Consider the following 144,179-nt stretch of genomic DNA (forward strand, 5'->3'; position numbering starts at 1 on the left):
AGCCCGTGCAGGCTCTCCTTTGCAGGCCTTCAGCGATCAATCACATCGCTGCTCCAACTGTGGTACGCACGGAACCAGTTTAATTCTCAAAGTGCCGTCCTCAGGTGGAAAATGCAGAATTCCATTTCATTGTCACTTTTCAAAGGGGAGACATTAAAGAAGGCGCATTCAGGGTTTGCTCCTGAGAGGTCCGCTGAGGGGTTTCCTATTTTCTGTCCCTGAGAAGCTTACCTATTCGCATCTGCTCCCCGGGACCCCCCCCACTTCCCTTCCTGGTTCCCAGGTATAATGGCCCACCGAGCACCGACCAATAGGCTCGTCCCAATTCCGCAGCGGGGCGGGACCTCGAGCCTGGGCCTCGGGGACCCGCCCCCCCCCGTACGTGGCCTGCGTGCGTGACGCCGCGCGGCGCGAGGCGGTTTCTCCAGCGTGTGGCGCCCCCCGGCGGCAGCGAGGGCTCAATGTGACAGCGGGACCTGAGCGCCGGCCATGGAGCCGCAGAAAGAGGCGCGAACACTCGGGGACCCCGTCGCGCGGTCGTCGGGGCCCTCGAGGTCTCAGACGCCTAAAGACGAGGAGCGGCGGGACGGCGACACAGCGCCGGCGGAGGCTTCCCTGGGCGCGGAGGCGGACGGCGCCTTGGCTGACAGCGCCTTTGCGGACGCGCTGTGGGAGCTGCCGGTAGAGCCCGCCGAGCGGAGGCCCGAGTGCAGCCGCTGCAGGTGACCGCGGAACTGGGGGGCGGGGACTAAGGCCGGGGCCGCCTTCGGAGGAGGCTGCAGCGCCCCCTGCCGGGATGGCGGAGGCTCCGGCTCCGCCGAGGGGATAGCTGCCTCTAGAGGGTCATGGACCTTGGGTTGGCTGGTGACCTTGGGGTCACTCACTCTGTGGAAATTGCTGTCACAGCCCTTTAGTAAGGTGCCGTTGATCCAGGTTCATGGGTATTTAGCCTGACTTCCTGCGAGACCCCGAGCGTGTCGCGGGATGAGCAGGTATGCGTTCGCTGTCAGGAATCTTGAGTCTGAAAGGGGAAGCCAGGTTTAATGACAATAATACTTAAAGTAACGAATACTGTTATGCCCAAGTGACGTAGTCATCAAACAGTTTAAAAAAAAAAGTAAAAGTAATTAGAGAACAGAGATAACCAGTATTATTTCTGTTACGATTGCCTTTTGAATTCTGACTTCGTTTCCATTTATTGAGCACCTACATTGTGCCAGACATCTGTATGGTGCTGGGAACGCAGGCATGGATTCAAACACATGGTCTCTGCCCTCACTGGGGCACTTAGAGTCTGGTGAAGAGACAGTCAGTTACACAGGCAACCCCAGCTAACACGGAATGCTCGCAGTATGCCCAGTTGTTGCAGGTGCCTTTCAGGATGACCTCATGGTGCTGGGGTACTTCAGGATGCAGAGGATTGCTTTCCCTGCCTGTTTGCATCTCATACTGTCTGGATAAACGGTTCTCTTTACCTTGTGGGTGTTCAGGAGTTACTGAATGTCTCCATCTATCACCCATCTTTCTGTTGCCTTCCACAGTTTTAACCCTTTGATAGTGCCTCTGCTTCCTCATCTGGGCATAGCTGTGCAGTTTGTCATCTCATCCTAGGCTCCCAGTAACCTCCCTGCAATGAAACCCAGTGGATCCTTTTCTGTTCACTTTTCACTAGACCTCTTGGCAGCATTCTGCATTTGAATACTGACTTTTTTAAAAATAGATTTTATTTATTTTTTTGACAGAGAGCACAAGTAGGCAGAGAGGCAGTCAGAGAGAGAAGGGTAGGCAGGCTCCCTGCTGAGCAGAGAGCCCGATGCGGGGCTCGATCCCAGGACCCTGGGATTATGACTTGAGCCGAAGACAGAGGCTTTAACCCACTGAGCCACCCAGGCGCCCCTGAATACTGACTTCTTTTTAAAAATGTATTTTTTTTTTAAAGATTTTGTTTATTTGAGAGAGAATGTGAGTGAGTAAGAGCACAAACAGGGGGAGGGGCAGAGAGGGAGAAGCAGACTCCCTGCTGAGCAGGGAGTCCAACAAGGTGCTCAATCCCAGGACCCTGGGATCATGAACTGAGCCAAAGGCAGAGGTTAAACAACCCCAGCTCCCCCCCCCCCCCCCCCTTTTTTTTAAAGAAGATTTTACTTATTTGACCAAGAGAGTAAGAGAACACAGCAGGGGAGGGAATACTAAGTTCTTGGAACACTGTGTATCTCTGGCTTCCTGGTGGTTTATCTGACTTGTCTGTCCTAGTCTTTACCTGTTCTACTCAAAACTCTGAATGTTTGGGCTTCCTCAGTTCTCGATTCTAGATTCTCTACTCTTAGAACCCCACACATTTTCGACAGGCGATCTTACCAGTTTTCATGGGTAAATTATCATCTCTACCCCAATACTTCTAGCCCAGCCCTTTGTCCCAAGCCCCAGACCTGTGCATTCATTTAACCAGTGTTTATTGAATGCTTTGCAAATTCTTGGTAATACAGTGGAGTGTGTGCCTGCCTGGGATAATCAGTCTGTTACTGGCTGCAGATTATAAACCAGCAACCAAATATGTAATTACAGAATGGAAAACAAACAACAAACCAGCAGTGAAGCAAAGGAATGGGATGTTGTGACAGAAAATCACAGGATGGTGTCAGGAAATATTTCTGAGGTGGTAGCATTTATACTGAGATTTGAAAGATGAGAAGGATCCAGCCAGGAGAAAGGCATTCTGTGAAGGAAAAGACGGACAGCCTGGTTTCATGTGTTTACCACTTGACTACTTGGAGTATCCTTCCTTGGACGTTTTGATCTTTTCCCAGGATTGGATTGTAAGATCTCAAAGGAAGGGATCTTGAGTGTAAGAATCTTTTTATATCTCCCAAGTATCCTATTGAAAGTAGACACTCCGTTTAGACTTTTGAGGAGGATAAGTAATTTGTGTCTGTAAGGGACTGCATATATGAACAGAAGGGGTGTGTGAGTACATTTTATTTAAACACACTCCCTAGAGGTGTTAGGAGGTAACACTTAACAATGCTGCAAAGAGGTCTCAATAGGGTACTGATAAATCCAAGGCTGAATTATCATGCTAGCTTTGTCATGTAGTTTCTAGTTGATTCAGACCTGCTAATTACAAATCTGTATACAGTTTTTTTTTTTTTTTTTTTAAAGAAAATGAGTCTACTACATTTAGCAACGATTTGTAGTTTTTCTGGTCTGTTCCCCCCTCCACTTAATAGACTTTATTTTTTAGAGAAGTCTTGGATTCATGGCAAAATTGAGTGGAAGGAGAGGAGACCTCCTCTGTATCCTCTGCCCCCACTTGCTTCCCCCCCTTACCAGCATCCCCTGCCAGAGTAGTACACTGCTAAATTAGTTGAACATCATCATAATTCGGTGTCCACAGTTTTACATTACAGGTTTATTCTTGGTGTTGTATATGTTTTGCTTTTGGATTACTTTATAATCATATATATCTCCACTATTATAGTATATCATGGATTATTTTCACTGCCATAAAAATTCTCTTTGCGCTGTCTTTTTATCCCTCTTTACACATTAATCTGCTTTCTAAAAAATAAAAATGACTTGGATTTTAGCTTGTTTTCAATTATATTTAGTTAATATTTTAGGATTACGATTCATTCCAGTGTTTCTGTACTTTGCATTTTCTTATTTATTTATTTATTTGAAAGACAGAGATCACAAATGGGCAGAGAGGCAGGCGGGTGAGGAGGGGGAGCAGGATCCCTGATGCTGAGCAGAGAGCCCAATGTGGGGCTCATACCCAGGACCCTGGGATCATCACCTGAGCTGAAGGCAGAAGCTTTAACCCACTGAGCCACCCAGGAGCCCCTGCACTTTGCATTTTCTAGTGAAATTTTGTACCTTTAAAGCTGTTCTCACCCTTGGCATAGTATGCATTTTATTTATTCTAATAGGTTATATTACAGTTCTAGAAATATGGGAATATTTAGGTGTTGTAGGTAATATATAAGCTAGTTGATGCATCTTTATATTCTATTTCATTAAGCTTTTGGAGTTTTACTAGTTCCTTGGGTGAATATCTACATTAAGCTTGTAATAGTTATACATTAAAATTTTTTTAAAGATTTTTATTTATTTATTTGACAGAGATCACAGGTAGGCAGACAGGCAGGAAGAGAGAGAGCAGAGGAAGCAGGCTCCGTCTCAGGACCCTGAGGTCATGACCTGAGCCGAAGGCAGAGGCTCAACCCACTGAGCCACCCAGGCACCCTAATAGTTATTAAAACAAAAATGCATTCATTGAGTTGAGTGATCAGCAAGTTATAATTATTTAGCCATTTACTTAAAACCATATTCATTTCTCTAAACATACTATTATAATTGTCATAACCTAGTGAGTTCCAAAAATTGGTTTTATTTAGGCAGTACAAACTCAGGTTAACTTCAGAACAGACTCTTACTAGTTGGAAATACAATCTCTCGTAAACATGAATAGGATATTTTTTAAAAGATCCCAAACTGATTTGTTATTATAACTGGATATCTATTTCATTAGCAGGATGTACAGAGGCACAGCGTAGAGAGAGGAGTGTCTTTGGAGAATGTGGTGGAAAGGAGGGAGAGGAGAGAGCTGTAGAGAGTAATATTGGTTGTACTGAGAAGGGCCAGGTGAGTTATGTTAGGGAGGGTAAGAGGAATTCAGCCTAATGTACTTGGATCCAACATACCAATCACAGGAATATTTTTTTATTTGGGTGGTTGTCATAAGTGTGACTTCACTAGGTAACTTTTAGCTGTAATAATTTATATTCTGTTTTATCAAAAATTGCAGATGATTGGTGATACAATGTTAAAAGTCTTGACTGGGAAGAATTGGAGCCTCATTCTAGTAAAGATGCTAGGATCTTAATTATACTCTCATATCTTCTAGAGATGCTGCTATGAGCCTGAGGGTAAGAGTTAGCACTGAGAAATCACTGGTCCTTAGAATAATGGAATAATGTCAAAACATGCAGTATTTTTTAATTGAGGGAGGGAAACAGCATCAGGGGCATGTACACAGACTGACACAGATAAGCTCTGAGATAGAATTTTTTTCTCTTCAATGCTTTCTTCCCCCCAAAGTACAAAATTGTAAGGATTATAAACCACACCAGTATACTTAGCACACATTTATTAAGCACTGACCATGTGCAGGTTACCAACAGGCCTAGGTATTTTGTCTGCAAGGTTTTATTTATTTCTCCGAACAACAATTCTAGAGTTATAGTGTTAGCTTTATTTTATTTTTTATTTAAAAATATTTTTAAAAGTTTTTTATTTATTTACCTAATCTCTGCACCTCATGTGAGACTTGAACTCATGACCCTGAGATCAAGAGTCACACACTCCTCTGACTGAGCCAGCCAGGTGCCCCTATAATGTTAGGTATTAAACGATGAGGCGATGTAACACCCAAGAAACAAATAATTATATTAAAATGGGCAGAGGACCTAAATAGATAATTTTCACACAAGACATAGAAATGGCCAACACACACATGAAAAGATGATCAAATCACTCATCATCAGGGAAATACAAATAAAAAACCACAATAAGATATCACTTTATAGCCTTCAGAAGGGCTAGAATCAAAAAGTCGAGAAATAGCAAGTAGGGTGAGGATATGGAGAAAGGGAACACTTGTGCATGCTGGTAGGCATGTAAATTGATGTAGGTGCTGTGGAAAACAGTATGGAAGTGCCTCAAAAAATTAAAAATAGAAATACCATGTGATCTAGTAATTCCACTACTGAATTCCACTACTGAATTTTTACCCAAAGAAAATGAAAACACTAATCTGAAAATATATAAGCACCCCTGTGTCTGTTGCAACATTATTTCCAATAGCCAAGTTAAGGAAACAATCCAAGGGTCTATCTATAGATAATGGACAGAGGATGTGTTTATATATATATAAAATAGAATATTATTTGACCAAAAAAAGTGTGAGATCTTGCCATTTGCAACTACGTGCATGGACCTAGAGGATATAATGTGAAGTGAAATAAATCAGACAAATACCACATGATGTCACTCCTATGTGATATTTAAGAAATAGGTGGACAAAGAGACAAACCAAAAAACATACTCTTGGTTACAGAGAACAAACTGGTAGTTGTGGGGGGTGAAATAGGTGAAGGGGATTAAGAAGTACAAACTTCCGGGATGCCTGGGTGGCTCAGTTGGTTGGACGACTGTCTTCGGCTCAGGTCATGATCCCGGAGTTCCGGGATCGAGTCCCGCATCGGGCTCCCAGCTCCACGGGGAGTCTGCTTCTCCCTCTGACTTTCTCCTTGCTCATGCTCTCTCTCACTGTCTCTCTCTCAAATAAATAAATAAAATCTTTAAAAAAAAAAAAAAAGAAGTACAAACTTCCAGTTCTAAAATGAATAAGTCATAGGGTTGAAAAGTACAGCATAGAAAATACAGTCAATAATATTATGACAAGGGCGCCTGGGTGGCTCAGTGGGTTAAGCCGCTGCCTTTGGCTCAGGTCATGATCTCAGGGTCCTGGGATCGAGTCCCGCATCGGGCTCTGCTCAGCAGGGAGCCTGCTTCCTCCTCTCTCTCTCTGCCTGCCTGTCTGCCTACTTGTAATCTCTCTCTGTCAAATAAATAAATAAAATCTTTAAAAAAAAAAAAAATAATATTATGACAATGTTGCATGGTGACAGGTGGTGATTACACTTCATGGTAGTGAGCAGAGAGTCATGTATAAGAATTGTTGGATCATGTTGCACACCTGAAACCAGTATAACACTGTATGTTAATTATACTTCATTAAAACAAGAAAATAAAAGATGAGGAGGTAGAGGTAGCAAGTAAGTAGCCGAGTTTGGTCTCCAGCTCCAGTCCACCTGGCTCCTGAGCTCAGCAGGCACTTGACCTGCCTCTGTGTTTGCTGAAGAAGCCTTATGATTTTGATGGCAGAGTAGATGTAGTCAGCAGTGGAAGTGGGGCCATCCGGCTGCAAAAGGAGCTCCAATTTTCCCACTTTTAATTAATTAATTAATTAATTAATTTTTAAAGTAGGCTCCACATGCAGCGTGGGGCTTGAACTTTGCAACCCTGAGATCGGGAGTCCCATGCCGTACTGACCGAGTTAGCCAGGTGTCCTGATTTCCATATATATATATATTTAATATATTATTTATTTATTTATTTGACAGACAGAGATCACAAGTAGTCAGAAAGGCAGGCAGAGAGAGAGGAGGAAGCAGGCTCCCTGTCAAGCAGAGAGCCCGATGTGGGGCTCGATCCTAGGACCCTGGGATCATAACCTGAGCCAAAGGCAGAGGCTTTAAACCACTGAGTCACCCAGGTGCCCCCTGATTTCCATATTTTTAAAGCTGAACTATGTTTACTTCATGCTTAGTAACAAGATGCCCAAGCTTTAGTATTCTCTAGCTCCTTTTCTTTAAAAAAGAAAAAAAGAGAGAGAGAGATGTAATTTACATATAACATTGTGTAGGTTTAAGCTACACAATGTGTGGATTTAATACATTTAGAAAATGTAGTACAATTAACACTGGCAGCTTGGAAGGCGTAATTATTATTCTTTTTTTCTTGTGAGAAGATTTAAGATCTAGTCTCTTAGAAAATTTGAAGTGTTCTAGGTTTCTATCTTTTTACAACATCTAGCTCCTTTGTTCCGTGGCTTAACCTTTCTTTATTCTTTAGGTTTGCATATTCTGGAGAAACAACTGGTGGGGATAAAATCAGGAGAAAGGGGAGGTGGGACACTACAGGTGTTTAAGAAGAATGCAAGAGCCACACATCAGCGGCCAACAGATGTTTGTTTTGAACTAGTATTTTGTGTTTCTAAATTAGTTCTAACAGGTAAAAGTCCAGATGTTTTATTTAAAAAAAAAAAAAAGCAGATTTCTGGCTTTTGTCAGGATAAGAAGACCTAGCAGGTCAGGGACCACCTTTTGGAGCAGTAGCTGGTTGAGCTAAGCACTGATCATGACGTTGGGTTGGGTGTGATCTGTTCAGGGCACCACAGCTCCTAGCTGTGACCTCCACTGCTTTTTCATTCTAGGTCTCATGTACAGCATTATGGCTGGTCTGCTTAAACAGCAGGGTAAATCAGCCTACAAGTATGGTAGGTACAAGTGAAAAATGGTGATTCCCAAGGCAGTTAGTTTAGAATATATTAAGGGCGCCTGCGTGGCTCTGTTGGTTAACAAACTTCCTTTGGCTCAGGTCATGATCTTGGGGGCCCAGGACCAAGTCCCACATTGGGCTCCCTGCTCAGTGAGGAGACTGTTTCTCCCTCAGACCTCTCCCATCTCACGCTCTCTCTCTCTAATAAATAAAATCTTAAAAAAAAAAGTATATTAAAAATGTTGAATTGGTATCAGCCCTTAGGTTTAGAAAACAGACTACTTTGGTAAATTTAAAATCAACTAGATTCTTCATGATGATTTTTAGAGTAAAAAGGTAGATAATTTGAAAATTTAATTCTTTGTTTGCATCAAAAGTATCATGTTCCCAAGAGAAAAGTATTAAGTTAATTTGTTCTTTCCTGTTGGTATAGAAAATATGTTTATTCTTTGAAGTCATTCATTTGTAATATATGTGGAAAGCTAACTGATTTACAAATTACTGTGCTGGCTAATCTTATGTTCAAAGTTGAACAAAGATGATATATGTCAAGAGGGATTTTTTTTTCTTAATTAAGTCTCCAAAGAGGAGTGACCAGTTTTTAAAAAGCACATTAGAGCTTTCTAAATGTTTGATTTATTTTCCCCAAGAAAGAAAAATAAGAATTATATCATTACCCTCTGATGGATAGAAGTTTTCTTCAAAGAACATCAAAGCACATTAATTTTTAAAGTACATTTGCCCCAAATTAATAATTCATTGTTCTGTTCATGCTTATATATAGAGAGAAAATATTCAGAAATAGTCTTGTCTAAAATTTGGTATTATTTAAAAAGGGCCCACAGGTTACAAAGTGCTTTTACATGTACATTTTTATTTAGTACATGAGAGACAACTTTGTGATTTAAATAGTCATTCCTTTTTATAGACTCTCAAGGTGAGGAGACTAGTAAGATGCAGACTGCATTAGCTTTCATACTTCTGTTACTATATACCACATAATAAAGGATTGTATTGAAGTGAACAGTATGACTACCCTTGTTTTCCTGCTACATATAAAAATACTTCCAGGGAGGTGTTTCTTTGTGGATTTCGAATCCATAGATTCTGTTCTTTTCCCATTTTCTTGGCTATTGTTAGTTATTTTGGGATGAGGGCTTTTAAATTCCTGTCTTTTTTAAGGTTGAGCTTTTATTTCTTGAATCCTTAACCTGGCTAAGGTCAGCTTCTTCTGTTGGGAAGTCCTCATTTTTCAGTCACAAAGACAAATTTGAAGATGTTACTGATAGGGATTTATTTTGTTTTCCCCTGTTGAGTTTTTTGTTTGTTTGCTTTGTCTTCTGGTTTTCTCTTCTGGAAGCCTCATGGGAAGGCTGTGGGGAAAAAGACAGCGGTGAAGTGAAGTAACAAGTCTTCTAGAGTTACTCAGGGGAGAAAAAATAAAAAGATAGAAAATGAGTCTCAGGACTTTGCAAAGGTTAAGAGGGATTATCCTGTGGAAGGAATATCTGACCTGTTGTCTATGTAGACATGTTACTTGGCAGGCTGCTCTTTCTTTCTTTCCTTTTTAAAAAATACTTGTGCTAATATAGACATAATATTGTAAAATTTTAATGGTTTTTAACTGTATAGCTCAGAGTCATGACATATATTCATAATGTTGTATAACCATCACTGCTATCTATACACCAGACTCTTTCCTCATCTTTGGCATTAACTGTGTACCCACTAAATAACCACTTCCCATCTCCTATCCCCTGCTGCCCAGCCTCTGGTAACTTCTCTTATAATCTCTATTTTTGTGACTTTGCTTATTTCAGATCCTTCATATAACATACAATATTTATCCTTCTGTTTCTAACATTTTACTTAGGATAATGTTTTCAAGTTCCATCCATATTGTAGCCTATCAAAATTTCTTTCCTTTCTATGGCTGAATTGTATGTGTATATCACTTTTGTTTATCCATTATTCATTTTCTTTGCTTCTCTATTACCCACTCACTTGTTAATCGACACCTGTGAATAGTACTGCTATGAACATTGCTACACCAGTATCTGTTCTAGTTACTGTTTTTAATTTTGGGGGTATATATTCCTAAGAGTGGAATTTCTGGGTCATATGGTAGTTCTCTGTTTACCATTCTGAGGAATTTCCAAATTGTTTTCTAACTTCTTTTCAACAGAGGTCATTCGATTTCTAACATCTGGGTGTGCTCCTGATGTTCCTTTCCTGGAGATCTTCCATGCTCGTATTTCAGGTAGAGAACGGAGTCCTGGCTCCAGTGTAGTTTCCAAAGCCTGGTGTATCTTTTCCTCTACTATATCCACCCCATACCCTCTTCTTCAGCTACCTGGAACTAGTCCCCTTATAACAGGTGCTTTTTATGTTCTGCTTTATGCCTTTGTTCTGTTACTCCCTTTGTATTAAATGTTCTTCCCTCATGCCTGCTGTCTGAGATGCTACTCTGTTTCAGGGTCCAGCTCAAATACCATCTTGCCTGTCTTTAAAGTTTGAATTGTTTGTTCTTTTGACTTAAGTCTGTTTCTCCATGGTTCTACTAGCTTCTTGTGGCTTGGCCTTTTCCTGCTCCTTGTGTCTAACCATATATCCTTAATTACTGTAGACATTTTGGACTGGAGAATTAAAAAAAAATGTTTTGGTTTTTACCTTTTGCTTCTTGGTCATCTCTTTCAGACTCTTAGGTTTATTTGCTTATCACCAAGTGTCTTAATGCTAGTGCTAGGCCTTCTGGGGCTAGGGAAGCTAGGTTGAATTATGTGGTATAACTTTTCATTGATCATTAAATTTTGGAATTAGAACTCTGTTTTCTTAACTCTGTTTTCTTAAGAAAGCTACAGAACCTTTCTAAGCCTTGCTTTCATGACCTGTAAATTAGAACAATAATACCACGAATCTCTGACAGGTTTTTGAGATTGAATGAAGGTATTTAGCATAGTGCTTGTAACTTCAAAGTGTGCAATTAACTACAAATTCTTCCTCCTTAGGGGGTGCCAGGGTGGTTCTGTTGGATTTCAGCTGAGGTCATAATGTCAGGGTCCTGAGATTGAGCCCTAGGTTGTGCTCTGTGCTCAGCTTGGAAGAGCCTGCTTGAGATTCCCCTCTCCTGGCCCACCCACCCCTTACTTACTGCGTGTGCTCTCGCACTCTCTCTCAAATTACAAATCTTTAAGAACTAATTCTTCCTCTCTGCTTTTCCCATTTGTTCTTTTATTTCTTTTTCTTCCTTTCTCCTCATCTCTCTTCTCCTTCCCCCTTTTCCCTATTCCCCTCTTTTCTCTCTTTCTTTTCCTCCTCCATGAAATAACCATTATTATTTATGAAATTGGTCTCTTTTGCTGTTAGTTAACTTTTTCCAGGTTAGAGTAGTTTTTCTAGATTCAGAGATTAAGGGGAAGTAAATAATTTTACATGTATTATGCTGTAGGTCACCATTAATAAATTGCCTCATGATGGAGATTTTGTCATCCTGGGGCTTTCAAAAGTATTCATTTTCCAGCTACAGATAAATGTTACATTGATGACAGACACTTTTTGAACTACATCAAAATCAGTGGCTTATTCCATAACATCATTATATTCTCTTAAATATTTAAGTATTAAGTATTTAAGTAAATATTTAAGTTAAACCTGATATTTTCTCTTTTATATCAAAGAAAATTCTCTGGGGTGCCTGGGTGGTTCTGCCTTCGGCTCAGGTCATGATCCCAGGGTCCTGGGATCGAGCTCTGCATCGGGCTCCCTGCTTGGTGGGGAGCCTGCTTCTCTCTCTCCCTCTGCTGCTCCCCACCGTTTTCTCTTTTTTTTCTCTCTCTCTCAAATAAATAAATAAAATCTTTTAAAAAAAATTCTCAGGTCTCTTGAGAATTTATACAAAATTTTTATTTGTATAAAATTTTGAGGAATACTTCCTTATTGAATCAGCTACATAAAAATCTGTATTTTAAAATATAGTTTTTAGGAATGGAAAGGAGAGGAAAGAATAAACAAAATGAAAATGTTTCCTAGTAAAATGGTCTCTTAAGTCTATGCTATGCTTTATAAAATTTCTCTAATGAGGATAGCTGGTCCTTGGGACCACTTTAGTGTTTGATTCCTTGCTTGTCAGGATGGGCATTCATGCAATTCTCTTTCCTTTGTTAGTGGATAATAAACAGGATTCTGATACACACAGACTTTGAGGTTTACTTTGATAAATCATGTGGATATTCTTTGTTCATTCAATTATTATTCATTCAATACCCAATTTCCAATAAATGCACAGCTTGGGCCATAGGAAATGATTGAGAGATTGTTTCCTTTAAAATTTCTAGTGAACTGAGTGTGAGAGCAAATTTATCTAACTAATATTTAAGAAAGATTATGAAAGTATAAAACAAAAGTTTACAGAGGAAAGAGTGACTTAATTTGCTACTAAGAAAGATGTTTTGCCATTTTTTTGGTAACAATTTATATTTCTGTAGGACAGGAGAAAGTGGAAAGTAAATAATAGGACAATTGAATATAGATGATTACTTTATGATTACTTAAGACTCTCAGTCTTAGTTGACTTGTCACTTTGCCTTTGCAGTTTTAGTAGGGGCTTTATATAGCTGATGTATATAGTCATTTCTCTGAGTGTAAGGCTTTGTTGTCCTGACATCTGGCTCCTCTTAAGCCTTCTTTAATTGTAATGAAATTTACTAAAAAAATTTTTGATTATAGTTCCTATCGTTGGAACAAGCTTCTTTCTTGGCCATTGATTCCTGAATTAGTTTGATTATATACCACAGTTAGTTAAAAAATTTAGGATGAAATTCTAATAGCCAGACATATTTATCCACGTATATTTGTACTTATTATATAATAATGTTTGGGGTGCCCCATAAAAACACACACACAGAAAAAGATTTTAAAAAGAAAGAGGCAATCATGAATTAAACCACTTAAAAATGTTTCGCTTACTGTGGTGAAGTCATGCTACTATTATCCATTAGGTCGAGGCATAAGGCATGTGTTTGGTGAAGTTCATTGTTAAAGATAATAAGATATGAATCCACAGTTTAGCTAATCTTTATACTGTTTTTTAAAGTTACTTAGTTGTAAACTAACAAAACAGTAGAACAGATCAATGAAACCAGGAGCTGCTTCTTTGAAAAGAACCCACAATCAAGTGGGAAGTATTTCCAGGTTGTTCCAGTGTGGCTCAGTATTTGGAAATCAATCAATATGATACAGCACATCAATAAAAGAAAGGATAAAAATCACATGATCATGTTATTAAATGAGGACAAAGCATGTGACAACGTACAACATCCATTCATGATAAAACCCCTCAACAAAGTAGGTTGAGAAGGAACATAACTAACAAAGGCCTTATATAAAAAACCCACAGCTAACATACTCAGTGGGGAAAGACTGAGAGCTTTTCTCCTGAGGTGAGGAACAGGTCAAGGATGTGCATTTTTACCACTGTTATTCAGCAAGTACTGGACGTCCTAGCTACAACAGTCAGACAGGAGAAAGAAATTAAAGGCATACGCATTTGTGAGGAAGAAGTAAAACTTTCATTCTTTGCAGGTGACATGATATTATATATAGAAAACCCCAAACACTTCGCCAAAAACCTCTAGAACTGATAAATGAATTCAGTAAAGTCTAGGATACAAAATCAATGTGCAGAAATGTTGAATTTCTATATACTAATAATAAAGCGGCAGAAAGAGAAATTAAGAAAACAATCCCACTTACAATAGCACCAAAGATAATAAAATGCCTAAGTAAACTTAGGAGTAAACTTAACTAAGGGGGGGGGTGAAAGACCTGTACTCTGAAAACTATAAAACATCGATGAAAGAAATTGAAGATAACAACAAAGAAATGGATTCCTTGCTCAAGAATTTGTGGGTGCCACTGTTAACACTTCATGTTAAGAGGAAGGCCTCTTTTTCTATCAGGATATCATGTATCCTAACATATTACCATATGACATATCAGCCCAAGGAGGAAGCGTTATTCCATATAATAAATATTAGTAACGCTTAATTCAAAGTAAAAATGGTAATGCCCCATTGGATCGTTTTATTTAATCCACTTTGGAAATCACTGCTGTAGACATTCCCTCTGGGGCACAGGTTTCTGGAAGGTCTCATCTAAAGAGATTCTTTTACAGAGTTACTTTCTCTCTCTCTCTTTAAAAAAAATTTTTTTTAATTAACATATAATGTATTATTAGCCCCAGGGGTACGGGTCTGGGAATTGCCAGGGTTACACGCTTCACAGCACTCACCATAGCACACACCCTCCCCAATGTCCATAACCCCACCACCCTCTCCCTGCCCCCCCAACCCTCAGTTTGTTTTGTGAGATTGAGTCTCTTATGGTTTGTCTCCCTCCTGATCCCGTCTTGTTTCATTTATTTACTTTCTCTCTTCTAACAGTGATTCTCTTTTCTTTCTAAGCTTAGCCTTCCTCTACTCTTAGAAGTTATAAAACAAGGTAGTGATCAAAGAGACCCTGGTGGACGTGAGAGTATATTTTTATATATACTTGAAGTAGTCAGACATGGTAGATGTTACTTTTTTTAAATACCCTTTAGGATGTGAAAATTTATTTAACATTGTATTTGTTATATAAAAATCCAATTATAATATATATATATATCTTAAAATTTTTATTTATTTTTAAATTTCTTTTCAGTATAATTATAATATATTAATAATGAAGAGCTGTTTCTTCTTTCATTGGTTATATATTGAATATAGTTTAAGAAATTTGAAAACTGGCTCATTTTATAGATTAAGTTTTTTAAAGTGACAGTAGAGGGCACTGTGGTATTTAGTTTTTCAAAGCTTATTTTAAAATTAGAAAGTTGGCACTTTTTTGTGTAATGCAGTGTATCTATTTAACTAATCTATTGAAAAGCTATGAAACTCTTTGTTCTTTGATTTTTCACTCCATTGGGACTATAAAAATTTTGTTGAGTACTAGGAAATTTGAGGTACACTATTTTTCTGGGTTCTACATTTGCCTTTGTATAGTGGATGAAAGAAATCTTTTAAAATAGTAATTCTTATAAACCTACTCACTAATTTTTAAAGTTTGGCTGTGTGAGATTTTCTTGATTAAAATCAGTACTATAAGAAAAATAGCTTTCAGTGAATATAAGAATTTAATTAAACTTCTGGAAGATGTTTTTTGTAAGTCCTAGCATCTCTACTTCTATCATATATAATTTTATTTGCCTACAGCCTGTCAGAGATAGCATGCCCAGAGTGACAGATTACCCTCGTATTACTGCATTCACCGAGGAAGCCAGTAAGTCTTAGTCTGACAGAAAACCTACATATTTATTCCTACATCCTTAACAAGAAAAGAAGAAAAAGGTTATTTGATTACATTTTCTCAGGGAAATTATTTGAAAATTCCATTTATATTTTAAGAATGTAATTAACCTTAATTGGGTTGCATAGATTTTATTTATTTATTTTTTGGGGGGGGTTGTATAGATTTCAAAGAAGATAAATACCAATGATGGAAAACAGTATTTATAATACATTTGCAATGCATTGTAAATTTTTCTCTTTTCTACTCTTACAAAGCATTGCAAAGATAGAAGGGAGAAAAATCTCAACTCCTATTTAGGTCGTTCTATTATAAATTAGCTGAAAACTACTAGGCTTCAATGATTATATTTTTATAACCTTTGCCTCCAAATCAGGAGTTACTCCCCAGCACCTACATGAAAACCTGTGATGTGCTCAAGATCACATAGCAAGATAATGAATGACCTTGTCAGTGACATGTCTTAATAGTTATTGCCTACACCTGTACCCAACTGACCAGTTGATAGTTCTTCAGATATTAATATTTGTTCTTCAGAGCTACATAAATTCTAGAAGTAGCTTGGCTTTCATTTTATTTTTTTAAGATTTTACCTAAAGTAATCTCTCTACCCAATGTGGGCCTCAAACTCATAACCCAGAGATAAAGAGTTGCATGCTTTATTAACTGAGTCAGCCAGGTGCCCCTTGATTTTTTCTTTTTCTCTTTCTTTTTTTTAAAGATTTCATTTATTTTTTTATTTGGGGGAGAGAGTGAGAGAGAGTGAGAGAGAGCACAGGAGTGGTAGGGAGGGGCAGAGGGAGATGGAGAAGCAGACTCCCTGCTGAGCAGGGAGTCTAAGGACACTGGGCTCATCCCAGAACCCTGAGATCATGACCTGAGCTAAAGGCAGACACTTAACCAGCTGAGCCAAGAGGAGTCCCAGGCACCCCATGATTTTTATTTCAAAATGACTGTTTACTATTATAAATAATCAGTTTTGATGTGTAGTTATTTGGTATCTATTTTCCTATCAACTGTAATAGTTCATGCGAAGCAAGAAACTTCTAAATTCTTTCTGGCACAGACAGAACAAATAAGCTCCATGAGGGCAGGAATCTTTGTCTGTTTCATTGTCCCAAGTGCCTAATGTCTGGCACATAGTTAGTGTACAGTAAACATTTGAATAAAAATTTGTTGAATTTATAAATTATTTAATCCATTATCAATTAAAATATTTAAAGCTTCTGGAATTAAGTTTGGTTGTAGGGAGACTTTGTTGTTCTTTGGAAAGGGTTTTAGAAGGAGGAGAACAGGTACTCTGCTACCTACCTAGTAGTTTGGTAAAGATGATTTAACACTTGGACAGTGAGGCACCAGTGTAGTGTTGGAGACCACGGCGGAAGAGGAGATTATGAGCCAAATGGCTGTTAAAGTAACAAATAAGCACACATTTATATTGTAAAGTAACTCACTAAACATAAAGTTGATCAATTGGAATGCAAAGTGTTTTAAAAAACTATACTTTTATTAGTTTGAGCTAATTGGAATTAGAATTAGGTTAATAAAGGGGACATGCTTTAAAATAAATAGGTAATGATGTTTTATGAGCCTGTCAAAGTAGAAGCCAAAACAATTAGTTTTAGCTTAAATCATAGTTATGGTGTGTACACATAAAATGCTCTTTTCTTTTTTTAAGTAACTATTTTCTTCAGTAAATATTGTTGCTGCTTATGTACTACCGCGTACTGGAATGATCACAAATTACAGCGAAGGGAGATGTGAGATTCTGAATTTCATTTATAATATAAACTAGTCATTCAAGTACTAGAGAAGAAATGAAGGAGAGATCAATATTTGATATGTTAAAAAGTGAAGGTCTAGGATAAGAAATTGTGTGGGAGGAGGAAGGCATCCCCGAGGTGGAGGCAAGAGGGAATGCAAAGTTTCCTTCATGTATTCAGCAGTCTTTTACTGATAGCTTACTGTGCTGGGTACTGCTGTGAAAATTGAAAAGGCCAAGTCTTTGCCCTCCTGCAGCTTCCATTGTAGGAAAGGAAGGCCGCCTTCAGATAACATAATGCCGATAGTACCAGAACACCTCTCTTTTACTGATTAGGTTGAACATTCTTTTTCTACTGCATTTTTACATTTTTTAAAAAATAACAGCTGTATTAAGATATGATTCACATACCATGACATTCATTCTTTTGAGTCAGAGGTTTTTGTTACATTAGCTGAGTCGTGCAGATATCACCAGTATTACAAAGGTTTTAGCAGGGTTCTCTTTGAAGGTCTGTTTTCCAGATCTTTCTCTCAAGCTGACATCTTCTTTTGGTATCACATCCTGCTTGTTAGGCTCCACTAATTACCAGCTGATTGTCCTATTCTTTCTTTCTTTCTTTTTTTTTTTTAAAGATTTTATTTATTTATTTGAGAGAGATTACAAGTAGGCAGAGAGGCAGGCACAGAGAGAGAGGGGGAAGCAGGCTCCCTGCTGAGCAGAGAGCCTGACACAGGGCTCCATCCCAGGACCCTGAGATCACGACCTGAGCCAAAGGCAGAGGCTCAACCCACTGAGCCGCCCAGGTGCCCCTGTCCTATTATTTCTATACAGTACCCTAGGCTATTACATTCAGGCAGGGATGGTTTTTGAGGTCACTCTTTGAGGTTTGCTCTGACGGTGGCGGTTCTCTTAGCTCTTTTCCTTGGTTCTTTCTGCTGATCTAGCTGGTTTATCATATAGCTTGCTGGTCTTCATTATCAGAAGAGTTATTATTGGGGTGCCTCCGTCGGTTAGGTGTCTGCCTTCAGTCAGGTCATGATCCCAGGGATCGAGCCCTGGGATCAAGCCCCACATTGGGCTCCCTTCTCAGCGGGGAAGCATGCTTCTCCCTCTCGCTCTGCCAGCTACTCCTGTTTGTGCTCTCCCTCTCTTTCTCCCTCTCTCTGTTGCAAATAAATAAATAAAATCTTTTTAAAAAGGGGGCAGAGTTATCTTTGAGAGCACCCTTAAACTTGAACTTGCTCATGCTCTGTTTCAAATGAATTGGGTTCCTTTGGGAAGAGCTTCAGAGCTCTCTTTTCTTAGAGTCTGCCTCCCTTGGGCAAACTTTCCTAGCTACTGTTCTGGGCACAGAGCTAAGTACTAGCTTCTGGCATGCTGCTTCTGGTGTAGAACTTCTGTCCCATGAACAATCTAGGTTGACCACTCTTGGATCTCCAGTGTTGCCAGCCAGCCTCCTGCATGGTGGTTAAACTTCTGTTTTATAGTTGGAGGTGGTGTGGAGGAAGGCCACTGCTATTCTCTGGGCCACCCTCACCAGGAAGATAGCCTCCTCTGCTTGGAGTTGGAGGGGATGAGAAATGCTTGTGGCCTGCCTTTTTTGTGACATATGGTTTAAGCCTTATTAAGAGCTGAGAGGGAGCTCTGTCCTCTTGGCCACACCAACCTGGAGGGGAGTTTGTCGACTTGAGCTCGGGCAGGGTAGGAAATTGGTTATGGCTCTGATGCCGACAAACTGTACCAATACCAAGTTTTAGTAGATTTTCTTGAATAATGTTTCTTCCTTTGAATATGCCCCTAGGACAGTTTCCAGAGACTTTCAGTGATTTTTTTGTTTGTTTTAAACTTTTAATTTTCATTCTAGTTAACTAACATTGAGTATTATATTAGTTTCAGGTGTCTGATACAGTGATTCAAGAACACCTGGTCTTGTCATGCTTATCATAAGTGTGGTCCTTCATCCCCATCACCTATTTCCCCCATTCCCCCGACTCCACTCCCCTCTGGCAACCATTTGTCCTCTAGAGTTCAGTCTGTTTCTCGGTTTGCCTCTCTCTCTCTTTTTCCTGCCTTTATTTTGTTTCTTAAATTCCACATAATAGTGAAATCACATGGTATTTTTCTTTCTCTGACTGACCTATTTTCTTTAGCATTATACTCTCTAGCTCCATCCATGTTGTTGCAAATGGCAAGATTTCATTCTTTTTACTGCTGAGTAATATTCCGTTGTATATTCATACCACCTCTTCTTTATGCACTTATCAGTTCACGGACACTTGGGCTGCTTTCATAATTTGGCTATTGTAAATGACGCTGCTACAAACATGCAGGTGCATGTATGCCTATGAAGTAGGTTTTTTTGTATTCTTTGGATAAATACCTAGTAGTGTGATTGGTGGGTCATAGGGTGCTTCTATTTTTCAGTGATTGTTTTTTAAAATGCTTTTGTCAGCTTTGCTTATTTCACTGGACTTTGGGTCTGTGAAACACTTTCCCTTCATCCTAGAAGTGGAACTCTCCAAACTACTTAATTCTAAATCTTCTAAAGTTCAAAGATGTGTTCCCAGGAAGGAAACTATGATTCTGGGTAACTGCAATTTATTATTTTTTTCTTTTTTGAGTAACAGTTTGGGTCAGACATGAAAACCAGAGCTACCAAAATCCGAGCAGTTCTTTGCACTATCTCAAGTATTGTACTGAGGACTTTCATACTCACTATATAGGTGATGAACTAAAGATGTTATTTTCAGGGTTTATTTTACCTAGTGGTTTTCTGCCTGCAGAAATCTGCAATGTCTACACGGCTTGTTTACTTGACTGGATTTTGCAGTTCTTTGACTTTTCTGGTATGTGGATGTTTCCTTCATGGAATAGTTGATATTTTTTTGCATTGTTTCATAGCCTGTCATACAACTTAGAGACATTTAAGGTAATATCCATTCTTAATATATATATTTTAAAGTTTATTTATGTAATCTTTACACCCAACATAAGGCTTGAACTCATGACTCTGAGATCAAGAGCTGCATGTTTTACTGACTGAGCCAGCCAGGCGCCCTGGTGATACTCATTTTAATTCTGAAATTTTAAATTGGCTTCATCTATTATTAAATTACGTTTTATAAGAAAAGTTTACTGACATCTGATTGTGCATTTCAGTCATATGGGGTTTCAGATACAAAATCCGAATCTTTGTACTTCGTCTTCTTCATCTTTCTACTCAGTGAGTTATCTTTTTTTTCTAATTGCAGCCCTTCATCTCTTTGTCAGTATACATAGTTCCATCAACCACTCTCTACTTTCTGCTCCTCTCTGTATTTACTTGTGTTTACTCTTCTATGACCCCTGAAAGATGCTCTTCATCTCTCTTAATCTGCTTGCATTCCTGAATGGGAATCCATTGTACGGCAGAGTAATCATACTGAATCATTTCAGACGTCAATGGGAAGGGAGCACGTTGGTTTTCCCTGGGGTAACCATATATTCTAGGTTCAGTGGTGGAAAGGGGAGGTGGGATCATCTTGTATGGTATATTTCTATTCTAAGATATCATTTAGATAATTTCTTCAGCAGGAACATAGGTTTGACAGTTTCTTACAGAATGAGGTGGTAGATACAGTTGAACCAATTTACTCCCACTCTGTGGTTTATTAATGTAATAATTTCTTACCTTGGGGTATAACTCTATATAACTTAAACTGAGAAAGGAATTGATAGCAGTCAGTTTTGTAGTAGTAACAGTATGCTGTTGGGAATTCCCTTTAATACAACATTCATTTGTGTGCTGTTTTAATGGCAGGTAACGTCTGCCTGTAATAGTGATCTGTCATGAAAATTTACCCCCATGATATCTGGCTGCTTGATGAATTTCATATTACAAACATATATCAAATATGGGATTCAATGGTAGAAGATTAATGTATATTTCTGTAATACATTTGGAAGGACACACAGGGAACTGGTCATTGGTTGCCCCTATGGAAGAGAATCCCCTAGTTTGGAGGACTGAGATGGAAATACATACTTTATTCCATTTGAATTTTGTAATGTCATTAAGTGTTACTGAAACAATAGTAAAGCACTAAGAAGTAAGTAAAACAAAAACAAAATGAACAGTAACAATAGGGAAAATAAATTGGTAAGACATTCTGTAGATATATGATTTCTGCTAAATATAATCTGGTGGCCCATTTAGGGTTTCTTTTTATGATGGTAAGCTCTTTGTGTTGATTAATTGGCAAGTTTGATTCGAACTCTCTTCTAGGTGGTAATTATATTCTTGTATTTTATCATCATTTTATTCCTTCTGATATCAGATGATTTAGAAGAGTTGCCAGGTTTCTCTTTGATATAGGATCTATTCTTGATTTGGAATGCCAGGTAGTAGAAGTGTTGCTTCAAGAATAAAAAGACCATGATAAGTATTCTTCACTTATGATAACTAAGACAGGATTTTTTGAGGTACTTTGGTTTATATAGATGGTGCAGAATTTACTTGAATCTTTGTCCAAATTCCATTTCTAAAGTCTAATTGATTAAATTCATTCTTGGTGTTTTATTTAAAAGAATGCAGCTTTAGCAAATATCTTTACATAAAGAAGAGGATTATGTTCAAGTTTTAGGTTATTGTTTTATCACTGTATTTTAAACATTTACAGGTTTTCTTTTTCTTTTTCCTGCCCTGTAGCCGGCCTCAGAAAGTATGTTTGTGTCCATTTCTACCGTTGCATCCTCTGCACATCTCTACTCATTTATACATAATTCAGCATCCAGCCGAGGTAAGATTTATAAAATACCTAATTTCAAATAGAATATTAGTATGTAAGAGGAAACACACTGATGAACATATTCATATGTTCCAGCTCTTTAACATATCTGAAAATAAATTGATGATAAATGCTTTGTCTTTGGAAAAAAGTTTCTTTTATATATTATAGTGTCATGTCATATGCTTTAGAGACCTAAAAACTGTTATCTCATAAAACTGTATTATTTCATAAAAATGGTAATTGAATAGTATAGAAATTTAGAACACCAGTGATTCTGTGTGAAGAAAAAATGAAATTTTGTGAGTGAAGAACCAAGAAAATCATTGCTTTTTAAATTTTAATCATAGCACGTATTTCTTAATGTTTCTTGTTAAAGTAGAAATGCCAGTATTTTAGTATTATGAAATGAACATATAAAATAAAATTTTATTCCTGTAATGAGTAGAGCAGATATGTATATTTTAAGTATATATGTTGTAGATGAGGATTTTTTATTTAGTACTTTCCTGTATAGGTGAAAATTGTGCATGTACTGGTGTGTATGTGTGTTTGTAATTCATGATTAACTGCAGTAAAGAAAGAAGGGAGGGAAGGATTTCCTTGATAACCATAAATGATAATCATTATAAAAATACTTGATGCATGGTACAGAATGGGTTTAGATTAACTGAAATTAAAATTCTTCTAGCATTTGGGAACTCAGGATATAATCTACTGAGTCAGACTTTTGGAGAAGAAATAATTTTTTTCTTAAATTTCTGAAGCCTTTGCCACTTTGAAATCCTTAACAAGGATTTGAAAGGTATCAGTCTGTCTTCTTCCTTTTCCAAATGATGAAACACTTATTCTTTTACTGCAAATTGTCGAATATTCCATTTGTTGGGCAGCAGTTTTTTTTGTTTGTTTGTTTGTTTTAGTGTTACAACATGCTTTTGTCAGGATTTGAACAATTGAACAATTTGGTCACTAGCATTATTTTGCTGTATTTAAATTTGCAATGCTCTGCAGCTCAGAGTTGTAAAAAATGATAGTTTATGGACCATAATAGTTTTGGATAAAACTCGACTTTTGATGGTGAATGTTTTTTTCATTTTGCAGTATACGTGTGGCAACATCTTTGTGAATATGTCTCCTCAAGCAAGGGAAACAAAAGCAAAAAAATAGTGTAATAGTGGTTATTATTTTGTGGTTCCAGACATAAGATAGTATTTAAAATATAGGTGTTTTTAAAAATTTGTGCCAATTTTAATGTTTTCAGGGGCCTCTACCTTGGTAGTAAAGAAATAAAACTGTCATTATTTGAGGTGACGTAGAATTACATAAAACCTTAAAGCCTCTACCAAAAACTATAAGAACCAATAATTGAATTCAGTAAAGTTACATGATATAAAAATAAAATACAGAAATATGTTGTGCTTTTATACCCTAACAATGAAGTAGCAGAGGAGAGATTAAGAAAACAATCTCAGGGGCGCCTGGGTGGCTTAGTGGGTTAAAGCTTCCGCCTTCAGCTTGGGTCATGATCCCAGGGTCCTGGGATCGAGCCCCTCATCAGGCTCTCTGCTTGGCAGGGAGCCTGCTTCCTCCTTTCTCTCTGCCTGCTTCTCTGCCTACTTGTGATCTCCGACTTTCAGGTAAATAAATAAAATCTAAAAAAAAAAAGAAAGAAAAGAAAACAATCTCAGTTGCAGTTATACCATAAAGAGTAAAATACCTAGTAACAAATTTAACCAAAGAAGTGAAAGACCTATAGTGTGAAAACTATAAGACATTGATGAAAGAAATTGATGGTACAAATAGAATGATATACCATGTTCATGGATTGGAAGATTTAATGTTATTAAAATATGTATATTGCTCAAGGCATTCTACCAGTTCAGTGCAATACCTTTTAAAATACCACTAGCATTTTTCACAGAACTAGAGCAAGTATTCCCAATATTTGTATGTTACCACCAAAGACCTTGAATAAATAAAGCACTCTTGAGAAAGAAGAGCAAAAATGGAGGTATCACAATCCCACATTTCAAGATATCCACTTCGAAGCTGTAATAATCAAAACAGTATTATGTTACTGGCACAGAAGTAGACATATAGATCAATAGAACAGGATAGAGAGACCAGAAGGAAACCTATACTTATATTAATTAATGTAATTAATTAATTAATTTACAAACAAAGGAGGCAAGAATATACAATGGGGAAAAGAAGGTCTCTTCTATAAATGGTGCTGGGAAAACTGGTCACCTACATTCAGAACAGTGGAATTGGACCACTTGCTTATACTATACACAGAATAAACCCAAAATGGATTAAAGTCCTAAAAGTGATATCTGAAACCACAAAGCTACTAAAAGAACAGATAGGCAGTAAGGTTTTGGGCATTGGCCTTAGCAGCATCTTTATGAATATGTCTCCTCAAGCAAGGGAAACAAAAGCAAAAAATAGTGTACTAGTGTTGTTAGTACACCAAAATTAAAGACTTCTCTACAGTGAAAGAAACCATCAACAAAATGAAAATGCAATCTATGGAATAGGAGAAGGTATTTGTAAATGATAGATCTTATTGTTGGTTAATAAGGTTAATATGCAAAATATACAAGGAACTTACACAAGTCAACATCAAAAACCAAATAATCCAGTTGAAAATGGTCATAAGACCTGAAAGAAGACATACAGAAGACCAACAGACACATGAAAAGACACTCAATGTCAGTTATCATCAGGAAAATGCCAATCAAAGCCACAATGAAGTATCTCCTCCTCAAGCCTGTCAGAATAACAAGTATCAAGAAGACGAGAAATAGGGGGCGCCTGGGTGGCTCAGTGGGTTAAATCCTCTGCATTTGGCTCAGGTCATGATCTCAGGTCCTGGGATCGAGCTCTGCATCAGGTTCTCTGCTCAGCAGGGAGCCTGCTTCCTCCTCTCTCTTTGCCTGCCTCTCTGCCTGCTTATGATTTCTCTGTGTCAAATAAATAAATAAAATCTTTAAAAAAAAACAAAAAAAGAAGACAAGAAATAGCAAGTGGAGAAAATGGCACCCATGTGTACTTTCGGTGGGAATGTAAACTGGTATAACCACTATGGAAAATTATGGAGTGTCCTCAAAAAATTAAAAATAGAAATACCATTTGACTATTAAGTCCATCAGAGGGTATTTACCCACAGAAAACGGAAACAGTAATTTGAAAAGATACATGCACCACTATGTTTATTGCAGCATTATTTACAATAGCCAAGATATGGAAGCAGCCTAAGTGTCCATCGATAGACACACGCGCGCACACACACACACATAGGAGTATTTCTCAGCCATAAAAAGAATGAGATCTTATCATTTGTACAACATGGGTGGACCTGGAGAGTGTATTATGCTAAGTGTAATAAGGCAGAGAGAGAAAGACAACTACCATATGATTTCACTTATATGTTGAATCTGAAGAACAAAACAAACGGCAAATAAAAAAAAAAACTGGAAACATACTTATAAATACAGAGAACAAACTGGTGGTTGCCAGAGGAGAAGGTGGTAGGGGGATGGGTGAAACACCTAAAGGGGGTTAGGAGGTACAAATTTCCAGTTGTAAAGTAAATAAGTCATGGGGACAAAAAGTACAGCATTGGGAATATAGTTATTAATATTGTAATAATGTGTGATGACAGAAGGTTACATACTTACTGTGGTGAGCATTGTGTAGTATATAGAATTGTCAAATCATTAGGTTCTATACCTGAAACTAATAAAATATTGTGTATATATCAGCTATACATGATAAATATTATGTATAAATACAATATAATAATATAAATACTCAATAATAATTAAATTAATAAAATTTTATTTATTAAATTCAGTAATAAAAATTAAATAGTAAAAGGTCAAAAATGTATGTGTTTTCATTGATTTGTGGCAGTTTTAATGCTTTCAAATATCTTATTCATTCATTTATTTGTTTTTCCTCTCCTTTGCTTCCTTTCTTTCTTACTTTTTTTCATGATTAGTTCACAGGGTAGGTGATCCCTCTATAATTGTGTATGCTACAGATATCTTTTATACAAGTATCTACAACTATATCCATACTGTTTTTCCTTGTCATCCAAGGAGCTTTCCAGTTTTAATCTAACTCAATAATACTGGCCTTCCTTGTACTTAATCTCAGCACATTTTTTTTTCTTTTTAATGAGCATTCTAATTTGACCATTCCCCCTAAAAAGTGATTGAAGTCCATTTAGATAGGCTTTAGGAGGAGGCTTTGGGAAAAGATTTGATGGAGTGGATGATACGGAGGTGATATGGTGGAGCATTTCAAAGAGTACTTACATGTTTGGAGAAAAATATTTAAGAATAAAATGTAATGGTTATCTCAAAAGTGTGAAAAATATCTGTAAGGAAGAAATGTTCTGTGACACCATGTAGCCATAGTGATGTAAGCACTATTTATTGACTTAACTAAAAATATGAGAATATGTGATGTTAGGGCATGATGGAAGAAAGGTAAATCCCTATTTATTGTAAGAGGCTGTGCTTATTCAGTGCCTTTAGTTAAGAATAAGGGCTCAGGAGCCAGACTGCTTGAATGTAAAGCCTTAATAGCTCTGTAAACTGTAACCCTGGGCAAGTTAATTAACTTCTCTGTGCTTTAGTTTCATCATTGGGAAAATGGACATGATAAAAGATACACTTCTTTACTGGTTTACTGCGAGCAGTAAATGAATCAGTTTGTCTATCCATCTATCTATAATGTACTTAGAATTATGTTTATTAGAGTCAGCTATGATGATGATAATAAATGGTGGTTTTAAGTAATACTTAAAATTGATAGTAAGAGGGGCACCTGGGTGGCTCAGTGGGTTAGGCCTCTGCCTTCGGCTCAGGTCATGATCCCAGGGTCCTGGGATCGAGCCCCACATCGGGCTCTCTGCTCTGCAGGGAGCCTGCTTCCTCCTCTCTCTCTGCTTGCCTCTCTGCCTACTTGTGATCTCTGTCAGATAAAAAAAAAAAAAAAATCTTAAAAAAAAAAATTGATAGTAAGAGGGGCACCTGGGTGGCTCAGTGGGTTAGGCCTCTGCCTTCGGCTCAGGTCGTGGTCCCAGGGTCCTGGGATCGAACCCCGCATCTGGCTCTCTGCTCAGCGGGGAGCCTGCTTCCTCCTCTCTCTCTCTCTGCCTGCCTCTCTGCCTGCTTGTGGTCTCTGTCTGTCAAATAAATAAAATAAAATCTTTAAAAAAAATTGATAGTAAGACACACATGTTTTATACAAATATGGAGATAACTACTAGAAGAAATAGTTGAGAGAGTTAAAGTACTTGCCTTTGGGAAGTGGTAGTGGGGAGTATATCTGGGAACATTATAAATCTTTTGATTTTGATACTGCACTATTTAATTCTATATATATGTATGTATGTATATATATGTATGCTGGTAGAAGTTTGGAGAGTGGTTTAAGTAGTATGTGTCATAGTCTCATAGTGACGGTAAGGAGGGAAGAAAATAATAGGACATATTGGAGACTGTCCCAGACCTCTCCCCTTACCTCTCCTCATCCCATTCTCCGTAGGAGCTGCTCCACATTGGTTCCATTCTCCTCACAGCTCTAGCTTGCTACATGTTCTTTTTAATTGCAAATCCCAACAAATCTGACTCTGCTCTTTTGTTTTCCAAGTTTTAGGTAGATTAATTTAACTACTCTTGGCATCTCTAGATTTACCTTTTCAAATTATTTTAATCAACACTTCAGAAACCTAGGATGAAAGAGATTAATGCAAAAATGTCCCTGAAGGATGTATTTGTGTGTGTGTTGAATACCGTTACTACCATAATTTTTGTTTCTGTTATAAACATAAGTAATGTAATTATAAACTTATTTTTGGTTACTTCAGTAAATTCATATGAAACGTCACCCTTTTGTGTGTTAATATGCTGTGTGTATTAATGTGCCATAATGGTCACATTAATTGCTGTGAGGATATATATAAACAGTGTTACATAAACTGATAAAGGTAACAGGGGTCTGTAGGTAGGTGAACTGCTCAGAGAGGGCTCCTGGCACTTATTACATCAGGCTTAAAATTTCCAATTGGGCCAGTGGAGACGAGCCAGACAGTGACTGAGCACTATAGACTAAAATAACCAAGAAGAGGCAGGCTCAGGCAAACCAGCATATCAGCTGGGTATACTAGGATAAAGGATAGAATTCTTGTGACAGGAAAGGTGGTTTTTAGTGTTGAAAGCTAGGATGTTGGAAAAAAACACTGATGATAGTTAATGGAATTTGCATGAATGGTCACCAGATTTCTCTGCTCTAAGGTTATTTTACTTTTCCCCTTCCTATAACCTTTATTGTTTGGACATAGCCTGTAAATCCAACCCACATTCAGGTGAGTAGGAGACATTAAGCTCCACCTCCTGGAGTAGGGAGTACTTATGTTTACTACTTGGAATTCTTCTGTAAGGAATTTTATCTCTTCTCTCCTATTTATTTTTTTATTTTGGGTCATAATCCAGGTACTTTGCTATTTACTTTGTTATTCAAATTGTACCATTTTGGTCATTGGGAACTCTTTAAGCTTGGCTTCTGTGTCAGTTTGATGGGCTCCATGACTTTTTCTTTTTTAGCACTTCCTTCTTTCCTGGACATAAGGATTTAGGCAATTATCTTCAAGTTGATACTACAAAATGTAATTATTACTGAAATAAAATTTGTCAGAATAAATGATTCAGTTTAGTTAAATGCAGATTTCATTTTTCATAATCTTAACTATTATTTATATTAATGTAATCTTCTTATTTGATTAGTAAATCTCTAAACACACACAAGTAAAATAAAAATGTGTACTTATGTTTAATACTGATAAATCAGAGAAACTGTGGCTCTTTTTATTAAACTGTGATTTGTAATAAAAGTCTTGTGGAAGTTATATATCATGTAATGAATCATGTTCATCATGAGTTTTAAAAGTGTGTTTGTCTAAGTGAAAATCTATGTCTTAATTAATTTTGTAATTAAAGGAAAGCAAGGTGTTGCGGACAGTTCCCCTATTAGCAGCATGCCTCCCCCAGGACAAGTGTAAAGTCAAGATTGGTCGTCGCTTCAGTGAAGAAAGGTAAATTACCTTTTAGGGAAATTGAGAATAAGTCACAGCTACACAGATCTTTAAAAAGTGGTTTCTTTCACCTTATCCATCAGACCCAGAGCATGGTACATTGGAAGAGGTTAAAAAAAAATTAAGTTCTGCCTTCTTCCTCAAAATAATACAGGACAAATCAAAACATGAACAAAAACACCCTCAGAAAACACAGGCCAAAATGTAATAAACAGAGGAATTATCTCAGTTCTACAGGAATATATTTTGAGTCTAAAAGACATATATTTACTGTTTATTTCATTTTAGAGTATTTGTATTAGATTTAGTTGTGTTTTTTCTTCTTTCTTTTCTTAAATTAACAATTATATATGATATACATTTATGTAAATGAACACATATTTATCCAATTCCTGCCCATTAAGGCTTTCCTAAGGCATGATGACTAGTACTATATTTAGTATTCTTGTTATAGGCACATCACATTTAAAAAAAATTTTTTTTTTTAAGATTTTATGTATTTATTTGACAGAAAGAGCACAAGCAGGGGGAGTGGCAGGCATTTCCAGGAGAAACAGACTCCCCGCTGAGCAAGGAGCCCGATATGGGACTTGATCCTTCAGCTCAGGTCATGATCCCAGGTCCTGGGATCCCAGGTCCTGGGATCATGACCTGAGCTGAAGGCAGACATTTAACCAACTGAGCCACCCAGGCTCCCCAGATCGTATCTTTTTTAAAGGATGCCTTTTCTTGTCATGTTTAAAATAACTCTTTGATTGAGGCCCAGTATTTTTAGGGGCAGCAGCCCATTAGTTGATAAGTTCACTGACAGTTCTATAATGTACTTGGATCTTACTTCACATACAATGTTCTTGGATCTTATTATATAACCCATTATCATAAATTTATATTAAATACTATGTATATATTTAAGTTTTTCTGCAAATCTTTTATCTTTGAAGCATTTTTTTTTTGCTTTTCTGCCTATTCACAAAGCCTTCACTAATTATTTTGATCCCACCTGCACAGTTAAGTATATTTTTAGATGCAAAATTTAATTTCTTTTGAAAATACAGGGATTTGTTTTTCAGTCCACTTATGAAAATGCTAAATAAGGCTAGTACTAGCTCCCATCCCAGGGAATTGACCAAAATTTTCCCTTCCCTTATTATTTTGGGTTCCTTTTTATTTAGTTTCAAATTATGAAAATAATATCATGTTAGAACTTTATAAAATTATTTTTTCCCTTCTTGGTAACTATTGTTTAGGAACACTTCTCATATAAAATTTTCTTTGCCTTGCCCTCAGAGATGAGATTTGCTCTGGGCTTGGTGTGAATTTTGCCATTTTATTAGGAATGCACATGAGATCCAGAGCCCTTTGCATGGCGAGCGTGTGTATCATTTACTTTGTGACATTTCTTTCACATAAAGTCTCTTTGTAATTTGTGGGTGGATGTAGGTATATCCAAACTTGATCCATCTGCCAGCTTGGATCCAGTTTATTTCATTGCAGTTTATTTCATTTCATTTAGATGAGTATCTAAACTATCTGGGTCATTCCTGACATTTGGCTATCTAACAGCTCCACCAACATGTTTGTGGTTGAGAATCTTTTTTTAAAAAAATTATTATTATTATTATTATTTTCCTCACCATAGCAACCCCCCCCCCCAATGTTGTGGATGAGAATCTTGATGCGTTTTCAAATAGTTCATCCCATTTTGAATCTATTATATTAAGTAGTTTGTTTTTTTCCTTTGGAGCCTAATATGGTGCCTAGTCAGTAAACTATTATTCACTATTGGATTTTAAACTAAAGCCAGTTGATATTGTTAATTAATTATTAATCTGGCAATTGAATGGTGTTAATTTAAGTTTTTTTTAGAGTACATGATGTAACCATTCAGGAATGGTTAAGAGACCTACTGCTTTTGGTATCTTTTATAAGTGGAGTTTAAAAATACTTACCTTCAGGGGCACCTGGGTGGCTCAGTGGGTTAAAGCCTCTGCCTTTGGCTCAGGTCATGATCCCAAGGTCCTGGGATCGAGCCCCACATCGGGCTCCCTGCTCAGCAGTGAGCCTGCTTCCCCCTCTCACTCTCTGCCTGCCTCTCTCCCTACTTGTGATCTCTGTCTGTCAAATAAATAAATAAAATCTTAAAAAAAATACTTACTTTCAATTTTTTGCCTCTAGTATATAAGAAAACAATTGGGTTTTGTGTACCAACCCTATATCAGGTGACTTTCTAAATTTATTTGCTACTTATTGGAATTGTTTTGTAGCTTCCCTAGAACTTTCTATTCAAGTTGTACTATCACCTGCAAATGATCTTTATGGCTTTTATTTCTTTTTCTTGCTTTATTGCAATAACTGGGAACCTTAGTACAATGTATATTAGGAGTGGTAAAAACCAATATTTCACTTTGATCCCAATCTCAAGGGACATTGTAAAATAAGATCTTGTTGTACATTTTTGTAGATGCCATTAATCAGTTTGAAGATGCCATTTATTGTCTTCAATAGACTCTCTAACTTGTTTCCTTCCCTTCAAGGTTGTTTTGTTGCTTGCAGACAGAGGCTTTCTGACTCTTTCTTACATTTCCAGTACCAAAATGCTTTGATGTGTATTTTTGAAGGAACTACAATAAGAGTAGTTAAACTTCTTTTTTCCCCTCACAAGCTAACAGAGGATTTTCTTTTTAAATTTTTAGAGATCCTGAACTTTCAACTATTTGTCGGAAGTCTGATACATTAATATTATATCCAGGGGCCGAAGCTACTAATTTGGAAGAATTTATATTAGAATCTCCTATTTATCCTTCCACAATCATCATCATCGATGGTACATGGAGCCAGGCTAAGGACATTTTCTATAAGAATTCTTTGTTCCGACTCCCCAAACAGGTAAACTAGTATTTTAATGTAGAATAAACACAAATGTATAATTATGTATGTTGTATATATTTTCTGTGAGGAGCTACACATATGTTTTTTATGTATGGATTTGGTAATAATTATGTGTGTGAATGCATTTACATAGATATGTATATGGGTGTATGTGTGTTTGCTATGTATATGTAGAAAGTTTGTGCCCTGTTCATCTTTTTCAATTCCTGCCACCAAACTTCACCTTAATTTAGGCATTTGGTTATAGTAAGAGTATCTCAGACATTTAATTGGTGAAGTCTAAGGATTAATTATTTCTATATCTGTTAATGTTTTTGTGAAGTGTTATATTTAAATACTTCTGTATGGTAACTAAATTACCTCTTCTTATTAGGAATGACTTAATTTTTATGAAATACTATTTTGTCATTTATTATTATAATTAGATTATCCTTCAATTTGTTGATGATGGTACGTTTCCCATAGTGAGCCATTCTTGTATTCATTGAATGTACCCCACTTGATCATTTTATATTCTCCCTTTGATATTTTGCTGAAATTTTTATTTGAGGCCATTGAATTATAATTTATGTATTTTTTATACTTCTATTATCAGGTTTGAGTACTAAGATAGTCTTAACTTCACCAAATGAATAGGAGAGATTTTAGTATTTCCTATGGCCTAGAATAGTTCAAATAATATTGGAATTCTTGCTTTTTAAAAACTAGAATGAACTCATTGGTGAAACCACCTGTTCCTGGTCTTTTTAAAAATGATAACTTTTAAACCCTTCTTTTAAGCTCTTATGGAAATTATTCAAGCTTTCTCCTTCTGTTTGATTTTTTAATAACTTTTTAAAAAAACTTTAATCTTTTTGGGGTAATTATTCCTTTCCCTTGAGTTAACAAATTGGTTGCCATATACCTGAATATATTCTTACATACTTAATTTATTCTGAATTATGTCTTTTGTCCTTTCTAATCACTCACACACACACTTTTTTCCCTATGAGCATACTCAAAAGATGTTTTTCTGTTTTATTTAGCTTTTAAAAGTATTAGCCTTTAGATTGTTTTAATGGCTATTGTACTTCATTTTTTCCTTAATCTGTGATTTTTATCTTGATCAGTTTCTTTCACCACTTTCAGCTCATTTTTCTGTTTTTGTAAGATTTTACTGTGTATTTTCTTCCTTTAGTAAGATTAGTGAGTTCCTTCTTTAATAATAAAAGGAGAGAAGACTGTAATATTTCTTCTTTTTCTGGGTTTGTAAATGGTAAGAAACCCGAATTGGAAATGAGGTGCATCAGACAATGGATGGGTTTGATTGGACCTCCTTAGTGGTCCCAGACTACATTTGACTTATGTGTCCCTTCAGGTTTTTTTTTTTTTTTTTTAATAGTTAACATATAATGTATTATTTGTTTCGGTGTACAGGTCTGTGATTCATTAGTCTTACACAATGCACAGCACTCCCCATAGCACATACTCTCTCCATGTCCATCACCCAGCCACACCATCCCTCCCACCCCCCCGCTTCATAATATTTCTTCTTAATGTTACTTTCATTGTAGCTTATAATTTTGGGTTGATGTATACTTATCTATACCACTGATATGATTTGTAATTAGTTTTGATTTCTTTCTACTCATGGATTATTGATGACTTCTTTTATTTTTTAAGATTTTATTTATTTATTTTTGAGAGAGAGTGAGCAAGTAAACACGTACAAGCAGCAGGAAGGGGCAGAGGGAGAAGCAGACTCCCCACTGAGCAGGGAGCCCAGATGTGGGACTCAATCCCAGGATCCTGGGATCATGACTTGAGTTGAAGCAACCTATTGAGCCACCCACTTGCCCTATCAATGACTTCTTAATTCTCAGGTGTTATAAGATTTTTGTCTCTGTTTTATTTTTATTTTATTTTGTTATATTGTGATAAAAGAACACTGCCTACAATATTTTGAGTATGTTTATGATTTTTGTATGGGTAAGTAAATGGCAAATTTTTGTATCTGTTTTGTGACTATAAAAAATTCACTATAAAAATTCACATTCTCAGGGCGCCTGGGTGGCTCAGTGGGTTAAAGCCTCTGCCTTCAGCTCAGGTCATGATCCCAGGGTCTTGAGATCGAGCCCCCCCTCTCTGCTCAGCGGGGAGCCTGCTTCCTCCTCCTTCTGCCTGCCTCTCTGCCTGCTTGTGATCTCTCTCTCTCTCTGTCAAATAAATAAATGAAATCTAAAAAAAAAAAAAAAAATTCACATTCTCAAATTTTTTCATTGCACTTTTATTTTTGTCATACATGAAGTATTTGATTCTGAAAAAGGTATTTGAAAAGCTTCTGTTCATGTCTTTTAAATGAAGTTGGCTCTGCATTTCTAGTAGCTTTTGTGTTATATATTTATCTGTTCTGTTATGTGTATAACAACACATGCACTTGGTGACGAATAACAGTGGAATCATGATTCTGAGATTCTAATCTCAAACTCTTTGTAGTTTTCATTCCCTTTGATTAAAATGCGGATACAGTTTTTAGATGAGACTCATCTACGCAAAACAGATGTAAAAAACAGCTGACGTGTTGAGTGCTTTGAATGAGCCAGTAATTCCAAGTGGTTTATGTGTCTTAACTTGCTTAAGTCGTCCCCAGAGTATTGTTACTGTCTTAGGTAACACATGAAGAGGCTGAGATACAGATGTGTTCAGTACCTTGCTTTAGATCACACAACTATTTCAGAGCAGAGCTGCGTCTTTAACCGATCTAGTTTTGAGCCAACGCTGTTGTCTTAACCAGAGCAGCGTACTGAAAGGGAAGCTTCCATCAAGGATATTTACCGAGTATAGCTTCCGCAGGTTTATCTGGCTTTGTGAATATACCATGATCCACAAGAACCAACTCCTAAAAGGCAGGGATACTGTTAGGTTGCTGCACATTTTAGACAAAATTTATGTTGACATTACAATTAGATATTGTCCAACATACAAAGAAAGTTTATGGAAGTCTTATGTCTGTAGGTTTGGTGCAAATATTTGAATTTTTTTTTCTTGCTTATGCTGTGTCTGCATCTTTCATTTTGTGGTAACATGAGTACATGAGTACCATAGCAATGAATTACAAAGTCATATTACAAAGATTAAAAGATACTTTAAAATAAATAATTTACCAAATTCATTTTCTTATTTAAATTGAGTAGCAGTTAAGGACATAAATGAAATAATTTTCCCATCCTACTATACCATATATTTTTTTTAATCACTTTTTCCTTTTCTCATTTTTCTAAGCTAGAAGCAAATATAAGTAGATATTTGTTTAGCCTGGAAATGGGCCTATTACGACCATCAGATAAAATAAAGTGCTTAAAAGAAACATTAGCTAGATTTGACTATATGACAGAAAATATCACCATAAGCTAAAGTGAAAGGCAGATAGCTTTCTGGAAATCTGTGAATCAGATAAAAGGCTTCGTAAGCTTAGAGTTCTTAGAGATAAAAAAGGTAAAGGTGAAAAATCTCCAAAAAATGGGCCATTAGAAAATAAATGTATTTATAAAATACTTTGGTAATTATATAACAATGTGATACTAAGATGTCAACTTTTATGTTGAAAGAGCTTCAAACTTTCAGAAAAGTCTCAAGAATCGTAACAAAGGTCCCTTGAATGCCCTGAAGTTTTACCATTATTCATTAATTGCCTCATCAGTCTCTCTGTGTGTATTTTATGCTTTTCTGAACCTCTTCAGAGTTATAGAATAGGTATCCAAATTTACTTTTTAAATTGAAATGTTGCTAGCTCTGGCAAGAGCTCTAGCAAAAGTGTCTGTTCCTAAATATTTTTTCCTAAAATTTTTTTTTTTGCTTGAAATAAAAAAAAAATAGTGATTTAAAGCCCAACACAATTTATAAAAATTCATATATTCTGAGATAGTTTCATCTTAATATACATGGGAAATATGGGTCATTTTAGGAATAATAATACGTATGCTTTTTTAGAGTGTCATATAATACATAGCCCAAATATATGAGTGTGGGTTGGTTAGGCAAACCAACCCACTTTCTGGAAGTTGTTGCAAAAACCAGTGAAATCTGTATATTTACTCTTTCTTTAAAAGAAAAAAGTTTTGGGGCACCTGGTTGGCTCAGTGGGTTAAAGCCTCTGCCTTCGGCTCGGGTCATGATCCCAGGGTCCTGGGATCGAGCCCCACATTGGGCTCTCTGCTCGGCGGAGAGTCTGCTTCTCCCTCTCTCTGCCTGTTGCTCTGCCTACTTGTGATCTCTGTCAAATAAATAAATAAAATATTAAAAAAAAAAAAGAAAAAAGTTTTATATGTATACATACACTTACATATTCACAGATAGCTAAGTTGAGGTGAAGAGAGGATTGATTTTTGAATGTAACAATGCTTACCTTTAGACATCTATAAAATGATGTTGATAATTATAGTGATTTTATAGTAAGTTCTGAACTACCTCTTATAGTTCACTTTTTGTTACTTTTGTAACACTAAAAAGATATGCTTATTTTTAATATATTCTCCCCTTCTTAAAAAACTTCCCATTCGTATATAATGATTTTTATTTAATTAGTAACTATTCCCCAGCTTTTCTGGAAAGAATTTTTGTTTTATTATGCAATAAACTTTCCTAGGGGCCCGGCTTTAATAAGTGAGTGTACAGTTAAGATAACTTAACTTCTTGTAACATGAGTTGTGCACGGGTAATTAACGACAGAGTTTCAATTCAAACTTGAACAAAAAAGAAAGTATACAGGTCATGTCACTAGGAAGCTAAGAACCAGTAGGAGTGGATTCTGTCTTGCCTGGGATCTGGTTCTGAAGCAGCTCTCTCTGTTTTTGAGGATTGCTGCCCTCTGCATTGGGTTTGATTTTTGACTTCTTCTGTGCTACTAGAAGAAATCTGTAGGAAGCAGCAGATTAGCCTCTTACTGGCTTAATTTATCTTTTTTTTTTTTTAAGATTTTATTTATTTGACAGACAGAGATCACAAGTAGACAGAGAGGCAGGCAGAGAGAGAGGAGGAAGCAGGCTCCCTGTTGAGCAGAGAGCCTGATGTGGGGCTCCATCCCAGGACCCTGGGATCATAACCCGAGCCAAAGGCAGAGGCTTTAACCCACTAAGCCACCCAGGTGCCCGTGGCTTAATTTATCTCAACAGAAAGATGATTTCTCCTTCCCAGGGCAGAATCCTGGATTGTCCCATTTTTGGGCGTGGGGAGGATGGTGGTACAACTAATGAGAGCAGGACCACATGAATCTGGAAATTTCTCCAAGAACGTGAGGTGGTGTTATCAGGACTATTTAAAAGCAGGGATGGTCAGACCAAAAACCCATAGATAACCAGACCACTATGTATCAGTTGTTTACTTGTAAAAGCATGTTTGTTTATATATTTCTTGGCTCAATCAAAATTAGTGTGGTAGAGTAGTATTTTAATATAATTCTCTCTTACGGTTTTGTTCACCAAGGGAAAGACTGAAATGTACAATGTACAATGAAAATTCAGTACTTGTCTAAATCTTCAAATGTATAAATAATGTATAAATTAATTAGATTTTATTTATAAATGTAATTTGTCAGTTTTCTCATCAGTACACATATACTCACACACCTGCTTTTTGCATAAATTTGTCTTAACTGTTAGTTAAGCAGTTTAGCCGCTCCATTCATTTTCTATAGTAGTATAAACATTTTGCTGCAAATACATAAGAAAAAAATGGCAGAAAGAAAAAAATCAACATTAAAATTCAAGGTATTGCTTTCTTTACAGAAAAAAATATATAGTCTTCTTTCCCTAAATAAGAGAATAACCATATGTAAGCTTTGTACTTAACTGATGAGTAAAAGAATTGTAATACAAACCCATTAAGTTGGCCTCTTCTTAATCTGGATTTCTAATATATCCAGACCATTTGGCAGTGAATCTCTTCCCTCAGAAGAATTTTACACAGGAGACTCTTGATGTTGGCTAGTAATAAATTCAAGATGAATATGGAAATGTTTGTAGAGGCTCCCACCTTTCTTCATAAACTTATTTCCAGTGAGTTATTTGCATATCCTTGCTCTTTTGCCTTTAAAACTTCCACTAAAGCTGTATTTCTCACTTGATAAGCTGAACACTGTTGGGAGAACCCAGGGACTAAAACATTTTCATGAAAGCTGTTTCTTGTGTCTACATAGACCTATTACAGACTGGATTATGTTACATATCTAATCTTTTGCCTAATTCAAATTCATCATTATCCTCTAAATTTTTAACTGATATAGAAGATTTTATTAGTTTCAGCTGTACAACACAATGCTTTGATATTTGTGTTTATTGTAAAAGGACCTAAGTCTAACCTCTGTCAAGTGTTTTCTTTCTTGTGTTGAGAACTTTTTTTTTTTTTTTTTTTAAGATTTTATTTGTTTATTTGACAGAGAGAGAGAGAGAGACCACAAGTAGGCAGAGAGGTAGGCAGAGAGACGGGGAGGCAGGCTCCCTGCCGAACAGAGAGCCCGATGCGGGGCTCGAACCCAGGACCCCGAGATCATGACCTGAACTGAAGGCAGAGGCCCAACCCACTGAGCCACCTAGGCACCTGAGAAATTTTAAGATCTGTTCTCTTAGCAGCTTTGACATGTACAGTATGGTATTATTAACCATATTTGCCATGCTCTGTGTTACATCCCTGTGACTTACCTGCTGGAAGCTTGTACCTTTTGACCCCACTTCACCCATTTTGCCTCCCCTCTGTCCTCCACCTCTGGCAACCACTGATCTTTTCTCTGTGTCTAGGAGCTCATTTGTTTAGATTATTATTATTTTTTTAAGATTCAACCTGTGAGTGAGGTTATATGGTGTTTATCTTTCTCTGTTTGACTTATTTCACCTTGTATAATGCCCTCAAGTTTATCCATGTTGTTGCAAATGACAAGATTTCCTTTTTTAAGTGGCTGAATAATGTGCACTGTGTGTGTCTGTTTATGTGTGTATCATTTTCTTTATGTGTTCATCCATCTATGGACCCTTAGATTGTTTCCATATCTTGGCTACTGTCGATAATACTGTGGTGAACATGGGAGTGCAGATGCCTTTTCAAGTTTAGTGTTTTTGTTTTCTTCAGATTATCTTTTAATTCTCTCCAGAATTTCATGTTCGTTTACTTCTATTACCAGCATTGGGAGTTGGCTTATTTTTTTAATACCCTTTTCCTTTTCAAAAGAAACAGATTTTTTGTTTGTTTTGTTTCATTTTTTATTTCATTGAATAATTTATAAAAGATTCTGGAAAACGAGTGCACAATACAACCTGTTTGAGATATAGAGTCTGAATAGCATAATTTACTTATTGTTTGTTAAGTGACTTCTGTACTGTGTCTTTCAATAAATGTGCTTTAAATTAGTAACAAAGTAAGTATTTCATGTCATGGAACTTTCAGATCTTTGGGGCATAGTAAGAAGAGTTGAATGTTAAATGCAGAATGCCAGGGGTTTATAATGCATCGATGATCTTTTTTGATCTTCACATATCTTTCATGGTTTTTTGTTTTTTGTTTTTGATAGACTGTATCTGTACCTCTGGGTCTCTTCTGGCTCATGTGTTGGAGTGTTGTGTTCTCCTCATGGGTGATGAGGCTTATCTCCAAGTTGTAGATGGCATTGTATTTATATATAGAACTTGAGTTAACTTGCTTCTGTTGGGTATATCATTCCAGGTAGTAGAACATAAATTGAGAGGAATTATGACTTGCTATATGTGAAAGGATAATTTAAAGAAAGTTACCAGAAATCTCTACATGAGGGGAGGCTGCCTGGCTCAGTCGAGAGAGCATATGACTCTTGAAATCAGGGGCGTGAGTTCATGCTCTATGTTGTGCCTAGAGTTTACTTAAAAAGAAAAATAAAAAAGAAATATGTGCATGAAATTCATCGCTTCCCTATTTCCATCTGTTCCTCATTGAGTTCTTTATTTTTTTTTTTAAGATTTTTATTTATTTATTTGACATACAGAGATCACAAGTAGTCAGAGAGGCAGGCAGAGAGAGAGGGGGAGGCAGACTCCCTGCTGAGCAGAGAGCCCAATGCGGGCTCGATCCCAGGATCCTGAGATCATGACCTGAGCAGAAGACAGAGGCTTTAACGTGGTGAGCCACCCAGGTGCCCCCCAGAAGGAATCTTAAAGATTAATAAATTCTTAGCATTTCAGAAGTCAGGAAGCTAAAGGCCAGCAATAAATGTGTCTGCTGAAGTTGCAGCCAGTTATGGGGAGATCCAGAGGTATAATCTGCTTCTCCTGCATTCTAATTCAGCATTTCAGGCTATTCCTAGAATTTGCTAATTAAAAAAAAATTTTGTGTTGAATTTACTTTAACAATAACCTAAATTTATGATTTTATGTCACAAATCATTTGTCTAATGTAGTGCCTGAAATGAAAGGCATTATTATTCTCAAGTGGAATAAGTCAGGTAGAGGTATACAACAGCAGACTGTGGAAGGAGGTGCTCTGCCTTCCTTGTCAGAGTGTGGTTCGTGGACCAGCAGCATTGGCATCACTGGGAAGTCGCTTAGAAATGCAGAATATCAAGTGCCACTTTAGAATTACTCAGGATCGCTATTTTAACAAAACATCTGGATAATTCTTCTATACATTAAAGTTCGAGAAGCACTGCTGCACTAGGTATTTTAAAATCGACATGTAATTCACAACCTTTAAAGGTAGGCCTTTGTAGTGTACAGTTCAGTGGATTTTAGTATATATGCAAAGTTGTATAACTGTCACCATTATCATATTCCACAATATTTTCATGTTTTTCAGTTCCTTTCCCCCCAAAAGCTCTGTACTCATTGTTAGTCCCCCTTTTTCCTTCCCCCATTCACAAATGCAGGTGACCCACTGCTCTGTTTGTTGTCTCTGTAGATTTTTCTGGGATATTTTCTATAGACAGAATTATACAGTAGGTAGTCTCTGTGTCAGGCTTCTGTGACTGAACCACAGATATTTCAGAGTTGACCTGTGTTGTAGCACATGTCAGTATTCCACTCTTTTTTATGGCTGAGTAATATTCCAGTATATGCATATACCACATTTTGTTTATCATTAATCCATTGATGGACATTTTGTTTGTTTCCACTTTTTGGCTCTTGTGATGATGCTTTTTTAAAAAAAATTATTTTATTTATTTATTTGATAGAGCACGAGAGAGCAGAAGTAGGCAGAGCAGTAGGCAGAGGGAGAGGGAGAAGCAGGCTCCCTGCTAAGCTGATGTGGGGCTCAATCCCAGGATCCTAGGATCATGACCTGAGTCGAAGGCAGAGGCTTAACCCACTGAACCACCCAGGCACCCCAGATGAGGCTGTTATAAATATTTGTCTGTAGGTTTTTGTGTGCCTGCCTTTTTTCAGTTCTTTTGGGTACATACCTGAGAGTAGAATTGTTGGGTCATTTAGTAACTGTTTGAAGCTTTTGAGGAACTGTCAAAGTATTTCACAAGGCTGATGCACTATTTTATATTTCCTCTAGTGATGCATGAATGTCTGAACGATTCAATTTCTCCATTTCTGGGCCAACCTTACTTATGTCTTTGTGTGTGTGTGTGTGTGCGCGTGTGCACGCACGCACACGCACGCCCTTGCACACGTGTATGTGTGTGTTTCCCTAGTGATTAATGATGTCAAGCATCATCTTTGTATGTGCTAATTGGTCATTTGTGTATCTTTTTTGGAGAAATGGCTTTCAAGTGCTTTGCTGATCTTTAAATTCGCTATTTTGCTTTTTTTCTTTTTAAGATTTTGTTTGAGAGAGAAGGATAAAGAGAGGTTGCACTAGTGGAGGGTAGGGGCGCAGGGAGAAGTAGACTTCCTGATGAGCAAGGAGCCCTGTGGAAGGCTTGATCCCAGGACCCTGGGATCATGACCTGAGCTGAATGCAGGCACTTAACGGACTGAGCTACCCAGTTGCCCCTTGGTATTTTGTTTTTCTTATGATTGAGTTTAAAGCATTTTTTAAATATTCGTAGAATGCCCCATATTAGATATATGACTTGCAAGTACTTCCTCTTTTCCCTGGGGTATTCTTCTATTTTCCTAATTGTGTTCTGTGATGCAAAAAAGTTTTTAATTTTGGTGAAGTCCAACTTACCTGTTTTTTCTTTAGTTTCTTGAGTACTAGTTGTTTAAATACTTATAGAAAAAGAAGCAAGTTAAAAAAAGATTGGAGGCCCTAAGTATAAAAGTCAAAGGAGATTTCAGATTTGGGAGAAGGGCTTATGAATCTCTGGACACCAAATGCTAGAAATATTTTAAGAAGTTGAGAAGCTGTTACTCTGTTCTTAATTAATTTAATTTCCCAAACGTTCCTGTATTAGTTATTATGTGTCACTTTTCTAAATACGAATATCGACTCATTTAATTGTCATGATAATTTAATATGATTTTCATTTAGTAGAAACAAAAACTGAGACACAGAGATGTTAAGTAACTTGCCTGAGATCACACAGCTAGCATGCAAGGGCCTGGTAAAGAATTCTGACATATGTGTTTAAAGTTTCTATGTCAAATACAATGTTGGTATTAAGGGGATGAAAGAATTCATCTATAATCTTAATTACAGAGAAGGATCTAGAGGCTCCTGTCTGAGAGTGTGTGGAGGAAGAAGTGTTAGGGCCAGTCTGGAAAATGGGAGCAGTTGGGGTAAGCATACAATATTAGAACAATATGTTTTTTAGTCACTGGTATGATTTATCTCTGGGAATTAATTAGACTTCATTTTTGTGATTTTAAATTAGACTTGCCTATATGATCTTCTACATATATTTATATACCTTTCTTAAGAGAGATTAGAAAGAGTTACACATATTTTCTTATATCTAGGTGGTAATTGTTATGTAACAGGTATTGAATGTCAGTGAGATATTGAAAAATTTTATTATGGCCCACATGTTGTTCATACCTTTTGGACAACTCAGTCCACAAAAAGACACAATTTCATGAGTCAAAGAGTCTGCCTTTAAAGGAGGAGAGGGAAACTGATGATTCTTGATAGGTGTGGTAATAGATACAATACTATTAACTGTTGAAAGAAATTGGCAGTTAAAGCAATAGTTAGGGACACCTGGGTGGCTTAGTCGGTTAAGCATCTGCTTTCCACTCAGGTCATGTTCCCAAGGTCCCGGGATCGAGTTCCACCGGGGCCTTCTTGCTATGTGAGGAGCCTGCTTCTCCCCCTGCCTGCTTTACCTCCTGCTTTCTCTCTCTCTCTCTCTCTCTCTCTCTCTCTCTCTCATTCTCTCTGACAAATAAATGAATAAAATCTTAAAAAAAATAATAAAGCGGTAGTTAATAATTCCCTTTGCCTCCCTTCCTTCCAGGTAACCCCCTAACTGCATTTCCCTCCTTGCAACTTTTTAGAGTTAAAAGTATCTTGCGTTTCCTTCCCCAAAAAAAAAAAAATTTTTTTTTTTTTTTTGGTGCTCATAAACAGTGTAACAGGCTATACTCAACTTCCAAGGTATGTGCACCATTCCACGTGTCCTTTCTCTGAGGCACCAGTGCTCTGTGCTCAGAAAGGCCTGAGCGAGCAGAAACATGAAGATAGTCACAGAGCGTTGTTTCCCAAGGCTAGGATATAAATTCTGAGCTCTAAGTCTCCTATATAAGCCTCATAACTGGGAAATCCCCAAATTTCCCATCATCAGCCAGTCTGTGGTATTTTGTTACAGCACCCTGTGCTAAGACACACCTCTGTCAGTTACCAGGGAGAAATGCCCTCATCAAAAGGCAAACAGGAATGCGATGCATATTACATTGTTATTCAGAAAAGCTTTTTCAACTTTTTACTCAAGTAGTTCTTTTTGCCCATTTCTTCTTTTGTTACCTGTGCTTTTGGTATCACATCCATGAAATTTTTGCCACATCGTCGTGTGCCACAATGTTGTGAAGCTGTTCCCCTGGTTTTCTTAGGAGGCTTTTAGCTTTGGGTCTTATTTATGTCTTGAATCCATTTTGATTTCTTTTTCATGTATGGTGTAAAATACGGGTCCAGCTTTAGCTTTTCCAGTACCATTTGTTGGAGATTGGCCATTCCCCATCTTCCTGATCATCTTTGTCTCATTTTTTTCTGACATATTTAAATGATTTTTTTCTCATGCATGTTTTATTTTTTTCCTCAATTTCATTTCTGCTTTTTAGAGTACAATACTATTTTTATTCTTTTTTTAAAATAATAGTTTTAGTATTTTTTCCTCCTAACTTTTTTCTTTTATCGTCCTATGATTTCAAAAAGTACGTGTTTAATATCCTTGAAAAGACAGAAAAGTTGTAGTCTAAACTTTTTTTTCTCCAGAATGTCTTTTCGTGTGTTCTCTTTGTCAATTGTTTATATGTTTGCTTATTTATTCACTTATTCATTGGTTCACTAACTCATTTGTACAACATGTATCTGTTGAAATGCTTTCTCAGCTCCGTAGTCTACTTTGATGTTTTTGGTTTTGTTAGCGGACTAGAGTAGACCTGATCTATGTCTTCATGGAGCTAACAGTTTATTTACAGAGATTGACAATAATCTATTAGGTAACCACAAACATTTAATAATAATTGTGGTGTTCCTGCCCACCCCCTCCCCCCCAGCCTTTTTGGTGTAGGGTTTACTGCATTGGTCTTGGTCTAGAATTTCTTAAAGTTTCTTTGCTTGGGATATGGCTATTCTCATAAGGGGTTTTCTTTAGATAAACATAGTGCAGTCTTAATTTACCTGGGAGCACTATCTTGAAACTTAGCTTACAGTTTTGGGGATTAAGTAGAAAAAGGAAGCAGGGTTATTACCTTTCTTCATAAAATATTATTATATCGGAGATGGTTTACTTGATAATTTGGACATCTTAACACTTAAGATATAATATGTGGTATAGGATGGAAGTCACTAGAAGAAGCAAATGCCCTTAAAAATGTGTATCTAACTTAGAAAACTTTTTATTTAAAATGAATATATGATGATAATCAATTGAAGAATATACAAAGTATCATTTTATTTTGTAGTAATGGAAAAATACCATTGCTGGGGGTTACCTGAAAACAAAAATAATAGGTTATATGATATCTTAAATATTTATAGGTGTGAACACAGCAGTTACATATTCCTTATGAATTGTTACATTGGCAGAATTTTCATTGTAAAGTCATTTATCAGGAACGGCAAAAACAGTCAGTAATAACAGAAATCGAAATTTTTATTTCTTAGGCATTCCTTTTTAGAAATATATATAGTGGGGCGCCTGGGTGGCTCAGTGGGTTAAGCCTCTGCCTTAGGCTCACGTCATGGTCTCAGGGTCCTGGGATCCAGCCCGCATCAGGCTCTCTGCTCAGCGGGGAGCCTGCTTCCCTGCCCCCTCTCCCCCCACCTCCCTGACCTCTCTCTCTGCCTACACTCTCTCTCTGTATGTCAAATAAATAAAAATTTAAAAAACTTAAAAAAGAAAGAAATATATATATAGCAAGATAACTTTCTGTAATGATTTGTTATGGTATCTTCTTTAAATACTAAAAGAGAGTGTGATGTGGTAGTTCATTTGCCATCTGCCCTTGTTTTTCTTTGTTTGCATTTTTCTTTTTGTGCTGTGTTGGAGTATAGCAGGTACATAGTCTCCAGTGGCAGTTTGTTGAATTGTCCTTTATCGTTTGCATTATCCTGCACGCATGATAATTCTTCCGATGTGTCTGACTTGTGAACCCATTGTCAGCACAGTTTCCTTATTTGGATCATTGTGGTGAATAGATGCATAATCATCGTATCCTGGCATCATCCTTTTCCTGTTTAAATTCTGGTGTGTAACTCTTATGGAATAAACTGTGCATGTTTAAAGTGTACAGTTTGCTAAGTTTTAACACATGTTTGCACCTGTGCAACCATCATCAGGGTGAAGATAGTAAACATGTGTCCATCACTTAACAAATTTTCTTGAGCTTTGTCATTCTTTTTTTTTTTTTTTTTAAGATTTTATTTATTTATTTGACAGGGAGAGACACAGTGAGAGGGAACACACACAAGTCGGGGGAGTGGGAGAGGGAGAAGCAGGCTTCCTGCTGAGCAGGGAGCCCGATGTGGGGCTCAATCACAGGCCCTGGGATCATGACCTAAGATTAAGGCAGACACATAAGGACTGAGCCACCCAGGTGGCCTGAGCTTTTGTCATTCTTTATTCCCCTCTTCTCCTATCCTGAGACAACCTGTGATCTATCTGCTACTATCAATTAGTTTGCATTTCCTAGAATCTTATATGAATATAATTACACATTAATACCTTTTTTTTTTTTTTTTTTTTTTTGGTATGACTTCTTTCACTTGGCCTAATCATTTTGCAGTTTATTCTTTTTGGTGTGTATCCAAAGTTCATTCTTTTTTATTACACCGTGCACTTTGTTTATGTGGGCATCTGTTCATGACCTTTGGGTTGTTTTCGGGTTTGGGCTATTACGAATAATGTAGCTGGTGCATCATTACAAATCTTTGTATGGATGTATGCTTTCTCTTTGAGTGGCTTCACCTAGGAATGGGATGCTTGGATTCATGTAATAGGTGAATGCTAGACTTTAAAAAATGGGGGGTGGTGGTGGACAGTTTTGGAAAACTATCAAACTGCTTTCTGAAATGGTTTTACCATTTTGCATCCCTTCAGTAGTTTATGAGATCCAATTTCTTCACGTCCGTGATAACACTTGATATGGGCAGTCTTTGATGTTTTAGCCATTATAATAATTGTATAGGGATATCTTTTGTGGCTTTGTTTTGCATTTACCTGATCATTAATGATGCCTAATGTCTTTTCACCTGCTTATTTGTGGTCTGTCTTTGGTAAAGTGTACATCAAATCTTTTGCCCATTTTTAAATTGGCTCCTCTGTTTTCTTAATGAGTTTGGAAGCCCCCCCCCCCACCCCACTGCACCTTCCACTGCAGGCCCTTGAGTCTGAGAGTTCTTTATGTATTCTGGGTACAAATCCTTTATTATGTATGTGATTTGCAAATATTTCCTTCTAGTCTGTGGCTTGTCTTTTCATTCGCTTAGCAGAGAGTCTCTTTGGAAGTGCAGAATTTCTTAATTTTGATGAAATCCAGTTAATGCATTTTAAAATACATGTGGTTGATTTTTAAGGTAAGGAATCTACCAGAGAAGTCAGCCTATTGTACCTTTATGCATGAAGAATGGAAAGAGATAAAGTTTCCAAAATTTTTATGGCTAACAAAGCTGTGCTCCAGGTATTTAAATCTTCAGAAATAGAAATGAGAGGTCAAATTCTATTACCAGGGCAATCACTTATCAAACAAGACAACCAATTAAAAAAAACCCCAGATTTATTCAATAAAGGCTTTAGTCCCAGGACATGCTAGGACTCTTTGGCTCCAGATGACTTGAGAGACTCCTTCATTACAAATAAGCAGTTGAAGGATGGTTTTATCACAGAAAATAGAACATAGAACAGGGTGATTATTACATTTGTAACTTAACAGCTTCTATACTAGACTTGTATCCTTGTGAATGCTTTCAGTTGTGTGTTATCAGGACAGGTCCTCGGACTTCGAATGTTTTGCCCTCGGCAGAATGAGCCTGAGCATCTCTTTTTATCTTTCTGAGATTCCTTTCACTAGCAATTACTAGCTAGGAGGGCTTGTGTTCTCCAAGATAAACCAGAAATTCCATTAGTTACTTGGTCCTTGGAGGAAAGAGCAAGGCTGAGAAATTTAAATATTTGTAGGATGAAATAAAAAGGGAAATTTTATTTTAACAAATCAAATAGCGGTAAATAATGTTTTATCTACATAAACACATGACACATATGTAGACAATTATAAACATACACCTAAGTATATAATGCAGGTATTAACAAAGGTACTTTGTCTTTTGAGATTTAAATAAAATTGTCTTGTGTTCCTTATCAACTATGCTGCAGGAGTTTTCTGCAAGCATATAATGATCACTCTTGCTCTGAATTCCTCCTCATCTTACATGGATTCAGCCTTGTGTCTATCCAGATATGGAAGGTTGGCCCTTTCCTAGTTCACTTCACATCACATACACAGAGAGTTCATGTTTATATATAATAGACACTAATGAATGCTGGATTAGATGAAGTTACAGGGCTTGCAGAGGGGTGGAACAAGGTGAGCGATTTAAAATGGAATGTTCAGTAGCCCTGTTCTTTCTCCACGCACTTCTGGTTTTTTGCAATAATCCACTCTCCCTCTTTGTCTGTGTCTCTCTTTCTGCATGTCTGTTTCTTCTGTTATCCCTTCTCTTACCTTTCCATTTGTCATTGCCTACAGATTCAGTGGAGATTTAGGTATGTCTGATTATTTATCTCTTTGTAGATCTCATTTTGTGGGAGAATTTCCCTGAACACAGGCAGAAACCTTAATGTTAGCTGGTTAAAAAACAAACAAAAATGCCTTTTTTTTTTCTACATTAATGTGTATCTTAAAAATATGGTACAAAAGTTAGAATATATTACTCTGGAACTAAGTTTTTTTTTTTTTTTTTTGTATTTGACATATTTTGGATCTTTTGTTTGTGACATGTGTATGATAGCTTATGTAACCATTCCTTTTACTGGACATTTTAGGTATGAGTACTAAATTTTAGTGAACATCTTTGAACACAGTAGCTTTTTGAATGTGGGAGAATTTTTATTAGACTCTTAGAAGTGGATTTGGGGTCAGAAAGTATGTACATTTTATACTTTGGAAGATACTGGCAGAGCAATCTCCATTAATAGTCCAGGAAAGTGTCTATGGCCCCATACTCTCAGCAGTCCTGGGTATTGTCATCATTTTACCTTTTGCTAATGTGATGGTATAAAGTGGTATCTGATTATTATTTTAAATGTCTTTTTAATTGAATCACCTATTTTTGCTGTAATTCCAAATTTAATATAGACACTAATGGTGTGCATTCAAAGATGTTCATTATAATCCTAAATAAGGCAATAGATTTTGATTCTGTATTCTTTGTGACATAATTCTGTCCTAATATGTATGTAAAATTATCTAATATAAATGTTACATTTTAAGGCAAAATGTTTTTTCTCTTTAGCTCTTTTGTTTCACTTGATTGAATTTCAAATATGCATTAATAGATGGGATTATGATGATGTTAAATATGGCAGAGATTATTATTACTATTATTTTTTATTTTTTTTAAATTTTGGTACATAACTTTACCTTTCTGGGAAACTCAAATTTATTTTTAATGGGATTTTTGTCTTCGTAATGACAGTGCATAGTGCATGATATTTACTCAACTTTTTAAAAAACATTTATTTATTTAAGAGAGAGAGCGGGCATGCGTGTGAGTGGGAGAGGGGCTAAGGTCGAGGGAAAAAGAGAATCTCAAGCAGACTCCCTGCTGAGTGTGGAGCCTGAAATAGGGCTTGATTCCACAACGCTGAGACCATAACCTGAGCCAAAATCAAGAGTTGAATGCTCAACCGACTGAGCCACCCAGGCACCCCTGTAACACTCAATTTTTAAACCACATTTAGAGGTGTTCACCATCTCCTTTAGATAGTTAGCTAGAGATTTGGTGGTCCTGACACTTTCCTTTGAAAATTCTGATAAGCTTCAGAGGACCAGATCATAGTTGGTATTCTCAAAGTATTTTATAGCCGGACTCAAGTGCTGCTGAGTTTTTGCTTGGTAGAATTGGAATCCTTCTAACTTCTTAACAGTGATGAGTATTCCCACTAGATTATGGTTTATAAGTAATGTTTTATGAAGGCTGTTTATTTTTCTTCAGTTACTATGATGTACAGTGTCCATTTCTCTCATAATTTATGATTTTATCTTTCGAAAAGGAGAAATGTTGTCAACATTATTTGAACTTATGAAAACACATTTATAATCCTTACTAATTATGTAGCAGTTAGTTTTAAAAGTTATTTAAAATTTATCTCATATGGGGGGAGGAGTCAAGATGGTGGCGGAGAAGTAGCAAGCTGAGACTGCTTCAGCTAGCCGGAGATCAGCTAGATAGCTTATCTAAAGATTGCAAACACCTGAAAATCCATCGGCAGATCGAAGAGAAGAAGAACAGCAATTCTGGAAACAGAAAAACAACCACTTTCTGAAAGGTAGGACCGGCGGAGAAGTGAATCCAAAGCGACGGGAAGATAGACCCCGGGGGGAGGGGCCGGCTCCCGGCAAGCGGCGGAGCAACCGCGCACAAAATCAGGACTTTTAAAAGTCTGTTCCGCTGAGGGACATCGCTCCAGAGGCTAAACCGGGGCGAAGCCCACGCGGGGTCAGCGTGGCCTCAGGTCCCGCAGGGCCACAGAAGGATCGGGGGTGTCTGAGTGTCGCAGAGCTTGCGGGTATTGGAACGGGAAAGCCGGCTACAGAGACAGAGCCGACAGTAAGCTCGCAGCTCCGTGTTACCTTGAACCGGTCGCAGGCTCGGTGAGCTCGGAGCGCGGCCGGAGGTCAGGCAGACGGGAGTAACTGGGCGCTGTTCTCTGAGGGCGCACTGAGGAGTGGGGCCCTGGGCTCTCGGCTCCTCCGGGCCGGAGACCAGGAGGCCGCCATTTGTATTCCCGTCCTCTGGAACTCTACGGAAAGCGCTCAGGGAACAAAAGCTCCTGAAAGCAAACCCGAGCGGATTACTCACCCCGGCCCCGGGTAAGGGCGGTGTAATTCCACCTGGGGCAAAGACACTTGAGAATCACTACAACAGGCCCCTCCCCCAGAAGATCAACAAGAAATCCAGCCTAGACCAAGTTCACCTACCAAGGAGTGCGGTTTCAATACCAAGGAGAGCAGCAGAATTCCAGAGGAGGAGAAAGCCAAGCACGGAACTCATGGCTTTTTTCCTGTGATTTTTTTTTTTAGTCTTGCAGTTAATTTAATTTTTTCTTTTTCATTTTTTTTTTTTTCTCGCCTTCGGGTAAAATTTTTTTTTTTTAACTGTTACCTTTTTCTTTTTTAACGATTTTTTACTAGTTTATCTAATATATATATATATATATATATATATATATATATATTTTACATTTTTCTTAGGTGTTTTCTTTTTTTAAAAATTCTTTTCTTTTCTTTTTTTTTTTTTTTTTTTCTTTTCTTTTTGTTTTTTTACTTTCTTTCTTCCTTTTTGAACCTCTTTTTATCCCCTTTCTCCCCACTCACGATTTTGGATCTCTTCTAATTTGGTTTTAAAGCATATTTTCCTGGGGTTGTTGCCACCCTTTTAGTATTTTACTTGCCCCTTCATTTACTCTTATCTGGACAAAATGACAAGACGTAAAAATTCAAACACAAAAAAAAGAACAAGAGGCAGTACCGAAGGCTAGGGACCTAATCAATACAGACATCGGTAATATGTCAGATCTAGAGTTCAGAATGACAATTCTCAAGGTTCTAGCCGGGCTCGAAAAAGGCATGGAAGATATTAGAGAAACCCTCTCGAGAGATATAAAAGCCCTTTCTGGAGAAATAAAAGAACTAAAATCTAACCAAGGTGAAATCAAAAAAGCTATTAATGAGGTGCAATCAAAAATGGAGGCTCTAACTGCTAGGATCAATGAGGCAGAAGAAAGAATTAGTGATATAGAAGACCAAATGACAGAGAATAAAGAAGCTGAGCAAAAGAGGGACAAACAGCTACTGGACCACGAGGGGAGAATTCGAGAGATAAGTGACACCATAAGACGAAACAACATTAGAATAATTGGGATTCCAGAAGAAGAAGAAAGTGAGAGGGGAGCAGAAGGTACACTGGAGAGAATTATTGGGGAGAATTTCCCCAATATGGCAAAGGGAACGAGCATCAAAATTCAGGAGGTTCAGAGAATGCCCCTCAAAATCAATAAGAATAGGCCCACACCCCGTCACCTAATAGTAAAATTTACAAGTCTCAATGACAAAGAGAAAATCCTGAAAGCAGCCCGGGAAAAGAAGTCTGTAACATACAAGGGTAAAAATATTAGATTGGCAGCTGACTTATCCACAGAGACCTGGCAGGCCAGAAAGAGCTGGCATGATATTTTCAGAGCACTAAACGAGAAAAACATGCAGCCAAGAATACTATATCCAGCTAGGCTATCATTGAAAATAGAAGGAGAGATTAAAAGCTTCCAGGACAAACAACAACTGAAAGAATTTGCAAATACCAAACCAGCTCTACAGGAAATATTGAAAGGGGTCCTCTAAGCAAAGAGAGAGCCTACAAGTGGTAGATCAGAAAGGAACAGAGACCATATACAGTAACAGTCACCTTACAGGCAATACAATGGCACTAAATTCATATCTCTCAATAGTTACCCTGAATGTGAATGGGCTAAATGCCCCTGTCAAAAGACACAGGGTATCAGAATGGATAAAAAAAAACAAAACCCATCTATATGTTGCCTCCAAGAAACACATTTTAAGCCCGAAGACACCTCCAGATTTAAAGTGAGGGGGTGGAAAAGAATTTACCATGCTAATGGACATCAGAAGAAAGAAAGCAGGAGTGGCAATCCTTATATCAGATCAATTAGATTTTAAGCCAAAGACTATAATAAGAGATGAGGAAGGACACTATATCATACTCAAAGGGTCTGTCCAACAAGAAGATTTAACAATTTTAAATATCTATGCCCCCAATGTGGGAGCAGCCAACTATATAAACCAATTAATAACAAAATCAAAGAAACACATCAACAATAATACAATGATAGTAGGGGACTTTAACACTCCCCTCACTGAAATGGACAGGTCATCCAAGCAAAAGATCAGCAAGGAAATAAAGGCCTTAAATGACACACTGGACCAGATGGACATCACAGATATATTCAGAATATTTCATCCCAAAGCAACAGAATACACATTCTTCTCTAGTACACATGGAACATTCTCCAGAATAGATCACATCCTCGGTCCTAAATCAGGACTCAACCGGTATCAAAAGATTGGGATCATTCCCTGCATATTTTCAGACCACAATGCTCTAAAGCTAGAACTCAACCACAAAAGGAAGTTTGGAAAGAACCCAAATACATGGAGACTAAACAGTATCCTTCTAAAGAATGAATGGGTCAACCGGGAAATTAAAGAAGAATTGAAAAAAATCATGGAAACAAATGATAATGAAAATACAACGGTTCAAAATCTGTGGGACACAACAAAGGCAGTCCTGAGAGGAAAATATATAGCGGTACAAGCCTTTCTCAAGAAACAAGAAAGGTCTCAGGTACACAACCTAACCCTACACCTAAAGGAGCTGGAGAAAGAACAAGAAAGAAACCCTAAGCCCAGCAGGAGAAGAGAAATCATAAAGATCAGAGCAGAAATCAATGAAATAGAAACCAAAAAAAACAATAGAACAAATCAATGAAACTAGGAGCTGGTTCTTTGAAAGAATTAATAAAATTGATAAACCCCTGGCCCGACTTATCAAAAAGAAAAGAGAAAGGACCCAAATAAATAAAATCATGAATGAAAGAGGAGAGATCACAACTAACACCAAAGAAATACAAACTATTATAAGAACATACTATGAGCAACTCTACGGCAATAAATTTGACAATCTGGAAGAAATGGATGCATTCCTAGAAACATATAAACTACCACAACTGAACCAGGAAGAAATAGAAAGCCTGAACAGACCCATAACCAGTAAGGAGATTGAAACAGTCATTAAAAATCTCCAAACAAACAAAAGCCCAGGGCCAGACGGCTTCCCGGGGGAATTCTACCAAACATTTAGAAGAACTAATTCCTATTCTCCTGAAACTGTTCCAAAAAATAGAAATGGAAGGAAAACTTCCAAACTCATTTTATGAGGCCAGCATCACCTTGATCCCAAAACCAGACAAGGATCCCACCAAAAAAGAGAGCTATAGACCGATATCCTTGATGAACACAGATGCGAAAATACTCAACAAAATACTAGCCAATAGGATTCAACAGTACATTAAAAAGATTATTCACCACGACCAAGTGGGATTTATTCCAGGGCTGCAAGGTTGGTTCAATATCCGCAAATCAGTCAGTGTGATACAACACATCAATAAAAGAAAGAACAAGAACCATATGATACTCTCAATAGATGCTGAAAAAGCATTTGACAAAGTACAACATCCCTTCCTGATCAAAACTCTTTAAAGTGTAGGGATAGAGGGCACATACCTCAATATCATCAAAGCCATCTATGAAAAACCCACCGCAAATATCATTCTCAATGGAGAAAAACTGAAAGCTTTTCCGCTAAGGTCAGGAACACGGCAGGGATGTCCATTATCACCACTGCTATTCAACATCGTACTAGAGGTCCTAGCCTCAGCAATCAGACAACAAAAGGAAATTAAAGGCATCCAAATCGGCAAAGAAGAAGTCAAATTATCACTCTTCGCAGACGATATGATACTATATGTGGAAAACCCAAAAGACTCCACTCCAAAACTGCTAGAACTTATACAGGAATTCAGTAAAGTGTCAGGATATAAAATCAATGCACAGAAATCAGTTGCATTTCTCTACACCAACAGCAAGACAGAAGAAAGAGATATTAAGGAGTCAATCCCATTTACAATTGCATCCAAAACCATAAGATACCTAGGAATAAACCTAACCAAAGAGACACAGAATCTATACTCAGAAAACTATAAAGTACTCATGAAAGAAATTGAGGAAGACACAAAGAAATGGAAAAATGTTCCATGCTCCTGGATTGGAAGAATAAATATTGTGAAAATGTCTATGCTACCTAAAGCAATCTACACATTTAATGCAATTCCTATCAAAGTACCATCCATCTTTTTCAAAGAAATGGAACAAATAATTCTAAAATTTATATGGAACCAGAAAAGACCTCGAATAGCCAAAGGGATATTGAAAAAGAAAGCCAACGTTGGTGGCATCACAATTCCGGACTTCAAGCTCTATTACGAAGCTGTCATCATCAAGACAGCATGGTACTGGCACAAAAACAGACACATAGATCAATGGAACAGAATAGAGAGCCCAGAAATAGACCCTCAACTCTATGGTCAACTAATCTTCGACAAAGCAGGAAAGAATGTCCAATGGAAAAAAGACAGCCTTTTCAATAAATGGTGCTGGGAAAATTGGACAGCCACATGCAGAAAAATGAAATTGGACCATTTCCTTACACCACACACAAAAATAGACTCAAAATGGATGAAGGACCTCAATGTACGAAAGGAATCCATCAAAATCCTTGAGGAGAACACGGGCAGCAACCTCTTTGACCTCTGCCGCAGCAACATCTTCCTAGGAACAACGCAAAAGGCAAGGGAAGCAAGGGAAAAAATGAACTACTGGGATTTCATCAAGATCAAAAGCTTTTGCACAACAAAGGAAACAGTTAACAAAATCAAAAGACAACTGACAGAATGGGAGAAGATATTTGCAAACGACATATCAGATAAAGGACTAGTGTCCAGAATCTATAAAGAACTTAGCAAACTCAACACCCAAAGAACAAATAATCCAATCAAGAAATGGGCAGAAGACATGAACAGACATTTCTGCAAAGAAGACATCCAGATGGCGAACAGACACATGAAAAAGTGCTCCATATCACTCGGCATCAGGGAAATACAAATCAAAACCACAATGAGATATCACCTCACACCAGTCAGAATGGCTAAAATCAACAAGTCAGGAAATGACAGATGCTGGCGAGGATGCGGAGAAAGGGGAACCCTCCTACACTGTTGGTGGGAATGCAAGCTGGTGCAGCCACTCTGGAAAACAGCATGGAGGTTCCTCAAAATGTTGAAAATAGAACTGCCCTATGACCCAGCAATTGCACTATTGGGTATTTACCCTAAAGATACAAATGTAGTGATCCAAAGGGACACATGCACCCGAATGTTTATAGCAGCAATGTCCACAATAGCCAAACTATGGAAAGAACCTAGATGTCCATCAACAGATGAATGGATCAAGAAGATGTGGTATATATACACAATGGAATACTATGCAGCCATCAAAAGAAATGAAATCTTGCCATTTGCAAACAACATGGATGGAACTAGAGCATATCATGCTTAGCGAAATAAGTCAAGCAGAGAAAGACAACTATCATATGATCTCCCTGATATGAGGAAGTGGTGATGCAACATGGAGGCTTAAGTGGGTAGAAGAAGAATAAATGAAACAAGATGGGATTGGGAGGGAGACAAACCATAAGTGACTCTTAATCTCACAAAACAAACTGAGGGTTGCCGGGGGGAGGGGGTTTGGGAGAAGGGGGTGGGATTATGGACATTGGGGAGGGTATGTGATTTGGTGAGTGCTGTGAAGTGTGTAAACCTGGTGATTCACAGACCTGTACCCCTGGGGATAAAAATATATGTTTATAAAAAATAAAAAATTAAAAAAAAAAATTTATCTCATATGTTTCCCAGGAAAAAAACTTTTAGGCAATATTGTTCCCACTATGTTTTAAGAATACTGACTGAGGTTTTATCATTTTGGCCAGTGAAGATTAGTAACCACATTTTTGTTGAAAAAAAATATGGAGTTTTATGATATACTGTTTTTACTATAATAAATTTAAAGATATTTTTGATGAAAGCAAAGATAAGTTAGTAATAAAAACTGGTGTCCATTTTAGTATGATAAAATATACAGATGCACCCAAAGGATATAATCTCATGTCAAATATATAGAAAGATTATATAGTAATGCAAATATCTATTTATATGGCATAAAAGGATATAAACAAATTTTTGACAACTTATAATCTTAGAGCATCTGGTCCTTTGATATCATTAACAACTTTGCATGCAATCCAAATCTTAAGATCCATATGGCAATCAATTGTGTATACACCAAAGAAGATGTCTCAGAAATTATTATAGACTTATGAGTTCTAGTAGATTTTAAGTCTACTGTGAATAATGTGTTGATTACCATATAAACTAACAGGCATACTTTTCCCAAATGGATGCTTGTAGAAGTGATTATGATTGAAAACACTATAGTTCTTGGTTTTACGCTCTCCAGTGATCAGAAACATTTTAAACTATAAACAATATGTTCTCCAATATGAAAAAGATCCATTGAGATAATTATGTTGAAGAAAAATAATGATAAATATTTAAATATAACGATGAGTTTGACAGTAAATATTCAGTCTCACCTGAAAATTTTTTGTTTTATTTTGTTTGTTTTTGTTTTTTGGTTTATAGAAATCTGGGTACTCTAACCAGTTTATGATTTATTATTTGATCTTTATTTGAGTATAAATGAGTTACAGTTGTCATATACTCATGTGGTTTATCTTTTAGCTATGTATTCCCACAGATGAACCTACTTATATTTCATCCATCCTATTAATATTTTTTGAGTCCCTACTTTGTTTTAGGTAGTATTCAATACAAAGGATGCACTTAAAAAACTCTTTTTGCCTTTGAACATTTGATAACTGATATTTCAAGTAACATATTTGCAGCTTTTCATTGTTCATAACTTCATCAAGTTAAATAATTGTATTTTCATGAATTATTTTCTCAAGAGAACCACTGGATACAGTGACATATATTGATATAAGGTAAGAGAAGGTATATTGTTATGCGATCATATAGACAAATTCTTAGAATATGTTTCATGGTAAATTGCCCCAAACAGAAATAATAAAAGGGAGATAATTATAAATCATTAATAAGAACTTAAGATTATAGTGAACCATTGCAGTTTAATTTTGAGTTTAGCTTGTGTTAAAAATAAATATTCCTAATGAAGTCATTTTGATCTCTTGATGATCTGAATTTGTAATCCACTTTATGGATAATCAAGAACTTGTCTAGCTTATGTTGACAGGTCTCAGACACAGTTTACAGCCTGTTGTCATACTTAATCAGATACAGTATATCTCTTTTGTTTAAACTAACATGGTATACTGCCATAAATGCATACCAGCATATAGCATTTTCCCCAGTTACATAAAAGGTGTGACTTTAGGCAAGATAATGAACTTTACACAGAGAATTGTATCATATGCATTTTGGTCTCTGTTTCAACTTGATTCTCAGTGAAAATCAAATTGTTGAAAACTGAACTGGATTATAAAATCAAAAATTTGCTTCTCCCCAAATTTGATTGTGTTATGCTACTATTTATGTGTTTAAACATATCTATGTGTTTAAACATAAACTATTTATGTGTTTAAACATGATTTAACATTTGACAATGTTAGATTGTTGGACATACTTACAGTGCAATGTGTGTTCTCAGGCATTTGGACTCCTCCCCTCCCTTTTATTCAGCGTTTAGAATTTTAAGAGAGGTCATAGGTTGTTGATAATGTGGTTCTCAAAAAAATGCAGGCATGTGATGTGGTGAACACTGGGTGTTACACGCAACTAATGAATTATTGAACCCTGTATCAAAAACTAATGATATACTGTATGTTGGCTAATTGAATTTAAATTAGAAAACCCAAAAAATACAGGTAAAATATCTTAGAAAATATATAAGCTTATACTGTAAGGTATGATAATCTTTAATATAAATAATTATAGATTTAATTTTATTTGCATATTATATTTTATAATATAGTTAAATCCTGGGGGAAATGTAAGATATATAAGAAAACATACTTGGGTAGCTATAACAATTTTGAGATCCTTTGAGTATTTTTTCCATCACTGTTTTTTGCTTATAATCTATTAACTCTGTTATCCAGCCCATCTTAAGGCAAAATACTTTATCTTTTTATATGTCAGAATTATGACTATGCTTCCTGGGTGGATAAAATTTTTCTTTTCTGCAAACTGAAGTATCCTTTTTTTCATTTCATTGCTGCAATTTGCCCTCATTATCTTCATAGTAATACCATGCCTGCTAAGCTTGCACAAAGTTTTACAGCATTATTTTATTTACAGTTATTTGTTTAAAGATGTTCTTATGACAATAAATAACTTAAATTTGCTTTTTTTTTAAAGATTTTATTTTTTATTTATTTGACACAGAGAAATCACAAGTAGATGGAGAGGCAGGCAAAGAGAGAGGGAAGCAGGCTCCCTGCTGAGCAGAGAGCCCGATGCGAGCTCGATCCCAGGACCCTGAGATCATGACCTGAGCCGAAGGTAGCGGCTTAACCCACTGAGCCACCCAGGCGCCCCAAATTTGCTTTTAATGTATTTTAAGTGGAAACATTTCTAAGGTCTGTAGCCTAAAAAGTATAAGAATGTTCATATTAACAGAATTTACAAAAGCCTCAATTCTCATCAGCAACAGAATAAATTATAGCATATTCATTGGAATATTCCACAGTGATAAAAATTAAACAATGAGTAAGAGAATGAATGAATTTTATAAACATAATATTGATATAAGAACTGGCAGAACTATGGTTGAGGTCAAGGTAGAGATCAGTTTCTTTTGTGGTGGTAGGAGGGAAAAATGGAAGGAAAGGGGCATGTGAGGTTTCTGGATTCTGGTTATGCTCTGTTTCTTGGATTTGGGTAATGGTGTGTTCACTTTGCAAAGATTCATTTATGATTTGGGCCAACATCTCTGTATATCAAACTTTATACAATATAATAAACTTGAAGAAGAAGTTTGTATATACAGTTGATTCTTGATACTTGTGATAGTTAGGTTTTATAAAATTGCTTTGAACACTGAGTTATTGAATACTGAGCCATTGGCCATAGGGAAAATATAGGATTAGTTTTCTGCAAGCCTCTGGTCACAACAGTTTTTCAGTCAGTCAATGTATAACCTTGTTTTATGTGTGTTTTTGTTTACAGACACCTTATTTAATACATACCTTGATTGATGAACTGAACTCACGGCCAACAGCACTATATAACTCATGCCTGAATGAAGCTTATCTAGCACACATATTATCTCTATAGGGCACATCACAGCCTTCTTGTGCTTAGCAACACTAGAGAGCACTTTATTACTATGCTGGGGGCCATTTTAAACGGTGAAGTCACCAAAAGAAAGCACAGAAATACACAAAATGTGGCACTTAATACACTTGAGAAAAGGATAGTTGTAAGCGGTATGAAAGCAGAAAAATACGGCGAAGCATCACTGTGTTCTACCTCAGCTGGGGTAATGTGTGCTTTGGGCAACTGCATTTTCCATTTTTCTATGCATGAGCATGTTTGCAAATGACAGTGAACCCTAGAGGACTGATCTTTACTTAAAAATTAATTTTAGCAACCAGATAAATTTACAAATACAGAATCTATAAATAATAAGGATTGACTCTATGTGATTCCTGCTGTTACCTGAGTAAATATTTTTAGGTCAAGTATGCAAGAGAGCTAAGAATAACTTTTTGTCTCCTTGAACTAAACATTTTTAATGGCAATTTGTGTGATTAAAATTAGAACAATTCTGGGGCCTGGGTGGCTCAGTTGGTTAAGTGTCTGCCTTTGGCTCAGGTTATGATCCTGGAGTCCCGGGATTAGGTCCCACATCAGGCTCCCTGCTTGGCAGTGAGCCTGCTTCTCCCTTTGATCCTCCCTCTTTTCATGAACTCTCTCTCATATTCGGTCTCTCTCAAATAAATAAAATCTTTTAGAAAAAAATAAAATAAGAACAATTATTTTTTTGCATCAGATTACCAGTTTTCATAATAATCCTAATTTTTGATGACAAGCTTTATTAGATTAAAAAAAATTTTTTTTAAAGATTTATTTATTTATTTATTTGACAGACAGGGATCACGAGTAGGCAGAGAGGCAGGCAGAGAGAGAGGAGAGAGGAGGAAGCAGGCTCCCTGCTGAGCAGAGAGCCTGAAGCGGGGCTCGATCCCAGGACCCTGATATCATGACTTGAGCCGAAGGCAAAGGCTTAACCCACTGAGCCACCCAGGCGCCCCTAGATTTAGAATTTTACCTTCTGATTTTATGCTGCTCAGGAGTTCATTGTAACATTGCAGGTTTGCTTTTGCCCAGTAGCAAATGACCATTAAATTACTATTTTCGGGACGCCTGGGTGGCTCACTGGGTTAAGCCGCTGCCTTCGGCTCAGGTCATGATCTCAGGGTCCTGGGATCGAGTCCCACATTGGGCTCTCTGCTCAGCAGGGAGCCTGCTTCCCTTCCTCTCTCTCTCTGCCTGCCTCTCTGCCTACTTGTGATCTCTCTCTCTCTCTCTGTGTCAAATAAATAAATAAATAAATCTTTAAAAAAAATAAATTACTATTTTCAAGTAATGTATGTGTATTTTTCAGAATAAATTCTTATCAAGGTTAACCTTTAGGAGACTTTAAATATATTGTATACAAGGTTGAGGTTAAGAATTAATTTTCTTTCTTTTTTTTTTTTTTTTAAAGATTTTATTTATTTATTTGACAGAGAGAGATCACAAGTAGGCAGAGAGGCAGACAGAGAGAGGAGGAAGCAGGCTCCTCACCGAGCAGAGAGCCCGATACGGGACTCAATCCCAGGACCCTGAGACCATGACCCGAGCTGAAGGCAGTGGCTTAACCCACTGAGCCACCCAGGCGCCCCTAAGAATTAATTTTCTAATAGTAATTTTACTCTGAAGTTATTTGTGATGATGCATATTTCAAAAAGTAATTATTTTTGGTACATTTGGTTTCACACACTGAACCTTTTTAACCTCTTTTAAGTTTTTCCTAGGAATAGAAGCTGTGTCATTTTAGGTTGGGTCAGGCCAGTGGCTTGTACAGCTTGGTATACTGTTTTTTGACAATGATGTGATCTCTTGTTCCAGTTATCTATTGCTGTATATACACTAAGCAATTCACATAGTAGGCTCAAGACTGCTGTTCTTAGTAACATGCTTGCAAGAGTGGTTAGCCTCTGGGATTGTGAATGGTAAATAGTTTCCTACACAGACATAAAAGTTTCCAAAAATGATAGTGGCTCGCTGTGCTTAAACTCTAGGCAATCAATGTGGTATTTGGTGACTGTGTGCTGTTCTCTGGGGGTCTGAAATTTGGTATGTTCCAGGCAGAAGGTGCCTACAACCCTGACTTCCAGTAAAGACCTTGGGCACTGTGTCTGTAATGAGCTTCTCTGGTGGACAGCACTTCACACAGGCGGCCATAGCTTGGTGCTGGAGGACTGAAGTGTGTCCTTTGTGACTTCACTGGGAGAGGAGTCTTTGAAGCTTGTGCTTGCTTTCGTCTGTGCTCCCCCCTGTATATTTTCACCTGGATGATTATCTTTATATTATTTTGCTGTAATAAATCTCAGCTGAGTTCTGTGAGTCCTAATAAATCACTGAACCTGTGGGTTGTTTTGGGGGACATACAAATCCTACAAAATTTGTTATTTTATAAACAACCACCATTGTATTGCATCTCACAGTTTTGTTGTTGAGGAATTCAGTCATGGTTTCACTTGGTGTGGCAGAGGTTACTTGGTGGTTTTCATTTAATGTGTACCCTGGACTGGAGGGTCTGGGAGCTTTCTACACACATCTGGCAATTTGGCAGTGATGGCTGAAAGGCTGTGTTCAGCTAGGATTGATGCCTGGAGTGCCTATATGTGAACTCTGCCATTAGCCCCGACATGCCAATTAAGAAATCACACTACCCTGAGCAGGCAGATCATTCATTCATTTATTTTAGACTTCTGAAGTAAAAAAAAAACAAAAAACAAAAACAGCCATCATAGTTTTTTTTTTTTTTAAAGGTTTATTTATTTGAGAGAGAGAAAGAGAGATGGAGAGAACCTCAAATAGACTCCCTTCTGAGCACAGAGCCTGATGTGGAGCTCAGTTCCACAGTCCTGAGATCATGACCTGAGCCAAAGAGTCAGACGCTCAACTGATTGTGCCACCCAGCCTGTGTTTTTTTAAAAAAGATTTATCTAGGGGCGCCTGGGTGGCTCAGTGGGTTAAGCCTCTGCCTTCGGCTCGGGTCATGATCCCAGGGTCCTGGGATCGAGCCCTGCATCGTGCTCTCTGCTCAGCGGGGAGCCTGCTTCCTCCTCTCTCTCTGCCTGCCTCTCTGTCTGCTTGTGATCTCTCTCTGTCAAATAAATATATATAAAAAAAAAAAAGATTTATCTATTTATTTATTTAAGAGAGAGAGGGACAGCATGGTTGAGTGGGAGAGGCAAAGGGAAAGTGAGGGAGAATCTCAAACTGATTCCATGCTGAATGTGGAGCCTGACGTGGGGCTTGATCCCAAGACCCTGAGATTATGACCTGAGCCAAAACCAAGAGTTGGAAGCTTAACCAGCTGCGCCACCCAGGCACCCAAAGATAGCCTGTGTTTTTATTCTTAGCTAGAATACTTGAAGTAATGTATTTTGTGTATCACCACATATTTGATGAAGTTGTTAATTGCTTTTATGTTTCCCAGACCACATTCTCCAAGTTAAGGAATTTCTTTGTGTTCTGCTGAATAATTCTGTATTCGTGTTATCTATACCCTCTGTGATGTTATTAACATGTACTATATTCTCTTGACTCTTGGATTTATAAGCAGTGTATGTTTTTGTTATATCCTCTTTAGAGAAAAACTCTCTTAATTGATTTTATCCTATTCCTTCCCAGATTCATTTTTTTAAATTTGAAAATGAAAAATCTGACCTGCGTGCAGTATGATAGGCTCAGATGCACCATAATGTTTATTCTCTAGAAGAACTATGGAAGCATGAATTCCCTTTGCAGAAAATATTATTGCTTTTTATGACTAGAAATTATTCTTACTTAATATGGAAAATTGCTCAACTTGTGATGAGGAATGTTTCAGGTTTGTCATTCCAAGAGACCTCATGGAGCCTTTTTTAATGGACAACATTGAAACATTCTTGCACAGTCTCCATAGTTATTATGTATTTTAGCTCATAGTTTGATATTTTCACGTATGAGTTCCTTGAGAACTCCCAAGTGAATGTTATTCAATTCTAATTTATTTATTTACTTATTATTATTATTATTTTAAAAAAGATTTATTTATTTATTTGAGAGGGAGAGAGAGAGTGAGCAAGTGAGAGCAGAAGAGCAGGGGCAGGGAGAAGCAGACTCCCCAGTGAAAGGGAAGCCTGATGTGGGGCTTGATGCCAGGATGCTGGGATCATGACCCGAGCTGAAGGCAGGCGCCCAGCCGATGGAGCCACCCAGGTGCCCTCAATTCTAATTTATTTTTAATGATCATGTTTATTTTTCAGTATTAACAATAAATGATATCTCTATGGGATATCAATGCAAGTTAGAAAATAATTTAGCTTGTATTGTGTAATATAATTTTAGCAAATTGTAAGATTGTTTGAAAAAGTATTATTAGTGGTCCAATGTCATAGATAAGGAAGCTGAGGCATAGGGTGTTTTACTAAGCTTGAAAATGTAAGAACTGAGATGGGAATGGAGGTCTTCATGACTGCAAGTCCCGTTGCTTGTCTTTGCTGTCCTTGAGCGCCCATTCAATTTTAGGAGCACGAGTGCTTCCAATCGTAGTCTTAGTGTTTGGATTTTTGGGGGAGGAGGGGATCATCTTGATCAGGATAGGGCAGATATTAGACACTTTACTTTCATCAGCTTTGGACAGTTGATGTTTTGAGCTTGATATTTGGATACTTAGGGTGAACCCATATGGTTGCATATAGAGTGCTTTCCCTCACTGAGAATGGCTCAGTGTAGATGACTGAATTTCAACCTTGATTTCTGATTTAGCATTCCATTTTCTCCAGGGGGAAATCCCTACCTTCCTAATTCTTGCTCTTAGAAATTGGATCACAAAAGCTCCACCCAGTGGTTGGAATCTTAATCCAAAGAAGGATCATGTTGGTGCCCCTCTGATTCTTCTGACCTGTCCGAATCAGTAGGTGGAGGGCTTTTGGCTACTTACCCACCACTCCAGTGCCTCTAAAGACAGGGTCCTTTACACTGTAGGTCACACTCTGCTGGGGCTTGCCCATAACCCACCTTCTTCCTCTTACTCATTAGCATATATTGAAATTGATGCCATAGTAAGGGTTTTCAGATTCTTTTCATCCAAGTATGCTTGTTCCTTAGAAGAATGCTCAGCTACTAATTAGATGTAGAATTTTCGCACTTACCATGTATTCATAGTATCTTCTGAAAATGAAATTGAGAATTTGGAATCTCTTTAAAGTAATAATTTTCAGTCTGGAGTTGAAAGCACGGATTTATTAGAGCCTGAGGTGTACATTTGTGGGTTGTTTTCTGGGTAGAAGCTTATTGAAACCAGGCTATGATTAATGTTATCTAGAATGAGAAAATAAGGTAAAAGGAAAAGACTGTTTGAGGTTGGCCCTTGAGGAGTAGTCCTGGTGGTAGATGATGAAGACTAGAAAAAAGGCAATGCTATATATATATATATATATATAGTTATCTATAACACTATAGATAAGTAAATTCTTTTGAAATCTGTATTGGTTTTCTGTTGCTTCCCTAACAAATTACTATGAATCTAGTAGCTGAAAACAATATAAAGTTAGTATTTTATAGTTCTGAAGATTAGAAGTCTGAAACAGTTCCTAGACAAAAATCAAGGTGTCGGTTTACCATGTTTCTTTCTCGAATTCCCTCCCAAAGTGCTTTCTTTTAGGACACTTTGTCATTTTGCCTTTATGATTGATGGTCAGTTTTGAGTTAATTTCTGTATAAGGGTGATGTAATTACAGATGTAATTTCTGTATAAAGGTGATGTATAAGGGTTGAGATTCAGTTTTCTCCCCCTATGAATATCCACCATTTGTGCCACCACCATTTGTTGGAAAGATTACCTTTTTTTTTCCTGTTGAATTACTTAAGTATCTTTAGAAAAAAATCGATGACATCTGTATGTGTAGGTCAATTTCTCGATGCTATATTTAGTTTCATTGATCCATGCCTTCCCTTATTCTCATACTACACCATCCTTAATACTGTGGTTTTATGCAGTGAATCTGGTACTGTAAATCATTTAGCTTTTGTTCTTTTTAAAAATTGATTTGGCTAAAGTTGATTTGTATTTTCACGTGGATTTTAGAATCTTCTTGTCAGTTTGTTACAAAATTATGTGCTGTATTTTAGTTTGGATTACACTAAATGGGCAGATTAAAAAAAAATCTGTAGATCAATTTTGAGAGAATTGACATCTTAGCAGAAATGAGTCTTCCAGTTCATGAACATGAATGTGGTGTATCTTGCTATTTTTTTTCTTTCTAAATTTGTTTTAGCAAGTTTGTGGCTTTTGTGTTTAGGTCTTACACATTTGGTTTAGGTCTTACTTGGTTTAGGTCTTATACATATTTTGCTGTGTGTATCTATAAATATTTCATGTTTTTGATCCTATTATGACACTGTATTTTGTGGATTTTTAAAAAAGATTTTATTTATTTATTTGACAGAGAGAGAGTGCAAGTAGGGGAGCAGCAGGAAGAGGGAGAGGGAGAAGCAGGCTCTCTATTGAGCAGGGAGCCCAATGTAAGTTCTGATCTTAGGACGCTTTGGCTCATGACTTGAGCCAAAGGCAGCTGCTTAATGGACTGAGCCACTCATGCACCTCTGTATTTTGTTGAATTAATTTTCAAATTGCTGCAAATGTATAAAAATACAATTGAATTTTGCATATTGACCTTGTTTCTCACAGACTTTTCTAAGTTTAATTATTATTGGCAGTAAGTTTTTAATAAATTTCTTACGTTTTAAAAAATGAACACGATCACATGGAAGACATTTTTTGATGGTGAAACAGTAGAAGACATTGTTATTTTTATTGTGGAAATTGCTAGAAAATTATGAGGAAAAACTAAAAAGAATTTAACCCCCAAATGAAACATTTTCATTTAAGCCTCAATACAATTGCTCATAGGATAGAAGACTTTCTCCATAGTATCAAAGATCAGTTGATCCAAATTTTGATAAATTGCAGATATTTTTATTTAGCTTTAGATTTTCTGTGATAAAGAAAACACAACATAATTAATACTTTGGGAAAAAAATACTTTGGGTGAGCTCAAATGTAGAAAGAAAGGTTATCAATTTGTAATCTAAAAATTGAACTCAGAGCATAGATATTTTTTGAATCTTTAAAATCTGTCAGAAATTTAAATATGAAAAAAGCTTATTTCATGTGCACAGTGCCCAGGTATCGAAAGTAAAAAATTCAGATTTTTTTTGGAATTTTCAAGCAAGAAATGTGTATCTTTACTGCTTTATTACATCATATTATACATATTGAAAATACTTGTACCTTGGTTTTTTTAAAGTAGTCTCTCTAAATGATGTCATGGATACAACTGTTAAAAATAGTTTTGTATAGGGTACCTGGGGGTGGCTCAATCGGTGACTCTTGATTTTGGCTCAGGTTCTGATCTCTGGTCATGAGATCGAGCCCTGCTTCAGGCTCTGCACTGAGGGTGAAGCTTGCTTAAGAGTCTCTCACTCTCCCTGCCCCGCTCCCAACTCATGTGTTTTCTCCTTCTCTCTTTCTAAAAAAAGAAAAAGAAAAGAAAAAAAAATCTTTATATATGTATAAATGTTATGAATTATCACTGGCTTATGGAACTATTGAAAGAAATCAAGGACACTGAATTTAGTCATTTTGTGTTATTTGCTAACATTTGTTGGTTGTATGGTAGAAGAATTTTATAAAGAATTTACTATATTTTTTTAAAGATTTTATGTATTTGAAAGAGAGAGATACAGTATGAGGGAGGAGAAGAGGGAGCAGCAGACTCCCCCTGAGCAGGGAGCAGGGAGCCCCATGCAGGGGTCCATCCCAGGATCCCAGGATCATGACCTGAGCCTAAGACAAACACTTAACTGACTAAACCCCCCAGGTGGCCTCAAGAAGTTATTATATTCTAAACTCCAAGTCAGAATGTTTGTGAAATGTTCCAAAATCATAAACAAACAAACAACAAAATGCCATTGCAATTTAAGTTTATACATTATTATACTATTTCATAAGAATTAGATAAATTTGAAGCTCGAGGAAAGGAAATAACAAGAAAAAATTGAAGAATGCTTTGTGGACATTAGAAATTTAAAGTTACTTTTCAATTTATGCAATATGCCCCTGAATTTGACATTAATAAACTGAGTTAATACAAGATTTAGTGAGTTTACTCACTAGACAGTCTTATTTTTTAAATTGATATGCTTTTACTTCTGAGTTAAAGATTTAAAAAAGATGAACCATTTTTGTCATTGTGGATGCAAATATTGAAGGAATGTATGTGGTACATGAATGTGTTATTTGAAAACTTTGAAGTATGTTTGGAGGAACTTAGTTATGTGAACTACTTTTTAAACTCTTTGTAAAATCTAAATACCAATTAAAAGTCCATAATTAAAATTTATCCTCCTATGATATAAAATAAACAATGAATTTCAAATTGGACGTAGTTTTAAGAAAAGAATACAAAACCCTTAATTTTTATAGTGATTACATTTTTTTTTAGATTTTTAATTAACATGTAATATATTATTTGTTTCAGGGGTACAGGTCTGTGATTCATCAGTCTTATATAATCCTCAGTGTTCATTACAACATACACCCTTCCCAATGTCCATCACCCAGCTGATTACATGTTACTGTGATCTCAGGGTCCTGGGATCAAGTCCCGTGTCGGGCTCTCTGCTCGGCGGGGAGCCTGCTTCCTCCTCTCTCTCTCTGCCTGCCTCTCTGCCTACTTGTGATCTCTCTCTGTCAAATAAATAAATAAAATCTTTGAAAAAAAAAAAAAAGAAAAGAAAAGAAAAAAAATATAGTATTTTATTTTGGATTTTCGTGGTTAAATATATTATTAAAAGTAATTTTACCTTTTTCATTTCGCTTTTTAAAATGTGACTATTGGAAAATTTAACATTACATATGTAGGTTGGAGTATATTTTCATTAGATAGCCCTGAGCTAGATCATTTTGTTATCTTGTCTGTAGGAAGTTTTGTGAGTGTTTTCTGGATGCTTGAGGTTAAGAGAGGTTTGAGTTAAGGGTGGTTTTGTCTTAATTCAGTCACTGGTAATTTCTTGATAATCCTGGTTGCATCAGCTACTCTCTTAGTAATATATTTTATTATTAATAAATAATGGACTTTCTTCATTAAGTATGAATACTGTGATCCAGTGAATCTTACTGGGTTGCTAGCATATGTGGAAGTATGTACTAACATGAAGAATTTATGTTTGTACATACTAATTACTGTAACTTCCAGTGAATCATATTAGGGTACTGGTGGTGTTTAAGCCTCCAATTGCTTGCATTCTTTCAGAGGAGTACATTATTCAGAGATGTTTTGCATAGCCACAGTTAAGAGTTGGCTGAGAGGCAGTATATGCACTGTAGACTTTCTTGCAACAGCTGTCACAGTTGGCAAAGGTAATGCTGGAGAAGTACTGCATTAAATTGGCCCAGTGGACATAATTAATTCAGAGAAAGAAGAGTTGTTTGCATAGCAGGCATGCTTGGCATAGTTTGGCAGCTGGTATGATTATGTGCCTCAATTATAGGGCATGGTGGGTAAAACCGCCTCTGTTTATGAAGTGGTGTGGATTGTGTAGTGGGAACAGATGGCTAAAAAATACTTGACCTTCTAGTACCTTGCCATCCTAATAATGAAAATAAATTTTTTTGAAAATTTTTATAAATTTGGAAAGCATCCTGAATACAAATGAAGAATTGTGCCAAATTTAGTCAGAAGAAAAAAAGGCATATTTTAAAATCTCTTTCATATAGCAGTTACTAATCTCATTATTGATACAAATTGTTACACAAATGTATAAGAATTTCTGATTCTGTAGAATTTCACATTTAGCCCTCTGTGTATTTTTGCTCTATTCATTTACCTCCTTAATAATGAACTATGCACATTTTAAAAACTACTTCCCACCTGTGCATTTATTTGACTTCTGAATTAGAGAGAGTAAATAGGCCACAAAACTTGTGAAATGAGGCTTTTGTACTTTGGTGACTTGCTTTGATTTATATCCTCAGGACTGCATTCTGTCTACCAATTTTCAAAGATATATAGAAATTTAAATGAATTAATTCAAAAATATAAGAACTTTAGAATTTACAAAATGTAAATTACTGAAGAATATATACAAGACTATCTGCTTAAAACTTTATTGTATGTAGTGCAATGAAATGTGTAGGAGGACAGGCCCTAAGGCATAATATGTGCGACCCCAGGTCCTGATGTCACATTGTCTGGCTTTATATCAGGCTCTCTAAGTTCCTTGCTGTCTGACATGGCAAGTTACTTCTCTGCTCTTAGATTCCTCATCTGGAAACTGGAAGTAATGATAACATTTATTTGTTAGATGGTTGTGAGATTTAATTAACATTATAGATGCAAAGCATTTTGCATAGCTCCTAGCTTTTAGTGAGTACCTGCCAAAGAGTATTTTATTGCATATGTACATAATGAAATTTAATTCCTTTTCTTGAATAACTGGGACCTGACTATTTTAATCATTTTTTCTTAATTAATCAATTGTACTTTACATGGTGTTATTACTAAATAGGAACAAAATGAGATACCTATTCCTGATCTCAAATTTCAGTAGAAAGCTGAATAAGATACTTCATTCTTTTCTGAAAAACTGTGTTTTCTAAGGGATACATGTTAATCTTCAAAAGCAGTGACTTAATCACTTTCTTGCATCACGGTAATTAAATAATTGTTAAAAAGACTATATCATCATTTTTTTAGAATGTAATTTTTAGTAAAAATAATATATTGATATGGCTACAAATTCAAAAGATATGGAAGAGCATACGTTGAAAAGTCTTCCTCTCACTTCTATGCACTCTTTACCCAGTTCCCTTTCCCAGAAGTGACAAGTTTATCAGGATTCTTACGTATTCTTCCAGATTTATTTTCTTGATGTACAACTAAATACATATATCCCCCCTTTCTTAGATATGTGGTAAATGCTTGCTGATGTGTTCCTTGCCTTATTCATTTGGCAATGTATTTTAGGCAATATTCTGTATCTGTCTTTCTGTTCATTTTTTCCCTTAATTTTTCAGCAATAGCTTTATAGAGATCCTGTGTTGGTTTCTTTTTGTTTGTTTGTTTTTGTTTTTGTTTACCCATATTTATATGAAGTGAATTTTTCTTGGTCTGTTATTTGCAGAAAGCACCTGTGAGGGAAGGGCCAGAGTCCTGGGAGGAATTTTCTTTGTTATTTTGGGTTTGTCCAAGATTTCACTGAAAGTGCATTTACAGAAGAACCAGTGGTCTTGGACTGATATCAAAGTTCAAAACTTCTGCACTTGGAAAGTCACTGTTAAGAGAAGGAAAAGACATGCCACAGAGTGAGAAAATGTTTGCACAGAATATATTTGAGAAAGAACTTGTATTTGGCATATATAAAGACCTCTAAAACTGAATAATAAAAAAAGCAAACATCTCAATTACAAAATGGGCACAAGTTTTAAACACTTTACCAAAAAGATAGCTGAATGGCAAATATGCACATGAAAAGATGCTTAACCTCATTAGTCACTAGAAAAATGCAAATAAAACCAAAATGAGGTACTGGGATACACCTATTAGAATGGCTAAAATTCTACACCATGTTTGGCAAAGCTTAGAGTCATTGAGACTCATGCAGTCCTACTGGCACCAACTACAAAATGATGTACCCACTTTGTAAAAATAGCGTGTCAGTTTCTTAAAAAACTGAAAGCTACATCTAATATATAATCTAGCCGTTCTACTCCTAGGTATTTACCCATGAGAAATGAAAATAAATGCCCGCATAAAAATTATATATGAAAGTTCATAGTAGCTTTATTAATAATAGCCCCAAACTAGGAGCAACGCAGATGTCTGTCAACAGGTGCATGGATAAACTAAGTGTGGCATATCCATCTCATGGAAAACTCACTCACTGTAAAAAGCAGTAAAACTACCCGTAGTCATTGCTACCTGGATGAATCTGAAATTATTCTGAGTGAAAGAAGGCAGATAAATATGAGGAGATACTATGTGATTCCATTTACATAACATTTTAGGAAATTAAGATTGAATGTATACTGTCATAAAGGAGACCCTTGCAAACCTGGATGGGACAGATGGAGTCAGGAGTCAGGAAGGGACAAGAAGAGATTGCAAAGGCTTGAGAGGGTCATGGTTATTAGTTCATAATCTCGATGGTGGTGATGGTTTCACGTATATATACATATATACATATGTCAAAGGTTTTAAAATTGTATAATTTAAATACATGTAATTTATTTAACTCTGTCAATTTAACCTCAAAGAACAACAACAACAAAGTAAGTGAAATGGTGAAAAGTCCACATTGCTAGAGTTATCAGTATTACAGTCCCAGAGCTCAAAATTCTTGCCAGGTGTGCCCAGGTACAGATGATCCTGTCAAGAGAGTCACATTACAGTGTGTCCAAGTTCAGCCATTCCCCTTGGGGCCCAGCCCTTTATATAGAAAGGGCTAGAGTAGTATACTGTTGTGGGTGTGTGCAGGGACCCATCTCATGTGGCAGGGTGTGCTCCATCTATCTCAGCGTTGAGCAGTATGTACTGTGATGGTATAGATCTGTACACTTGGATGTGAACACAGTCTTACTTGATCGTCCTCAGCCTTCCTGGAGAGTCAGAACCTGGTCCACACACATGGCTGAACTTAGTGCCAGGTACCCAGGACAAGAGTCAAATTAATAGGAACTCTCTGTGAATCATTTAAACAGGTCCCTAGATCAGCTTTATTAAGGTTCATGCCTGCATCTCATATTCTCACAGAAACTTTTAGATCACATGTTGTCACAAATTTTAAGTTAAAGAGCTACCTAGGAGGTTGAGTAAATGGCAGATCCAGGACTTGAAAGCCCTTGTTTTTCCCACCCTACCATGAAGCCATTCCAACCTGTCTGAAGAAGTTTTTGCTGATAACAGCATTTTCAAATTGGTCTTCCCTAACTTTTTCCTTTTGGAGGGACATTCAGAATAGACCACCACTTTTTAAAAATATATAAACACTATATTTTTTCTATTGTTAATTTGTATTTTTTGATTAATATTAACTTCTTCCCTAAATTTTCACCCTTACGAAAGATTAGAATCAGGAAATGATTATATTTTCTTATTGATATTATGCTAAAAAATTTAAGTCTAGTAATTATTCTACTTCTAAAAATCCTCAACTAGCTTTTTTTTTTTTTTTACATTTCTTATTACCTTTTAAAAAATTATTACTCCTTTTTACCCTGATGCCTTTTATTCCAGGGATTTATTCACCCCATAACTGGAATCCTTTATCTAGCTTTTCTAAGTTGAACTTTTTATTTTATTTTTTATTTTTAATACAGCAGATTCACATACAGTAATAAATAATTAAGAGAAACATACATCTTTTTACATCTTGTAATTTTAGTATAAGCTGAAAATAGCTAAAATAATATTGGATAGATACAGAACTTATAATACACAGTGTCATCTCTTGCCTCTAGTCCTTTGAACTCTGTGTCCACTAATAATAGATTGTATTCCCCTGACTTCTGTGTGAATTTTCTCACCTCACAGTTTTACACATCTGTGTCTAGAAGCCACATCCCCAATACATTCCTCTAATTAACGTATATTTGTCCTATAGGTCCTACTTTCAGCTCTTTTTTCTCTAATTGACTCATTTGACATGTGTCTGCAAGATGAGGCTTTTTGTCCAGGTATTTCCATAGCAACGTGCAGTGAGGTCCACAAGTTCTCCTGTCCCTGGGACCTGGTGCATGCTATCATAATTGCCCATTTATTTGTCCGTGTTTTCCTACCCTGCATGATAATCGAAGAGTGTATTGCCTGGTGTTCCACTCTTGTATTCCCAATAACCGTTAACTCCTTAAGGGCATGTCCTTCTGTTGCCTAATGTCCAGAATGGTGTCTGTCGTGTACAGGAGCTGAGTAGATATTAAAGGTTGGATGAAAAATAATGGAGCAGAGCTGCATAGACAAGGATATTTTAGTTAAATAGTTATTTCACTGGATAAACACAGTCTATATAATAAAGCAGAAGCTAGACTAGAATGTGTAGTGGTGGTCTGGTGTAGTAGGGAAACCTTAGTTTTTAAAAGGTTATTTTAGGGGCTCCTGGGTGGCTTAGTTGGTTAAGTGTCTGACTCTTGATTTTGGCTCAGGTCATGATCTCTAGGTTGTGGGATTGCGCCCCACTCCAGGCCGCACACTGGGTGGGGAGCCTTCTTAAGATTCTCTCTCTCGCTTCTGCTCTCCCTCTGCCCCTTCCCCTATTTGCATTCTCTCTCTCTCTCTCAGAAATAAATAAATAAAAGGCTATTTTAACTGCCCAGAGAAATGATATAGAAAGTGTTAGAGGAGATTTGAAGAAATAAATTTTTCTGAAACGAAGAACCTACCCGCATGATTTTATAAAACTTTCAATTGCTTAGAGATGAGTGGTGAGATATTTTAAGAACCAAGCTCCTTTCATTTAGCTAAATTAATAGAGTGCCCTTTTAGATAAAGTAACAGAGTGCCTTACACGACAATAAATTTAAATATGTATTTGATGGTTTTGTATGAGTATACTAATAATTTAGTTCTACTTTAATTACACCGAGCTCATGTAAGAAGGAACTGTTTTCTAGTGTTATTGGTGTTCCTAGACATTGATTTCTGAAAAAGGGTAGGAGAGTAATAGTATGACACATAATTAATATTTGTAGACCTCCTCTTAAGGACAACAGCATACCTATTTTATATTATTTCTTGAAATAGCCAAAAAGAATGAAGAAACTAATATTTTTCTGGTTCTGTGAGTGAGTTTTTGAAATGTATGCAAAAGGAACTTCATGTCAGAAATGTATATAAATATGCAATTCTATTAGTGCAGTTACAGGTGTACATTTCTCTAAAATTCTAGAACTTCTGGAAAAATTTTATTGACAGTATTCTAGATCTGGCAAAAAAGAAATGGAGCATGTTTATTAGTTTTTGTGTTTCTTTTTGCCTGTTCCTTTCTTATTGGGTAACTGCAAAGGTGTATTTACAGAAAAAGAACCCTTACAAATTAAAAAAATCTGATACCTAATCTTGAACTATACTATTTGCTCTCTTCTACTCATTAGGTACAAAGCTACAAATATTTGTCAAACTCAGCACCAGCATCTTCAAGTGTCATTTTTGTCACAATTCGTCACAATTAAAACTCATTTAAACCCATTAAACAATAGCTTCCCATTCCCCTTCTCCCTCATCACTAGGCAACCCCCATTCTGCCTTCTGTCTCCGTGAATTTGACTACTGTAAGTATCTCATATAAGTAGAATCATACGGTATCTGTTTATTTTTCTGTCTCTTTCCTGTGAAAAGCTTTTGAAGAAGTTTTATCCTCTAAGACCAGTAGTGTTAGATTTTCCTTCATTTTCTAAAAGAAATATTGAAGTTCTGGAAAAATATGAGTTTCAACTAATACTGGTAGTCATTAGAAAGAAATAGTATTTTCAAATTGGTAATAATTTGTCATTTTTTATATAAGAACTCTCAGAAACTCAAATTTCATTCTTTCAAGTAAACAATGAAGATTTAAAAAATAGATCACAGTGTTTTGAGTCATTGGAATCTGTGGTAAAAAGGGAAGCAAATAGAGCTTTTCTTTCATATTCTTGTAAAATTCACGTCATTTAATATTTAACTAGTTGTTCTTTCTATGTACCTTTGAACATATGAGAAACAAACGGTAGTTTGCATGTTTAATGTTTTGCTGCAGACATAAAGTGATTATTCCAAAGAATATGTATACTAGAATGCATTTGAAATCTAATATATAGCATTGAAACTAAAACTATGAGAATAATTCTCTTGCACAGTTCCTAAGGAGGTAATATGATCATATCATTTGCATGTAATATGTTTTGATGATGGCATGTGAGCTTTAAGGTGATTGAAATGATTTTCAGTATGCTGTTGTAAGCCATATAAAAGTACTAAGAATCATTCCTGTTTTTAGTTTTTAAGGAAAACCCTCAAATGAAATACCTACTTAAAATAGGGAGCCTAAGGTTTTGGTTCATATGGAAGTTTAACTGTGACTTTTGTTGGTTATTTTAGTGTCCAGCAGTTTTAGACTAGCCTATGTGAGAAAAGACCATGACATGTGTGTGAAGAATGCTACTTTTTTTTAATGTTGCAGAGACCTAACTGGAGCATTTTGTTTTTAAATTATGAGTACTCTGAATGAAGTGTAGTGCCGTTTGAATGCATTGTAGTACATGATTATTTGCTAGTAGTGTGAGTTTGTAGATGTATAAAATCCCAGCAGATATATGCAAATTGAAATAATATGTGGATGGAAAAAAAACTGACATACATTTTAAAAGAGGAAATAAGGAAAAATAATAACAATTTAGTTGTATCTAGAATGCAATGAAAAAACCCATTCCATTTGAAAATTAGGCAGCATGCTTTAATGAGATTTTTTAAAATTCCAAAGAGAATTCCAACTGTTACCATTTGATTAAGATAAATGTTTCTGAGCTCATTAATTTTTAACACAGGTTGTTTCTGATGTTGGGGAATCTAAAATTCTGTTTGTTATAAGACATGAGGAAGACATGTCCTAATTTTAAAAAGATATTAAATATGGGAGGAAATGTGTATCTAAGATTCAGTGGAATACACAATTATTGTTCACAAGCAGAAGAAGGTAAAAGAACTTGTCCACAGTTATAAAAAGCGATTAACACTCTGGATGTGAATTAATTTCTAGTCTGGGTTTAGAATTCTTTCTTTTAACCAGTAAAATATAGGGCCCCACTTGTAGACATGTTTGTATCTCAGTGATAAGATAAACAAAAGTGACAACCAGACCCCCTGCTTCATGGCATTCCACTGAATAAATGTAGTGTGGTTTATATAATTGTTTCCCCATAGCTTTATATTTAGTTTGTGTCCAGCTCTAGTAAACATCCTAATGCTCTAGTAAACATCCTAATGCCTTGTGTACATGAGTATTTATCTGTGGTAGGTAACTAGACGTGAAATGGCCAGGTCAAAGAGTATTCATGGTCTAAAATCCGATGGGAGCTCTAAAGTTGCCTTGCATGGCTGTGCTGATAAGTTGGAGGATCTGTTTTTCCACTTCCACTGAAATGGTGATTGAATCCTACCTAAACTGACTGTGGAAAATAATTTCCTAGTGTTTTCATTTGCATTTCCTAATTTACTTTGGGGAGTGAGAATCATTTATCATTATTATTATTGTCATTATTAGTTTTAAAAGAGGGGAGTCCTTGGGATTTAGGTTGTAGACAGTAATGGCTCTGTTGCCTAGGGATCAGGCTATGGAGGAGGGTTCTAATATGGGTGGGAGTAGCCTAGACTCATCAGCATTGATGAATTATCCTGAAGATTACCCTAAATCTAGGTCTCACTGATCTTTTTGTGGTTACTTCTGAGTTTGGTCCTCGTGGATCTGCAGTAGTTTTCTCCAGCAGTTCCGGGATGGGTTGACTTCATTTCTGTCAGTCAGCCCATTCACTTTTTTTTTTTTTTTTTTTTTTTTTAAGGTGTGATTTTGTTGACATTAAACACAGTATTTAAATATCAGTTAATTAGTGCTTTTTTTTTTTTTTTTTTTTTTTTTTTTTTTTTTTCAATTTATTTATTTTCAGAAAAACAGTATTCATGATTTTTTCACCACACCCAGTGCTCCATGCAATCTGTGCCCTCTATAATGCCCACCACCTGGTACCCCACCCTCCCACACCCCCTGGACTGGAAGAGATTATGCTGAGTGAAATAAGTCAAGCAGAGAGAGTCAATTATCATATGGTTCACTTATTTGTGAAGCATAACAAATATCATGGAGGACAAGGGGTGTAGAGAGGAGAAGGGAGTTGGGGTAAATTGGAAGGGGAGATGAATCATAAGAGACTATGGACTCTGAAAAACAATCTTAGGGGTTTGAGGAGCCCATTCACTTTTTAGCTAATGTCTGTTTTAGCAATTTCTCATCAACTGATATTTTCTTGGTCTTTAAAAAATTGTGCTAAGATTCTTTAAAATTCCAGAATTTTTTTTTCTTGCACAGTTGAAACTCTGTACCCATTAAACAATAGCTTCCCATTCCCCTTCTCCCTCATCACTAGGCAGCCCCCATTCTGCCTTCTGTCTCCATGAATTTGACTACTGTAAGTATCTCATATAAGTAGAATCATACGGTATCTGTCTTTTTGTGACTGGCTTATTTTACTTAGCATAATGTCTCCAGGTTTCATCCATGGTATAGCATATTCTGTGTTGTAGCATCGATGTTTTTGCTTTTCCTTCCTTTATAAGGCTAAATAGTATCCCATTATTTATCTACCACATTTTGTTTATCTGTTGATGGACATGGGTTATTTCTACCTTTTGGCTATTGTGAATAATGCTGCTGTGAACATGAGTACACAGATAGTTGTTCAAAACCTGCTTTCAGTTCTTTTGGGTGTATATACACAAATGGAATTGGTAGATAGGATAGTGTTAAAACTTATACATGGAATTATAGTCCTCAGATGCAATCTTTACAAAGTTGTGAATGTAAAAACATTGCTACGTCCCTTTCCATGAAATAGGTTCTGTACCATACAAAGTGAAAATCATTTTGCATTTTCTTACCATCTTCTGAATAGAACTTTATAATTAAAATATATTTTAATATATTTTATATGTTTAATATATCTTAACATATTTAAAATATATTCAAAGGTTGCACATGGACAGATTCAGTCAAGTATTTTTCCCACTTTTAATCATGCTAGTATAAAATTTTTAATTTAGCCAAAGAACTGAAATGTATTTGTGTTTTCCTAAGTTTTCTTTACTATTATTTCCAGACTGCATACACACACACACACACACACACACACACACTCACCACTACACATCTACACACGTTTGCGAAAGTATTTTTTATAAGCCAGTGTCTTTGATTTTTAACTAAACTGGAAAAAGCTGTTAATTTTGAATATGCTCAGAGCATGTAATTTGTGACCTAAGTGTGGAGAAAAATCTGTATCTGTCTGTCTGTGAAGATTCAAATACTTGTAAATTCTGATCCTTGGCAATAAGCAAGTCTGTACTTTATTAATCCAAAACTATTTACCTACTTTCTTCGTAGATTTACCTACTTTCTTTTTAAGGTTCGTGGTAATATTTATTTCCTCTAACTGGTGATGTTTTCCTCCTGACTTGAAATATTTAAGACCCCCTTCTAATAATGTTGAAAAATTAGCTGAAACATCATGTTAGATTTGAGTATTTTTGTTTTAGTATTAATTTTCTTTTTAAGAGAAGGAGTGTGTGCAGGCAAGGGGAGGAGGGGGAAGGATAGAAGAAGGGATAGAAGGAGGGGAAGAGAGAAAATCCTAAGCAGGCTCCTTGCCCAGTGCAGAGCCTGAAGCTGGGGTCTACCTTGAAACCCTCAGAGGATCATCTGAGCCAAGATCAAGAGTCAGATGCTTAATTGACTGAGCCACCCAGGCACCCCTACTGTTAATATTTTAAGCTAACATTTATGGAGCTCTTTGTGGTTTTGCTAAATGTATAATTAATTTTTTTGCATAAAGAAATTCTTCATTGACCCTCTGTCTTTTTGCCTATTTTTATAGCACAATTCATTTTGAAGATGTGCTTCATCATTTTATACAGTTGATAGTTATTATAGGCTGTAGAATTATCCCTAAGCTATATTGTAAGTAGGAAAAAAGCCCCCCAAAACAAATTAAAGAACCGTGTATCTAGGTGTAACACCATATATGTAAGAATGGAGGTGGGTGAGGGAGAGACCATATGAAAGCGAGCATCTGTGCATTTGCTTTACACACAGAGTATCTCAGGAAGCATTGTCAAAATAAATACAAAGTTAACATTAAAGGAAAGCCAATACAAGGTAAACAATCTTCAGCTTCAGAGAACAGTGCCAGTAGATAGATTTAGTTTTTGACATTGAAGTAGTTCATTTTCCTTCTGAATTTTTAAAGTTTTATAGCATGACAGCATATGTAATGACACTTAAAAAAAATTCTGTGGCTTTTTTTAGTCTTACTTCTTTCACTGATTTTATGTCATCCTTTTTTAAACCTCTTTTTGGAAACAATTTACAGAAAATTTACAAAGAAATTGTGGAGAATTCCTGTATACCCTTCATCCAGCTTTCCCTAACTTTAATGTCTTACATAACCTGGTGCATTTGTCAAAACTAATGAAATAATACTGCTATAGTATTATTAACCATAGTACAGACATTTTTCACATATCACCAGTTTCTCCCCCCATGCCCTTTTTCCATTCCAGGATCCAGCCTAGCTCGCCACGTTTCAATCTTTGACACTTTTGTAGCCACTGGCTTTCATGGTCACAGGTAATTCAATTCATTGGTAGTTTTTGTTTTTGTGAGATTGACTCTTTTGAAAAGTCCTGGTCAGGCATGCTCGGTTTGGGGTTATCTGATGTCTTCTCAGAGTTATAGATAGCATCATTATGGATTTTGATACCACAATAAAGGTGGAGTACCTTTCTGTTTTATATCAGGGCATACTTGTCAGTCAGTGATGGTGTTAACCTAGATGACTTGCTTACTTATTGTGGTGTCTGCCATCTTTCTCACCTGTCAAGTCACTCTTTTTCCATTTCTTTTTTTTTTTTTTAATTTTATTTATTTATTTGACAGTGAGAGAGGCAAACACAAGCAGGGGGGATGGGAGAGGGAGAAGCAGGTTCTCCGCTGAGCAGGTATCCCGATGTGGGACTCCATCCCAATATGCTGCGATCATGACCTGAACCAAAGGCAGATGCTTAAGGGCTGAGCCACCCAGGTGCCCCTCTTTCCATTTCTGTTGCCTGCTCATTGGAAGTGAATCACTGAGTGCAGTTTAGGTTCAAGGGGAGGGAAATTAAGCTCTGCCTCCTGGAAAGAATATCTAAATACATTATTTGGTATATTCTGTAGGATGGTATCTACAGGTCTTCCCTTCTCTCTCATTTTGTTGTTATATTTGTTGTTTTGTTGCTCACAGTGTTTCAGCTTTGGCCATTACAAGTTCTTTCTTGTTAGTTCTTGTGTCTTTTGACATGACTCATTCTCTCTTTTTTTCCTCTCTGTCTTTTCTTAGGCACTTCCTTACTTTCTGTCACTAGAAGGTACTTTCCTTCCCCAGTCCTAAAATTTCTCTAGCTCAGCCCTTTCTCCTAGGATCCCTGGCTCTTGCTGTTGATGAATTATATTAAGGAACCATGCCATGGTCTATAGGTATGCTTGCTGCAACTGGGGTGTCGGTTTTCTGGGCCCTCTCAGTTAACAGCCCCAGAAAAGATACCTATGTATAGTAACTCATGTCTATGCACTTCTCTCATTATTTCTGTATGTAGCTGTCTGCATGTGTATTAAAGCAGATGAGTTCATAGTGCTGTCTCCAACTCTAATCCCGTACCATGAGATTAATTCCTGCCTTTTCCCCTTACTCATATATAAATTCTTTCTCTGACCTTGAGAAGCCTGGCTCTCATTATCTACATTTCATTTATTTGTTCAAAAATTACATAGGTCGAATAGTTTCATGATTATTGACTCTTTTCCTCATAAGAAATACATTTACCAACCAGAATACTGTGTTTCTGTGCAGTTCTTTTTTGTCTTTAACCTAATGTTATCAAGTTAAAATACCATTTTCCAAAGTTACTTTGGTCAGCTCCATCTTTTCCATCATCCTCAGGGAGATTATTTTACATCGCTGCTAATCATTAATTTTTAAAATTATGATGCTGTATAAAATAATGATGTATGGGGCGCCTGGGTGGCTCAGTGGGTTAAGCTGCTGCCTTCAGCTTGGGTCATGATCTCAGGGTCCTGGGATTGAGCCCCGCATCGGGCTCTCTGCTCAGCAGGGAGCCTGCTTCCCTCTCCCTCTCTCTCTGCCTGCCTCTCTGCCTACTTGTGACCTCTGTTCAAATAAATACTTTTTTTTTTAAACCTTTTAAAAAATAATGATGTATGGTTTGTTAATCTGAAATATGGGCAGAAAAGTATATAAGAAACCTTTTGTCACTCTTTTTTTTTCTTAAGATTTTATTTATTTATTTGACAGAAAGAAAGAGATCACAAGTCGGCAGAGAGGCAGGCGTGGGGTGGGGGAAGCAGGCTCCCCGCTGAGCAGAGAGCCTGATATGGGACTTGATTCCAGGACCCTGAGACCATGACTTGAGCTGAAGATAGAGGCTTAAACCACTGAGCCACCCAGGGACACCCTTTTGTTGCTCTTATTTCAAATACTATTTTAACATTGATCCATTGTAAGATTTCCAGGAAGTATGGATACTTGTTTTGTTTTTCTGAGTAATTATTTTAAAAATGGAATTATTTTCTCATTCATAACACATCTTACACATTTAGAAGTCCAGATGTAACCAAAAGTCTGAAAGATATTACCAATTAATAATTATTTTTTCAAAAATAGGAAAACAGTATTACTCTCAGATGGAGTTATTATTTGCTAGACTTTAGAGAACCTTAAGGATGAAGAAATCTGTGCTGTTTATTTGTCCACTTCACCTTGTTTAGTCCTTACTAGCCTCTTGTGAGTGATGGAGTGTAATAGCTGAGGACTGAGGGCAAGGCAGATGAGTTAGGAGAATAATGAAGAAAGACACTGTTCCATTTGTACGTGTTTTTAATTAATGGGAAGTTGTTTCCCAGTTCAGCTAGGTAATTTGTTTACCATCATTGTTCTATAGTTTTGAACATCTCCCAGTTTTCCTGTTAAGGATTTATTTAAAAAATGAATGAAATGTCAGGAAGTCACAGGAGTCGTGATTTCACCAATCTCTTATCCAAATTCACATGAGTTTTTTCCCGTTTTTGTGTTCATGCACAGTAGCCTCGTCAAAAGCAAATAAAAATTTGGACATAAAATGTAAACTCTGGTATATCATTGAATGCAGCACTGCTATGTGAAGCAGTTCTTGTCTTTTCTTGAAATTGAGCACTTTTGGGGCGCCTGGGTGGCTCAGTGGGTTAAAGCCTCTGCCTTTAGCTCAGGTCATGATCTCAGGGTCCTGGGATCGAGCCCCACATCGGGCTCTCTGCTCTGCGGGGAGCCTGCTTCCTCCTCTCTCTCTGTCTGCCTTTCTGCCTACTTGTGATCTCTGTCTGTAAAATAAATAAATAAAATCTTTAAAAAAAAAAAAGAAAAAGAAATTGAGCACTTTTACTTAAGTTCTTTTTCTGTCATGCTAAATTGTAAGCAAATCCCCTTGCTGGGGTTACATTTTAATATTTACTGAGTGGTTTTCAAGGGGTCCAGATTCCTTGGCCTTTTCTTACTTTTTATAGTAAGTCCCATAACAGAGACAAAATATATCTGGAGTCATGTAGTATTTTATGATTCTGAGCACTTCTGAAGAGCTCTGCTATCATATAATTTTTTTTCATAACTGTCACTAAGTATCCCAGTATAGAAACCACTTCTTTATTTTTCTTAAGTGTTAGGCATTTTTGTGTCAGTTGGTGAGTTCCTATTCCAGGGTTCTTTCCTCAGTGGTGAGAAAAAAGTATAGAAAAAATTATAAGGCAAGGCTCCTGTCCGTCCTGGGAAGGGGCTGTGACTGGTTGGCTTGTCTGCTTGTTTGCTTGTACATCTATTTATAAAGCAGTAGTTATATTCAACATTTTTTAGGTACCAGGTCCTTTGTTAGGCATCATAAACACAAGATGAGGAGAGAGCAAGTTATCTTTTCTTAAGGAGCACAGCTGAGTTGGAAGAGACAAGTACATAAATATAATTTCAATGCAGTGCTCCAAGAACAATGGTAGTAGGTATTTTGGGAGAAGAAGAAGAATATGTATTCCAGCAGGGGAAATAATGATGGAATGTTTCTTCTAGGAGTGATGTTACCCACCTAAAGAAGGTATCAGGAGTTACCCAGGGGAAGAGCGGCAGGCGGAAGGACATTGCTAGGAAGAGAGGAAAGTGGGGATAGAGTGTCAGAGAAGAGAAAGAGCCTTGTGCATTATAAGGAACCACAGGCAGATCAGGGTCCTTGGAAAATGAGGTACACATAACAAAATGGCAAGAAAAGATGCCAGAGATTAGGATAGGGCCTGGATTGGGGAGGACTTTTTAATGCCATTTGGGGATTAATGCCTGGCGCTATATACTGGAAAGATCCTTTCCATTGTTTATAGTGTTGAAATACACATAACAGCATTTACTATCTTAACCGTTTTAAGTATATGTTTTTAGGGTGTTCGACCTTTTTTTTTTTTTTAAGATTTTATTTATTTATTTGACAGACAGAGATCACAAGTAGGCAGAGAGGCAGGAAAAGAGAGAGAGGGGAAAGCAGGCTCCCTGCCAAGCAGAGAGCCAGAAGTGGGGCTCGACCCCAGGACCCTGAGATCACAACCCGAGCCAAAGGCAGAGGCTTAACCCACTTAGCCACCCAGGTGCCCCAAGGTGTCTTAAAAATTTTTAAACTTCTCTATTTTACTTGCAGCTTTAATCAACTTTCTGACTTTTAAAATTAAAAATTGCTCAACATAGATGCACAACTTTCAACATTAGCAGCATTAATAATATTAACTCTTTCCATTTATAAAGCATTTCACATTTCACAGAATGCTTTGCCAGACTCATTTTCATTTGATCTTATGACTCTAGCAGGCACAACAGATGAAGGACAGTGAGAAGTTTTATGGCTTAGCCAGAGTCACGAAGATGTACTTAGGGATCCTAGGATTAGAGCTGCTTATTCCCAACCTTCTATTTCACATGGATATCTTTCCAAAAACATTTACAAATTTATTATTTCAAGATAATATCAAGTTGTGAGCATGCTAAGAGGTATAGGATAGCCTGTCTTCATGGTGCAACAGGCAAGTAGTAAATCGAGATTCCTCTAGTAGCGTGAGGTTCAGAATGAGGTCATTTTTAATAATGATCACCTTTGTTCCACTGGTTCCTTCTCCTGCCTATTAGTGTCTGACCACAGTCACCAGCAAATCATTCACCATTGGTGGTAGCTGAAAATCTCTGATTGGTATCCTACATGAGCTCCCCAAATAGTTTGATCAGCTACCCATAATTATTCCCTTCTTATAATTCTCAAGTTCTATTTCTGGATCAAGCTTGTGCCATTTTTTCCTTTTAGATATATTTGTATAAATCTCTCTTTCTCTCTATTTTTTCCCCTTCAGAGATCTCTAAGTCTCCTATATACATATATTTCTGTTGGGACTTTCCAAAACTTTCTTTTAATTAAAAAAGGGCATATATCGACCTTTCTTCATTTGTAAAATGCATAATAAAGTTCTCAGCCTCATTGGAGTGAAGGTAAAGGATATAGGAGAGCTTTTTAAACTGATACACTAAGTAGAAGAAAGAAGAAATACAAAATACCCACAATGAAAAATTATTTTATACCCACTAGATTGATACACATTTCAAAATATCTGATAATTTCAAATGTTGGTGATGATATGGAGCAAATGGAACTTTTATTCTCTGCTGAAGGGTGTATAAAGTAGACCTACTTTGGAGCACCTTTGTCATTGTTTAATGCAGAAAGTATAACCCAACACTTTGTTGGAGGAGCTTTACTCCTACATGTGTACCCTGGGGAAGGCTTCTATACTAGGACACATGGATTTTTATTATTTTTTATAATAGCAAATAACTTTTTTTTTTTTTAGCAAATAACTTTAAATAACTCTTATGTTTCAGTGAATACATAAATTGTGACAGATCTGCAAACAGGGTTGCTGTCAGACAGAAAGAGTGAGAGAATGACAGCTGTAGGAATCAATATGGATGAATCCCTGAATTAGAATATTCTTTTTTTTTTAAGATTTTATTTATTTATTTGACAGACAGAGATCACAAGTAGGCAGAAAGGCAGGCAGAGAGAGAGGAGGAAGCAGGCTCCCTGCTGAGCAAGAGCCCAATGTGGGGCTTGATCCCAGGGTCCTGGGCAGAGGCTTTAACCCACTGGGCCACCCAGGCTCCCCCGAATTAGAATATTCTTAAAAAGACGAGTCATAGAAGAAAGATTATCTTTTCTATAAAGCTTGAAAGTAGGCAAAGTTGAGAAATGTCTTATTTAGGATGCCTAAAAAGAAGAGAATGATAAAAAATTTAGAGTGCTGGAGGTCAAGTTGGTTAGGAGAACTTCTGCTCTTTTACTGTGAACATTTTTAAGTGAGATGGTTGTGTGGATTTTTCTCTGTATCCATCAGTCTGTCTGTCTGTATTTCGGTGACTGTGTGGAGCATACTGAGAGCAGGGAGGGTCCTGGGACTGTCAGTCATTTCGGTTTTACTATGTTTCTTAAAGATTAATTAGAAGATCCAGGGATATTAATTTAAGTCTTATACTTCATAACTCAAATATTATTTCCTCTTACAGATATTAAAAATTTCATAATTATATATTAAAATTAAGATGTTGGAAGAATAAATACTATATAGTAAATAGTCATTGTCTCTGGGTAGTGAAATTACAAGGTACCTTCACTTTTTTATTATGCATTTCTAAATCTCATATGTCTATTATAATGAACATGTTATTTTTTATATTTAGAAAAGACATTGATGATTACAGAAAGGAGGCCCAAATGCAAAATTTTTCTGATGTGTTGCTAATAAACATTGTGAGCTTGAGTTACATGCTATCCTATTAAACTCTAATGTCAGACTAAATACTAGAGATACTTGTTATTGAAAGTCATTAGACCTAGTATTTTCTTTTCAGACTTTCAGTTAAGCATCATCATCTTTCATCAGAATTTTAATGCATCCAAATTTGGGTTAGTGTTTTCTATACTGGTATAATGTATAGCTAAATTTAGGACTAATGATGACTTTTGAGTACTCAAAAGACTACTAATATATGCTCTGTTGTTACAGATAGAGTACTCTAGTATCCACTGCTATGTAGTGTTATTAAACAATTCCAAAAACCACTCACACTGAGTAAAAGTTTAAGTTGTACAACAGAAGTTTGCATGATGCTTTTTCACTATTAGAATTTTTAAAACTAACCTATAACCAAATGAAAATGTGTTACTTTGAAAAGTTAGGGTAAAGAATATAAACATTATAATTTTAAAGGAGTAGAATTTAAATTCTGTGGCTATTTATGGTAGAATAAATATATGTGAGTGTGCGTGCATATATATGTGATTAGACAAATACAACAGTTGTAGAAAAAGTTTTTCTGACATCTATTTTCCTTCTTTGATTGTACAATTAAAAAATTACGTGACATTTATTCCCTTTAGAATTTTTTTCCCCAAAAGAGTGCTCTGAAAATGTCACTTTGAATTAAAGCAAATTGTTTAGAAGAGATAATTTATTTATGTTCTTGATGTAGATTTCAATAACATGCTGAGTTTACTCTGGTTGAATTTTTCCTTTATCCCAAAAGGGGATAAAATTATTTAGATTTAGATTTTAGATCCCTGAAATTATTTAGATTTTGCGTTATAGAAAATGATATTAGAATGCATAGAATAAAAGAAAGTGATCCTTTTAATATTCCAAGAAGATTGGATAAGCACTATACATTTTATAACTAAAACAGTTCACACTTGGTTCATAAAATCTAAGCACTTTCTAGAGATTTCTCAGCTTAAATGGAGGTGTATTCCTTTTTTTTTTTTTTTTTTACAGTAAGAACACTTGGCTGGATTTCTAGTTCTTGTAGGATTTATGTGTCATCAGTAGGCTCTCCTTGCCTTATAAACTTACTAAATTCCCTCAAAAGAGATAAACTATGATTAATAGTATTTGCTTTCCAATTCCAGCTTTCCTATGTAAAAATTAATAAGTTAATAATTGGCTAAAGTAGTTGTTCATCAACTTCATAAGTTTAAATCAGACACAAATCCCTAATCTCTTTATATGGATCTTTATTGTCTATTTCTCATTTCCACATCTGCTTCACTAGTAAACTCACAAACCCTCCTTAATCTATGCATTCACTTCTGGGTTTGAATAGACAGCTATACCTTGTATTTTTTCCTAATGATGGTGATCAGTGTTCTTAATTCACCCCTATTTATTAAATATTAGCCACTGGGATGGGTGCAGTTCTTGACATTAAAATACAGTGGTAAGTCAAGTAGACAGTCCATATCCTAATGGAGCTTCCATTGTGGGTAAACAAATAGCAGCTGGGATCAGTAAATAATTGCAAATTAAAGTATTAAATTCTGTGGAAGAGTGCTTTAAAATAGGGGTTTGATTGAAGCTGGAGATTCCTGAAGACCTCTCTAGCATTTGAGAAGTGAAGGACAAGTAGCAGGTAGGCAAGCAAAGAGAAGGGTAAAGAAGTTTCCGTACTTGGTCTGGGTGGTATATAGTGACAGAGGTGGGAGAGGGTAGTGTTGATGACATGGGTGATTTATAGCCCATGTGAAGGATTTTACTTGTGGCCAGCTAAGGATTTTAATTGGAGTAATAATGTGCTCTGCTTATTTATTTAAAGAATCGCTTACTTGACCGTCACATAGAGAATGACTTACAGGAAGACTAAAGTGGAAGCAAGGTGTCCAGATTGCCATCTGCAGAGATTCGATCTAGAAATGATGGTGACTCGGAAGTGAGTGCTATCATTGGAGAGAAGGTTATTTAAAAATTAGAAGTTGTGCTAGCAGTGGCACAGACTTTGTGTGTCTGTGTCCCTGGCTTAAAATGTTGACCTTTTCTAGTAGAAAAAGAACTAATTACTATAGATAGAGTTGGGTTCTAGATATTGCCATAAATTAAATATACACAGACAGCCTTTATATGGATTAAGGAAGTGATGGGAATCTTAATAAGATAATAGTAAGTTAAACTACAAGAGAAGCTTTCATTAAGCATATGGTGAAAAACAACATAGTAAACCACAATTTGTTAAAATATTGCATATCATCATAGCGATACATTTTTTGTAACTAATGCTTTCCACAAAGACATGTGGAATTGACATGCCATTGTTTTGATTAACCATCTAATAAAATTTTCTCTTAAATCACTTGATAAGATGAATGATGGGCTTTGGGAAAATTCAGTTTTAATTTGGAATCAGAATTCTTTTCTTACTGAATAGTAATGAAATCCCTGTTTGATAAGAATACTCTACTTCCTATTCTTTTCCCCTATTCTTCTCATTCTCCCTAGCAGTTACCATGGTTCCACCACTTTTTGGGGTGGGGATTCTTCAGCTTTATACATGTCTCTAAACATGAATTCATTTGTCAAACTCAGTATCTAACACTTACAGACATATTTTTCAAACTACAATGTTGATAGAATGATGCCATTTTGTCTTGATACTATATCATTAATGACTATCACATAGTGTCCAGATTGTGTTGGGATGGATTCATTGAAGAAATATGAGTTCACTTTTTGGATTTCACTAGCTCTCTGAAATAGTCTAAGAGACTTTATTAACAGAACAAGTATAGGCATCATGGCACATCTCAGGATGTTGACGACACTTGCATGGACAGCAATCTTCATAAAATTAAATTCCACAGGGCGACACACTAGACGCAAATTGTATTCCTCTCCAGCACTTTTTTCAGCTCTCAGACAGGATAGTTATTGCCTATTTGAGTTTCAAAAACTTATTTATCAATCGGCAGGTCTTTATATCCCTAGCACTCTGTTAGGCTGACAGGAAGATAGTGATTCAGGGTCACCATTTGCCTGCTTATCGGTCTTTAAATAAAAGTGAAATAGTAATATGTCTGTGTGTGTATCTATTTGATATTGCCTCTGCAACTTTTTCCACTTTGCCTGTTCAGTGAAGAATGGAAATATACGTGAGGTTTAATCTGGGCTTTCACAGTATTTACTCAAGTGATGGGAGATAATGGGAATCCAAGAATTTTAGAACTTGACTCTAAGAGAGAGATTTGAATCAATTATTTTATTTATTAGGGAAGTGAGACCCTGAAAAGTAAGTAACCTCCCTGAGGTCGCACAGCTAATTACTAACAGCTATTCTGTTTTCTAGTTTGATTTTAGTGTTTTGTACAGCAGGGAAGACTTCTAATAATAAGGGAGGAGTATTTATTGAACTAATGCTTATTGTGAGAATTTTTAATAACATGTTTTATTTTCAAATGTTCATAAAACATGTTTACAGGCAAGAAATACTTAATTCTCATAAAACCACCATTTAAATCAAGAAATAGATTTAAGGTGTTATTGGCACCTGAGAAGGTGTGGTCCCCCATTCTACCACATGTCACTACCTTCTTTCTTACCTCCAGAAGTAACAGTATCATGACCTCTATTATAATTACTTCTTTGTTTCGTATTTATATATATATGTATGTATTCCTAAATGTTATAGTTTTGCCTAATTTTTTAACTGTTTAGAAGCCAAACCATATGATGTATGCTTTCTTGTATATTGTATTTCCTCACTATTATATGTTTAAGACTCATCGGTGTTATTGTTCATACCCATACTTTGCTCATTTTCGTTGCTGTACAAAATCCCATTATGTGGATATATTACTGTGTGTTCTGTTGTTGGTAGACATTGGGGTTGTTTTCAGCTTGGAGCTGTTATGATCAGAGCTGCTGTGAATGTTCTTGTGCACAGGGCATGATGCATGTATGTGAGAATCCCACCCAGTATATACCTAGAAATGAACTAGATGGATCATGGCTTAAGTATAATTTCAATTTTACTAGATTGAACCAAATTGTTATAAAGTGATTGTAACTGTTTATGCTCCCACCAGCAATGTATGGCTGTTGATCTAACATTTGGTAATTTCAGTGTTCTAAATTTTTTGCCCATCTGATGAGTGTGTAGTAGCTTCTCATTTTGTTTTAATTCTTGTGTTTATTTATGTGGTTTAACACACTTTTATTATATTTATTGGCCATTAGATCTTCTCTTTGTTGAATTGTGTAATAACATCTCTTAGCCATTTTTCTTTCAGCTTTTTGACTTTTTCTTATTGGTTTCTAGGAGTTCTTATGTATTCTGGATCTGAGCCATTTGGCAGTTGTATATATTGCGAATATATTGTCCTTTCTCTCTTTTTATACTGTGTCTTGGTAAATGGAATTTTATATTTTAATGTCGTTGGATTTCTCCATCCTTCTTTTTCATGGTTAGTGGTTTTTTTTTTGTGCTACAACATTCATTCTTACCTCTCCCTCATATTCTCTTATGTTCTTCTAAAAGTTTGCAGTTTCATCTTTTACATTTGTATTTAATCTACCTGTAATTGATTTTTCTGTTTGGTGTGAGCTATGAATCTAATTTCATTTTTTTCTCCCATATGGCTGCCTGGATTATTGCACATATATTGTCCCAGCGCCACTCACTGAAGATGCCAGAATAAAACTCACTGTGCTGGGGTGCCCCCTCTGTCATCTATCACCTGTGTACCTATGTGAGAATCTTGGTCTAGGCTTTCTAGTTCTTTTCCATTTTTTTATACATCTCTGTGCCCCCTCCACCCTGTTAATTAATGTTGCTTTACAGAATCAGCTTTACGAAGTCATACTTTATGAAAAACCTCTTCAGATTTCTACTGAGATTCCATTCACTTGTAAGTCAGATTTTGAGAATTAACATCTCTCAAGTATTTAGTTTTCCATCCTGTGAATGCTGTGTATGTCTCCTTTTAGTTAGTTTTTGCCATGTTGCTCAATAAAATATAGACTGTAATTGAGACAGTGTTTTATAGATATTTAAAATTCTACATATTTGGTCCAGTGGTACACAAAAAGCTAAATAATTAGTTATAAATATACCCAGGTCTTAGAAGTTCTGATATTCTGCAACCCGTCATTTCTTACTATTTAGGTATCTTGTACTCTGTATTATTCACAGGAACATAGCAACCTGTTGTTAACCAACTCTTTTTTATGTCTGTCTGCACTGTAATAAAGTCAATTAAACATCACACATAAGTCACACACACATGAAGAGGTAAAGGAAGATGAGAAAATAGCAGAAAGCATTAGGCAGATAAAACAATCTTGCAAGTTCATGCAAGAAATGAACATTTTTTCTTTTAAAAAGTGATTTTCAAACATCTTTATAAATTATTGGTTTTTTATTTATATAGTATTGTGTGGGAATGTTTTAAAGAAATATCTAAAGATATGGGTACAAGATCTAATTATTTTGCTGATGATGGCACTGTTAATGATGGTCAGATCATATACTTCAAAGTTGAAAGAGTAAAAACCAAGTTGTTTTGTTTTTTTTAAACAGGATTCTTATTAGGAATATTTTATTTACATGGCAAAATGACTTGTTCTTTAACAGCATTCAGCGAAATCTCTCTTTTCTTCTTCTTCTTTCTTCTGTGTCTAAGACTGCTTTTTCTTTATCTACTTCCTAGCTTTTCTTCTTCCATCCTGTAGAAGTTGACTTCTGGCTCTGTCCTAACTCACAACTCATTCTACACCCTTGGCCAGGCTGTTCATCTGGCTGTATTGCGGTAAATGGGAGAGCTTCAGGCCTATTCATTCAAGTATGGAGAAAGCATTGTGACTCACCACCACATCAGTAAAACCATCCTCCTCACCCTCTTGGCCTGTAGGGACTGCTTACTGTAGGGTGATGTTGCTAAACACTTTGTAGAGACTAGCTCCTTAAAGCACAGGCGTCCCCTGAGGTTGTTAAAGTTTTAGGCTCTGAGAGTTGGAAAAACTTGTCGGAGGTCATACAGCTATTATGTAGATTTAAATTTAGGTGTGTCTAAATCCCCATCTCATGCTTTTAGTTGTGCCTTCCACCCTGCAATTCATATACACTATTTTAATTCACAGTTACAGATGAAATAAATGTTTTTAATCAGTAAAATGCACCATTTCGCTCACTAAATTTTAAAATGTACGTCTTGTGTGACAAACCAACTTATGAAGTAATAGTCTAATATGTGCTTTATTTCACACCTCAGCTAATTTATAACTCATTTTTCTTTTTTTTTTTTTAAGATTTTATTTATTTATTTGACAGAGAGAAATCACAAGTAGGCAGAGAGGCAGGAAGAGAGAGATGAGAAGCAGGCTCCCTGCTGAGCAGAGAGCCCGATGTGGGGCTCAATCCTAGGACCCTGAGATCATGACCTGAGCCAAAGGCAGAGGCCCAACCCACTGAGCCACCCAGGCACCCCTGTGACTCATTTTTCTATAGCCATTTATGAAGCTGTGATGGCTTTTGAAATGGATAGAACTGCTAATTGTTAAATGAAGTTTATCTTTGGTGAAAAATGTTTGACTAGCAAGGTATTTTAAAATTGATTATTGTTTAGGTAAAACAAGTTCGTCAGTTTCTCACATCCTGAGTAAGTTTCTAATGTAAGTTTCTTGATAAAGGATATAAACTGATAGAAACCGGATATGAAAGAATGCATATCTGTAAGTGTATTTAAGTTGGACATTTTGAGTTTCAGTGGATTATCACAAAAGTTAATTTCTATAGCATGTGTTCAGCAGAGACTTGTCTTTAGTAACTGTTGTTGGAAAAAATAGATAGTGACATTCTTTCCTGGCATTGCTGTGTAGCATAAAATTCTATTAATTTACTAAAATCACTCTAAAATTATCTCCAATTATCTTTTTTTTTTAAGTTTTTTTTTTTTTTTTTAAATTTATTTGTCAGAGAGAGCATAAGCCAGAGGAGTGGCAGGCTGAGGGAGAAGCAGGCTCCCTGCTGAGCAAGGAGCCTGATGCAGTGCTCCATCCCAGGACCCTGAGATCATGACCTGGGCTGAAGGCAGACGCTTAACCGACTGAGCCACCCAGGTGTCCCCATCACCAATAATCTTAACGAATTTTTTGTTTTCATGCCCCCACTAATTTTTTTTTGAAGAAGATGCTTAACATTTCAAATAAAATTTTGTTTTACTTAATTATGAGAGATTATTATATTTCAGTATTGTTTTAAACTTTAGGATAATTCTGTGAATTCAGAAATTTTAAAAGAATAATCATGCCTAAGAATAAGGAGATCTAAAGATTACTTCCAACTCTATGGTTCCATTAATCTTTGTGTTTGTACTTTGCTTCTGGATATATTTACATACACACAGTTTCCAGTGACTTCAGATATGACTAAACTGGGAGTTTTGTGAAAGAGAGTGGTAGATTAAATATTTTTATTAACAAGATGAACCAGTCATCAAGATATTTGGCTAAATATTTCACTCAAGAGAATTTTAATTTTTTATCATTATTTAGAGTTGCTTAAAATTGAAGTTTCTAAGGGCTTAATTTTTAGGCTTATAAATTGTGTATTTGCATTTTTTAACCTTAAAGTTTTTGCATTTTGAAGAATCAGCACATAACTTTATTTCTCATTTTGATGTATAACAAAGTGCTACAATTTAAGCTACATCTGTTATACAGTGTTGTTTAGTTTTGTTTTGTTTTGTTTGTAATTTTGGAAATAGGTTTTCCCATAGAATTTCTGTTGTGCAATAATGTTTCTCAGGCCAGCTGAGAAAAAAAAAATAACTTGAACAATCATCTATTTAGGAAATAACACTAATATTACCATTTCATCTGTAGCTAATGCCCATTTCAGTTTTATTTTCATCAAATTTTCTGAGTTTCAATATTAGTCCTGGAATTCAATGAGCACTGGGTATTTTATGCAGCTAATGAATTATTGAACACTACATCTGAAACTAATGATGTACTATATGTTGGATAATTGAATTTAAATTTTAAAAAAAGTAAAGAATTTTGCAGGCTTCAGAGTGTGGCAGGGTTGGAACAAGGCATGGACGCTGATATTTATGAGTTACTTTCATGCTTGTATAGGAGAAGACTCTTCCTTTTATATCATTATTTTCAAACCATGATCAGAAGAACCCTAAAGTTCTTGAGAGGTGCCTCAGTCTTGCTTTCCACAGGAATAGCTTTGTTTTTATTTGTTTCACGTGTTGAGGTTTGCCTTAACCTTTAATTATTAGCTTGGTGATGGAGTTCGGCTCTTGAATAGGACTTTAAGGGCTCATGCCTGATTTTAGAACCTTGAGTTAGTTCCTACACCCTCTGTGCTTTCGTTTTGTGCTCAGGACAATGGAGATCATAACAGGACTGACTTCATAGGCTTTCTGTGAGTATGGAAAGTGACAATACGTGCGTATTATTTAGAAGGGCACTTACTGTCCAGTGAGTACATGAAAGTTTGAACATAAGTGGCTAAGTCTGTGTTAGAACTGGCAACTGTCTGATGCCAAAGTTAAACTCTTACCACTATTAAATCACACTGTTGAATTAAGCCGAGGGAATGAAAGGAATGAAGGGGATTGAAAGATTGAGGCGAGGAGAAAAGATTCAGTGCCTCTCCCTCAGAGGTTCGCTTGCAATGCAGGCTCAGATGATGAATCTTGCTTGTGGAAGGTCATGGAAGAAAGGCTGCTGAAGCAAGGAGGGATTGTTTTGTGTGTCCTCCAGTGGTGAAGACTTCAGGATGCTACTGAAAGGGAGCTTATTTTGGCCTCTTCTAGACTAGAGTTGTTTCAGGAAACAACTGTAAAGTAGACTGCTTTTCCTAGAAACCTGTAACAAGGAGACTGGTCAAGTGCTTAAAAGTATTGTGATTCTTAATAATTGAAAACCACAATACTTTTATATAGTAATGAAACTAGGCTTAAAATGCCTGAGTACAGGGGCACCTGGGTGGCTCAGTGGGTTAAAGCCTCTGCCTTCAGCTCAGGTCATGATCTCAGGGTCCTGGGATTGAGCCCAGCATCGGGCTCTCTGCTCAGCAGGGAGCCTGCTTCCCCACCTCCACCTGCCTCTCTGCCTGCTTGGAATCTCTGTCAAATGAATAAATAAAATCTTTAAGAAAAAAAAAATGCCTGAGTACAGATAACAAGTAGTCACCATCAAATTATAAAAATATAACATTTGTGGGGCCTGGAGGTACGAATTAAAATTTTAATTTTGGGGGTGCCTGGAAGGTTCAGTCATTGAGTGGCTGCCTTTGGCTTGGGTCGTGATCCCAGGGTCTTGGGATGGAGCCCTACATCGGCCTCCCTGCATAGCAGGAAGCCTGTTTCTCCCTCTCCCACTTGCCTTGCTTGTGTTCCCTCTCTCATTGTGTTTCTCTCTGTCAAATAAAATCTAAAAATAAAAAAAAAATTTTAATTAAAAAGTAAAATTTTAATTTTGAGGTCTTAATTTATTTGTTTGGCAAAAGAACTAACCAATTTATGTTATAGAAAATAATTTTAAAAATGCTTATGTTGTATTATGCAGAGATACATAATATCTGTATTTTACAGATGGCATGTTCTTTCCTTGGATATTTACTTATTTTGTGGCCTAAAAGCTATTACTAAACCTCCTGTACATGCCACATCACCCAGGTTTTTAATGACTTGTCCCTTGTGACACAAACAGCTAAAGATATGCTAGGAAGGAGACATTTGAAACCACCCTTTTTAAAGGGATCTAACAGTGGTTGTCGTCATCAGACTGTTACCTAGTATTCTTGTATATTAAATATATATTTAAGGTTTGATGGAAAAGAAGAAAGAAAGGCCTTGTAACAAAAGAGTTTCTAGGATTTCAAATTTTAGCCAGTTCAGAGAATCAATGGAAAAGATCTAATGCTAACTCTAGAAATAAGATCTGCAAAAGCTGGCTGTTTCTAAAATGGGAGTTGTATTATAGGCTCACAATCCGTACCAGTAGGATTCTAAGCCAACCATTGATTTTCCTTTTCCTATAAGAGAAGTTATGTCAAGAGCAGTCAAACTACTTAAATCCAAAGAGATCCAGCTTCTAAAAATATCAAAATTACTGAAGCATTCTTTGGAAATTGCATTCCTATATAATAATTATATATCAATATTATAACAATTATATGACTCATTAATTATGTTCTGATATGTAATTATGGTTAATACTATATATTATATATAATCTTAGGATTGATTGCTAAAAGATAGGATCCAACAACATCAGGTCCATCTATGTGATTTTTGTAGCTGAGGAGGAACTGAGCATTGAAATGATTTGAATGAGATTAATTGATTAGCTTTTGTCAGGTTTGATATAATAATCCTGGTCTTTCAATAGAGCCTTATACTTCAGTAACATATTAATTTTTTCTATTCTTAAATGGTCATTTTTGCCTTGGATTTTCTTGAACTTTTAAGACAAGGCACTTTCTGACAAGTTATTTATTATGATGCCTGTGACTTCTCAGGAAGATGGATCAACAGGATTTCTTTTTGTTCCTGCTCATTTGCTCACTGAATCAAGACTGACGAAGGTGATACAGCACAAAAGCTTAATAGACCCTGTGAGAAGATCCACTTCACATGCTTTTAATAACATGTATATTGATAATATGATAGATCTTAGTTATTTATGCTTTTAGTAGATCTGGTTACTGGATAAATCCTGGAGAGATGATTATGAAGGACATTCTGAAGTCTTCTAGCATTGGTAAATTCCAAATTCTGAGATTTTAAACAGCTCTTGGAGCCACAGCAGAAAGTAAAATTCCTCACTGAAATAACAAACTTCTTTTTTATTTTTTAAATATTATTTTATTTTTATTTTATTTTTTTTACCAACTTCTTTTTAAAAAATTGAATCTATTCCAAGGGTGCCTGGGTGGCACAGTTGGTTAAGCCTCAGACTCTTATTTTCAGCTCATGTTGGGATCTCAGTGTTGTGAGATTGGGCCCTCCATCGGGTTCTGCAATCAGTGTGGAGTCAGCTTAAGATTCTCTCTCCCTCTGATCCTTCCTCCTGTTCTCTTTCTCAAATAAATCTATAAGCAAAACAAAACAGAAATCAAGTATTTTCCAATAAACAACACTCACTGTGAATTAGGCATGTTTCCCGAAGTTTTAGTTGTAATCACATATTTATTACCAATTTCTCTAGGGATGAACTTGAGTGCTGAAAGCAGTAGCTGGCTGTACTCTGTTTTCTGGTTGACCTGATGACATAGCAAAGCTGTTAGTAATTACAGTTAATCAGCATCATGAATTATGCTTACAGTTATGTAATCATAGGCTTTCTTTTTATCATTACACATTTCTGAACCATTTTCTTCCATCTCTTTCCCTCTCTGCTTCTATTTTCCATCTTTTACATTGATAGAAATATAATTTTAATATGATTATTTCTAAAACATTATTAAATATGCTTTAAAGGATTTATCCCCAAATGAAACACATTCTACAGTAAATCTTTTACGATGCCCACTTTGCTTTTCTCCCTTCCTCTCTCCCCCTTCTTCCCCCTTTTGCCCTGCCTCCTTCCTCTTTCTGAAGATAGAAGGGATACAAGTTGTAGAGAATTATTTGAATAAAATGCGTTCAGAGTAAAAGAACCATATTTCTTTCTCATTATGGGGGCAGGGATGCATAAGAAACAAAGGAAGAGAGGCGGCTGGGTTTAGTTGGTGAAGTGTCTGCCCTCAGCTCAGGTCGTGATCCCTGGGTTCTGGGGTCGAGTCCTGCACTGGGCTCTCTGCTCAGCGGAGTCTGCTTCTCCCTCTCTCTGCAGCTTCCCCATTTGTGTTCTCTCTCTCTGACAAATAAATAAATAAAATCTTAAAAGAAGAGGACTGCGGGACAAGGTTCCATGAATGAGGGAGTTTTAGTGCTTTAAAGAAATGAGAGACTAATGGAACTTCAGAGATGTTAGAAAATGAGAGAGAACACCTGATTTTATTAAGTTGCTGTGTGTTAACACTTAGACACCACTACTTCATTCCACATGCTAACATATTTTATGAATAAAAACTGAGATACTCATCTACCTACGCATCTTGAAATGTGATTCTGTAGAGTGTGGGCTAGGAATATGGTTTTATGAGTGTAAGATTACTTGAGTTTCATTTAATTAAAATAGGAATCAAAAGGCCAGAATGTTGACATTTGATTTTCTATTGCCTTTCTCATGTCTGACTCTGTCAGTTTTCAGGTCTCACTCAGCTAAAATGTGTGTGTGTGTGTGTGTGTATGCTTACTTGACCGCACACAGACATACAGCTATCAATTTATATTAAGAAATATTGGAAGACTAAATCATAAAATAAAATAAAAAACCCCAACTCTCAGTTCTCCAAAGTGATTAAATTATTTTCACTTCCACTGCAATGTATGAGTTTCCTTTGCTTCATATTCTCTCCATTTGGTGTTGGTAGTCTTTTTGATTTTAACTGTTCTCTATGGAGTGTGAAATATTATCTTATTGTGATTTTAATTTGTGTTCAGTCATGTTAAGCACTTTTACATGTACCTATTTGCCTTTTTTATATTTTCTTTTGTGAGGTGTCTTTTCATGCTTGTGCCCATTGAGAAAGGGTTGTCTTTGTACTTACGATGTGTAGGGATTTGCATGTATTCTGTATATATTTTCAATGTCATATATATGTATAACTATCCTCTTTTTCTATTTAACAATAACAATATCCAAAGGATGTTATGTATGGAAGATATTGATACATTTAGTATTTCTTTCTTTCTTTCTTTTTTTTTTTACAGATTTATTTATTTATTTCAGGGAGAGAGACAGAGACAGAGAAAGAGGGAAAGTGTGAGTGGGGTAGGAGGGAGGAACAAAAGGAGAGGGAGAGAGAGACTCTCCAGCAGACACCCTGCTGAGCATGGAGCCAGACCTGGGGCTTGATCTCATGATCCTGAGAGCAGGACCTGAGCTGAAATCAAGAGTTGGACATTTACCTGACTGAGCCATTGACTGTACCCCAATACATTTAACACTTCCCAGCTGGCAATTTTGGAAGGAGATTATTATTTAAAACACAGACTTTATAATTTTCATTTAAAACAAAAATTACATCCTGTTAATTCTGTTTTCATTTCAGGTGCAGTTAAAAACTAGCATTTCTAGTCAGTATGTAATTCGGACACAACCAACTAATAGGTGCCTTTCTACACTGGAATGTGCAGCTGCTGCTCTTTCCATTTTGGAGAAAAATAATTACATACAAGAGGTACGTCTTTGGAAGGTTATATAGTTTATGGAAGGAAGCAGTTTTGGTTAGATTTTATCTAGAAAATTTAGGAATGCATAACGTTAAATTTGCAGCTCAGGTGTCAAATTGAATGTTTCTGGTGATAGAAATTTGTGTGCATTTATAACCTTCTTTCCCCCTCTGGTGTTTTTCTGTGTTAGTTTAGCATCCAGATTGCATTATTTAAATATTCATTCTAAGCTGTGCAAACAGCATTTGTAATAAGCTAAATTGCTTTTAAGTAGCACAGCATTAAATACAGGGGTTTTGGTTAGATTTTTCTTTTATTATTTTATATTTCTCTTTTAGCGTTTTGTGTTTCTTGTACACAGCTTTTTTCTTTCTAATTAAAAGAGTATTTTAGAGCAGCCCCCCTTTTTTTGCATTGGTGCTTTTATTTGAGAAGTTGTACCAACTTTTTGTTTATCTTCATCACTACTTGCTTGGGGTATAGAAAAGATAATTTTTTGAGAAAAAGATGCCTGCAGAATATGAAAAGGCTATAACCTACAATCATCATTTTATTTAATTTCCATGAAAGCCTGATGATTTTGTATGTAATTCATAATCATCAGTAAAGAACGATGTTTATTGAGCTCACAAACATCTCCGTCTTTTGGAACATGTTTTGCACTTCAGGCAAAAGAAAAAAGAACAGCAAAATAAGACTTAAATTGTTAGAGTTTTTTAATCACTGAAGATTTTTGATAAAACTCAAGAAGAAGAGTCAGAGGATAATGAGCATAGTTAGATGGAGTTTTATAACTCCTCTTACACACACACACACACACACACACACACAGTACTCATCCCTGTCTTCTCTCTCTCTCTCATTATGCACTCTGAGTACTATTACAAGAGTGTGCCTTAGCCGTGAAGGAAATTTCAGTAATGGACAAAAGCTCAGGTCAGAGTAACTGGATTGGTTACCAAGAGAAAGAACCAAAGATGTCCAGAGCAAGGAGAGTTAAAGAATGCCAGAAGCAGGGTGCCTGGGTGGCTCAGTTGGTTCGGCTCGGGTCATGATCTTGGAGTCTGGGGATCGAGTCCCGCATCGGGCTCCCAGCTCCATGGGGAGTATGCTTCTCCCTCTGACCTTCTCCTCGCTCATGTTCTCTCTCACTGTCTCTCTCTCAAATAAATAAAATCTTTAAAAAAAAAAATTTCTCTCACCTTTAAAAAAAAAAAAAAAAAGAATGCCAGAAGCAAGCCTTGACTTGCTTTTTCCCTTTCCCCTACCCTAAGCCATGGGAAGTGTCAGAGTTGGAGGCTTTTCTTTTTATGAAAAAAGTAGGCTTTCCTGGGTAGGCTTTTTTGTGTGTGTGTCTTTGTAAGTAGAATTTGTTTTGGGTCTAGGCAATTTCTCTTTCTCTGTTCTCTTTTCTTTGAGGAAGAAAAAATCTCTTGAGGGACTGTACATCTTTCTCCCAAATGACCAGAGTGTTTTCTGACTTTTCTCCCTCTGCTTTAACCTTATCACCTGTTCCCATGTATCTAGCTACCAACAAAGCACTTTATATTCCCCTATACTTGTTTTTCTGTTTTGTTTATATGTTCTTGAGCAAAAATAAAATACTCTTTTTAGGCATCTTAAAAGAAAGACGAAACTGAGCACTGTTATTTAAACTTGCTTTCTGTACAGTCTCTGTGTTTTCCTTTTTGTTGATTGAAAACTCTGCAACCAGCTGACATCAGACCAGGGACCCATTAAAAGCTCCAATCTTGAGGGAAAAATGTAATATTCTTTGGCTGTGGATTTGGAACTTTATTTCCTCTCCTTCTTTGGGGTTCTGAAAAAAATTGTCCATGGGCCTCCATCTCTTATTTCTGCATTGGAATTGGATCTTTTACTTCAGTTCTGAACAGAAGCTTTATTATTGTTGGTGGTGATTTAATAATGTCATTGTAATGTGATGGGGCTAGGGGTTTTGATAGTTTTTGTACTAATACTGCTAGTGCTGCTACTGCTCCTTCCTTCCCAGCTTCATCAGATACATGATTCTGGTACTAGTTAATGTACCATTCCAGCAGGAAGCTTGTCTTATGCCCTGAGTATAATATCCAACAACAGGCAAAATTCAGGATACAGAATGGCGACAGGATCCCTCCTATCTTTTGTTATTGTTGTCTGTGGGTCAAATGGCATGCGAAATCCCAAAGTAATAGTGAGGTCCTATAGTTCTCTTTCTGTTTGCTTTGATCGTCAGAAGTAGTCATACTTCAGTAGCCAGGAGAGGAAAAATGGTGTTTGACAATCAGATGCGTGAGTTGGGAGGTGCTGATAAGATTCTTGGCTAGAGCATGAGCAGAAGAAATGCATAATGGAACATCCCAAGTTGCTTATTATTACAGCTGGCAAAAAATTAGCTTTCTCAGTGGGGGAATCCCAAGTCTAGCCTGTTCAAATCTAGCTACAGTTTTTAAAAAAAATACATTAGTTCATTCTTCTGAGAAATGCAGTTACTATCTGTTCTGAACATAGGTGCTTTCTCTCTTTCCTGAGGGGGAAAAACCATGACACATGTTTCCCCAGTAACCTTTTATTAGGGGCCCCCTAATGAAATGTTAAGATAGTGGGGCAGAGTCGTAATTTTTCAGCTGGCTTTATTCTGTGTGGGTAGGTAGGGCTCCTCAAAATGAAGAACTTGGCATAGAAGAACATTCTTAGTCTGCTGGCTCATCCTCACTCTTTATTCCTGAGCAGCTTTTCAAACACTCACAGTGGCTCAGGGTGAGCTTTGAAGCAGGCTTGAAGGAAACCTCCATCACTTATCATCATCACTTTTTGCCCATGAGCAATTCACATAATCCCCTTGCGCTTGTTTACTTCCCTGTAATGTACCCCAAATAGTTACCTCTTAGTCCTGTTGTGAGAATTGAGTGGAATAATGTATATTAATTACATAACACAAGGAACTCAAGAATTAATCCCCTTGTTCTTCCTTGTCCCCGATTCTTGCCAATAAATTAACAAAAAATTGGAGCTAAAAATTGGTGGTTTTCATTCAGCTACTGTAATACTTACCAGGGCTTTTCACACCTTGGAGGTCTTGAGCTTAGGGATCTTTTTTATAGTAAAACGTTTTCTACTTCTGAAGTTTTGCCTCATGAGCCTATATAGCTAAATGGGGTAAAGCTTCGTGCACAGCCTAAGTGCCTTAGCCCTGCTCGACAGCAGTAGCTGGTCAGTCATGGCCCCTTTAGAACTGTCACTTTATACCAGCTGACAAAAGCTTTTATAAAACACTGATTCCTGTCCCCCACCCGCCAAGTAAACTTTTAGAAATGAAGTTATTTTGAAAGTGGAGGATTTGGGATTTTCATTGTTCCTCTGAACCAGTCTGTTTCTCCTGTAGCCTCGTATTGCCTGGGGGTATAATGTTTGTTTATACAGAAGCCTTGTCACTTACTGCCATGTGGTATGCTCAACACATTGGATGCATCCCCTTAGCGTAACCGAATAATGACCCTGTAAGGTTGACGTTATTTCCCTCCTTTTACAGATGGAGAAAATGGCAAGAAGTTGTATGACTTACTTGGGGACACATAGCTAGTGATGATTACACCAGTCAGGATAGGCTAGATGCGACTGCAAAATCAGAACGGCATCACACCACAGCGGTTTATGCGTGTGTCACACTGTCTGAGCTGTGGGATCACTGGGGGCTTGTGCTTACTACAGTCCCTTAGGGGCCTAGGCTGGTGGAGGCACCATTTAGATACGTCGTTCTCCTCTCATCAAGGAAGGCGGCAAGGGAGCTGGTGAATCAGACATTCCTTTAAAGCTTCTGTCCAGAGGTGACACCAGTATTTATGCTCCCATTTCGTTAACCAAAGCAAGTGATAATTTCAAGGATGGAGGACTGGTGCATTTGTGAACAGCCCTACTGAGTACCACACAGATGGAATGGGGATCTCATCTAGATCTGTCTCCACAACTCCTTCTCTTAGTTATCTCAGGAAACAGGTAGAATCTTCTTTCCAGGAGGTAAACATCGGGGGCCCTTACCAATAGGAATATTAGGGTTCTGTCCATCAAGAATCTGATAAATATCATAAATAGCAACAGAACCTTCAGTTGTCTCAGTCTGTGTAGTCCTTGGTTTGTTTTCTAAGGTTGGTGTTTCAGGATCCAGTCAGTCTGTGCTGACTCTGTAAAGAAATATATAGTCATTTCCACATTCCCTCTCTTATTTGAACAACTTAAAGGAAATCATGGTAGCATATATAAGGGGCTTTCTACACTAATGGCGTGCAGAGTTTCTCCAAGAAGTCTGTCTCTTTCCCGTTGGTGTACGTCAGGGATTACATGGGGTTGCCTGTGACAGAGTGGCTCCTGCAGTGCTTGGACCATGTATGTACGCTTCTTTTTCTCCTGGGTATAAGGACGGTGAGGTGAGCAGCCCAGGGCTGGGCATCACTTCTGTCTCTCTGTCCATCACCGAATGGATGTGTTTGACTTTAATCTTTGTGTTTATTGCCTAGGAGTCACATGATAGTTATCCCATCCCCACAGTCCTGTTCCAGGCAAGAGGAAAGTGCAGGAGCCTCTGCCTGTCGAGTCTGTCCCATTTTAAAGAGTGTCTCTAGAAGCCCCACGCAGAACCCCCCCCCCCACACACATATCATTACACGGAGTGTCGGTAGCCAGATAGCATTACCAGCTGGGTACATTGCTACCTGGAATAACATTTTGGATTTTTTTTTAATAAGAAAAGAATAAATATGGAGAGGGAAATGCTGGTGACTTGTCACAGTGTCTGAGTTCAGTGTCAAAGTAGAGAGCTGATGTTAAGCTCTTTGCTGCCACTCTCTGTGAATGAGGGAGGATACATTTTTACACAGACATTGTGACATTTTGGTAGATAAATTTATCCATTTTCTTTCTTTGTTCCTTTTATTTCTAAAAAAGAGTTTGCTTACTCAAGTTTGCTATTGTTACTTGGGAGATTTAGATCAGGGATCTCGGGCCCAAGGAAAGAATCTGACTCAAAATATGTTTTAAACATGTGACAGAGTGGGATTTTTTTCTTTTTTTTAAATTTTTGAACTTGAAAAACTTGAGGTTGGGCTTATGCTCTAGTTGTGTTTTCACGGCCATCATTCTTTGTTATCATATGGGTTCACCCCCCACCCCCGTACATGTTTATGTAATATGACTGGCCCTGTCGGTATTTGGATTTAGACAGGTATGTATATAGTTAGAATTATTTTCAAATGTACCAAATACCAGGGTATTTAACTTGCTGTGGTCCCCGGACCAATGTGAGAGAATTAGTAAACCTCTTACCCATTGCTGCTGTCATCCAATTGTTCTCAGGCAACAGGAAACATGCATCAGTCTGTGATTGAAGCTGAATCAAGGGAATTAAGGGGTGCCTGGGTGGCTTAGTCGGTGGTTGATTTTGGCTCAGGTCCTGATCTCAGGGTCATGGGATCAAGCCCCAGATCTGGCTCCCTGCGCAGTGGGGAGTCTGCATATCTCCACCTCTCTCTATTCTTACCCCTCTCATGCTCTCCTCTCTCTTTCTCTCAAATAAATAAATAAAATCTTAAAGAAACAATTTGTATCTAAAGGTCTCTTTTACTGTTACACATCAAATTATTATAATGTAACAGTTTTTTTGGATATTTGAATATGTTAACTAAACTGAATTTGGACTTTATCATCTCTATGCTTGTGTCTTTTTTTTTTCAAGATTTTATTTATTTATTTGACAGAGCGAGATCACAAGTAGGCAGAGGGACAGGGGAGTGGGGGGAAGCAGACTCCCCACGGAGCAGAGAGCCCAATGTGAGACTCAATCCAATGTGAGATTAGGACCTGTGCTGAAGGCAGATGCTTAACCCACTGAGCCACCCAAGTGCTCCTATGCTTGCGTCTTTTTACCAGAATTCCTTAGTGCTATGTAAGGTATGAATTAAAAGAAATTTATATTTGGAAATCTTCACATATTTAGTAGAGTGTCTATTACTTTTTGTAGTCAAAAACCAATGATGGTAAAAAGAAACATAATAATTTATGTTTTATAATTATGAAGAAAAGACTAGATACAATATTGTGATTTGTTAGACACTATTTTAGTATCTTTTTTTTTATCTTCACAGACTTTGCTTCGTCCTCTTCAAGCTTTATGCTCTTTCCAGCTTCAGCACGGTGCTCAAATTCGCCTCAGCAAGGAACACCTTCTGAAGAATGGATTATATCCTAAGCCAATGCCAAAGAACAAACGCAAACTCAGGAAAATGGAACTGTTAATGAACAGTGTTAAAATTTAGTACTGTTGTTTCATGGTGCTAGTTATGATGTCTTCCACTGATAAGACCAGGTGAAGTTTTCAGAAGATTTATGACTATCTGAATAATAAGATTGGCATACTAAACTTGCCCAGAAGAAGGAAGTAAACCAAATAACCATAAAAAAGCAAATAAAAAAGAAAAATTCACTGACTCCATTAAAAGCAAGGTTTCATAGTGTATTTGTTTTAAAAAATGTGCCTCTAAAACATTTTTTCAGATCCATTGTTTGAAATGTGATTAGTTGTTGAGTGAGGTTAGAAGTTCTTTTTTATAAAATGGAAAGAAATTATTGCACCTGATTGGGGCAGTAGTCTTTTCATTAATTTATAGATAGGTGTAGATCTCTAATAGAGGGCGCTCACATCAATATGCAATCCTGTACATAAACTTTATAGTTTTTAATAAGTAACAAAAATAATGATCATCAGGTAGTTGAGATTGAATTAATTTATTTCCTAGAATACTATAACAGAATAAGGAAACTAAATATATTTTTTAGCTAAATATATTCAAATTTAGCTAAATTTGAATTCAGCTATTTTGATTTAAGTGTTCTACTAATTGCCTGGAATTTTTGGTATTAGAGTACAATTGGAGTATAAAATTATATTAGCTTCAGGTGTTCACCATAATAATTTAGTCTTTATATACATTGCAAAATAATCACCACACAATAAGTCCAGTCAACATCCCTACATATCTATGAAATTTTTTTTCTTATAATGAGAACTTTTAAGATACACTTCTTTAACATCTTTCCAATATGCAGTATTTGCAGTTTTGCAGAATTATTAACTATAGTCACCATGTTTTATTTTACATCCCCAGACTTTATTTTATAACTGGTAGTTTCTTCCTTTTGCCCACCATTCACCCTCTGCCTCCAGCAACTGCCAGTCTATACACTATATCTATGAGCTTGGTTTTTTTTTGTGGTTTTTTTTTTTTTAAGGATTCCACATAAAAATGATATCAAATGATACTTATCTTTCTCTTTGTGACTTATTTCACTGAGCATTATGCCTTCCAGGTCCATCCATGTTGTCAGAAATGACAAGATTTCAGTCTTTTTTTTAAATGGCTGACTAACAATCCATTTCAGTTATCCTTTGATGGCTGTTTAGGTTATTACCATACCTTGGCTGTTGTAAATAATGCTATAGTGAACATAGAGATATATCTTTTAAAGTTAATCCGTTTGTTTTCTTTGGCTAAATATCCAGAAATGGAAATACTAGACCATATGATAGTTCTATTTTTTACTTCCTAAGGAGCCTCCATACTCTTTCCCATAGTGGCTGCACCACTTCACATTCCTGCCAACAGTGCACGAGGGTTCCCCCTTCTCCACATTTTCCATGTCAGCCCTTGTTATTTCTTGTCTTTTTAATACTAGGCATTCTGACAGGTGTGAGATGATGTCTTATATCTCTTTGTGGTTTTGATTTGTATTTCCCTGATGATGAGTGATAGCAATCATCTTCTCATGCACCTGTTGGCCCTCTCTATGTTTTAGAAAAATGTCTATTCAGATCCTCTGTACATTTTCCCCCATTTTTAAATCAAATTGTTTGTGGGTTTTGGTTTTTTTCTATGAATTATATGAGTTCTTTATATATTTTTGTTATTAACCCCTTATCTGATATATGATTTGCAAATATTTTCTCCCGTTCCATAGGTTGCCTTTTCATTTTGTTGATGGTTTCCTCTGTTGTGCAGAAACTTTTTAGTTTGATGTAGTCCCCCTGGTTTATATTTACTTCTGTTACTTGTGCTTTTGGTGCCTGATTTAAAAAATCATTGCTAAGATTGATGTCAAAGAACTTACCACCTTTTTTTCCCTAGTTTTATGGGTTTCATTTCTTTTATGCAAGTCTTTAATCCATTTGGAATTAGTTTTTGTGTGTGGTATAAGATGGTCGTCCAGTTTCATTCTTTTGCATGTGGTTGAAGCTTTCCCCAGCATCATTTGTTGAAGAAACTGTCCTTTCCCCACTTTCCCCTTTCCCCATATTTTTGGCTCCTTTGTCAGAAATCAGAAATCATTTGGTCATGCATGTGTGGGTTTATTTGGGAGCCCTATTCTGTTCCATAGATATATTTGTGTGTTTTTATGCCAATACCATACTGTTTCGATAACTATAGCTTTGCAATGTACTCTGATTTCATACTCCCTCTTTGTTTTTGTTTCTAAAAGTTGCTTTGGCTCTTTGGGGTCTTTTATGGCTCCTTCCAAATTGCAGGATTGTTTGTTCTCTGTCTGTGAAAAAATGCCATTGGACTGTTGATACAGATTTCAATGACTCTGAAGATTGTTTTGGATAGTAGCCCAAATTCTGAAAGAGGTGCATGTAATTTTGGCATAGCATCCATTTTTACTTGTAATCACTCTGGGTAAGGTTAGATTTTTCAACATTCATCTAAAAGGTTTATTGACTGTGATTAGTTGTATTGAAATTTTCACATGGAAAGAAATGAAATAGCATATAATACAACTATACTTTCAGGAACATATTTTTCTAACTAGGGCTATTTAAATCTTTTTTGGTGGCAAGAACTTTTAATTTCAGAGATTAAATTTTCCCTACCCTCTTGGGAAAATATTTACTAACATCTTACATAGTATTAGAGGCATGTATGTAATATATGTTTATATCTAACTTAAATCTACCGCAGTTGGAGTCGCATATTGGCAAGAAGAGGGGCTTTGCTTTGTTCTTTATTTATGACTCCTAGAGTGTGCTGTATCAAGTGTTAAGTTGTAAGGAAGAACTAAACTTGTGATATAAAAATAAGCTTGTTATATATGTGTCTATACGTGTGATATATGAATGGTTATTTCTGATTGTTTTCATACTTTCTTTTTTTATTGTTAACCTGGTTTAGACTCTTCTTAAAAGCTTTAATGCTAGTCATAATGAGAATGCTGATGAATGTTTGGGGAAACTATGCAGAAAATATTTTGAAATACTGAACAAAAGTTTGATTTCTTTTTATCTTGTATTACTGAATTTTTGGATTTAAACACAAGTTAGCTCATTTGTAATCTAAGACACCTACTATCAAATGACTTCCTAGGTATGATAGAAAAGAAATAGTAATAATAATGTGTAATGGTTTCCTAAAAAATGAGTTAAAATCATCTTACAGTAATATTTTCAGTTAAAAATAAAATTTTGCAAATTTTTAATCCATTATTATTGCCTTTTTAAAAAAGAAATCACTGTATAAGACACCATATAAATCTTTAAATTGTACTTTATATTGATCTTTGTTAAGAATGATTACTACCTTTCTCTATTAACTACAGCATTTTAGGGTAATTTTTGAATCCTTACAAAGGCTTAAAATTTAGTATTTTTCAAAACTTATAAAATACTTTTAAAGTATATATAGTTTTCCAAGCTATTTTTCTGACCTCTTATTTTATTAATTTTTTTATCTTGACTGACCTCTTGACAAGGTGATTTCACTTAATCTTTTCTGGTAGTCACTGCTTCTTTAGTCACTTACTCTCATTAGGCAGTTTTAAGAACTATGATTGATAGTTTTAGTTACTAAAAATACTCAAAATAGGTAGAATTATATGATTTTAACTGAAATTTTTACCTGGCTTTTAAAAGTTTTTTTCTTTTTCTTTATTGTAGTTGTCTTTTTAATTCAGTTGCTTTATATTTGCTTGATTTGCCTGGAGTAGTTTCAGTTTTTGTGGATTTATAGCTAATAGTAGTCTTCACTTGCACCCTTGCACCCTCCAACTGCACTTTGATGTTGCGTAGATTGTTTCGTGAATTGTTATTTGAACCATGTAACTTAGAGGACGGGATTTCTTTATATACAACATGTCATGCATTTCATCAGCCCGAAGTGTTGGGTTGAAAATCATCATGTAATGAGTGGAGTTATTTTCAGAGTTTCTGGCCTATGTGAGTATAAAGCATTGAGAACTATAGTGTATGAAGCCAGTTACAGTGCTTGGCAGATTTCTCTAGGTTGGATTAGATGGTTTTTTATGTGGAGCATGAGAGTTATTTTAAGAAAAATTACATTCCCCTGTTTTAAGACTCACACCCAACTTTCCATGAGCATTACAATGTTAGGGTTTTCCCCCAAGATTTTAGAAGAAGCAATCTCCTTGCTACCACCATTGTTAATGAATTATATGGAAGAACACTTCTACACAACTTCTCCAGTTTGTTCATCACATATTCCCATTTACTGCCCTAAATTGGCTCTTTAAAACATGGGATTGTGTAGACAGCCCTTTCCATTGGATGTTGATGAATTTTGGGGAAGTAAATTGTTGATCCTTGGATAAAATTGTCATTGGTATAGAAGTAAATGTTTTTGATGCCCTAAGTAAAAACAAAACAAAACAAAGCAAAATAAAACAAAGCTAGATTTTTCTTGGTGAACTCACAAGTTTTATGTAGTGAGCCTTTTACTATGTAGATTTATTCCTTAAATATAGGTATGAATGGATATCCTCATAGGAAAATAATACTATGGTTGAGATGTAATGAAACTTTGCATTTAACTACATCCCATAGCAATAGAATGAATCACTGCCTCTTAGTTTTCTCAAATTTTTATCTATTGGATTTGCTTAGCGTATTCTCCTTCCTTTTTCTTTTTCTTTCAGCCTTATTGAGGTATCATCGACAAATGATATGCACAATATGATTTGATGCACATATGCATTGTAAAAAGATTCTCCCCGTCAAGTTAGTTAATTGACACATCCACTACCTCACATACTAACCTGTGTGTGTGTGTGTGTGTGTGTGTGAGAGAGATAACATTTAAGTTCTATCCCTTGGCAAATTTCAGTTAAACCATTCAGTGACCAGCTATGACCATTTTCTCCCTTTTTCCTCATACTTCCTTCTTCCTGGGCTGCGCCTCTCCCTTCCTCCTCACTCTCATGATCCTCTCTCCTTTTCTACTATCCTTATCCTGTCTACTAGTCTTTTTTTGTGTGTACAAATTATCTGTGTATCCTTGTATAAGGAGTTTTCTTATAAAAGATCCTGTAGTGGTCTTAATAGATTCTAGTTTTATATTTAAAATTTGTGCAGGAAATCAGGCAGTGCTCTGTGATTTACTCTGTGCTGATGATTTGCCTCCCTTATACCCTTACTCTACTAAAAAAAAAAGCACACTAGAGAAAGATGTTATTATTAATTAGTCTTTAATTTTTCACTTGAATCAACAAATATGAGTTTTTTAAAGAAACTTTTTAATATAGGAATTTTTTAAAAACTGAAGTAGATATCCTTTGATTAAGAAAGTAATTTAGTTTTGTTACTTAAAGATATGTTAAGAAATTAAAACATTCTTCTTTATTTAGTTATTTTAATTGAGGTATAAATGATGTATAACATTAAATACTTTCAGGTGTACAATGTAATGATTTGGTAGATATTTGTGGACACCATGAAATGATCAGGGCAATAAGCCTAGTTATCATATGAAATTATACATTTTTTAAAAGATTTTATTTATTTATTTGACAGAAATCACAAGTAGGCAGAGAGGCAGGCAGAGAGAGAGAGAGGAGGAAGCAGGCTCCCTGCAGAGCAGAGAGCCCGATGTGGGGCTCCATCACAGGACCCCAGGATCATGACCTGAGTTGAAGGCAGAGGCTTTAACCGACTGAGCCACCCAGGCTCCCTATACATTTTTTTATTCTTGTGTTGAGAACTTTAATATTTACTCTCTTGGTGACATTCAGATATGCAATGCAGTATTTTTGACTGTAGTCACTATGCTGTAGATTATATTTCCATGACTTATTTATTTAATAACTGAACGTTTCTATCTCTTGAACCCTGTCACCTATTTTGCCTACTTCTCCCTCTCCCCCTCTCTGGCAACCTCCATTCTGTTCTGTGTTTGTTTTGTTTTGTGTGTTTGTATTTTAGATTCCTCATATAAGTGATATCCTGCAATATTTGTCTTTGTTTGGCTTATTTCACTTAGTATATTACCTTCAAGGTCCACTTATGCTCTTGCAAATGGCAAGATTTTGTTCTTTTTTTGATGACTGAGTAGTACTCCACTGTATAAATATACCATGTCTTCTTTATCCACTGGTCCATTGGTGGGCACCTGGGTTGTTTCCATATCCTGGCTACTGTAAATAATGCTGCAGTGAACATAGAGGTGCATGATCTTTTCAACTTAGTGTTTTTGTTTTGTGCAGATAAATACCCAGAAGTGGAATTTCTGGATTGTGTGGTAGTTCTACTTTTAATTTTTTTGAGGAATTTTGAAACATTTTTAAAAGTACATCTGCTTCAGGATTCTTTTGCATGATAATAGCATTTACTCATTTCTGTCTATAAATATGTTATTTACAAGGCGAAAAATCTCCTATTACATTTTTATATGTAATTTTATGGGAAACATTAGTTGATATGAAAAAGGCAATAATTTGCAATATGGTCATACGATTTTATAACTATAATTGCCAGTCATTTTGGCTTTATTAAATAGTTTTACTTTCAGCATTACTTCTTTCTTAATAAAATCAATGAAATTTTTAAATGTACATGAAAAACCTTGATTTTGGATCTAAAATATAAATTTTCCTTTTTTTCCATTTCTGGAATAGCTGACGTTATAGAAATGAAAGCAATGTTTTAACAGCTTATTTTAAGACTTACTTGTTTTGTAATTCTCAGGACTCTCATAAATTTGAATTCTGTGTGGCAAATATATGACAGATACTTTCACCCATGACACATATAGCCTCTTGTAAAAGAAAGATATTCATTTAGTGAATAAGGTAAAAGTAAAGATTACTTGAAATAATGAGTATCTTTAAGGTAAAATACATGAACAAATTGATTGTTACTTTAATTTGGGAAGTGTTTATTCATTAACTTAAAGGAGGAAAAATGGATCATGCCGTCATTTTTTGATTTTTCACTTGTGCTAATGGATTTCATTACTTTGAAAAGTATTAGTACTTATTTTAGCTTAGAGTTTGTTAATGTCTTTAGGGATGGGGTGTAATAATAGTTTTTACTTAGAACTAGACATTTGTGACTTATAATAACTAATATTCAGTTAATTATTAACAATGTTAAACTTAATTTCCATTTTAAAAGAAATAGTTAAATTACTAATGACTTAATGGTTATTTTCAAAAATGGTTTTACTATTTTTTATTCATAACAAAAGTTATTTGAAATGTTTTTGAAAATATAATTGCTGTGTTTTATTTTCTTGGTGATTCTCAATAATATCATTATTAAAATATCATTAATATTTAATTTGAAATACATGAATTATTCCTAGTATTTAGCGTTGAACTACAGAGTCTGTTGGATAATATATCTGCATGCATCTACCATTATTTTGAATAACGGACGTGATGATGTTAGTAGTGAGATATGCTTGGGCATCCATTAAAGGTTTTAGTAGTATATAGTAAAAGTGTCTGTAAGTTCTATCTTTTATGCCTGTTAGTAGATAGATCTTTGTTTACTTAGTATTTCTCAGTGATCAGTCCATTAAACCACTTATTTAGTAGATATTTTTATTTAGCCTTTACTCTGTCAGGCCCTATGTTAAGTACTAGAGCGATGTGGAAGAGAGTCTATATCTGAGAAGTTGAAGTGCTGGTAGGTGGAGACAGACAGACAGACAATCTGACAGACAGTCAATAAGATAATTTCAGGTATTAATAACTGTTATGGTAGAGAGTCCTAGAATAGAGTGTGATGAGATTTTAGTCATAGTTGGGAAAGGCCTTGCTGGAGGAGGTGACATTCCAGTTTTGGGCTAAGTGATGAGAAGGAAGCAGCATGTAAATCACTCTTCTTTATTTTTTTTTTAAGTTTTAATTCCTATATAGTTAACATACAGTGTTATATTAGTTTCAGGTATACATTATAGTGATTTAGCAGTTCTGTATGTTACTCAGTGCTCATCCTGTTAAGTGCCCCTTCACCGTTTCATCCCTCCGTCCACCCACCTCCCCTCTGGTAACCATCTCTTTGTTCTCTGTGCATCATTAAGAGCCTGTTTTTTGGTTTGTCTCTTTTTTCTTTGTTTTGTTTCTTAAATTCTCGATATAAGTGAGATCATAGGATACTGTTTTTTTTTTTCCTGACTTATTTTATTTAGCATTACACTCTAGATCCGTCCACATTGTTACAAATGGCAAGTTTTCATTCTCTTAATGGCTGAATATTATTCCATTGTATACATGTACTACATCTCCTTATCCATTCGTCAACTGATGGACACGTAGGTTGCTTCCATAATTTGGCTATTGTAAATAATGCTGCAGTAAACGTAGTGGGGCAAATACCTTTCTGAATTAGTGTTTTCCTGTTCTTTGGTTAAATACCCAAAGTGTGATTAGTGGGTCATAAGGTAGTTCTATTTTTAGCTTTTTGAAGAACGTCCATACTGTTTTCCACAGTGGCTGCACTTGTTTCCATCCCCACCAACAGTATATGAAGGTTCCTTTTTCTCCATTTCCTTACCAACACTTGATGTTTCTTATGTTTTTAATTTTAGCCATTCTGACAGTTGTGAGGTGATAACTCATTGTGGTTTTGATTTGTGTTTCCCTGATGATAAGGGATGTTGAGCATCTTTTTGTGTGTCTTTTGGTCATCTGGATATCTTTGGAGAAATATCTTCTGCCTATATTTTAATTGGATTATTTGTTTTTTTGGTATTGAGTTGTATAAATTCTTTATATATTTTATAATAACCTCTGAAGGAATTTTTTTAAAAAATTTTTATTAACATGTAATGCATTATTTGCCCCAGGGGTACAGATCAGTGAATCGTCAGGCTTACATACTTCACAGCACTCACCACAGCACATGCTCTCCCCAATGTCCACAACCCAACCACCCTCTCCATTACCCCTCCCCCTGGCACCTTCAGTTTGTTTTGTGAGATTAAGAGTCTTTTTTTTTTTTTTTTTTTTTTTTACAATTTTCTTGTTTTTATTTTTTATTTATTATTATTTTTTTAATTTTTTATTTTTTATAAACATATATTTTTATCCCCAGGGGTACAGGTCTGTGAATCACCAGGTTTACACACTTCATTCACAGCACTCACCAAATCACATACCCTCCCCAATGTCCATAATCCCACCCCCTTCTCCCAAACCCCCTCCCCCCGGCAACCCTCAGTTTGTTTTGTGAGATTAAGAGTCACTTATGGTTTGTCTCCCTCCCAATCCCATCTTGTTTCATTTATTCTTCTTCTACCCACTTAAGCCTCCATGTTGTATCACCACTTCCTCATATCAGGGAGATCATATGATAGTTGTCTTTCTCTGCTTGACTTATTTCGCTAAGCATGATATGCTCTAGTTCCATCCATGTTGTCGCAAATGGCAAGATTTCATTTCTTTTGATGGCTGCATAGTATTCCATTGTGTATATATACCACATCTTCTTGATCCATTCATCTGTTGATGGACATCTAGGTTCTTTCCATAGTTTGGCTATTGTGGACATTGCTGCTATAAACATTCGGGTGCATGTACCCCTTTGGATCACTACATTTGTATCTTTAGGGTAAATACCCAATAGTGCAATTGCTGGGTCATAGGGCAGTTCTATTTTCAACATTTTGAGGAACCACGGTGCTGTTTTCCAGAGTGGCTGCACCAGCTTGCATTCCCACCAACAGTGTAGGAGGGTTCCCCTTTCTCCGCATCCTCGCCAGCATCTGTCATTTCCTGACTTGTTGATTTTAGCCATTCTGACTGGTGTGAGGTGATATCTCATTGTGGTTTTGATTTGTATTTACCTGATGCCGAGTGATATGGAGCACTTTTTCATGTGTCTGTTGGCCATCTGGATGTCTTCTTTGCAGAAATGTCTGTTCATGTCCTCTGCCCATTTCTTTTTTTTTTTTTTTTTTTAATTTTTATTTTTTATAAACATATATTTTTATCCCCAGGGGTACAGGTCTGTGAATCACCAGGTTTACACACTTCACAGCACACACCAAATCACATACCCTCCCCAATGTCCATAATCCCACCCCCTTCTCCCAAACCCCCTCCCCCCGGCAACCCTCAGTTTGTTTTGTGAGATTAAGAGTCACTTATGGTTTGTCTCCCTCCCAATCCCATCTTGTTTCATTTATTCTTCTTCTACCCACTTAAGCCTCCATGTTGCATCACCACTTCCTCATATCAGGGAGATCATATGATAGTTGTCTTTCTCTGCTTGACTTATTTCGCTAAGCATGATATGCTCTAGTTCCATCCATGTTGTCGCAAATGGCAAGATTTCATTTCTTTTGATGGCTGCATAGTATTCCATTGTGTATATACACCACATCTTCTTGATCCATTCATCTGTTGATGGACATCTAGGTTCTTTCCATAGTTTGGCTATTGTGGACATTGCTGCTATAAACATTCGGGTGCATGTGCCCCTTTGGATCACCACATTTGTATCTTTAGGGTAAATGCCCAATAGTGCAATTGCTGGGTCATAGGGCAGTTCTATTTTCAACATTTTGAGGAACCTCCATGCTGTTTTCCAGAGTGGCTGCACCAGCTTGCATTCCCACCAACAGTGTAGGAGGGGTTCCCCTTTCTCCGCATCCTCGCCAGCATCTGTCATTTCCTGACTTGTTGATTTTAGCCATTCTGACTGGTGTGAGGTGATATCTCATTGTGGTTTTGATTTGTATTTCCCTGATGCCGAGTGATATGGAGCACTTTTTCATGTGTCTGTTGGCCATCTGGATGTCTTCTTTGCAGAAATGTCTGTTCATGTCTTCTGCCCATTTCTTGATTGGATTATTTATTCTTTGGGTGTTGAGTTTGCTAAGTTCTTTATAGATTCTGGACACTAGTCCTTTATCTGATATGTCGTTTGCAAATATCTTCTCCCATTTTGTCAGTTGTCTTTTGATTTTGTTAACTGTTTCCTTTGCTGTGCAAAAGCTTTTGATCTTGATGAAATCCCAGTAGTTCATTTTTTCCCTTGCTTCCCTTGCCTTTTGCGTTGTTCCTAGGAAGATGTTGCTGCGGCAGAGGTCGAAGAGGTTGCTGCCCGTGTTCTCCTCAAGGATTTTGATGGATTCCTTTCGTACATTGAGGTCCTTCATCCATTTTGAGTCTATTTTTGTGTGTGGTGTAAGGAAATGGTCCAATTTCATTTTTCTGCATGTGGCTGTCCAATTTTCCCAGCAGCATTTATTGAAGAGGCTGTCTTTTTTCCATTGGACATTCTTTCCTGCTTTGTCAAAGATTAGATGACCATAGATTTGAGGGTCTATTTCTGGGCTCTCTATTCTGTTCCATTGATCTATATGTCTGTTTTTGTGCCAGTACCATGCTGTCTTGATGATGACAGCTTCGTAATAGAGCTTGAAGTCCGGAATTGTGATGCCACCAACGTTGGCTTTCTTTTTCAATATCCCTTTGGCTATTCGAGGTCTTTTCTGGTTCCATATAAATTTTAGAATTATTTGTTCCATTTCTTTGAAAAAGATGGATGGTACTTTGATAGGAATTGCATTAAATGTGTAGATTGCTTTAGGTAGCATAGACATTTTCACAATATTTATTCTTCCAATCCAGGAGCATGGAACATTTTTCCATTTCTTTGTGTCTTCCTCAATTTCTTTCATGAGTACTTTATAGTTTTCTGAGTATAGATTCTGTGTCTCTTTGGTTAGGTTTATTCCTAGGTATCTTATGGTTTTGGATGCAATTGTAAATGGGATTGACTCCTTAATATCTCTTTCTTCTGTCTTGCTGTTGGTGTAGAGAAATGCAACTGATTTCTGTGCATTGATTTTATATCCTGACACTTTACTGAATTCCTGTATAAGTTCTAGCAGTTTTGGAGTGGAGTCTTTTGGGTTTTCCACATATAGTATCATATCATCTGCGAAGAGTGATAATTTGACTTCTTCTTTGCCGATTTGGATGCCTTTAATTTCCTTTTGTTGTCTGATTGCTGAGGCTAGGACCTCTAGTACGATGTTGAATAGCAGTGGTGATAATGGACATCCCTGCCGTGTTCCTGACCTTAGCGGAAAAGCTTTCAGTTTTTCTCCATTGAGAATGATATTTGCGGTGGGTTTTTCATAGATGGCTTTGATGATATTGAGGTATGTGCCCTCTATCCCTACACTTTGAAGAGTTTTGATCAGGAAGGGATGTTGTACTTTGTCAAATGCTTTTTCAGCATCTATTGAGAGTATCATATGGTTCTTGTTCTTTCTTTTATTGATGTGTTGTATCACATTGACTGATTTGCGGATGTTGAACCAACCTTGCAGCCCTGGAATAAATCCCACTTGGTCGTGGTGAATAATCTTTTTAATGTACTGTTGAATCCTATTGGCTAGTATTTTGTTGAGTATTTTCGCATCTGTGTTTCATCAAGGATATCGGTCTATAGCTCTCTTTTTGGTGGGATCCTTGTCTGGTTTTGGGATCAAGGTGATGCTGGCCTCATAAAATGAGTTTGGAAGTTTTCCTTCCATTTCTATTTTTTGGAACAGTTTCAGGAGAATAGGAATTAGTTTCTTCTTTAAATGTTTGGTAGAATTCCCCCGGGAAGCCGTCTGGCCCTGGGCTTTTGTTTGTTTGGAGATTTTTAATGACTGTTTCAATCTCCTTACTGGTTATGGGTCTGTTCAGGCTTTCTATTTCTTCCTGGTTCAGTTGTGGTAGTTTATATGTTTCTAGGAATGCAACCATTTCTTCCAGATTGTCAAATTTATTGCCGTAGAGTTGCTCATAGTATGTTCTTATAATAGTTTGTATTTCTTTGGTGTTAGTTGTGATCTCTCCTCTTTCATTCATGATTTTATTTATTTGGGTCCTTTCTCTTTTCTTTTTGATAAGTCGGGGCCAGGGGTTTTATCAATTTTATTAATTCTTTCAAAGAACCAGCTCCTACTTTCGTTGATTTGTTCTATTGTTTTTTGGTTTCTATTTCATTGATTTCTGCTCTGATCTTTATGATTTTCTCTTCTCCTGCTGGGCTTAGGGTTTCTTTCTTGTTCTTTCTCCAGCTCCTTTAGGTGTAGGGTTAGGTTGTGTACCTGAGACCTTTCTTGTTTCTTGAGAAAGGCTTGTACCGCTATATATTTTCCTCTCAGGACTGCCTTTGTTGTGTCCCACAGATTTTGAACCGTTGTATTTTCATTATCATTTGTTTCCATGATTTTTTTCAATTCTTCTTTAATTTCCCAGTTGACCCATTCATTCTTTAGAAGGATACTGTTTAATCTCCATGTATTTGGGTTCTTTCCAAACTTCCTTTTGTGGTTGAGTTCTAGCTTTAGAGCATTGTGGTCTGAAAATATGCAGGGAATGATCCCAATCTTTTGATACCGGTTGAGTCCTGATTTAGGACCGAGGATGTGATCTATTCTGGAGAATGTTCCATGTGTACTAGAGAAGAATGTGTATTCTGTTGCTTTGGGATGAAATATTCTGAATATATCTGTGATGTCCATCTGGTCCAGTGTGTCATTTAAGGCCTTTATTTCCTTGCTGATCTTTTGCTTGGATGACCTGTCCATTTCAGTGCGGGGAGTGTTAAAGTCCCCTACTATCATTGTATTATTGTTGATGTGTTTCTTTGATTTTGTTATTAATTGGTTTATATAGTTGGCTGCTCCCACATTGGGGGCATAGATATTTAAAATTGTTAAATCTTCTTGTTGGACAGACCCTTTGAGTATGATATAGTGTCCTTCCTCATCTCTTATTATAGTCTTTGGCTTAAAATCTAATTGATCTGATATAAGGATTGCCACTCCTGCTTTCTTCTGATGTCCATTAGCATGGTAAATTCTTTTCCACCCCCTCACTTTAAATCTGGAGGTGTCTTCGGGCTTAAAATGTGTTTCTTGGAGGCAACATATAGATGGGTTTTGTTTTTTTTATCCATTCTGATACCCTGTGTCTTTTGACAGGGGCATTTAGCCCATTCACATTCAGGGTAACTATTGAGAGATATGAATTTAGTGCCATTGTATTGCCTGTAAGGTGACTGTTACTGTATATGGTCTCTGTTCCTTTCTGATCTACCACTTGTAGGCTCTCTCTTTGCTTAGAGGACCCCTTTCAATATTTCCTGTAGAGCTGGTTTGGTATTTGCAAATTCTTTCAGTTGTTGTTTGTCCTGGAAGCTTTTAATCTCTCCTTCAATTTTCAATGATAGCCTAGCTGGATATAGTATTCTTGGCTGCATGTTTTTCTCGTTTAGTGCTCTGAAAATATCATGCCAGCTCTTTCTGGCCTGCCAGGTCTCTGTGGATAAGTCAGCTGCCAATCTAATATTTTTACCATTGTATGTTACAGACTTCTTTTCCCGGGCTGCTTTCAGGATTTTCTCTTTGTCATTGAGACTTGTAAATTTTACTATTAGGTGACGGGGTGTGGGCCTATTCTTATTGATTTTGAGGGGCATTCTCTGAACCTCCTGAATTTTGATGCTCGTTCCCTTTGGCATATTGGGGAAATTCTCCCCAATAATTCTCTCCAGTATACCTTCTGCTCCCCTCTCACTTTCTTCTTCTTCTGGAATCCCAATTATTCTAATGTTGTTTCGTCTTATGGTGTCACTTATCTCTCGAATTCTCCCCTCGTGGTCCAGTAGCTGTTTGTCCCTCTTTTGCTCAGCTTCTTTATTCTCTGTCATTTGGTCTTCTATATCACTAATTCTTTCTTCTGCCTCATTTATCCTAGCAGTTAGAGCCTCCATTTTTGATTGCACCTCATTAATAGCTTTTTTGATTTCACCTTGGTTAGATTTTAGTTCTTTTATTTCTCCAGAAAGGGCTTTTATATCTCTCGAGAGGGTTTCTCTAATATCTTCCATGCCTTTTTCGAGCCCGGCTAGAACCTTGAGAATTGTCATTCTGAACTCTAGATCTGACATATTACCGATGTCTGTATTGATTAGGTCCCTAGCCTTCGGTACTGCCTCTTGTTCTTTTTTTTGTGTTGAATTTTTACGTCTTGTCATTTTGTCCAGATAAGAGTAAATGAAGGGACAAGTAAAATACTAAAAGGGTGGCAACAACCCCAGGAAAATATGCTTTAACCAAATTAGAAGAGATCCAAAATCGTGAGTGGGGAGAAAGGGGATAAAAAGAGGTTCAAAAAGGAAGAAAGAAAAAAAAAACAAAAAGAAAAGAAAAAGAAAAAAAAAAGAAAAGAAAAGAATTTTTTAAAAAAGAAAACACCTAAAAAATGTATATATATATATATATATATATATTAGATAAACTAGTAAAAAATCGTTAAAAAAGAAAAAGGTAACAGTTAAAAAAGATTTTACCCAAAGGCGAGAAAAAAAAAAATGAAAAAGAAAAAATTAAATTAACTGCAAGACTAAAAAAAAATCACAGGAAAAAAGCCATGAGTTCCGTGCTTGGCTTTCTCCCCCTCTGGAATTCTGCTGCTCTCCTTGGTATTGAAACCGCACTCCTTGGTAGGTGAACTTAGTCTCGGCTGGATTTCTTGTTGATCTTCTGGGGGAGGGGCCTGTTGTAGTGATTCTCAAGTGTCTTTGCCACAGGCGGAATTACACCGCCCTTACCCGGGGCCGGGGTGAGTAATCCGTTCGGGTTTGCTTTCAGGAGCTTTTGTTCCCTGAGCGCTTTCCGTAGAGTTCCAGAGGACGGGAATACAAATGGCGGCCTCCTGGTCTCCGGCCCGGAGGAGCCGAGAGCCCAGGGCCCCACTCCTCAGTGCGCCCTCAGAGAACCGCGCCCAGTTACTCCCGTCTGCCTGACCTCCGGCCGCGCTCCGAGCTCACCGAGCCTGGGACCGGTTCAAGGTAACACGGAGCTGCGAGCTTACTGTCAGCTCTGTCTCTGTAGCCGGCTTTCCCGTTCCAATACCCGCAAGCTCTGCGACACTCAGACACCCCCGATCCTTCTGTGACCCTGCGGGACCTGAGGCCACGCTGACCCCGCGTGGGCTTCGCCCCGGTTTAGCCTCTGGAGCGATGTCCCTCAGCGGAACAGACTTTTAAAAGTCCTGATTTTGTGCGCGGTTGCTCCGCCGCTTGCCGGGAGCCGGCCCCTCCCCCCGGGGTCTATCTTCCCGTCGCTTTGGATTCACTTCTTCGCCGGTCCTACCTTTCAGAAAGTGGTTGTTTTTCTGTTTCCAGAATTGCTGTTCTTCTCTTCGATCTGCCGATGGATTTTCAGGTGTTTGCAATCTTTAGATAAGCTATCTAGCTGATCTCCGGCTAGCTGAAGCAGTCTCAGCTTGCTACTTCTCCGCCATCTTGACTCCTCCCTCCGAGATTAAGAGTCTTTTATGGTTTGTCTCCCTCCTAATCCCATCTTGTTTCATTTTTTCCTTCCCTACCCCCCAAAATCCCCACTTTGCCTCTCAAATTTCTCATATCAGGGAGATTATATGATAATTGTCTTTCTCTCATTGACTTGTTTCCCTCAGCATAATACCCTCTAGTTCCACATTGTCGCAAATGGCAAGATTTCATTTCTTTTGATGGCTGCATAGTATTCCAGTCTGTGTGTGTGTGTGTGTGTGTGTGTGTGTGTGTGTGTATTACACCTTCTTTATCCATTCAGATGTTGATGGACATCTAGGTTCTTTTCATAGTTTGGTTATGTGAACATTGCTGCTATAAACATTCGGGTGCACATGCCCCTTTGCATCAGTACAATTGTATCTTTAGGGTAAATACCCAGTAGTGCAATTGCTGGGTCATAGGGTAGCTCTATTTTAAATTTTTTGAGGAACTTCCATGCTATTTCTGAGTGCCTGCAGCAGCCTCCATTCACACCAACAGTGTAGTAGGTTCCCTTTCTCTGCATCCTCACCAGCATCTGTTGTTTCCTGACTTGTTAATTTTAACCATTCTGACTGGTGTGAAGTGGTAACTCACTGTAGTTTTGATTTGTATTTCCCTGGTGGCAAGTGATGTGGAGCACTTTTTCATGTGTCTGTTGGCCATTTGCATGTCTTCTTTGAAGAAATGTCTGTTCACATCTTCTGCCCGGTTCTTGATTGGATTATTTGTTCTTTGGGTGTTGAGTTTGATAAGTTCTTTATGTATCTGATATATCATTTGTAAACATCTTCTCTCATTCTGTCAGTTGTCTTTTGGTTTTGTTAACTGTTTCCTTTCCTGTGCAAAAGCTTTTGATCTTGGTGAAGTCCCAATAGTTCATTTTTGCCCTTGTTTCCTTTGCCTTTGGCAATGTTTCTAGGAAGAAGTTGCTGTGGCTGAGGTTGAAGAGGTTGCTGCCTGTGATCTTCTCAAGGATTTTGATGGATTCCTTTCTCACACTGAGGTCTTTCATCCATTTGGAGTCTATCCATTTTTGTAGGAAAAATAAGAAAATGGTCCAGTTTCATTTTTCTGTATGGGGCTGTCCAGTTTTCCCAACACCATTTGTTGGGAATGGTGAAAGACCGAAGAGTCTGTCTCTTTTCCATTGGACATTCTTTCCTGCTTTGTCAAAGATTAGTTGACCATAGAGTTGAGGGCCTATTTCTGGGCTCTGTATTCTGTTCCATTGATTTATGTGTCTGTTTTTGTGCCAGATAGCTTTGTAATAGAGCTTGAAGTCTGGAATTGTGATGCCACCAACTTTGCCTTTCTTTTTCAACATTCCTTTGGCTGTTTGAGGTCTTTTCTGGTTCCATATAAATTTTAGGATTGTTCCATTTCTTTGGGAAAAAAAAAATGGTAACAACGTGGATGGAACTAGAGCGTATCATGCTTAGCGAAATAAGTCAAGCAGAGAAAGACAACTATCATATGATCTCCCTGATATGAGGAAGTGGTGATACAACATGGAGGCTTAAGTGGGTAGAAGAAGAATAAATGAAACAAGATGGGATTGGGAGGGAGACAAACCATAAGTGACTCTTAATCTCACAAAACAAACTGAGGGTTGCCGGGGGCAGGGGGTTTGGGAGAAGGGGGTGGGATTATGGACATTGGGGAGGGTATGTGATTTGGTGAGTGCTGTGAAGTGTGTAAACCTGGTGATTCACAGACCTGTACCCCTGGGGATAAAAATATATGTTTATCAAAAATAAAAAATAAAAAAAAATGGTATCTGAGAGGGATTGCATTAAACATGTAGATTGCTTTAGGTAGCATAGACATTTTCACAGTATTTGTTCTTCCAATCCATGAGCATGGAATATTTTTCCATTTCTTGGTGTCTTCCTCAGTTACTTTCATGAGTACTTTATAATTTTCTTGAGTACAGATTCTGTGCCTCTTTGGTTAGGTTTATTCCTAGGTATCTTACGGTTTTGGGTGCAACTGTAAATGGGATTGACTTCTTAATTTCTCTTTCTTCTGTCTTGTTGTTGGTGTAGAGAAATGCAACTGATTTCTGTGCATTGATTTTATATGCTGACACTTTATTGAATTCCTGTATGAGTTCTAGCAGATTTGGAGTGGAATCTTTTGGGTTTTCCACATAAAGTATCGTATCACCTGCAAAGAGTGAGAGTTTGACTTCTTTGCCAATTTGGATGTCTTTAATTTCTTTTTGTTGTCTTTTTGCTGAGGCTAGGACTTCTAGTACTATGTTGAATAGCACTGGTGATAATGAACATCCCTGCCGTGTTCCTGACCTTAGCGGAAAAGCTGTTTTTGTGCATTGAGGATGATATTCACTGTGGGATTTTCATAGATGGCTTTCATGATATTGAGGTATGTACTCTCTATCCCTACACTTGCAAGAGTTTTGATCAGGAAGGGATGCTGTACTTTGTCAAATGCTTTTCAGCATCTATTGAGAGTATCGTATGGTTCTTGTTCTTTCTTTTATTAATGTATTGTATCACATTGATTTATTTGCGGATGTTGAACCAAACTTGCAGCCCTGGAATAAATCCCACTTGGTCGTGGTGAATAATCCTTTTAATGTACTGTTTGATCCTATTTGCTAATATTTTGGTGAGAATTTTTGCATCTATGTTCATCAAGGATATGGGTCTGTAATTCTCTTTTTTGATGGGGCCTTTGTCTGGTTTTGGGATCAAGGTAATGCTTGCCTCATAAAATGAGTTTGGAACTTTTCCTTCCATTTTTATTTTTTGGAAAAGTTTCAGGAGAATAGATACTAATTATTCTTTAAATGTTTGGTAGAATTACCCTTCGAAGCCATCTGGCCGGGCTCTTCTTTGTTAGGAGATTCTTGGTGACTGCTTCAATCTCCTTACTGGTTATGGGTCTGTTCAGGTTTCCTATTTCTTCCTGTTCAGTTTTGGTAGTTTATATGTCTTTAGGAATGCATCCATTTTTCCAGATTGTCAAATTTGCTGGCATATAGTTACTCATTATATGTTCTTATAATTGTTTGTATTTCTTTGATGTTGGTTGTGATCTCTCCTCATTCATTAATGATTTTATTTATTTGAGTCCTTTCTCTTTTCTTTTTCATAAGTCTGGCCAGGGGTTTATTAATCTTATTAATTCTTTCAAAGAACCAGCTCCTAGCTTCATTGATTTGTTCTACTGTTATTTTTTGGTTTCTATTTCATTGATTTCTGCTCTGATCTTTATGATTTTCTTCTCCTGCTGGGTTTAGGCTTTCTTTCTTGTTCTTTCTCCAGCTCCTTGAGCTGTAGGGTCAGGTTGTGTATTTGAGACCTTTCTTGTTTCCTGAGAAAGGCTTGTATTGCTATATATTTTCCTCTCAGGACTGCCTTTGCTGTGTCCTACAGATTTTGAACAGTTATGCTTTTATTATCATTTGTTTCCATGAATTTTTTCAATTCTTTTTTAATTTCCTGGTTGACCCATTCATCCTTTAGTAGGATGCCATTTAGTCTCCATGTATTTGGGTTTTTTCCAACATTCCCCTTCTGATTGAGTTCTAGTTTCAGAGCATTGTGGTCTGAAAATATGCAGAGAATGATCAGTTGAGACCTGATTTGTAACCCAGGATGTGATCTATTCTGGAGAATGTTCCATGTGCATTAGTGAAGTATGTGTATTTTGTTGCTTAGGGAATGTTCTTAATATATCTGTGATGTCCATCACAGATGATGTCCAGTGTATCATTTAAGGTCTTTCTTTCCTTGTTGATCTTTTGCTTGGATGATCTGTCTATTTCAGTGAGGAGGGTGTTAAAGTCCCATACCATTATTGTATTATTGTCGATGTGTTTCTTTGATTTTGTTATTAAGTGGTTTATATAGTAGGCTGCTCCCATATTAGGGGCATAGATATTTAAAATTGTTAGATCTTGTTAGACAGACCTCTTAAGTATGATATAGTGTCCTTCCTCATCTCTTATTATAGTCTCTGGCTTAAATCTAATTGATCTGATATAAGGATTGCCACCCTAGCTTTATTTTGATGCCCATTAGCATGGTAAATTGCTTTCCACCCCCTCACTTTAAATCTGGAAGTGTCTTTGGGTCTAAAATGAGTTTCTTGTAGACAGCACATTGATGAGTTTTGGTTTTTTATCCATGCTGATACTCTTTATCTTTTGATTGGGGCATTTAACCCATTTACATTTAGGGTAACTATTAAAAAATATGAATTTGTATTGAATTTGTATGAATATTGTATTGCCTATAAGGTGACTGTTACTGTATATTGTCACTGTTCCTTTCTAGTCTACTACTTTTAGGCTCTCTCTTTGCTTAAAGGACCCCTTTTAATATTTCCTGTAGGGCTGGTTTGGTGTTTACAAATTCTTTTAGTTTTTATTTGTCCTGGAAGCTTTTTATCTCTCCTTCTATTTTCATGATAGCCTAGCTGGATATAGTATTCTTGGCTGCAGGTTTTTCTCGTTTAGTGCTCTGAATATAGCATGTTAGTTCTTTCTGGACTGCCAGGTATCTTTGGATAAGTCTGCTGCCAATCTAATATTTTTACCATTGTATGTTACAGACAAAGGATTTTCTCTTTGTCACTAAGACTTGTAAGTTTTACTATTAGATGATGGGATATGGACTTATTTTTATTGATTTTGAGGGGCGTTTTGTGTGCCTTCTGGATTTTGATGCTTGTTCCCTTTGCCATATTAGGAGATTCTCTACAATAATTATCTCCAATATACCTTCTCCCCCTCCCTTCTTCTTCTTCTGGGATCCCAATTATTCTAATATTGTTTTGTCTTATGGCAACTTATCTCTCAAATTCTCCCCTCATGGTCCAGTATTTGTTTGTCTCTCTCTCTTTTTTTCTTTTTTTAAGATTTTGTTTATTTATTTGACAGACAGAGATCACAAGTAGGCAGGGAGGCAGGCAGAGAGAGAGGGGGAAGCAGGCTACCCACTGAGCAGAGAGCCCAATGTGGGACTTGATCCCAGGACCCTGAGATCATGACCTGAGCTGAAGGCAGAGACTTAACCCACTGAGCCACCTAGGTGCCCCTGTTTGTCTCTCTTTTGCTCAGCTTCTTTATTCTCCATCATTTGGTCTTCTATATCACTAATTCTCTCTTCTGCCTCATTTATCCTAGCAATAAGAGCCTCCATTTTTTATTGCACCTCATTAATAGCTTTTTTGATTTCAGCTTGGTTAGATTTTAGTTCTTTTATTTCTTCAGAAAGGGCTTTTATTTTTCCAGAGAGCGTTTCTCTAATATCTTCTATGCCTTTTTCGAGCCCAGCTAGCACCTTGAGAATCGTCATTCTGATCTCTAGTTCTGACATATTACCAATGTCTGTATTGGTTAGGTCCCTAGCCTTTGGTACTGCCTCTTGTTCTTATTTTTGTGGTGAGATTTTCTGCCTTGTTATTTTATCTAGATAAGAACATATGAATGAGAGAATAAAATACTAAAAGGGTGGCAAAGACCCCAGAAAAATGTATACTAACCAAATCAGAAGAGATGCTAAATTGGGAGGAGAATAAAGGGGTAAAAAGAAGTTTAAAAGAAATTTTAAAAAATTAAAAAAAATATATATATACACACATTAGACTGGTGAATAGAACATAGCCAACCACTCGATTTTGGTCTCTTAGGAATATACTACCTCCCAAAATTTTAAGGAAAGAAAAACTTACATATATATAAAAATAAGGGGAAACATGATGAAGGGATGGAATATGACTGTAAAGGTGAACATTAAAATTTTTTTTTAAATGGAATTGAAAGATAAGTTGGTTGGAAAAAGAAAGAAAAAGAAAGTGGAGAGAATTTGCTCAGGCTGGAGACTAGAACAAAGCCCTGTGCTAGATTTAGGGTGTATTTTGATCTATTAGAAGAGATTGTATCCCAAAAGTTTTTTAGAAGAAAAAAACCCTATATGTATACAAAAAATAAAGTTAGACACAATGAAGTATAGAATATGACTACAATAATGAAGGTTTAAAAAGACTTTTTTTTTTAGAAAAGTATTGTTAAGATAAACTAGTTAAAAAAATGTTAAAAGAGGAAAGAGGGAAAGTTTTTAAAAATTAGAGTAAGAAAAAAATAAAATTAAAAAAATTTAATTAATTTGCAAGACTAAAGAATCATGGGGAGAAAGCCACGAATTCTATGCTTTGCTTTCCCCTCCTCTGGAATTCTCCTGTACTCCTTGATCAGTGAGCTTGGTCTTAGTTGGATGTTCTTGCTGGTTTTCTGGGGAGGGGCCTGTTGTATTGATTCTCAAATGTGTTTACCCAAGGCGGAATTGCACTGCCCTTGCCAGGGGCTGGGCTAAGTAATCTGCTCGGGTTTGCTCTTGGGAGCTTTTGTTCCCTGAACGCTTTCTGTAGAGCTCTGGAGGGCTAGAATGAAAATGGCGACCTCCCAGTCTCCGGCCCATAGGAGCTGAGAGTTCAGGGCTCCGCTCCTCAGTGCTCCTTGGGAGAAAAACAGTCACTCCCTCCCTTCTCCCTGGTTTCCAGCTGTGCTCCAAGTTCACCCAGCCTGTGACTGAGCATTTCTGTCTCTGGTACACAGCTCCATTTGGAGTCTCCAAACCCAGCAGATTCCTGCCTCCAGAGAAGGAAGGTGAGTCTCCCCAGATCTGCCACTTCTGGTGTCCCTGCTCAAAGACCAGTGGTCTGACTGTGCTGTGGATCACAGTTTAAGGTAACCCCAAGCTGAGAGCTCACTCCTTGTCTCCGTCTCTGTAGTTGGCTTCCTCACTCTAATACCTGCCAGCTCTGCGACACTCAAACACCCCTGATCCTTCTATGACCTCGCAGGACCTGAGACCACACTGTCCCTGTGAGGGCTGCACACCCACTTAGCTTCTGGAGCTATGTCCCTCAGTGGAGCTGACTTATAAAAGTTCCGATTTTGTGCTCCGCTGCTCCACTGCTTGTGGGGAGCCAGCCCCTCCCCCTGCAGTCTATCTTCCTGTCACTTCGGATTCACTTCTCTGCATGTCCTACCTTTCAGAAAGGTAGATTTTCTGTTTCTAGAATTGTTGTTCTTCTCTTTGATTGCCTGTTGGTTTGTAGGTATTCAGAATGGTTTGGTAACTATCTAGTTGAATTCCTGTGACCTGATGTCGTCTCAGTCTGCTACTCTGCCATTTTGACTCCTCCTCCTGAAAGAATTTTTTAAGAAGATTTTATTTATTTATTTTTTAAAGTAATCTCTACCTGTTGTGGGGCTGAACCTCATAACCTTGAGATCAAGAGTGCATGTTCTACTGACAGCCAGCCAGGATCCCCAAAGAATTTTTGAGAGAGATAATAATTCAGTGGGTTCAAAGGGAGAGGAGTGTTTTTGAGGAGATACAGGGTATTAAGGATAGCTATCTGGGTAGATTGGTGAACTTGTTTGAAAGAAATACAAAAGGGACAATTTTTTATTGAATTGCATTTTTTCCCAGGTGGCAAAATGGTGGCAAAGTTATCAACTGAGCGCAAAGGGAAATACTGACATAGACCTGTATATGGAGGGAGAAGACATGAAATACTTATCTAGAGAATGGACTTACCAGGGGAGGGAATAGGGTTGTTTGGCATTGTGGTGTGCCCCTTTCAGATACAGGAGTATGAATTTGAAGTTGATAGGATCAGCATGGCTGTGTGATTTGTGTTTGTGTATGCACACGCCCCATTCTGCTGTGGTGGATAATCCTAGAGTGAGCACCGCATTGAATTGTTATTAGATGAGCTCAAGGGAAGGAGAGAGGATAAGCCAATGGACTATAATGGTAGACCATAGAATCTAGGCTGGATAAGGAGGGGATCCATCTGGACCATGGATACTTGAAAATTGGTATGGTCATTGATTGGAGGTCTTAAAGAATCAAGAGGCTATAGAATTGGTTGGAAAAGTTTTGGGATATGTAAGTCTCCATTGATAAGACTAGTGGTGGAATGTAGATGCTAAAGTCATCAATGAGTGAAGGGAAGTGAGTGGAGGTTAATCGTAATGTCAACAATGAAGGTAAGGTGGGGGCGCCTGGGTGGCTCAATCCATTAAGCAACTGCCTCTGGCTCAGGTCATGATCCTAGGGTCTCAATCCCAGTATCAAGCCCTGCATTGGGCTCCCTGTTCAGCTGGGGAAGTCTGCTTCTCCCCACCCTTCTGCCATTCCGCGGCACCACCACCCCTGACTTGTGTGTGCTTGCTCTCTCTTTCTCTCAAATAAATAAAATATTTTAAAAAACAAACAAGAAGTGTAAGGGGTAATAAGGTCTAATAATTGAAGATGGGTACTGGTTTTTTGATGAAGGAGGGAACAAGAGAGTTGGATGGGAAGTGACAGTGGCCATGAAAGAGGAAACGAGGAAAGTGATAGGAAAAGCATCCTCCACTTCCTAGGGGTTGCAGGTGAAGTGGTGTCCCAAGGGGACAGCAAGTTGTAGTTATGGTGAGGGAAACATTCAGAGGATAGCAAAGGCTACTGATAATTAGGTTGATTGTCTCATTTATTATATAAATGAGGATAATTCCATCTCTTGGATGGGATACTGGGATATAGTAAAGAGATAAAGTAGTGTGCAAACTAATACGTAGTCACCCTGTTGCTGACTGAAAGTGAATTTTAAAAGCTACAGTGCAAAGATTTATTCAGTGTGTGTGTGTGTGTGTGTGTGTGTGTGTGTGTGTTTCCAAACCACCAAGCAGTTAACTTAATTCTCTGTGGCACTGACCTAGTTCCATAAATTTAATTCAGTTCTGATAGTATCTGGAGTTAGGTCCAGATACTATGGATCTGGAGGACCAACGTCTTGGTCCTCTAGGACCTCCCCTCCCCAACCCCCACTGCAGACACCAATCTCAACCAACCAGCTATAGATTGGAATTTCCTACAACCTTCTCCGTAGGTTTGATTAATTTCCTAGAGCATCTCACAGAACTCAGGGAAATAGTTTACTTACTAGATCACCAGTTTATCATAAAAGGATATAACTCAGAAACAGGTAGATGGAAGGGTAGGGCAGGGTCTGTGGGAAAGGGCTCTAAGCTTTCATACTCTCCCCAAATCTCCAACCTTGGAAGCTCTCCCAATCCTGTCATTTTGGATGTTTATGCAGGCTTTGTTACATAGGTGTGATCAATTAATTCAGTGGCTGTTAGTTCTTGATATAGCCTTCAGCCCCTCTCCCTTCCCTGGTCTTTCTTTTACCGGCTTATTTCATATAGCATAAGGCCCCCAGACTCATTCATGTTGTTGCAAATGGAAGGATTTCATTTTTTATGTCTAAATAATATTTCATTGTGCATATGTATCCATATACATACTCACACACACCACATTTTCTTTGTCTTTTCATCCATTGAAGAACATTTAGGTTGTTTCCATATCCTGGCTGCTGTGAATAATGCTACAATAACATGCAGCTATCACTTTGACATTCCAATTTCAATTCCTTTGGATATATCCACAGGAGTGGGATTTCTGGGTCATGTAGTAGTTCAGTTTTTAGGTTTCTGAAGAACTGCCATGCTGTTTTCCATAATGGCTGTAACATTTTACATTCCTACCTGCAGTGTAGAAGGGTTAACGTCTCACCATCCTCAACTGTATTTGTTCTCCTATTGTCGTCTTGATGATAGCCATTCTAACAAGTGTGTTGTCAGTATCTCATAGTGGTTTTGATTTGTGTTCCCTAATGATTAGTGATCACTAGTGAAGCAAGACCCAACTGTATGCATTTTGTAAGAGGCCTTGGACATGATTAATATAAAGACAAGTTTAAAATTAAAAGGATGGGAAAGTGTATACCATGTAGACCTTGACTTTCTTCATTTTCTAATTCACCTTATTTATCATTCACTCAGTAAGTATATATTTAACATCTACTAAGTGTCAGGCAGTGTGTCAAGGACATTGATATATATTTTAAAATGCAACCATTTGAATTTTTCAGTGTTTTGGATTTTATTTTATTTTTTAAAAGATTGTATTTATTTCTTTGACAGACAGAGATCACAAGTAGGCAGAGAGGCAGGCAGAGAGAGAGAGAGAGAGAGGAGGAAGCAGTCTCCCTGGTTTGCAGGGCACCCGATGCGGGGCTCGATCCCAGGACCCTGAGATCATGACCCGAGCTGAAGAAAGAGGCTTAACCACTGAGCCACCCAGGTGCCCCCAGTGTTTTGGATTTTAGATGGAAAAGTTTGATGGTGATAAGGCATGTATAAGATATAAATGCTTTTACCTAAAAAAAAAAAAAAAAAAAAAAGGCTTGTTCTTAAAAGAAAAAAGCCAACTTATACAACCTACTATCCAGTTAGTTCTCTTTTTGTAGTTACAAATGTCTACCAGAAAAAGAAATACTTTTAATCACAGTGGCAGGCATCAGTAGTTCTTAATAAATTCCTTAATACTTTCTGGATCTCTATAAGGAAGGACACAACAGTATATATTTTACATATCTTGTTTGATTAAAATATTTGTTTCAGTCCTTGTGATCTAGTCATTAATTCCTTAATTTATCACTTTAGAAACCATGTCACATCCACTTCCTGTTTGAATCTAGAATAAGATGCTGTTTTTTCCTCCTGAGCCCAGGATGTTGCTCTCAACGTGTGGTGTGCCTCTCTGTCAGAAGTGAATAAAAGCTTCATTAGATGTTTCTTATAAAGAAAATTAATTTTCCTTTCTTAACCTACTTCGCTTTATTATCATCGGAGTGTAATTCAGAAAAGGGACTGTAATAAATGTTGACAGGGCCTTCCTGTAGGGAGGTTGCTCCAGATAACTTGCTGATTGCTACAGGAAAAAGCCTTGCCTAGTGCATAATTCAGGTAAGATAGTAGCAAGGGATCAGGTTGACCAATGATTTCAGTGAGGAAATCGTGTTGGAACCAAAACATTCTATGTAAAATGTATGATATTCTTAATGCTCACGTTTAATATTTAATAAATGCAGTCCTGAAGGATAGTCTTTGAACCACAAGTTCAGCTACCTGACTGGCATTTCTCTATGCCACAATTAGAGCTGTCAAAACAATCTCTTTTAAAATAGAACCAGAAGGAGTTGAGTGCTTGTTATCTGGGGTTGTACCGGCCTTACTTGATGTGCATACAGAGATTCTGCCAAAAGGTGAGGCTAAAAAATATTTTCTGGTTATAAGAACTGCTCTGTACGTAACATCCACCAAAGGAAGTGACACATTTTTCAAGGCTAATAGGGAGATCGTTTTCTTTAATTATTTAGATATTTATGAATAGGAAGGCATAGCAAAAAAATAAAAAATCTACAAAAACACATGTAGGTAAACATTTCTCAAATATATTGGTAGAATATGGAAAAGAAAATAGGGTGATGTAGGAAGAATCCTAAAATAATTGTCAGTTAATGAGCATCCTATGTCAAACAGAATTGCTTTCAATCTTTTCAGTCAAGACTGCATAAAGTAAGTCAGTGAAGTAAGATAAGAAATGGCTCATAGATGTTTCATCTCTTCTTTCAGCAAAATATTTTCTCAGATGATTAAAATATGAATCTGAGTTTCCTAATTCACAAGTAAAATTCTCACTGTGCCTTATTAGGATCCCTCCAATTAACCATACAGAATTCCAGTATTTTAGAAGATCCATTTCTTGCACCCACTTCTTGTTCCTCTTTAAGCTTATTTGCTCATTTATTTGAAAAAAAAAGTATAAAAGTTCTCTGTCTCTTTCTCTCTTTTTTATTCTTAAGGTGACTTTGCCTGATTTTATTATAAGCCAGGCTTGTGATTGTCAGACTTTAAAATTTCAATAGAAATTCTGCAACAGATTCTGTGGCATCACCTCAAACATGATGTCAGGTGGATCTTCTCACTCCTCTTAGGTAGGAAATGAATGACAAAGTCTATATCGTAATATCATGGATTCTGCTCTCAAACTGTCTGACTTGCTCAACCATCAGGTTGTGCAAAGAGAAGCATTGGTTCCTGCAAGTTGTGGAATTTATTTTCTTTTTAAAAGCTAGTATTTATTTATTTTATTTAGTATTTATGTATTTATGTATGTATGTATGTATGTATGTATTTATTTTAGAGAGAAAGAGAGAGCAAGCAAGTGGGAAAAATAGAAGTGGGGGGAGAGAAAATCTCAAGCAGACTCTGCTGAGCACAGAGGTAGACACAGGGCTTGATCTCACGGACCCTGAGATCATGGCCTGAGCAGAAATCAAGAGTTGGACACTTATCCAACTCAGCCACCCAGGGCCCCTGCAATACGTAGCATTTAAAAGTGTGTATGCTGCCTTCTGAAGGAAAGGGTAAATTTATTATTAAAGGGTTTTATGCTTACTGCCTTACTGTTCACTCTCCAGGTACTCCCTCCCCCCTTGACTTTATACTGTGACCATTTCCAGCTGAGTGCTGAAGATGGACCAGCTAATAGTTGGTCATGGCTCTAAAGTGCAGGGCTCGGCCCCACCCGAGGAGAGCTGTTAGAGAGTGAAGCTCTCAGGATGAGCCGAAGAGGAGCCCTTCAGAGCATCTGACAGGTACATTAGCAGCTACCCCACACAAAGGAAATCCGGTGGAGCCTGCAGCGGGCTGACTCTCTCTCCTCCTCATAGAAATGCTGCACAGGATCATAACAATGCTGGGGTCTGTGTCAGGGGTAGCCTTTCTAGATGCCGGGTTTTCCTTATTGTATCTTTGGAGCTCTTGATGGAACACAGATGTGCTCTCTCCCAAATGATCATGACACGTGGCTAGGAAAGAAACAATAAATGTTCCCTGGTCTATAAAGACCCTCATAGACTGGAGGTAGCAGGAGAGAAGAGGAGCATGAAAGTAGTTGAGAGGGAGGGAGTTCAAGCCCCCAACAATGCTGCACTTAGAGCCGTCGGTCCTGAGAATATGAAGCCCCTCCTGGGGCCACACGGATTCCTTTACGAATTAATTATTCGTGGTAGAAAAGTTTGATAAAATTATTGAAGGGATGTCTTAAAAAATACACCTTTCTATATGTACATCCCAAGGAGTACTGTCCCCATCAGAAAAATCAGGTTAGGAGGCTATTCATATATTCTGCAATATTTTTGGAAATGTTTCCAGACTATACTTAGTGTTAAGAAAATTTTTTCTTGATTTGATTTATTAAACTATTCAAAAACTTTAGCTCAAAATAGTAAGAAAGTAGAAATCAACCTAGTTTTACTGAGCAAATATGATGAATAAATTATAGTTTGTTTCTTCTGAGTTAAAAAGAAAATCCAAACATTTCACCATTTCTGTGCATCAAGCCTAATTGCCCTTGTAGCATGAATTCTTCATGAAGGATTCCAGTGATTTGAAAGAAAAAGTCAACATTTACATTACTTAAGAGCCAGGCCCTTTGACATTGTAAGGAATTTCTTCTGATTTTTTTTATTACTAATGTTTACTATTTTCTGTAACATTAAGCTTTTTTTTTTTTTTGGCAAAAAAAAAAAAAACGAAAGAAAAATCAAGTCTTCATGTTTTCTTTAGTCTATGACAAAATAATTGCTAAACCTTTTACATGTTAATTTTATTTCACAGTTATCTTTCCTTTCATCTAAATTCAACTCCTCAATAATCCACTCTCTCTTAATGAACCGTCTTACCTTCTTAGCATTTCCTCGTTGAAAAATTTCATGAGTCTTGCAGATAATTGGACAGCTTACCATTTCCTGTGTAATGGTGGTTATCTTTTCTTCTTTCTTTAAAACTTCTGAAGAGGCCAAAGACCTCTACCTTAACATAATTTCATCTGTGAAACTCTTAACAGGTCAAAATATCTTTCTAGAAAAACTTACTGTTTTTGACCTGTATTTTTTTTTTTTAAGATTTTATCTAGTTGAGAGAGAAAGAGGGAGTGCATGCACAAATAGGGAGACAGTGAGAAGCACAGTGCCCACTGAGCAGGGAGCCCAATGTCGGATTCGATCCCAGGACCCAGAGATCATGACCTGAGCTGCAGGCAAATGCTTAACCGACTGAACCACCTAGGTGCTCCATTTTTTGATCAGTATTATAACCAGCCACTTCCCTGAGGGCCTGAAACAGCAGAAATGTACAAAACAGTAGCAAGACTTTATTAACTGATGTTGAAAGTATAGCTGCAAGTTGTAATGTTGTAGCATTCCTTTAATCAGGCTTCCCTGTAACTGAAATACTTACTTTCCCATTCTTAGTTGTGAATACCTGCTCATTTTCCTTCACTGGACCCTGTTCTGTCACTGAGTACTCAGAGTTCTGACCAAAGGGAGTTGCTAGAATATGCATTTGTGGTGGCTAGATTTCTGTCTTCCCTATACCCCCATTTTACCTTCAGCCCTAGGGACCCGGGCTGAACCATATTTAAACCTCAGAGACTCTCATCCACCGCATCTAAAAGCCTAGAGCTTGCTTTCTCCCTGCAACCTCATCTGGGTCCATTTAAAATTCTTGCAAGAGTGGCTGCCTAGAGCATCCCCAGGCCTGTGATAGCATCTATGGGAGGAAAACCTGGAGGAGGCGGGGAAGAGTAGAAGTGAGTTGCTCCTTGTCTTTCATCTTCTGGAGCAGAGCACAGAGATATGAGTGCTGAATGGCAGGCTCTGGGCTAGGGGCCTAGGCAAGGGAATGTAGGATTCCCAAGATCAGTTATTAGGGGAAGGCATCAGCCCTTACCCCGGCACGATCAGAGGCTGGGTTCCAGCTGTATAATGTGCTAGAGTCTCGGCCGCCAGCTGCGTTCTGTCCCCGTTGCATTCTGTTGGCTACATCACCTGTCTGCAGGTCAGCTACTTTTCTGTAGCGCCTCCCTGCATTCTTAGCCTGCTCCTCCGCGTTCATCTCTCACACACTAAGGATGCCATTGTTAGAAGACAGTGGGGTCTAATCATGACCCTACATTCCTCATACCACTGTATCTCGTCAGTGGTCCTGCAGAAGGTGGTTTGTGGTACCTCACTTTGTGGGTCTTCTTGCTTAGATTTTGTCACAAACTCTTTCAAGAGAATTGTTTCTTGATGGTAGAGTTGGGCAGGCTATGAGGAATAATGTGTTTTAGATTATGTTGATACGACAAACTGGAGACCCATGAAATAACTTGTTTTGTACAACCTGCACACTGTGCAATGAATAAAAGAAGTTGCTAACATTTCACATTGGGAATCTCTCTGAAAAACCCAAATATATACTTCTTTTTAAAAATTATTTATTTATTTATTTGACAGACAGAGGTCACAAGCAGGCAAAGAGGCAGGCAGAGAGAGAGAGAGAGAGGAGGAAGCAGGCTCCCCACTGAGCAGAGAGCCTGATGTGGGGCTTGATCCCAGAATGCTGGGATCATGACCAGAGCAGAAGGCAGAGGCTTTAACCCACTGAGGCACCCAGGTGCCCCCAAATATATGCTTCTTTATCACAGTTAAAATATTTGGCCTCCCTGATCTTCACAGCAGCAGTCGGATGGTCACTGTGGTCTGCTCCATTTAGAAAGGCCACTGTCCAGTTCTCCCTGGCCTGCCACAGTCACTTGTGTGTTCTCCCCGGCTCCTGTTGTCATTTCAGCTGGCAACTTTAGTGTTAGAATCCCTGGGGCATTTCCAGATAACCTTATAGTTAAAGAGGATACCAAGAAAGGTGCTATCATACTTCCAAGAATATTAGATTATTTCCTGTAGGTGTAGCTGCTGATATAGGCTTGCCCTCTCCGCATCTGCCTGACCAGTACAAAAATGGAAGAGATTAACAGTCAAAAGAATATTTTGCTAAGATTTGTTTTCCGTTTTTACTGTGGACATGGAAATTTCCTAGAACTCTCAGTATAAATTTATAGTTAAAAACTATGTATTTCAGGGCGTCTGGGTGGCTCAGTGGGTTAGGCTGCTGCTTTCAGCTCAGGTCATGATCTCAGGGTCCTAGGATTGAGTCCCGCATCGGGCTCTCTGCTCAGCAGGGAGCCTGCTTCCCTCTCTCTCTCTCTCTCTATCTCTCTGCCTGCCTCTCTACCTACCTGTGATCTCTCTCTGTCAAATAAATAAATAAAATATTTTAAAAAAACAACAACTATGTATTTCAATATGAACTGTGTTGCTTGTCTCAAAATCTTTGCTCCTTAGAGCTGAAGCAGGATCAGTTAACAAGTAGTCTGCTGCTTTTGTCTGCACTTGAACCATTTTATGCAATTTTCATTCCAACTAGAGTACTGGAGGAATTTCCTTTGTATACGAATGATGAACAGAGTGCTTTGAAGGAAGAGCATCTGTCTGGAAGAGACACCAAGGAATGTGTAGTAACCTATTGAAGAACAAACAAATGCTTTAAGAATTCATTAGTGTATCATAAGGGACAACAGGAAGAAGGAATAGCGGGTAAGTGGAGCCCTACAAAGCCCTGGATTTAACTGATCCTGGATTCGGAAGCTGCTCACTCTCCACTGCTCTTTATACCTTCCTCCAGTGTTTGCATCTGAGTGAGAGCAGGGGATGCTGACGATATATGCCGGTGATTAAAACAGAAGGGGTTGTTTCTGTTGCTTTCCTGTAAACCTGAAAAGTTTTTCTGTGAGGTCTTGGTGCTTTGTTTTATTTTTATTTTTATCCCTAAGTTGAGACAAGGTGTTAAAAGCATATGTTACAGAGTGAGCAGCTGAAGAAGTATTCTAATTCTGGAAGGGAATGGAAGTGTTGAAGTGGGTGGTTTTCCTGCCGAGTATCAAGAGGTAGAGGGCTTGTGGAGCAGTAAATGATAGAGAGAGAATATGGGGGGAGGAGGGTGTGGGGGCGGGGGTGGGAGGAAAGGAGAGGAAGGGAAAGAACGTGTGTGTGTGTGTGTGTGTGTGTGTGTGAAGGATTTTTTTTTTTTAAGATTTTATTTGTTTATCTGACATACAGATTTTATTTATTTATCTGACAGACAGAGATCACAAGTAGGCAGAGAGGCAGGCAGAGAGAGAGGGGGAAGCAGACTCCCTGATGAGCAGAGAACCCAATAATGCGGGGCTCGATCCCAGGACCCTGGGATCATGACCTGAGCCAAAGGCAGAGGTTTTAACCCACTGAGCCACCCAGGCGCCCCTGTGTGAAGGATTTCAAGGAAGAATTCAGTTTGAATTGGAAATAACTCAAGGTTACCTGTGAGTTCCAGGCTGAGTACAGAGTTGAAATGCCAAAGCCTTCTCTTGTCTGCTTTTCCACATACCTGCTCTCTTGGCTGCAGCTGATGTTGGCAGGGTTTTTTTGTTTTGTTTTGTTTTGTTTTTGTTTTGTTTTTGAGTTTTTCAAGGAATTTCAAGGTAGAGTAATTGATCTTATCAGTAAGAATCACTCCAAAGATGGAGCAAATCAGTTTCATTGACTTTTTGAAAACGTTATCTGAATTTGAGTGGTATCTAACAGGCAACTGACTCAGACCTGTTAACAGATTGTAGACCATTCATTTCAGGGCTGTGTGTTTCAGAGACGTCTGCAAGCCTTGCAGAGAAGCACCCATTTCCTTTTGATTTTCAACTTCTGACAAATCATTAAGTTGCATTCATTTTAGAATCATCAACTGCCACTCACGACGAAATCAAAGATATATAATTTGAGCTCTTAATATGCAAATTTTGTTTATAAAGTAGTTTTAAATGATTATATTCTTGCACAGCATCGCTATTTGTAACTTAGGATATAAAAATATACTGATAAAGCCTACCTGGTTAGTTACAAAACAATCTAAAATAATGATAACACATTAATGATAAACAGTGTAATTCAAGGTATGTCAGCCTGGTCCTTGTATTTTTATACTAAACATGAAGGGAGGGGGGAAATCTTGGAAGTTTAGAAGCCAGTGTTGAGGAAATAGTTGTTCATCTGAATGTAGGTGCTTGATGGGTGCCTGGGTGACTCAGTGGGTTAAGTGTCTGCCTTCTGCTTAGGTGACCTTCTCAGGGTCCTGGGATGAAGCCCCCGAGTCAGGCTCCCTGCTCAACGGGGAGTCTCCTTCTCCCTCTACCCCTACCCCTGTTCGTGCTTTCCTTCTCTCTGAAATAAATAAATAAAATCTTTAAAAAATGTGGTTGCTTGAATAGAGAAAAATGTGAGACAGAGGAGACCTAAGTCCTAGATCATCTTGATGGAAGCTTGGAACCTGAGAGATGAATCATGTCATGTTCCAAAGGAAAGCTTTTGAGACCCTATAAACTCATGTAGAAATCATCATGGTTGTGAACCCATATTCAATTACAAGGACCTGTTTTTCTCAACCAGCTTCTAATGTAATGGTACAACCTATGCATCTCCTGTTGTCCCACAGTAGATATTATTAGGTGAACGACAAGAATGATAAATGATTCATTTAGATGCTAAGGTTCTGGCTCAGTGGGATGGCAGTTAATAATTCAGAGAAAATATTCAATTTCTGAATGCCCAAAACGCTGACCTAGTTGGCTAATCTAAAATTTCATACGATTGAGAAGACAGTTTTAAAACCCCGTGAAAGCCCTATGTTTTGGAATGGAGTCCTCATCGGGAAAAGAAAGAAGGATTTGAGGAAGTCCCTCTATGTGCTTCACCCCCCGCCCCATTTTTGTTTGGGTGAAATCAGATTCATATAATCATCAAAGCAAGTTCTGCAAAAATGGGGTAAGACGTTAGGGAATGGGAGGAAGTCATAAATCATTCTGTCTAATTGAATACCTGTGGAAGGGAGGAAGCACTAATTCTGCTCAGTTTGCCTTGTTTGTAATAGGGCTTTTATGGTTGATTTATGTCAAATCGTAGAGCTTTTCTGACTCTGGGTTCTGGAGCTCCCTCCTCCCCATGCCCTCCTCTCGGGGTTGCTGCTTATTCCGTGGTTCTGGGGTACCTGATAGCAGAGGTCAGCAAGCCCCTGCTCAAGGCTCCAGTTAGGCCTCCCACTTGTTTTTGTAAGGCCCCAGAATAAGGAATGACTGTTACATGGTTGGAAAAAAATCAAAAGAAGAATAATATTTAGCAACATGTCAAAAATTGTATAAAGTCCAAATTTCAGTGTTGACAACCATGTTTCTTTTGGCACACAGCCACATTCCTTCATTTACATATTGCCTGTGGCTGCTTTGTTGCTGGGACAGCAGCACAGATAAGTGCTTGCCATGGTTAGCGAAGCCTAAATTATTAACCACCTGGCACCTCACAGAAAAAGTTTGCCAACCCCTGCCCTTCGAGCAGAGGACTTCAGAAGAACACCCTGACATTCTCAAAATCTGGGCATCAGTGATATGAAATCACTTGAGGCGATTGTAAAAATACAGATTTCTGGGTCCCAATGCCATACTTTGACTAAGTAGAAATCCATGGAACCCTCTAGACTATGGAGTCTGCATTTTTAACTAGTGCTCCTAGCGGTTTTTCTGAGCATTGTGGAAGCAGAAAGTTTGCATCATACGGGGAAATGAAACTGGGTTTCTGGATGCCTAGGACTGACTTAGTCCAAGTAGACTAGTTCTACCTGAAATGTCATTTATGGATTGAGATAGGCTGGTGCATTCTCTCTGAATTCTACATTGTTCTATGACTTGTCTCTTGCAGAGCTCCTAGGAACCTTGCTATTGAAACCAGATCTTATTTGTTTTACTGTATAAAGTGACGGTTCTGTCAGTACATACTGTCATATCGCCCTCGCCCCGCAAGGACGACAAGACGCCCCGGTTTGGATGCATCTTCTCTCTCTTTATTTCCACAAGTCTACACACTTATATATGCTTACATGACCAATCAGCGAGCAGGGTACAGGAGGGAGCGAATCAGGCTGTGCACCTAAACGAACAACTTCGCTAGCAACCAATGCTGTTTACTTCCTCTTTGGGCGTTTGCTTAGTCTCACAAGGCAATCCTAACCTGGCAACTAGCCAGGCGCCATCTTTTAATGGTGGAGGCCGCCCTGGCCAGGGGCCTGCCTCCGACACTGTCAGTCCTTAACCTTTTGTCTTCCAGGAAGGAAATATTAGAATCATTAATTTACTCTAACTTATTTGTGTGTGTGTGAATGAAGTACACGGACAAAGCTTAAAAAGTATAAGGTTTATAATAGAAACATAGTGTTTTCCATTTATACTCATTGCCACCTTCATTCCTTTTTCCCAGGGCTATTTCTTTTGCCATTTGCCTCTGTGTTTTTGAATTGTATGCCCATACTGCTATTCCTTGATTTTTCTATTGTAGACATTATCGTTGACTTCTACCGCGAAAGATAGGAGGATTTCTTCTCTTTTATTCTGCTTGCTCATGCTCTTGTCTTACTTCTACTGTCCGAATAGGATTATGTATAAAATTTTTGTTTAATTTAATATTCAGTGTTCAGAGTATTATGGTAATGGTGACTCTCTAGACCTGCTACCTACTTATCATCTCATCTTGAAATTCCTCTTGCCTCTTTTCTTTGGTGTATCTCATACCTTCCTTTTTTCTTACTTTTTTCTCTCATTCCGGTGGACTCCATTTTCCTTTAGCTTCCTGATAGAAGGCATGTGGGAGGGCAGCTTTTCAGGACCTTACATGTCTGAAAATGCCTTGATTGATAGTTTTGATGACTATAGTACTGTGGTTTAGAAGTATATATTTTTTCTCATTAAGGCGCTGTTCTGTTCCATCTACTTGTATCTTCCAGAGTTCCTATCAAGAAATCTAATGCCATGTGGTTTTCCGGTCCCTTGTTTTTCTCTAGAAACTTTCATAAATGTTCCTTTTCCCTCCCGCGGTCTGAAATTTCAGGATGACATGCCTTATTGTAGATACTCATATCCTTCAGGATTGAAAACTTTTTGCTTGTATTATTTTTGTTTTAGTTACCTCTCTTTATTCTCTCTCTTTTGAACTCCTATTAGTTAGATACGGAAACTTTTAAATTTCTTACTTTTCCCCCCCATTTTCCATCTCTTTGTTTTAAAGTTCTACTTTCTGGTATATTTTGTCACCCTTTTAACTTCCAGTCCTTATATAGAACTATTTTGCGGATAACATTTTTATCTCCAAGATATCTTTCTTTTTATGTTAATATTCTTTGATTATAACATGCTGTTCTTGATTTCATGGATATAGTCTCTTACAGCTCTGATTACTGTTTGCTTTTTGTTGTTGTCGTTGTTTGCTTTTTTTTTTTATTTTTTAACCTGTGCTCTGTTCTGTGTGCCTTCTCCCCCCATCCCCATCTTAGTTTTAATTTCTGGTTTTTATGTCTGAGACCATTCTTAAATTTTTGGTGATTTTTGGTTCTTTGTTCACATAGCAGAATGGGATATGAACAAGCTTAATGAGACTTCTGTGTGTACAATTCAAGCTTATCCGCTGGTGAGGTTTATAATGGGGTAATAAGGCAATGAGCAGGTCTTTTCACTCTGGAATTGCCAAATAGTGTAGGTATTCTTTGAGCAGTTCCATTTCCTCGGCAGGACCTCCAGTTTTGTGCATGGTTGGAATAAATTTGATCTCTAACAGTCAGTAGCTGAGTAAAGTAAAGGGGCTGGAGGTCTCCCTTTTCTGTATGCAGAATTTAACTTAATCATTCCCAGTACAGTGCCTTGCCCAACCACATAAAGCTTTCTAGAAAGTAAACTGATTGTCTTTTGGCAGAGAAGGTATAGGTTGGGGTGAGGCATGAGGTGAGTCATTTGGCTACACAGAGTGGCGATGTTTGTTGGGTGGCATAGCATTCTTTATTTTTTCTAGATGATCTTATTAAAAGTTCATATTGATCTCTGCCTATACAATTGTAAA

The 144,179-nt window shown here is 37.0% G+C and overlaps 1 protein-coding gene across 2 annotated transcripts; it reads left to right on the plus strand.

Moving 5' to 3' along the window:
* Positions 1-376: 376 nt before the first annotated feature.
* Positions 377-108,958, plus strand: DTWD2 (DTW domain containing 2). 2 transcript variants are annotated; one of them, XM_045069310.1, is made up of 6 exons: positions 377-722; positions 21,921-22,011; positions 29,013-29,107; positions 31,801-31,993; positions 99,706-99,834; positions 105,964-108,958. In XM_045069310.1, exons 1-6 carry the CDS (start codon positions 490-492, stop codon positions 106,132-106,134), a joined length of 912 nt encoding a protein of 303 aa, XP_044925245.1. In that variant the 5' UTR covers positions 377-489; the 3' UTR covers positions 106,135-108,958. The 2 variants fall into 2 exon arrangements, with proteins under 2 accessions (XP_044925245.1, XP_044925246.1); XM_045069311.1 differs by lacking the exon at positions 99,706-99,834.
* The last annotated feature ends 35,221 nt before the right edge of the window (positions 108,959-144,179 follow it).

This window comes from Mustela putorius, unplaced genomic scaffold, assembly GCF_011764305.1.
Source record: "Mustela putorius furo isolate JIRA1106 unplaced genomic scaffold, ASM1176430v1.1 tig00003923_pilon_pilon_pilon, whole genome shotgun sequence".
In the NCBI taxonomy this organism is placed as follows: domain Eukaryota; kingdom Metazoa; phylum Chordata; class Mammalia; order Carnivora; family Mustelidae; genus Mustela; species Mustela putorius.

Coding starts and splice junctions, on each gene's coding strand:
- DTWD2 (XM_045069310.1), top strand. CDS start 490: ATGGAGCCGCAGAAAGAGGCGCGAACACTCGGGGACCCCGTCGCGCGG. Junction 22,012..29,012: donor TAATTCAGCATCCAGCCGAG/GTAAGATTTATA, acceptor TTGTAATTAAAG/GAAAGCAAGGTGTTGCGGAC. Junction 29,108..31,800: donor CGTCGCTTCAGTGAAGAAAG/GTAAATTACCTT, acceptor TTAAATTTTTAG/AGATCCTGAACTTTCAACTA.